The sequence below is a fragment of the Puma concolor genome, chromosome B4 (genome assembly GCF_028749965.1).
Source record: "Puma concolor isolate L17-30 chromosome B4, mPumCon1.1.hap2, whole genome shotgun sequence".
Taxonomy (NCBI): Eukaryota; Metazoa; Chordata; class Mammalia; order Carnivora; family Felidae; genus Puma; species Puma concolor.
This window is the reverse complement of record NC_141673.1, coordinates 120115143-120259321: the sequence shown is the minus strand read 5'-3', so window position 1 is coordinate 120259321 and position 144179 is coordinate 120115143. Positions and strand designations below refer to the sequence as shown.

Below are 144179 nucleotides of genomic sequence, written 5' to 3'. Positions count from 1 at the left end.
TATTTATTTTTTTGGGACAGAGAGAGACAGAGCATGAACGGGGGAGGGCCAGAGAGAGAGGGAGACACAGAATCGGAAACAGGCTCCAGGCTCCGAGCCATCAGCCCAGAGCCCGACGCGGGGCTCGAACTCCCGGACCGCGAGATCGTGACCTGGCTGAAGTCGGACGCTTAACCGACTGCGCCACCCAGGCGCCCCAACACTCTTATTTTAAAGCCTAATTTGTTCTCATTTTCTGCTGCCTCCTTCTGCTTTTTAATGTTCCAAAAAAAAAAAAAAAAAAAAACAAGTGGCAAAACTCGAGATTGCCTGGCAAGGAAGATGAGTGGGAAGGGAACATAATTAGTGAGTAATCCTTAGTTTTCTATGTGAAGTTATTTTTACTGCCACTCCAAGCCTCAAATATCAGCAGGGATGGAAGAGTTAGAATAAATCAGTAACTTGATTATCAAGAGAACCCTTTCTTGATTGGAAAAAGAGTAACCGTCCCAGGAAAAAACTGGTTCATGGGGAGCTCTTTCCATGAATATCTTTATACTCTGTTGCTTACAAGAGAGACGGCATTCAGGGGCTGGAAATGGGGAGAAACCTCTGCCAACTGCCTTCATTGTGGGCAGAGAGACAGGGATTTCCTTTAGCAAGGGAATTGCAGGGCACTGGGGTCCTTGGGATTGGCTGTCAGAGACAACATTCTTTTGCTAGGGCAGTGAGAGTCAGCGGGAGGTCAACTGATGCCAGCAGCAGGGAGAGTTTATGGGTTTTAATGCCAAAGCTGTTGCACGGAAGCCGAGCATAAGCCCCAGAAGGCTCCAGACTCTGAGGAAAAAGTCTAGAGGGAGTTCAGTTCGTCCTTTGCCCTGGTAATGAACATCAGAGTCATTTAGTGTGCATTTAGTGTTGCAAACTGGAAATTCAGCCAGTAAGGAGCTTAAATTACATCTATGCATTTGTATGTAGTTAAGTCATATTCGAAATTACATCCACTGTAAAATTTGTAGGCAAACATTGATAAATTGTGTTTGTTAGAGATTTGCACTGATAAGTATATGCACACAGTTTTATGTCTATATGTACACAGACATATCCATACACATATATGTTTTATGGGAAACGTTTGACGTATGGCTCCTCGAGCTGAATGTTCCATCAGATCAGCACTGCAATCCTAGGAAAGGCCCAGATGGTTGGTTCACTTTATGCAACCAAGTCTTCAAACGCCGTCGCTTATCAACCCAAAGTGCAGGAATTCTGCCTAAGAAGAAACGAACAGCAAGGGCTGCCCTTGCCAACCAAGCAAGCCGGAAGGTGAGGGCAAGTGTGCCGCCACATCCAAACATGCAGAGGTGACTGAGCCCGGCGGGAAGCGTCTGTCTGTGAGTTCCCTGCCTCAGTCTTCTTTGACTCCCATTTCTAGCCTGGGAGCCAATATTTCAGGTTCTGATGATTGGAATATGTCTTCTCTGGTAGGTGGGCCAAGAGAAACCTGGGAGAACCACACAGTGTTCACAGAGTCACATCTCAAGCTATTCTCGTGGCTATCATGGCGTTCAAGACCAGGCTGGACATCCCTCCACTTTGTCGATGGCAGGGACACCGTGCTGCGTAGCCATGGGACTTTGTTGCCTTTGGGGAAAGCCACGCCTTGCAACCCGGGCATTGCTGTTCCCTGCTCTGGGTCAGAAAGTTGTGAATGGAAAGTCTATGGAGAGATTGGAAATTCTGATCCCCAAAGCCCTACCTCTGAATAGCAGAGACACGTACATTACATCAAAGTGGGCCTCTGTTTGCTTGATTGTCTTGGCCAAGTGGGAGGAAGAACTGGAATGTCCAGGGCATTCCCATAGAGAAGTAAGGCCCTGACTTGGGATGTTGTTTGCAGGGCCTTGCTGAGTGAATGCCGCTGCCAGTGAACTGGCTTGGGCACAAATGTTCACAGCTGCATGAAGGATGTTGCCGGGGACATAATGGCTGCTGTGTGTACTAGACTACAAACAGTCCCACACAGGCCTGGGCCTGAGAAACAATGGGGCCACAAACAGCCTTCAGTACAATGCATTCATTTCCTGTAATGACATCAGGCTAAGTAAGCAAGGCCCAGCAGGCTGTTGCACCTGACCAAGAGACACCCCACTGGATGCCATCGCTGGAGCGGCCTGCTGTTCATCCAGAATGAAGAACACATAAAAAGAAAAGAGATGGTGAGCCTTTGGTTGTTTTTTTTTTCCCCCTGCGGAGGAAGATATAATTAAAACTATTTTTTTTTTTTTAATGCCCAGATAAAACAGTGTGGTAAAAATACTGAAGGGGTGTTAGAAGCTATTTCAGTTATAAGTCTTTTTGACATTACATGCGTGTGATTCACTATCACTGCTAAAAATACTGGCGTGAGGCACCCTGGGTTTCTCTGCTACCTAGCGAACCAGCTTGCTCTAACATGAGCTCGCCCCTCTGCCCTGCCTGAGATTCCGTCCTCATGCAGATGAAAGCCCTATGGGGAGCTGGTTTAAGATAGGTCCCTAATAATGGTAATGATAATACTAACAGCTAACATCGGCTGAGCACTTGCTATGTAGCAGGCCCAATTTTAAATGCTTAAATCTTATCATGAGGATAAGAACGCTATGAGGTGGGTATCATTATTAGTCCCATTTTACAGATGAGGAAACCGGGGCATAGAAGCAGTAAGCAACTTGCCCAAGCTCATTTGTCTTTTCAAATACATGCCCAGGGCCTCCTGTGAACCCACTTTGCTGGGTGATATTCCACCTGTGCAGGTAAATGCTTCACCCCACGTTTGTGATGAAACAGATCTACAGGTCTGGCACGAGGTAGGCATATCTCGGGGAGACAATGAGGGGGCTTCTGGGGTAGAAAAGGTTTTGAGGAGAGAAGAAGCAACCTTAACAGGCTGCTTACTTCCCCTGCCGATAATCAAACACTGGGAGATTCTCCACGGATCTGCTCAGAAAACCATGCCTCGCACACAGAACGCTCCCGACTTTCAGGCTTGCCTCCAGATTGTTTAAGATGTTGGGAGAGGCTCAGGAGGTGTCAGATGGCTTGAGTGGAAAAGGACGGGGCTTGAGTGGAAAAGGATGATTCTGGAGGAATCATCGCAAGACAGAAATGAGCACATAGAACTTTGGAGCTGAAAGACCCTTTAGAGATCATTCATCGACGTTCTCATGTCATCATTGAGAAGCCCTGAAGCAAGGAGGTGAGGAGCCCCAGCTGCTACCGCTCACCTGGCTCCAGACAGAGCCAGGAGTAAAACTGAGTTCTGCTCTCTCCACCTGTATTAAAGAACAAACCCTGCTCCAGCCATTTGTCAAATATGTACTGAAAACTGAAGTCTGTGTGAATGAACGGTCTTGGCAGGGATGTGACAGAAAGAAATAAGAGAGAGGATTCCTCCCCTCCCGAGGTGTACAATCTCCCTGGGGATTTACATGATCCATAAATGGAAGCACCAATGGGCAAATCTTGCCACCTCCCATGTGAATTCAGCTCACGTGTGAGAACAGAGGAGACAACTTCAAGGGATAAACACGGTGGTAATAACTCGGGAAGGGTTTCTGGAAGAGTGTGAATCAGTAGAGGGAAAGTAAAAAGCATTCAATGTAGAGGTAAATCCCTTTTGCACCAAAGGACAAAGGAGCAGGGAGTGAGAGCTCCAAGAATAGGCAGCAAACAGGTTTGTTTGGCCCGGAGAGTATGTATCTACAAGTAATGAGAAATGATGTCATGAAGAGAAACCAACTTTAAAAACATTCCTGTCATACCTTGAGGCAGCGAGTTGTCTGACATTTGAGACCCCAAAGATTCTGCCGTTGGTTTCATAGCTAAGGAACGAAACTAGTTGTAGGCAAACCGATGAAATTACACGCATTGTTTCCCAGTGCACCACGTTAGCAACCATTAAGTGATCAGAATGCGGTTATTAGCGAGCTCCATAAATGAGTTGAGAGCGGCGATGGGGCTTCTTACCATATTCTAGGTATGATGTTGGGCTCCAGGGATACAGCAAGGAAGACAGACTCAGTCCTGCTCTGGGTGTTCTTTAGAGACGGTTTTTGTTTTAACATTTCCAGCAGAAAATCAGCTCTCCTTACTCAAAAATCGATCCATTTCATGGATGTTTAAATGAGCAAATGGAGTCATGGGGTTTATTGTGCCCTGCCACCTACTCGAGAAGAGAAATCAGGCTCTTCTGCCCAGGAGTCAGTGAAGCGTTACCCCTTCTCTGGGAATGCTCTCTCCCTGGGGGAGATATTCCAGGTTATTCTCTGATTATTGGGTTGTTCTTACTGTGGAGGCCGCTGGGTAGCACTTTGTAAGACCACATCGGGGGTGAACTCCAGCCGGAACTCATCTGAAGAAGCCCCCGCCAAGGGCTCCTAAAGCAGAAGGACTTGATAAGCCCTGGGAAGAGAGCCTTAGTAATTCTCCTTCATTTTCCCACTCTCCTTTTGATCTGTCAGGGACCAGGCATTTCCTTCGAGCTCTAACTAGAACTGACTGGAAGGAGCTGAGGTAAAAGAGAGGGTTTGGATTTTCATAAGGAAGCCATTCTTGTCTTTGCTGAGAGACAGAATGGACAGGATCCCCTCCTTTGGGGGGGCCGGGGAAAGGGGTGTGTCTAGATTCAAATAGGCCAGACCATCAAATCGGTTTATGACAAGTAAACCAGTTCAAAAATATTTCTAGAGGGGCGCCTGGGTGGCGCAGTCGGTTAAGCATCCGACTTCAGCCAGGTCACGATCTCGCGGTCCGTGAGTTCGAGCCCCGCGTCAGGCTCTGGGCTGATGGCTCAGAGCCTGGAGCCTGTTTCCGATTCTGTGTCTCCCTCTCTCTCTGCTCCTCCCCCGTTCATGCTCTGTCTCTCTCTGTCCCAAAAATAAAATAAACGTTGAAAAAAAAAATTAAAAAAAAAAATATTTCTAGAGTACTTGGTATGTGTCTGAACCAGTTATAATGAGTCTGAAGCACCTTAATGTTGTTTTCTAAAAATGCATCTCTTACCACCAGACACTTGAAGTTCAGATATGATATATTTAGAAACAGGTATATGCTTTTAATCCTTCTTTCCTTCCTTCCTTCCTTCCTTCCTTCCTTCCTTCCTTCCTTCCTTCCGTCTTGTCATGCTTTATGTTTTCATTAACCCTGCTTTCTCCCAATGCCAGCTTGGCTATGCCATGGAAAGTCAAGGAGTTTGGGTGGGGGAACAGGCTCTGTGACCTGTTGTGGTCCACCCACAAGAATATAATCCAGGGAACATTCAGGATATTTTCCAACTGAGGGTGTTGGAGGCAGTGGAGCACTGAACCTTCCCATCCCCCTCTTTCTCCCTCTCTGCGCAGTCTGGCACAGCTGTGGGTTCACAGCTTGGGGTGCATTCATCTGGGATCTCACAGTTCTGAAAGCCATTGCTTTCTAGGACCTGCATGGAGAACTTGCCCCGGAGAGCTCATGGTGCTGAAGAGATTATGGCAAGAGTGGATGGAAAAGAGAAGAAGGGAGCTTCTCTGAGCAGTGGCTTCTCCTCCAAAGGGAGATTGTGTTGTTAGGACAACTCAATTAGCCTCAGCTTAAAGGGAACTGAAGACAGCAAGGTGGATATGGGCCACCCAGCCTGAGATAGCCTACCTGTAAGTCTCTATCCCAAGAACTGGTCAACTGGGCATTAAGCTAGGAGGGATCTAGTCATTACATTATACAAGGTTTTCTGAACAGATTTCAGACTAGAATCAGAAGGCTCTGGGCCAATGGGGAAAGAAGCAGGGACAGTCAGAGAAAAGACTATGCTAGTTAGTGGATGATGAATCAGTTTGGGCACCGCCATTTATCGGTGGTCTTGTGTTGGCAAATGATTTAACTTTTCTGAGCCTCCATTTACTCATCTGGAAAATACAGAGCAGGCTCTGGAGACAGACAGGTTCAAATTTTTATCACTTTCTAGGAGTACCTGGGTGGTTCAGTTGGTTAAATGTCCCATTTTGGCTCAGATCATGATCTCAACAGTTCTTGAGTTTGAGCCCCGTCTAGGGCTCTAGGCTGCCAGTGCAGAGCCTTCTTGGGATTCTCTCTCTTTCTCTCTCTCTCCCTGTCCCTAAACCCCCATATCCATGCAATCTCTCTCTCTCTTTCAAAATAAATAAAATAAACATTAAAAAAATAAAATACATTAAAAAATTATTTTATCATTTTCTAGCAGTTTGACCCCGAGAAACTATTTTCAGCCTCCATAAGTCTCAGCTTCCTCTCGTGTAAAATGAGGGAGAGGAATTATTATCTACATCAAGGGGTTATAAGAATTAAATATAATGCATGTTAAATATTTAAGGCAGTGTCTAGTACATGATGTTCAATAAATGTTAGCAACTGATATAATAGGATGGACGTGAGGATTAGAGAAACACATGCAAAGCACTTGCCACGCTGCCTGATACATGGTAGATGTCATATAAACATCAGGTATCTTGCAACTTTGAGCCACCAATAAACATTTGTTGGACAAATACCAAGGGAGAAATTTGTCTTTTCAAATAGATTCTGTATCACCTGGCAGTGGAAATAGTAGGTGTATTGGTTTCTTATTGCTGCCGTAACAAATTGTCACACTTTTAGTGACTTAAAATAATACAAGCTAATTACCATATAGTTCTGAAAGCCAGAAGTCCGCAATAGCTTTCCCGAGGCTAAAATCAAGGTGTTGGCAGGGTTGTGTTCCTTTCAGAGGCTCCCGGGCAGGATCCATTTTCTTGTCTTCTGTGTCTAGAGACCTGTGGTATTTCTTGCTTTCCATCCTCTTTCTCCCTCTCCAGAGCCAGAAGTGAAGCATCTCAAATCTCTCTGATTCTGACCCCCTACTTGTGTCATTGCATCTCCTTCCGTGCACCTGCCCTCTTGCCCCTCTCTTATAAGGACCCTTGAGATACCACAGGCCCACCCAGACAATCCAGGATGATCTCCCCATCTCAAGGCCCTTAATTTAATCACATCCATGAAGGCCCTTTTGCCATGTATGGCAACGTATTCACACGCTTTGCAGATCAGGGCATAATGGATGTCTTTGGGGGGGTCATTGTCCTGCTCACCTCAGTAGGAATGAATGAACAGCGTGTTGCACATTAGCAATTTCTTCTAGAGCCTCTGCCCTCCAAGTAGCCTTGCTCAACTTGTCTTATATTGAAAAAACTCTGCTCTGGATTTTATATAAATTCAAGGGCATTTGACTTCACAGTGAGCCTTTACAAATGCTAATACTTCAGCCGCCTTGCCTCAGAGGGAAATGTAGTTCATGATGAAGGCAAGCATCTCAGCCTATCTCTTTTCCCCGAGTTAATTATAAGCATCTTGATGTTTGCTATTGCCGATAAGTTTATTTTATTAACTCTCTTATTTTCTTATTTTATAAGAAAATATTTATATTTTAATATAAATACCTATATTTATTTCTTATAACTTTCTTATTTTCTTATTTCATTAACTTTCTTTTATTAACTCATGATTCCTCGTAGCTACACAATGAGGAGGCCTGTTTGTCTCTCCTGGCTTTATAGATGGTAACGCAAGTCTTAGAGAGGGCCTGGCAGGGCCCAGAATTATAACTCCATGTTGTAAATGTCAGAGTTACTCAGATTCTGAGTTTTGGCCTCGAGATGCCACTTCTCTGCCTTTAATTGGAAGAGTGGAACCTGTTTGATCTTAAATGTTGATGTTACCTGAGATTTACAGTGAGATCAAAATTCTCTTTGCTCTGTGCTCCATTGGCACACTTCCTGGTCTTGGTGCCTGATTTAAATGTTGCTGTGCTCTTTTGTGTTTATGAACTCGTGACACTAAATTGACTTGTGGCACTTCTCTGGTGGTCTGCCCAATAATTCTGGCTTCCTGATTAAAAATTGGAACTTTCTTAAAAGTTTTAACTGTATTCAATTCAAAGATGGTCGCGAAAATAATTTGTATTTAAAAAAAAAAAAGCCATCTGTTCGTTAGATCGGCACCGCAATTAATTTAACCATAGCTTTGATTAAGGTAAGGTTAAAGCCAAAGATTTTGTTCCTTTGTAATGAAACCAAGGTTCAGGCAAATACTACTTGGCCATGGAAATATTCAGTCATTATTTAAAATACCTTGAGATAAAAGGTATGCTAAGAGATGAGCAACAAGGAAAATATCAGCATTAAGTATTTACATATCACCATGTATTCATTCGTATGTTGTACAGAGATGGGTTAATACAAAATGCTGAGCATTTTACATATATCATCTCACTGAATCCTCACAATACCAGAAAGCCCGTATCATCTCCATTTAACTGAAGCTCAGAAAGGTTAAGCCACTTGTCCAGGGCTCACAGTTAGTACAGGGGAAGTCTAGGCTCAAACACAGGCCTGCTATCTCCAACGCTTGGGACTTCACCCTCGTGTTCTAGTATTATACTCAGAGGCGGAGGATACAGTTAGTTCAGCTCTCGCGTTTTAAGTATGAGTTCTAGAAAAGTAAAATGATGTGTTGCTCCCAGAGAGGGTAACAGGTGGGTCAAACTCCAGAGTGATTTCTAATAAATTTTTGCTACCACTTATTTCGAAGGATTATGGAGGAAACTTCTCTCTTTAGTTTTTGTATTTTGGGAAGCCACTGCACAATCTAGTGTAGCTTCGAGACTGCTGGGGCTGGGGAGAGAATGCCTTTGTTTGAGTAAGACAGACTCCAATGAGGTAGATGGAATATCATCTTGGAGCTGAAAGGATGACCTGGCCCCTATTAGTCACAACTGTCAAGCTCAGGCTTGAGCGGCAGTGGCTAATGGAGGCAGGGCACAGAGCCAGGAGCAGGCTGGGAATACCAAGAATCTGGGGGCCTGTGACCATGGGGCGAGCTCAGGTCCAGAAGTCATGTGAGAAGACTCAGTCTCTGCAGGCTACGGAACAGGGGACAAAAATCAGTCCCGAGGCCCCAGCACCCGGCAGGCTCAGTATGGAGGCCCTGCACACAGCTCCTGTTCCAGGACCTGTGCGTGAAGGCCCCAGCCGAGAGCTAGATCATGGGTGTTCATGTTGTTGTTGTTGTTTTTAATTTTTTAAATGTTTATTTACTTATTAAATTTTTTTTCAATGTTTATTTTTGAGAGACAGAGAGAGAGCGTGCGCGCGCATGAACGGGGGAGGGGCAGAGAGAGAGGGAGGCACAGAATCCCAAGAGAGCTCCAGGCTCTGAGCTGTCAGCACAGAGTCGGACGCGGGGCTCAAACTCATGAACCGTGAGATCAGGACCTGAGCTGCAGTCAGACGCTTAACTGACTGAGCTACACAGGCAACCTGCAGGTGTCCATGTTCAAGGCCGGTGTAGATCCTTGTGAGCAAGCCTGTGTCAGCCCCTCCATATGCATTTCAGAAAATATTACCGTTGAAACATAACTGGTTTATTTCCAGAAATGAAGCAAGATTCTGTGTAATTTTTAAATATATGCCTCATCTATATCTAGCATTGTGTTGGTGGTCAAGATCATTGTTTAAACACAGAGAGTCATTCTCAAGATAGTCTACTGATTTTTAAAGGCCCCAAATCTAAGATATTAAAGGGCCATGTTAAATGGACATGCATTGTCAAGAACAAATGCCTCGGGGTGCCTGGGTGGCTCAGTCAATTACATGTCCAGCTCTTGGTTTCGGCTCAGGTCATGATCTCACAGTTTGTGAACTCAAGCCCCGCATCGGGCTCTGTGCTGGTGGTGCAGAGCCTGCTTGGGGTTCTCCCTCTGTCCCTCTCTCTCTGCCCCTCTCCTGCTCTCTCTCTCTCTCAAAAATAAATAAATTAAAAAAAATTTTTTAATTAAAAAAATATATACTTGGAGATGGTACATTAAAAAAAAGAGCAAATGCCAAGTATGTATTAAATAATAACTACTTGTTAAATAAATGAATGAACCTACGTTGAAACAAACAAAAAGCCTATTATTTTGGAGACACTAAAGCGAGGTCTGCAAAAACCCAGAGAAGCCAGGAACTAATGCACAGGTGAAAAACTTCGTGTATTTGGAAAGTGGAGGAAACCATCCCCCTCCCCACAAAAGTGAAATTTAACGCATAGGAAAGAGATCTTGGATGAGAGTAGCAAATGGAGTGAGGGTAGAAGACCTTCCATGAAGGTCACGTTCAGCCTTCCGCCTCCTGTTGTACAGACTTCAATGCGGAAAGGGATTTACTCCGTTACCTGGAGCCTATGTGTGCCAGCAGCAGGTTAAGGCAATGAATGAAATGCCACATTATTAAGTGTTGCATGTGGGAGCATCTGCAATCAAGATTTTGTCACTTTGACTCTGTCTTCCACACCCGCACAACAGAAATGGACCTTAGCGCATTGGCTTGAGCACAGGAGATAAGCAGAGAAACCAGCAGACACTCTGGTATTTGTGCCATACACACATTCCCTTTGTTCTAAGTCCTGTTCCCCTTTCATCTAAAAGCGAATCTCCCGTGCCACTGGGTGAGAATTAAGACTTTTCCAGGGAAGTGAAGGTATGAACTGATTGCAAATTCCAGTGCCTCTGAAAATAACACAGTGCACAATTTGTTTCAAATCGCGATCCTAAAAATCCTCCTGCCTGAAATCTGGGCACTTCTACAGCCCCGTCGGATTTTGGCGGGATGAGTTATTTAACATCTTTGGAGCAAGAAGCAAGAAGCTCACCTGTTATTTTTAGGAAACTCGGAGATAACGGCAGGTTTCCATTCCTCTCCCACCGCAATGGGAAATTTTAAAGTAAAGTAGACTTTGGGAATGAAAAACCTTTCTGAAGAAAGAGTAATTTCTCATTCATTCACTCATTCATTCTTGCGGTAAAAAATATATAACTTAAAATTTATTATCTTAACCATTTTATGTGTACAGTTCAGTGGCATTAAGTATATTCACATTGTTATGCAACTGTCCCCACCTGCCATCTCCAGAACTTTCTCCATGTTTGAAAACTGACAATCTATACTCATTGAATAATTACTCCCTATGACCCATATGATAGGGAAAAAAAGAAGATAAAAGAGGCAGAGAGGGAAAGGATGAGGACCTGAGGTCCCTGGGTGAGGAAAGACGTATTTTGGAATAATGCTGGGAGCGGCTGACCACAGCAAACCCCCTCGGGCTTAAGGTTCCTCTTAAGAATGTAGCAGACACCGCCCATTCCCCCTCAGGTTCCCCTCAGGAATTTGACAAAAGACCTGACCCAAAATAAATAGTAGACCATAAACCCTATGACCCACAAAGAGCAGTATGGCCATGGCCCACCCCTCACACAATGGAACGGAGCCAATCAGGAATGGACAACGCAGCACCTAGAGTTATCCAGCCAATAAGGTAGGACCTGAGAAGGAACGAGGGAAAAAGGATGGGGGAGGGGGGTGGTGACCACCTTATAAAACAAGGACCCTTGCCTATAGTCAGCAGGCATTTACTTTCAAACGTCCCCTCTCTGTAAAGAGAGCTCTCCTACCGTGTTTCCTTTCTGATCTTATGCTCTAATAAAGTTTTGCCTGCTGTTCATTTTGTGTCCACCTCTTCATTCTTTGAAAACGCGAGGCAACGAATCTCAGGTATTGTGGTAAAAAATCCTCGGACACCTACTCCCCCCAACCCCTAGTAACCACCATTCTACTTTCTATCTCTATGAATTTGATTCTCTAGGTAACTCTTGTAAATGGAATCACACAGTACAGCTGACCCTTGAACAACACGGGGCAGGGGATGGGGTGCATATATAGGAACCCCTCTGTTCAGAACACAGAACACACAGTCAGAACTCTGCAGCTTTTGATTCGTCCAAAACTTAACTACTAATAGACTACTGTTGACCAGAAGATTTACTGAGAACATAAACAGTCAATCAGCATCTGTTTTGTATGTTATATTTATTATACACTCTATTCTTACAATAAAGTAAGCTAGAGAAAAGAAAACGTGATTGAGCAGAATCATGAGGAAGAGAAAATACATTTACAGCACTGCCCTGTTTTTATAGGAAAATATCCATGTATAAGTGGATCTGCAGAGTTCAAACCCATGCTGTTCAAGAGTCAACCATATTTGTTTTTGTTTTTTTTTTTTTGTGATTGGTTTATTTTACTTAGCACAATGTCCTCAAGATTCATCCCAGTAGCATGTGACAGGATTTCCTTGCTTTTGAAGGCTGAATAATAGTCCACTGTTGGTATATACCACATTTTTGTAATCTATTCCTTAGTCAGTGTTCAGATGCATTGCTCCTACCCCTTGCCAATTGCAAATAGTGCTACTATGAACACGAGTGGGCAGGAAAATAGTAATTTCTTGACCTGGATCCTATGTTGTTCAGAGAAGAATGAGTGGATTTAACGTCTCATTAAGGGTGGAGACAGGGGAGGGGAGGTACTGGCGACCCTTTAAAACGTCAGCAACACTTGAAACTATGCCAAGACTTCAAACAGTTCTGCTGTAAGTATATTCAAACTGTGTATTAGTTTCTCTTCAATACAGATTGTTTTATTTTATTACTATTTTTTTTTAAGGAGCCCTACACGGGGCTTGAACTCATGACCCTGAGAGCAAGACCTGAACTGAGATCGAGAGTTGGACATTTAATGGACTGAACCACCCAGGTGACCCCAAAACAAATTATTTTAAACCAAGTTGTTCTCTTCTTAGGCTTGATGACGGCATTTAGTCTTTAATGAAATATTGAGGAATGCAGCTTAAAAAAAATTTAGAAATACTACCTTTATTAAAACTATCCAAACTACCAAATATTCAAGAGAGCCATTCAATTATTAGGAAGCAAGATAGTTCCATGCATAGATAAGAATAAAATAGCTTTCGTTGAGTAACATCTCATCTATAATCGATATTAACCTATACTGGATTTCAATTTTTTTTTCTAAAATTCATTTTGTTGCTCTTAAGTATCTGGAGTCAATCATTGCCTCTTTGCCTGCTCAATTTGTTTACAGTGTATTTTTTAACTCCTGGGGTATTTTCTCCCCTGGAAAAATGGAAATGCAAACAGAAGGAGTAGGTGGCTTGAGCTAACATTCTTCTTCTGCCTGAAGAAACAATAGTAGAAAATTTTAAAAGGATCTTATTTAAGTGAATGTAATTCCTCTGCAGACTACAAGCCTTGTTCCCCACTCCCAATTGAAAGGTTAATAAAAGACTAGACTAGAGCAGGAACATTTAAAAATCCAGGGACATGTTTCAAGAACATTTAATAGTATGAATGTCACGAATAGTTTATCTCTGTCTGAAGGACTGAGTCAGAATAAGATGTTAAAAATGTCTGGGTAGAAAAAATAGTGTGTATCTAGGAATACATTTTGTGATTTTTGATCCTTATCTTCTCTTTTAGTGGTTATCAAAGAGACTAAAAGGATTTCTTAATATATAATCCCCTAAAGGAAATATTGTTCTGCCTGTGAAATGGAAAAGGCTGATATATTCGTTTTCTTCTCATTTCATTCACAATGATCCCTAGTTTTCTTTGGTCTTTTGGACCAACGCAGAACAAACTAATGGAAGAGATTTAGGAACCGATTGTTACAAAAACGTATTGTGCAATGTCAGATCAAACTCCTGCATGTGTTAATCTTCAGGAAAAAATTAAGATGCCAGGGTTAGACTCCATGGAGAGTGCAACTCAGAGGGAAATGGAAGTCTGCCAATTGCAGAAACATGTTGTCCAGAAAAATCACGGATTGTAAAGAACATCCTCTCTCCTTATATAAGCTACCAGATGTTGTTGAACTGAATTTTGAAAAGAAAAACGTAAAAAGCTGATGAGTCATCGGGTGCAACCACAGCTAAGCGAAGTTGAACAGCTCTTTTAATGAATGCATGTTGTGGTACGTACGTGTAATAATGTTACAGAATGAGGAAGTGTTGGTTCTGCACCCGATGGAGATTTAAATTTCCGCACTGCATTCAAAATACCTTTTACACTTGCCCATTTAGAAAATCTTAGTAGCTTCATATAGTCGCAAGGACGTTGAGAGTTCTGAGCAATCACTTCTATGAACTTCCACTTCCTCTCTGCACCCCCAAAAACATATTTCAGAGAAATCCTTCTTTTTTTTTTTTTTTTTTTTTTATGTCAAAGGTTGGTATTATACTGCCTGATGAGACAGAAATTGAGAAAAACGCCCTATTTATCTCAGAATCAATTCAGGTGCCGTGTTAGACCATGCCTTTTCTTTCATCCCAGTGGAGATTGTGGGAGGTTAGCCCTTCGCCTCCAGAACATCTGAATTAAAGCCCAACAGTCCCAAACTTTCACCCTAGCCCTAGATTTTTCTCCAAGCTGCTTCTTCTTCTTCTTCTTTTAGAGTTTATGTATTTATTCTGAAAGAGACAGAGACAGTACAAGTGTGGGACGGACAGAGAGAGAGAGAGAGAGAGAGAGAGAGAGAGAATCCCAAGCAGGCTCCGTGCTGCCAGCACAGAGCCCGACTCAGGTCATGAACCCATGAAACCGTGAGGTCATGGTCTGAGTCAAAACCAAAAGTCAGAAGCTTAACCGACTGAGCCACCCAGGCGCCCCTCCAAGGTTCTTTATTCTATCTTTAGAAACCTAATTTCACCTTTCTTCTTTGCAATTTTTTGTTGTCTCCTTATCTTCTACATTAACATTCTTCCCAGAACTGGTGCTAGCACTCTAGAAAAAGTCCGATGCGTTCTTTGGTCAACAGGGCCAAGCAGTTTTATTAGCCCCACTTCATACAATCAACAGATATTTGTCAACTGCCTATTGTGCACCTACTGTGTAGGCACTGGTGACAAAGCCTAGATGACACAGTTCCTGCTCTTTCCATCATTTATGCAGATGTCTCCAGAACCGCATGTTCCTAGCTCCAGATGGATACACATGATTCATTAAGTGGGCAGGAAATACTAAAACTTGTATTTATTTCTTATTTGCAATCTAAAAATAAGAAACTAAACCTGACTCACATTTACCATATGGACTGTCACGGGAGCCCTCACGTGGCCCATATGTCAGATGTCACATTGCAGATACAGTATTTAAAATAGCCTGAGACTATAAGGTTAAAGGGTTGACAATAGGGTGTGCATGCCACACATAAGATATTTCTGATGGGACGCATTTGAGATTGTACTACCTAGTTTGATTTTCTCTCTCAGCTTTATTCAAGTATAACTCATATGCAATAGACTACCCGCATTTAAAAGGATACAATTTGCTCATTGTTAACATGTGTCTATACCTGTGAAATCATTGCCACCATCAAGGTAATTCAACACTAATGAGAGTTTCCTGCTGCACTTCTGTGATCTCCTCTCACCCCCCATCCCCACCCTTGTTCCCTCATCCTCTATCCCCAGGCAACTACTGATGTACTTTCTGTCTCTATCCATTGCTTGGCATTTCCTTGAATTTTATGTAAAGGTTTTTCACATAGTATTTTCTTTTTTCTTTTTCTTTTCTCTCTCTTTTTTTTTTTTTTTTTTTTTCGTCTGGCATTTTTCACTTAGCATAATTATTTTGGGACTCATCCATGCTTTAATGTCTATCAGTAATTCACTCTCCTTTGTTGTTGAGTGGCATTTAATTGTATGGATGTACCATGTTTCCTTTATTCATCTACTGATGGACATTTGAAATGTTTCCAGTTTAGGCTGTTATGAATAAAGCAGCTATCAACATTCACGTGTTTTCTTCTAGACACACATTTTCCTTTCTTTTGGCAAACACATAGAAGTGGGATAGCTGCATCATATGGTAAGTGTATAACTTTTTAAGAAACAACCGGACTCATTTCCAAAGTGGTTGTATCATTGTGGATTCCCACCTGCAGTGCATGAGAAGAATTTTCGCAAATCCATGACAATAAATGTGATTTCCCCTTTTCCAGTTCCTAAAGGTGAAAGCTGAGGTTACTGATTTACAACCATTCTCCCTTTTTCTTTAATTAATTTTTTTTGAGAGAGAGAGAGAGAGAGCATGTGTGCAAACACACGAGCAGGGGAGGGGCAGAGAGAGAGGGAGAGAGAATCTTAAGCATTCTTCACACTGAGCGTGGAGCCAGACATGGGGCTTGATCTCATGGTCAAGTCATGACTTGAGTCAAAATCAAGAGTTGGATGCTTAACCAACTGAGCCACTCAGGTGCCCCTCTCCTTTTTTAATATGAGTGTTTAGTGCTATAAAGTTTCCCTAAATGTGGCTGTATCTTCATTCCACAAACTTTGATAGATTGTGGTTTCATTTTCATTCTGTTGAAAATATTTTATTATTTTCCTTTTGGTCACTTGTTTGACCCAGAGTTTATTTGGAACTCTGCTAGTTTCCAAACACTTTGGGACTTTCAAGAGACAGGTCATTCCGTTATTGAAGATTCCTAATTTTACTCCCTTGAAGTCACAAAACACATTTTGTATAATCTGAATCCTTTAAAGTTTTTGTGACGTATTTTATGTCATAGAACATGGTATATTTTGGTAAATGGTCTAACTACCTGTGAAAAGACTGTGTATTCTGTTGTTGGGTTGTGTGTTCTATAAATATCAATCAGGTTGGGGCACCTGGGTGTCTCAGTTGGTTGAGTGTCGGCTCTTGATTTCAGTTCAGGTCATGATCCCAGTGTTGTGGGATCGAACCCCACACTGAGCTCTGCACTGGGCATGGAGCCTGCTTGAGATTCTCTCTCTCCTTCCTTCTGCCCCTCTCTCCTGCTGTTGTGCCTGCTCTCTCTCTCTCTCTCTCTCTCTAAAATAAAAAATAAATGTAAGTATCAATCAATAGCATTGATTGCTCAATAGTGTTATTTAACCCTACTATATCCTTACTGATTTTAGTCCTACATGTTCTATCAGTTATTTAAAGAGGGCTGCTGAAACCGCTGTCTCAGATTGTGGATTTGTCTATTTCTCCTTGCAGTTCTCAGTCTTTGATGTACATATTTTGAAGTTCTGAAGTTCTGTTTATTTATTTTTGAGAAAGAGAGAAAGAGAGCACAAGCAGGGAAGGGGCAGAGAGAGAGGGAGACACAGAATCTGAAGCAGGCTCCGGACTCTGAGCTGTCACCAGAGAGCTTGATATGGGGCTTGAACTCACAAACCATGAGATCATGACCTGAGCCAAAGTCAGATGCTTAACTGACTGAGCCCCTCAGGCCCCCCTGAAGTTCTGTTATTATGTGCATAAACATTTAAACTTGTCATGCTCACTTGATAAACTGACTGCTTTATCATCATCATCAAATATATTTTTTATCTCTGGTAATATTCTTTGTTCTGCAGTCTACTTTGTTTGACATCAATGTAGTCATTCCAGCTTTCTTTTGATCAGTATCAGTGTGTTGTGTCTTTGTTCATACTTATACCTTTAACTTATCTGTGTCTTTATATTTAAACTTTGTTTCTGATCGACAGTTGGGCCTTGGATTTTTATCCAATCTGGCAATCTATAGCTTTTAATTGGGGTGTGTAGGCCAAGGGATGGTGAACCAACATCGTGGACCAAATGCTATTTTTGCAAATGAAACTTTATTGGAAGACAGACACAATTACTCATTTAGATGTTGTCTATGGTTGATTTTGCATTCAAAGGCAGAGATGACTCATCACTCCCAAGTCCGTATAGCCAAAAAGAATAAAATACTTACTGTCTGGACATTAATTGGAAAAAACCTTATCTACTCCTTCTTTAGGCTCTTTCCACTTAATGTGATTATTGACATAGTTCGGTTTAAGGCTATCAGGTTGTTGCTGTTGTTGTGGTTGTGGTTGCTTAGTCTCACTTTTGTCATGACTGTTTCTATGATCAAACTCCCACCTGGCCCTGGTCCTGGACTTTCTCTCCTTCCTACACCTCACCAGTCAATAAAAATAAAATCTCAGGTTCAGCAAGTTTGGTAAATACCCCTGTGTTAGTTTGGGTTGTCTGAGAAGCAGATGCCCGGATGAGATTAAATGTATAAGAAATTTATAATGGAACATTCCCAAGAAAGAAAATGGAGAGGGAGCTGGGAGAAGCTGGAGAGGGTGGAAGCATCTTAGACTGTCCTATGGTTCTAATGAAATTCCAGCAAGACCGTCAGGGGGGCTTGGATACAAAGATATGCATGACAAAGGGCTCCCATGTTCTCTAGGAACAGACCTGGCTTAGTATACCTGCTGTGCTCAGTCACTGACCAGGAGCAGTGAGTGGGAAGAGTGACTGGAGGGCAGGTGCAGTGATGGATTTCAGGGTAGAGCAGCTGAAGCCCCCAGTCTCTGGAGCCAACAGCTCCCTGCTGTTGGAGGTCTGAGGCTCATTCTCATGGCCAATGTGGCCTTAAGGTGAAAGCTGGCTTTAGCAAACTTACCTGTCTGGGTGTCTGCTTTTACTCAAGTTTTGACTTCTGAGTATTTAGTATTTTTTATGACAGTTCATGAGTGCACTCAAAATAACTTAAAATTTTTTTTACCCTGAAATGTTTATTGTTTTCTGCAAGCGGGTCAGTCAGGGTATCTAAACTTTTTAAGTCTGGACACTGAATTATCTCATTCATTATTTCATATCTACTTTTGTGTATATAGCTAAAAAAAGTTTTTAATGTTTATTTATTTTTGAGGGAGGGACAGACAGAGCACAAGCAGGGGAGGGGCAGAGAGAGAGGGAGACAGAATCTGAAGCAGGCTCCAGGCTCTGAGCTGTCAGCACAGAACCCGACACAGGACTCGAACTCACAAACTGCGAGATCATGACCTGAGCCAAAGTCGGATGCTTAACCGACTGAGCCACCCAGGCACCCCAACTTTTGTATACATATTTATAATGAACATATTATAATTGTAAATTCATATGTAAAGTCCTGTTCAGCGACAAAAAGGTGATAAGCAAGCATGGACTGCTGGACCCCTCCCTTCAAATAAACCCTAGAGAAACTAAAGAAGTGAGACGAGAAGTAGGGGTTCTATCAATTAACAGCAACAGCCACTGAGGTAACTGGAGGAATAGGAGGCTGCCTTCTATGGATGGATAAGAGAGGTGGGTAACCAAAGCCCAGAGGTGGAGCAGGGATGGGGGAGTGACTGGAGGCAGCAAAGAGAGTGTGGTTGGAAGATGGCTTTGTTTCTGCCTCTTCCCTTAACCCCATTGTCCTGACCCTCCACCACAGAACAATGGCAAGAGCAGCTCACAGAAAGCCACAGCATTGGGGAATGGATGAAAACAAACATGGGTCGAGCAGCCAGCCTCACACATTCACTCTGGGAAGTGAGGGAACCTTTCCCTGTAAACCCCTGGGACTGGTGGGTTGTAAGCTAAGGGGATTGCTTTCTGTCAGTGCTGCCTCTTCCTAAGAGTTTAATAGTAAAACTCTTGCAAAACCAAGGGCATGTCTGCAGAAATGGTGGTAAACAGGAGTTCTCAACAGTGGTTTTGCGGTATCTGGGATAATCTTTTCCCCTTACCCTCAACTCACTTGGTTGAGCACAGACTAGGCTCGACCTTCCGCAGTACACATTACCAGCCAATGTTGTTGATCTATCCAGGGAGATGTGAAATCACAAGCCAAAATAACTAGATACCCAAAGAATACAATGATTGTAAAGGGAAAACTACATTAAACAACAGTTACCATCTGAAGGAGAATTACTGAACTACACGCAGCTGAATTTTAATTTTTTCAAGTTTTATTTATTTATTTTGAGAGAGAGACAGAGAGACAGCATGAGCAGGGGAGGGCAGAGAGAAGGGGAGAGAGAGAGAATCCCAAGCAGGCTCTACACCATCAGTGCAGAGCTGATGAACCATGAGAAACACATGAACTGTGAGATCATGACCTAAGCCAAAATCAGGAGTCAGATGCTCAACTAACTGAGCCACCCAGGCGCCCCTAAAATAAACATGAAACGTTTACCTTAGGAGGTGAGGAAAGATAATGGGTGACATGAATTCAATAACAAGAAGCCATTAGTAAAGACCAAGTGAAAATATTAGACAGGAAAAATATAATAGTTACAATAAAAAACACAATAAATCAGGACAGACGGATGGATATGACTGAAACACGCATCGGTGAGTTGCAAGATCATATTGAACAACTTTCCCAGAATGTAGCAGGAAACAATAGAGTTAAAATATAAAAGTCAAAGAATGGCTAAGATTGAGGTAAAAGTGCTTATGTCTCAATAGTAGAACCTCCGAGAGAGAAAAAAAGAAAAGGAGGAAATAGTTGAAGAAATAATGACAAGGAATTTCTCAGAACTGAAGGAAGAGATGAAAGTCTCAGATTAATGTTCAACAGGGCCCAACAGGAGAGAAAGCAACAAGTTTCTTAAAGCTTCTGGAGAGCAAAAGCAGATTCTCTTCAAAGAAACAATAATCAGATGGACAGCCCGCTCCCAAGGGCAATAGAGGATGTAAGACCAACGAATAACGTGTGCTGTATCTTGAAAGGAAATCATCTGAAACCTATACTTTTATATCCAGCCAATTTTTCATTCAAATATGAGAACACAATAAAAAAATATTCACAGACCTACAAAGGTTTAGAAGGCTTATTTAAAGAAACACATTGAAAACATGCTTGAAAGTCATATTTAAATAAGAAGAGAAACAAAACCAGGAAGCAGTCCAATACCTTGGCAAAATTTATATTGTCTTAAATAAATAAAGTAGCTAGAACTAAAGAATGAAAGAAAGGAACTTAGAACTTAGGCTCTGTGCAAGAGTAGCATGTTCATAAGCAATAGTATTTATTTTATTGCAGGAGAATAGATCCAAGATTTTAAAAATCATGAACATGAGCATGGGTCTTAGTAGCCTAAGGTCAATTTCCATGAGAACAAAAATAGATGATATAACTTTCAAACCTGCATGAGAAATAAATCTATCCAATGACATTCAAGAAATTCAAGAAAAAGAGAAAAAAGAAACAAAAAATACTGTACATGAAAAATAGGATATAAAATGACAAAGTAACTTTGAATACACTGGTATTTATAATAACTATACTTACAGTGAAATCTATAACTTTAAAGATATTTGTCAGGAAACAAAAGGTTAAAAACTAAAAATTCTAGGAGCACCTGGGTGGCTCGGTCGGTTAAGAGTCCAGCTTCAGCTCAGGTCATGATCTCTGCGATTTGTGGGTTTGAGCCCCGCATGGGGCACTGTGATCACAGCTTGGAGCCTGAAGCCTGCTTTGGATTCTGTGTGTGTGTCTCTCTCTCTGCCCCTTCCCTGCTTGTGCTTTGTCTCTCTCTCTCTCTCTCTCTCTCTCTCTCAAAAATAAAAAAAATGAACATTAAAAAAAATTTAAAAACTGAAAATTCTAATAATTCAGCTCAAATAATTTAGCTCAGTTCTTTTTTTGAACAATAATGTCAGAACAGAAATAAATAAAGTAGAGCATAACAGAATAGAAGAGTTTCTTGACTCAGATTTCCTAGAAGTCTGCAAAATTTTTTGGAAAAGGCTAGCTAGCTGGTAAATATTTTTTGGTTTGGCTGGTCACATAGGATGTTTGTTGAATATTTTTCTTGTTTTTCCTTCCTTCTTTCCTCCCTCCCTCTCTCCCTCCTTCCTTCCTTCCTTCCTTCCTTCCTTCCTTCCTTCCTTCCTTCCTTCCTTCCTTTTTCCCTCCCCTCCTTCCTTCCTCCCTCCTTCCCTCCCTTCCTTCTTTCGTTCGTTCGTTCGTTCCTTCCTTCCCTCACTTTCTTTTTTTTACAATCCCCCATAAATGAAAAACACTCTTAGCTTACAGGCTGTATCAAAAAGGTTATGGGCTGAATTTGACCTGTGGTTTGCACTTTGCTCACCCTGTCCTAGAAGCAGAGCTGGAGAAAATGATTCAGGCACACTTGTTCTTAGGTGTATTGAGGGAGTGCTCTGAGGAGGAAAAGAGCGAAGAAAGCAGACCAGGACAGAGGAAGCTAAGCAAGGATGTGGAGGACTTCAGCCTGATCCCCCAGGGACTTCCAGAGCATGACTTGTACCCAAGTCAGACTAGGGCTTTTGTGGTGCTCACATGTCTGAAAGTCATTTGTTGGTGGATTACCTTGGGGAGGGTGCAGACCTCCAGGAAACAGGGAAGGGGGCACTGGGGGCTGTAGCAGCCAATACTCATGGAATCTGGGGGATGGGTACAACAGCCTGGAAACAAAAATCCATTAGAAGAACGTTAACAAAATTAAAGTGGTTTCTTTGGGGGTGGGGTGGGGAAAGAAACATATTAGAAGGAAATTAAATATGGAACAGAAAGAAGAAATGATTCCCGTCTTGCACTGTTGGTGGGAATGCAAACTGGTGCAGCCGCTCTGGAAAACAGTGTGGAGGTTCCTCCAAAAATTAAAAATAGATCTACCTTTTGACCCAGCAATAGCACTGCTAGGAATTTACCCAAGGGATACAGGAGTGCTGATGTGTAGAGGCACTTGTACCCCAATGTTTAGAGCAGCACTTTCAACAATCGCCAAATTATGGAAAGAGCCTAAATGTCCATCAACTGACTAATGGATAAAGAAATTGTGGTTTATATACACAATGGAATACTACGTGGCAATGAGAAAGAATGAAATCTGGCCTTTTGTAGCAACGTGGATGGAACTGGAGAGTGTTATGCTAAGTGAAGTAAGTCATACAGAGAAAGACAGATACCATATGTTTTCACTCTTATGTGGATCCTGAGAAACTTAACAGAAGACCATGGGGGAGGGGAAGGGAAAAAAAAAAGTTAGAGAGGGAGGGAGCCAAACCATAAGAGACTCTTAAAAACTGAGAACAAACTGAGGGTTGATGGGGGGTGGGATGGAGGGGAAAGTGGGTGATGGGCATCGAGGAGGGCATCTGTTGGGAGGTGCACTGGGTGTTTTATGGAAACCAATTTGACAATAAATTTCATATTAAAAAAAAGAAGAAATGATTATATACACAGTGAGATTTTTTAAGTAGGAACAATTTCAATACACAGAGAACCCCTATTTTGCACAAGATGTTTGGGAAAACGGAAGAAAAGTAAAAGATAGTGTCGCTTTTTGAAGCTAAAATAATCCTGATTCTGACACCACATAAGAATAATAGAAGAAAATTATTGGACTATTTCATATTTGATGCATAAAAGTAATAGCTAATGAAATTCAGTTGTATAATTACCCAGAGGTTGGTCCATGGGGCTAGAAGTTCCAGCTCTCCAATTACTGGTCTTTCTGGTGACCTGCCTCAGCCTGAGTCTCTCTAGGGGGGGTCCTATTTTAAGTCACCTCTAGCATAAATTCAAGTATGATAAAAGGGGCTTGTTAAGAGTATCAAAAGGTCCTATCCCCACTTTGGAAATTCCAAGGGTTTTAGGAGCTCTGTGCCAGGAACCAGGGACAAAGACCAAGCATATCTCTTATTACAGCACACCAGTCTTTCTTATCCTCATCTGACTGTCACCTATAAGTCTATAGACACACTTTCTACACTGTCCATGAACTCAGCCCTGTGTATTGAGTACTGACTCGGCAGTCTAATAGCACTGGTTCAACTTCACGTTTGGATCAAAGCTCTGTGACCCTGGGCAAGCGATTTAGTCTCTGTAATATTTCATTTCCTTGTCTCTAAAATGGAGATGGCAATTCGTACTTCTGAGTTTTGTGCTAAATATTAAATTGAGTTATTGTCAAGTTTTTATACAGCACATGGTCCACAAGTAGTTGCAGCCAGATCTTTCGTGAAATGTCAACGCAATGCCTGGGCTCCAGGCTTTCACGATGCATCTTGTTATGCTCATGACGGATCTCTTTTTTTTTTTTTTAATTTTTTTTTTTTTAACGTTTATTCATTTTTGAGACACAGAGCATAAATGGGGGAAGGTCAGAGAGAGAGGGAGACACAGAATCTGAAACAGCCTCCAAGGCTGTCAGCACACAGCCTGATGCAGGGCTCGAACTTACAGACCGCGAGATCACGACCTGAGCAAAAGTCGGACGCTCAACCGACTGAGCCACCCAGGCGCCCCGACGGATCTCTTTTAAATACAACTCTAAAGATTCGTGCAGTCCCCCAGTAGCTATGTAGTGTAAGTCATTTTCTCAGGCTACTGATGAATATTCTTCACATGGCACAACCTAAACCTTGTTAAAATAAAGATAGACAAATTACATCTCTTCCCTTTTCCAGTCAACCAGCCCTGTCGTTCAATATTAGGAGATTAGATAAATCGGACAGAACATTTTTCGTTGTAAAGCTCTGTTGGTTTCGCGCTCAGTAATTTGTTGTTTTAAAACTGCTTTTTAATTGATTTGATAAGTACTATTTCCAGCATAATGTTACGTGTATATTAGTTTCTTGGCCAAATTATATAGCAATTTCTTCATATAAAAATGGAACCACTTCTTTTTTTTAATTTTTTTTTTTCCAACGTTTATTTATTTTTGGGACAGAGACAGAGCATGAACGGGGGAGGGGCAGAGAGAGAGGGAGACACAGAATCGGAAACAGGCTCCAGGCTCTGAGCCATCAGCCCAGAGCCCGACGCGGGGCTCGAACTCACGGACCGCGAGATCATGACCTGGCAGAAGTCCGACGCTTAACCGACTGCGCCACCCAGGCGCCCCAAAAATGGAACCACTTCTAAAGTTTCAGCATGAATTTATATTTACCTTCGCAAGCAAGAACTATTTTGCTATGGCTTTTATATTTCAACTTTAAGCACCTTAATAGAAATAAAACTGTACTTTCGAAGTCTTCTAAATCTGTTCCAAACACTATCAGGGGGAAAACATGTATTTTTACCCTTATAATCAAGGTGGGCTACTCTTTGGTGTTCTTTTCATCATCTCCTATTTTCCCCATATGGCTAGGCAGTAGTATTCTGTCATTCTTAAAAATCTATGCAAGCAGGCATGTTTTCAGTTATGCACAATGTCCACTGAATAATCAGCTTCTCCACTCATCTCATTAGTGGAAACTGCAGGGAAATAACCTGTCTGTGGCAGATTTGATCTCCAGTGCTCTGACAATGGCCAGAGCAATATATTTCCCACCCCACTTGATCTTCTCATAATGTTCTGTCTTCCAGTGGTGGCAGTCTACACTCCCTCCCCCTGAACTCAGACACGTCTTTGTAACTGCTTTGACTAACAGAATGTGGTGGAAATGAGTCTGTCATATAAGGCGCAATATGGCTTCCGCCTGCCTCTGTCTCGGTCTGTCTGCCCTTGCCTTTGGAACCCAGCTGCCATGGTGTGAGGAAGTTCAAACCATGTGGAGAGACCACACAGAAAAAATCCAACTGACAGCCTCAGCTAAGTTTCCAGCTAGCAGCCGATATCAACCACCAGGCCAGTCTTCAGATCATAGCTGCTTACAGAACTTTCTGTGATCGTGGAAATTTTCAGTGTTTGAGCTAATATGGCAACTGACTACCACACGAGGCTACTGAGCAATTGTAATGTAGCTGATTTGAATGAGGAGGTGGATTTTAAATTTTATTTAATTTTAGTTAATTTAAATTTAAATAACTACATGTGGCTAATGGCTGTCACGTGGAGCCGTATAGCTTCATCTGGTCGTAGCTCTCAGCCTTTGAAACTTCCAGCTGAAGCAAAAGACATCATGGAGGCACAAGCCATCCCCATGGTGCCCTCCCCATATTCCTAATTCTCATAAGCCCCGAGGAATAATAATTATTGTTGGTTTAAGCCACTCAGTTTGGGAGTGGCTTGTTACAGAGTAATCAGTAATGAATATACCACTTCTACTGTTTTGTTCTCTTGTTTTTTGTTTTCCCCAGTAAATAAAAGTGTACAAGTCTTTCCCATCTTTTGAAAGCCCTCTAGTTATGAGTAGGTGTCTCTGATCTTCACAGAGGCAGGTTTCTTGAATGAGTCATCTACACTTACCATTCTTGTTCACAGCTTATTCACTGCTCACCACCCATTAGGCTCTGGATGCAAACGAGGTCACAGTAACATCGGTTCCTGCTATTTCTCCCATTTCGAAAATGCAGGACTTCCGTAGTCCACTCTATCTCCATGTTGTCTCCTATTCATTTCTGAGCAATGCCCACCCTGGCAGAAAAAGCCAGAAAAGGGGGTCCTCTTGGCCCAGAGGGGTGCCTGGGTGGCTCAGTCGGTTGAGCAGCCGCCTTCAGCTCACGTCATGATCTCATGGTTAATGGGTTCGAGACCCACGTTGGGCTCTGGGCTGCTAGCTTGGAGCCTGGAGCCTGCTTCAGATTCTGTGTCTCCCTCTCTCTACCCCTCCCCTGTTCACGCTCTGTCTGTCTCTCTCTCTCTCTCTCTCAAAACTGAATAAACGTTAAAGAAAAAAAAAATGGCAAAGCCACTTTTTTTTGGGGGGGGATGGACTATGCATGGCCCTCACTGAAATGTGAATGGCCTGTCTGACCCTTGCTGTGGTCCAAAGGTTGCCATGAAAACAACTCTTTCAGCTGGGGTCTTTGACTCCTTTTCTCTACGGGGTTCAGAACCAATCATGGGGTATGACTGGGCCAAGAAACAAAGCAGTTCTTTCCATGTACACCTTCTGTCCTTCCTCTGTACACATCTCAGCATCAACATGCAAACCTCTCTTCCACAATCCCCGTTTTCCCTTCCTGAAACCAGCCTGCCCACCAGCTCTTAAATGTCATCTGGGGATCCCAAAGAAACTTTATGATAGCCAAGTAAGTGCAACTCCCAAATGCTATTTTTGCCCAGATTAGCCAGACATCTGGGTGGGGAGTGTGAGTTAAGGTTTCGATTTCCTAGAACATACTACCTCTATTACAAAAGTGAGGAAATATTTCCATAACCTCAGTTCTCTAGAAGTGGGATAGGTCGCCTTCTCTCTCCATTGGACACGAGTTCATCCCTTGGGAGGCTGACAAAAATGTGTCCTTGTGCTCTGAAAGTTGTGTGTATGTTTGTGTGTGTGTGTGTATTTTAATAGTCTCAGAAGGTCTGAAACATGGCAAACCACGTTGTATCCAAATACATCCAAAGGTTAAATAAGGTACATCAAGATTTGACTATTTGCAGTTCACACTGGGAATGCATAGTTCAATATGTGATATATTCCAGTCCAGGAAGAAAGAATCAATATATAATGAAGGGTTCTAATTTGTTTGCAATATCCCAAATATTACTGATTATGTTGTCGTATTACTGTAGTAAAAGTATTACTAATTATTGTAACTGAATCCACATAAACCATGTCACATACTTCTTCTCCCCCTACTAATCAGCTTTGGAACAGTAAATTAATAAATGCTTTGGTCGCTAATCAAGTTATAAGCTTTCACATTTTTGGTCTAGGTTGAAAAAACTCAGTGGTATTAAATAGAATTTTGCAAGAGAAAAGGAAATACTATTTTTCCCAAGATGACATTCTTGGATATCACTGTCAAAATATTGTCTGATAGGAAAAAATTACAAGAATGATTAAACTTCTTGTGTATTTAATGGATGTTTCTTTTTTAGCATTAACTAGCCTAAGTCCTTCTCAAAATCTTGTGAAGTAGATCAATTTTCTTTTAATTTGAATAAACATACAATCCTCCAGAATTATACTGATGTTTATTAAAATTCAACATTCCAAAGAAAATAGTTTAAGAAATATTATGGTTAATTTTACCTTCACAATCTAATGTATCTGGGTTTTTCTGGGTCTTCCAATATAGATGTGGTATAGTGGAAATTGTATTTAGAACACAAATTTGATAGTTCAAGAAACTGGCCAATTAGAATTTTTAATCTCTAACTTGGATACTGACTCTTCTATGCAACAAAGCTAAAAGGAATTCCCTTTGCTGGTTTCTCACTTGGGATATCTGGGTGTGGTTTATTTTCTTCTCTGACTGAAACAAAGATATTCAGGAAAATCTCTTACATCTAAAATTCTTTGTCTCACAAACAAGCTTAAGGAGGGAAAAAAAAAAAAAAAAAACCACAGTAGATCAAGTCTGCCTTAATCATTTGCTTATACTGGTGCATATATTGGATTTTTTCCAGTTTCCCAAAAATAAAGCCACAGGAAAGACATACGCAGTGACATATTTAAGCTACTGGCTCACACACATTCTAAGGGCTGAAAGTATATAAAAGAAATGAAGGCAGAAGAAAAACAGCAGTTATGAAATGTAACAAGGTTTCTTATTCTTTATTAGTTCAAAGGAAGCTAGAACCTGATAACAATATGCCACATATGGTTCAGAACCAAACAAAGCCTGCTTAGTTATTTCTTTTGCATTTTATCCTTTTAGGAATGAGAAAAAACAGTTCTATTGGCACTCGAGTTTATTTTCAATTAGAATCCCCATAAATTAGAAAACATCTCATAAAACAATGGGAATGGAAAAAAAACGTTACTGAGAAAAAACCTTAAGTGTGCTTGTTTTCTGTAATGCCATGGGTCATTTGATAAGTCTTATGAGACCACTCCAAAAAAAAAAATTCAACCTCTGTGTTCATGTTGATGATAATGTATAATAGCGTCTTGTCCTTTAATGCAAATAAGAGGAAAAACTCATACTTAGTTTCGAGAATTCAGCCCCTTCCCCCCCCCCCAATTCTGCTATTTACTCATGTCCCACATCAATAAAAGGATGCAGCTTAGAAATGAGAGCCTTGCTGTCATTGTATTTTTTCTAATTAAAATTCAGAGTATTAAACACAGTTGAGTACATCCATGCATACATGACATACCGTTATCACATACCGGAAGCTCCGATCAAGAGCACTGAGCAAAGACTCATTTCATAACATCATTAAGATTCATTATACGCTACAGTTCAAAAAGGGTTTGTCAAAGCAAATAGTAATGGCCTGCCAGAAACGCACAAACAAATTTATATTAAATTGTCCTTTCCCTCCTTTTTAAAGGTTGGGAATCTAGTTGCATTCCCAGTATATGGGTTCAGAGCTTAACTTAAAAGGTTTTCAGTTTTCAGATTGCAAAACATTACCAAAATGGAATATTGAAAAAGAATTAGGTGAAAAATATTTGAGTAACTAGGTGGGGGTATAGTAATCAAGCATAATGACTGCATTGAAATAAAAAAAAAAAGGGAAAGTTCAGGAGTGTGAAGGTAGATAGAACTCATGAGTCACAGCACGGAATATTTAATTTAGAACAAGTCAAATAAAAGCATTGCTTTTTTTTTTCTTAAGAACCTTTGGTACTCTGTGTTATACCTCTGAAAAGAAAGCTCTCTCATTAAAACATCTTTTTTTTTTTTTTTTTTTTTTTTGTATATCCTGCTGAGTGAAGGTGCCTGGGGAGACAAACTTCACATGCTGGCTTTCTGACTGTAGTCCGTAAGTATGATGTTATCCGGAGATTCGACGGTGAGAATTTACTTCTTTAGACTCGATACTTTTCTTTGCCGTGTTCATTGATCACACATATGTGCTGAAACAATCAAGGATTTAAATGCATCGGTTTCTTAAAATATGAGGTGCAGAAAATGTAATGCAGTGATAACAGAATGTCATCTTGTAATTGGTTATTTTTCATTCAAATATATGTGTCCATTTACGTGTATGTATGTGTGTGCGTATACACACATATATGCTATGGGTGTGTATACACACACATATATACACATACATATATATGTACATATATGTATATATGTACATATGTAAAAGAGACCCATTTGAATGCTTGGAAAAGTTTCCTCATTGTTCTGGTTTTTGAGCCCTATTCTGAACATGGCTCCCCAGGTCTATAACAACCAGAAATGCTGGAGGAGTGGTATGGTTAGCCATGGTAGAGATAGAAGTCTCCACCTGGTCAAATTACAGCCTCCAGGGAGAATGGAGAAACAGCCATGGTAAATACAACATTGACTCTTACTTGATCCTTTTTAGGTAACAAGAAATGTGTCAGGAATATTTTGATTGCAAGGAATAGAGGGGGGATCGGACGAATTAAGCAAAAAAAAAGGGGGGGGATTTATTGGTAGGATAAGGAGGTAGCTCACAGAATCAAAGGAAGAGCTAAGCAATGATGCAACTGGAAGGAGGGAGCAGGGTAACTCCTGACTCCAGCCCATGGTGCTTGTGGATATGCTCTCTGGGGCCCTGCTAGTCAGTGGTAGAAGGCCCAAACCCCTTGATTTCTGTGAATTTTGGTTTAAATTTCTCATTCTTAGGAGGGAGAGACATGATTGGTCCACTTTGACTAGGATGCCTACTTCTAGATCATTCAACGTGGGTCGGGGTCACACAGCTGGGGGTCTACGCTGGGTATATGTGTTGAAGCCATTTCTCCAAAAGGGGGATAGTTACGAACTGCATGCACCTGTGATTGGGATTCTTAATGCAAAGTGTCCAAGATATTCCTGACACATTTCTGACACAGAAGATACTCAATAAGTGGCAGCCATCATTACTACTATTTCAATAATGTGTTAAATTGATGCTGTTAAATTCTTGTGCAAAGGAGGGTAGGGATTTGCATGCATGACTTACATTCAGATCTCTGAAGTATTCATTGTAATCTAAGGCATAACCCACCACAAACAGATCTGGAATCTCAAATCCAACATCTGAGTAGAGAGGGGGGAGGGAGGAATAAAATTTAGACAACATAAGTAGATAAGCCACCATAAGCTATTGTTGGTACTTAAACCGTGAAGACCTTTCATTTAGGCAGACGCAAGTGGGAAAAATGATAAGCGATGCATAGGATGAGCCCACTGGGACCTGGACCAGAGTGACCAGCCAGGGAGACAAGGTAAACAAGCAAATATACCAGGAAGGATGGCTGCACGCCTACCGTACCGAGCTGAGTAAGGGCTCAGCCAGCCCAGTAGATAACAAGAAGTATGCATGACTTAGTCATGTAGCCCCACTGTTTCCAAGTGAGCGGTATCCAATGACACAATGCCAAAGGAAACACTTTGGAAGCATAAAGTGCAGTTCAAGCAGAAGGTATTCCAACACTGTGATATGTGACTAAGTGCATGGACTGTTGCAACTGGGAAGCGCTCCTCCCACTGTGCCCAATGTCCTCAGCGTGACAAAGAGCTGGAAAGCAAAACGTGGGAGACAAGATGAAGTAGGATTGTTCCGTTTGAGAAAGAGAACGCTAAGGGTTATTCTAGCCCGAGTCTTTGAATCCAGGATGCAGATGATACTAATTAACTTTCTATCTGTATTGAGGGAAGAATGGCAGTGGATTTAAATGCAATATGAGGTACTTAGGCTAACCAAGGGAAACCTTTATTGAAAGGGAGATGATTTTTATTGAGAAGGATCCTTAAGGAACAGAGAATAGCTCTCCTTCCTCAGAGGTCTTGAAACAGAATAAATGTGCCTCTGGTCCAATGAGTTTTCAAACTTTTTCCAGTTTTTTTTTTAATCTTTTTTTTAAATTACAGCATTGCAGATGAAAGATGTACTTGCTTACTTTTACGAAGCCGTACTTTGGTATAGCCAATGGTCTTACAGCACGGAGAAAGTTATCTTTCTGGCGACTACTCCCAACATTTTTATCCCTGTTGACCAGAGATGCTTTTATATGGAGAAAGCAACTGGTTCCTGCTTGCAGAAAGTGCTAGAGGGGAGGGACTTACTTTCTAGCAGATTGCATTATGTGTCACTGATAGAAAGCCCAGTTGGTCCTTCCAAACTGCCAAGGTTGCTTGAGAAAAATAATCAAAGAGGAGAAGCAAGAGTGGAAGAAAAGATGTCAGAGCATATAAAAGATGTCATTGAGCATATGAAAGATGTCATTGAGCCTATGGGAAAGAGTCCATTATGAGAAAGGAGGAAAAGTACCAAGCCTCAGAAATCCAGGAAGAAGAAACAGAGATTCGGAACCAGCTAAAAAGGATATCAGAAAATCCCAAAGAACCCTGGTTGTAACTACAATAATGACTTTACAGTGACTAATGCAATCTCTACAACAGGCATTGCAACTGGGACTGGGAAAAGCCAGTTCAAAAGGCCCAACCTTCAGAGCTATCACGGGGTGAAAGAAGGACCCGGATCCCCTGGATCAGTAGATCAGGGGACGGGTAAGGAGTCAGAGTGACCTATCTCTAGCTGGTAAATGGGTGCAGTCCCTACACTTCTATTTGCAATCGTTACTTACAGATGTAGTGTAAGAGTAAGGGCAGTGACTGGAACCAGACTGCCCGGGCTCAGTACTGACTCTACTCTTACAGCAGTGTGCCCCCTAAAAGCTGTTTAACCTTGTTGTGTCCGATTGCCTCATCCATAAAATGGGCATAACAATAGCATCTCCTTTAGAGGAATGCTGTGGGGATTACAGGGGTTAATCTCTGCGTAGCTCTTCGAAGAGTGTAGGTCACACCATAACCTCTCACTAGTGTTACCTGCTAGTATTTTATTAATGTGGCTGCCATAAATGACACACAAAAAATCTGTAATTATTTGGATATGTCTGAAGTGAATGTCTTTCAACTTCAGTTAAAATCTTATCTATACGGTATCTTACATGACATCCTTAGAAGATTTCTGTTTACTCACTTTGCCTACCCTTACTGCATCCAGATTATATTCCTTAAACCAGTAATGGGACAGAAACATCTGGCAAGAACTGACGTTGGGTCTACCTGCCCAGAACCGATGTCTAGATTTAATACATCCAGCATACGGATGAAATTTGTTTTTAGAAAAAAGAGTCACTGGCAAAATGTCATTGGCACACTATCCATCCATAGTGTGCCTCTCTTGCTCTGGTGTTTTTTCAGCTTGCTGGTGAGGACTGTAGCCAGATTATCCCAGGGGCTTTAGAGCAAATGTAAGTTATAAAAATCAAGCTGAAGTCTGCCTATGCAAGTGAAAAAAAAATTGCCTCTCATGTTAGAATAATAAATAATCAAGCTGCTTGCTTATTCTTCCTGGCATTGGAATTAATCGTATTATGGGGAGGAGGGTAGCAAAGTGTCCTAGCTGAGGAAAGTCCTCCAAAACACGTGTTTGAAGTCAAGTGTGAAGATGATATCTGGAGCTATTTGCTCTGCTAATTCTCTGTGTTATTGAGCTTTTCTTTGGAGGTGATGGGAGGTGTCTCAGATTTTCCCTTCTGTGTTATAAAATTCAGGCTTGCTGAAGGGAGGCATTGTGCATTGTCTGGTGACAGTTCTTGGAGGCAGAAAGGGAATCCTTCTAAGCCTTTACAGTGCCTTCCCCATGTCTGACTGATAGGGGCAGTGGCAGAGGTTGGGATCCCGTGTGCCAGCCAGTCCCGTGGGGTCAAGTCTCCCTCTATCCCTCGCAACCAATTAGCTAAGTCCTTTGATTTTAAGGTGCTATGGAAAACCTAAAACTAAAAATATCCAATGCACAGAGTTTCTGTGAAAACCGCAAACTGGAAAATTAAAAACCCTTGTTGTAAAGGGTTCTTTCCTCTTGGCAAGGCTGGGGAGACGTCGGGAGACTCGTGGGACTATCAAACCTTCATAGCTTCAGCTTTATGTGGAATGCTGGTGAATAGGAAACAGAGATTCTTAAACATGAAACACCACCACCCGCCAGCCAATCAACCAACAAAACCCAGAAGGACTTACAGTCAGGTCTAAAGCCATCACTTCTAGGTCTTCTCTTCACCAACAAACTACCATGAAAAAGAAAAGAAGGTGTTTAGTGATCCAGATATAACTTCTGTGAATTCCAAATTCAAAACTGAACATCATTAAAATATGTATTCCCCGCCCCCCCCGAGTGTGTGGAGCACCGTCACAGCCTTCTAATTCATGCTCCTGCTACCACGGCACCACATCAGTGATTCTAGATAAAAGGGAGAGGGACACTGGCACCAGGCTCAGCCAGCTGCTCCTGGAAGCAGCTAATGGAGGCACAGACACCCAGCAAAGCGTGCCTTCTTCCCCTTCCTCTCTCTCAGGCTACTGGTCAAATGGGCTATTTGTTCAGTGTGGTCAAACCATAACATGCCAGGGCAAAGGGTCACTGGTTTGGAATAGACTGCTCTCTTTGGAAACAGCATCCTGTGTTAGCATCCTTCTGCGGCTGATTTAGAAAGACAGAAGCAACAATGATGTGAATGTCCTACTCACCTGGCTACTTTAATCATGTTGGGCTTGTATTTCTCTATGCTACCGAGCAGCGCCTTCATGGTCCTCCCCGTTCCAACAACATCCTTTGCAAAGGGGACAGACAAATTCAACCTGAATGCATTTGGGCAGCATAATAGATTTTTCATCCAGACAGATGACTGTAGTCCTCATTAATAATGCATCACAATTAGAACTGCCATCAAATGGAGTAAAAGTAGGAAGCAGGGTTGGTTATATTTTTTAGACAGGTGCCTCTCTGTGAAGCTGGGTTTAGGGGAATATATTGGTGAATTATTTCCTCTTGGAATCCTTCAGCTGTGTTGAAAGCTAGGTTCGGCCTTTGGAGAGCATGTGGGACTCCTTACTGAGTACATTTGGACTCGTGCATGCACATTCAAGGACTAAATTTGGCCCTGAGGTTATGCGCAACACAATACGGGACGCATGAATTTTCATGGACATGGGATGTACATCTGAATACACTGAATGGATAAACAGCTCCCCCTTGCCCTCCCCAGTCAATAGGGGATTCTATGGCTGGGAAGTGAGATGTGTCTGGACGGCAGCTGGTGACAGCCTGTGAATTCTGAGGGTGCAAGGCTGCAGTGAGCCTCAGCTCATCTCTGCTGATGAGCTGCTACCCAATCAGAGGAGAATGGGCAGCAGAAATGCATTGTCCTTGGGACAGAAATCAGCTGTCAGGAGCTGATTATCAAAACAACAGGTCTGAATTTAGCCAGGGTTGGGCAATTCGTTTGGCTGGAGGGTCTACTTCACGGGTGATGCCCGAGCCAGGACGACTGCAGATACATATGGCACGCACAGGCGATTGTGTAACAAAAGCTTGAAAACAGCTCCCTTGAATTTTTGCCAGCTGATAAGACAGGCGTGCTCTTGAAGGAAAAGTGGCCATTTGCTGAATTAGTCCACTGCTGCTATGGGGCCCATTCTCCATTTTTTTTTTTTTTTTTTTTAGCAGAAAAATTAAATTCTCGCTTTCTCTTGGATTGCCATTTTAAAATTGATTGTATTTATCCTTTGGTTGCTGAAGCAGAATTGTTTGAAGTCATTGGAGGTCATTGGCACAAACAATGAATCAAGGGTGAAAAGAGTTCAAATCCTGGTTTTACTATTAAACACATTTGGTTGTGTTGGGCTCGTTTCCTCTTCTGTAAAAATGCCTGACTTGCAAGTAAGTATAAGAACCAATTCAGACATAAAAACGGATAAAGTACCACACAACTATTACCGCAAAGCTCTTTTTCTAAATTGTTTCAAGCCACTGATTCTAGTTGGTTCGTAGGCAGTAAATTTGGAGAGCCACGTGCACAGCGGAAATTCAACAAATCCTTGACCAATTTGATAATAAGTTCTATACTTTGAAACTCACCATTAGATTCTTTCATCTAACAAATACGGGTAAGGAAAAGTCAGCTTACCTCAACAATGAGGACATTCTGAAATTAAAAACAAAACAAAACAGTTATTTAGAATATGATGCAAATCTGGCTCACAAGAGAAACACACATTTTTGCTTAAAGTTAGGAGTTTCACAATTTGCTGAGCTGGCCCTCCACCATCCATCTAACCCAAATGCTTGGAGGTAATCTGGGTATTCCAGATTCATTCGAACACTCTCTCGGCCATTACCTGATGCTGCAATATTGGTGTCTACATTCAAGGGAGCAGCAAGGTCATCTCAGGCCCTATGCCCTGTCTGAAGAGCTACCCACAAGGTCATCCCAGGTCCATAATTCTGGCAAGCAGCCCCATCCAGAATTCTTTGGCATACAAAGTGTACTAAGAGTTTACCAGGAAAACAAGCCACATAAACTACATTGTTAATGGAGACAGTGCTCTGCAGAAGAATCATGGACTCTGCCGGGGGCAGTCCTAACCCTGCGTCGCCACCAGTCATTGAGGATTCTGTATTTATTCTCAAATGTTCAACCTTGAGGAAGGGGTGGGCCAGAGAGAGTGCTGTGAAGTGCCTGACTGATGTTTTTAGAAACATGGTTGGGTTGCTTGTTATGTGCTATCGAAGCATACCTCTCCTTTTCCCCTAAAAACATTATGTTTCATTTCAATTCCTGTTTGACACCTGCCTGCCCACTAATATAAACTCCATGAGGGTAGGAATCATGTTTGTCTTGCTTACTATTGTATTCGCAGCCCCTAGCATATATACCTGCATATAGATGCTCAGTAATTTATTGAGTGGAGGAATAATAACCGATTATACTGGTTAATTAATTAAAACTGACTAATGAAATGGATTTGTAGTTACATGTCAATACTATCTCACCAAATTAAAATGTGACTGTGCTAATATGACATTGCAATGAACTAAATGGTGTGGATATTCCCTCAACGTAATGTTGTCCTTCTTTACATAACTCTTCATTTATCCCTATGATTCATATAAGACTTTAACAATCCTATCAAGCCTTCCACCTTAGAAATCTTACTTATGTCTAATGCCAGAGAGATTTAAGTAATGAAAATGTTAATCAACCAACCCAACTCACATTACTTTATGTGTCCAACGCTTCTTAGAAGGAAGTATCTTTCTAGAAGTGATTTTCTCCCAGGTATAGTATTTTTAGTCATTAAATGCATTACAAAATCTTGGTTTTATCATTAAAATGTAAAGTTATCGTGTCCATATCCCCTAGCCTAAGGATCACAGGAACAGAGAAATCCCCTTGGTATTCTGAGCACATTTGCTGTGTTCTTAACAATTAACCCGTAACAGTTAGTTAGGATGTGCATTTTTAGTTTGATTGACGCTTACCAACCATGCCTATTAACCAACCTGAATACTTGGAGAATACTTGGTTAATTTGATTCCTTAGCTCATAATCTTTTTTTGTTTCAATCTAATAAGGAAAGGCCTTTTAAAACTCTGTTAGTCTGCATTCTTGCCTAATTAAATAAAGTGCACTGAACATAATTAAATCTGTTTTTTAAAAGCTTAGAACCTTGCAAAACAAGAGTCATCTTTGAAAACATTTAGCTATAAGATACAGTGGTGGCTGGGAAGTGAGACTTGAATGTATGTACTAATCCAGAAATATATTGTCAAAATTGCTTAAACATATTTTAAAAGCAAGGTAATGCATATACATATTCAAATCAAATAGAAAAGTCAAAGGTTTTCTAAATGTTGATGTGCATCTAACTGTAAAGTATTTAAAATGCTTATGCACTTTATGTTAAAGTTATCATGGCATTCTGTGTAATGCAGAGCCACAATACTGTCACATCTAACAAAAATGACAATAATCTATTTTGTTTTTTCATTTGATCCAGTTTTATATAGTTTTATACATTTGATCCAGTGACATACACTGTATAACTTTAAGGTGTATAGTATAATGCTTTGACTTATATACTATTACTAAATAATTACCTAAACAAATTTAGTTAGCATGCATCATCTCATATAGATACAATAAAAGAAGAAAGCAAAAAAGGGAAACATTTTTTTCCTTATGATGAAAACTCTCAGGATTTATTCTCTTAACAACTTTCCTGTATATCACAGAGCAATGTCAGCTACAGTCATGATATTGTACATTTCATCCCTAGTACTTATTTATCTTATAACTAAAAGTTTTTACCTTTTCACCACCTTCCCCTGATTTCCCTGCCCCCCACCCCCACCTCAGGTAACCACAAATCTGATCTCTTTTTCTATGAGTTTGGTTTTGTGTTGTTTTGTTTTAGATCCCACATGAAAGTAAGATCACACAGTATTTGTCTTTCTCAGTCTGATTTACTTCACTTGGCATAATGCTCTCAAGGTCCATCCATGTTGTTGTAAATGGCAGGATTTCCTAGTTTGTTATTCCAGTGTGTGTGTGTGTGTGTGTGTGTGTGTGTGTGTGTGCGCGCGCGCGCGCGCGCGCGCGCACGTGTGTGATAACTTCTTTACCTGGCAATAATTTTTTTAAAGGTTTATTTATTTTTGAGGTGGGGAGGGGAAGAGAGAGAGAGAGAGAGAGAGAGAGAGAGAGAGAGAGGCACAGAATCTGAAGCAGGCTCCAGGCTCTGAGCTGTCAGCACAGAGTCCAACACGGGGCTCAAACGCATGAACCATGAAATTGTGACCTGAACCGAAGTCGGATACTTAACCTACTGAGCCACTCAGGCGCCCCTGGAAATAATTTCTTAATATTATATAAAACCTAGTACATATTTAAATTTCCCCAGTTGTCTTTATTTTTGTAAGTTTATTTATTTTGAAGGAGAGCAAGCACAAGTGGGGGGAGGCAGAGAGAGAAGGAGAGAGAGAGAGAGAGAGAGAGAGAGAGAGAGAGAGAGAGAGACAGGGAGAGAGAGAATCTCAAGCAGGTTCTGCACTGACAGCATGGAGCCTGATGCTGCGCTCCACCTCACAAACTGTAAGATCAGGACCTAACTGAAATCAAGAGTCGGATGCTTAACCAACTGAGCCACCCAGGTGCCTCTCTCCAGTTGTCTTTAAAATGGCCTTTGTAGCTGCTTTGTCTAATTGAAGTCCATGCATTGGGTCTTTAATTCTCTTTTAATTTATTTTTTTTTTTTATTTCAACGTTTTTATTTATTTTTGGGACAGAGAGAGACAGAGCATGAACGGGGGAGGGGCAGAGAGAGAGGGAGACACAGAATCGGAAACAGGCTCCAGGCTCTGAGCCATCAGCCCAGAGCCTGACGCGGGGCTCGAACTCACGGACCGCGAGATCGTGACCTGGGTGAAGTCGGACGCTTAACCGACTGCGCCACCCAGGCGCCCCAATTCTCTTTTAATTTAAAATAGTCTCTCTTACTGTACTTCTATTTCTAAATTTAAAAATTTTAGACATCATCTATTTATTATATTATATAATGATGAGAATTTAGTTCTTAAAATTTTTTTTTAACATTTATTTATTTTTGAGAGAGTCAGAGACAGAGTGTGAGCGTGGGAAGGGCAGAGAGAAAGGGAGACAGAATCCAGAGCAGCTTCCAGGCTCTGAGCTGTCAGCACAGAGCCTGACATGGGGCTTGAACTCACAAACTGCGAGATCATGACCTGAGCCAAAGTTGGACACCCAACCAACTGAGCCACCCAGGCCCCCTGAGAATTTAGTTCTTATACACTATCTCACTTCTTTTTTCCATCTCCCAATGCAGATGCTTTGTTTTGACTGTATCTTTTTGTACTGCTCACACTTTCTCCCCACTGCAGAGTCAAGTAGAGTACTATGTTTCCTTTTAAAGTTTCTTTTCTTTCAATGGTTTTCCTAGTCATCATTCAGTGTCTTAAACTACAATAACCCTCCTTCTCTTCTCTTCTCTTCTCTTCTCTTCTCTTCTCTTCTCTTCTCTTCTCTTCTCTTCTCTTCTCTTCCCTTTTCTTCTCTTCCCTTCTCTTCTCTTCTCTTCTCTTTTCCTTCCTTCCTCTCTCCCTCCCTCCTCTTCTTTCTTTCTTTCTTTCTTTCTTTCTTTGGATGATTATTATGAGGAAAACATTGGTTAATTATGGTTTAACTATATTTCTCAAAGGATTTTGGAGGATTAAGGAGGCTAAGTGGGTTGATAACATCTGTAACAACACAAAAACTTTCTGAGTTTTGTACAGTGTTTAAAAAGTAAAATTATTTAGTGGGTTCACAAGTGATGGGCGGTGGAATACTGATATAAAAAAAATTCCTATTGAAAGGGAGCTCAGTAGAAATTTAGAATTCTTTAGCGACTTACATAGAGCAGTCATTACATATATATTTATTTTCTTTTACAAAACACCACACTGTGTTTTCAAATTCTTTCCTTAGTAATATGTGGGTTTACTGTCTGGATTGTTAGTGGCCTACCTGTTGTATGAAAAGCTCACCTCCAAAAAAGCAATGTGTTTAGTACCATTTTGGAAGATTGCCATACAAAACAAGTAGCCCAAGAGTACAGAGAAAGTGACTCTAACTTTGGAAGCATTTTCACTAGTGTCTAAGAGAACTAAGCTCTTTAAAAAATTTTTTTAACATTTGTTCATTTTTTGAGAGATAGAGACATAGCGTGAATGGGGGAGGGGTGGAGAGAGAAGGAGACACAGAATCCAAAGCAGGCTCCAGGCTCTGAACCGAGAGCATGGAGCCCAATGTGGGGCTCAACCTCACAAACTGTGAGATCATGACCTGAGCCGAAGTCGGGCGCTCAACTGACTGAGCCACCTAGGCTCCCCAAGAAGTAATCTCTTTAAACTTTAATATGTCAGGATAGGCTCCACAAGCTAAAGGACAAAGACAAATTCATCTTTATAACATGGAGACCAGTATGTGCAGGTGCTGAAGGAATGCCTGTGGAACAAATGAACAATTTTGACCTCATTTCTTTCTCTAGTTTATTATTCTTTTGACACATCTCCTCCATTTTTCCCCCCTCAACGATGTACAATTAATTCCTCCTTAACTGACCTATCATTAATGTGTACTGCTTTTAATTTTGCACCAAGAAATCTTCTAAATTTCCCCCCATCTGTTTTTTTGAGTGGCAACCTTGGAAATTTTTTAAAATAATTTTTTAAGTTTATTTATTATTGAGAGAGAGAGAGAGAGAGAGAGAGAGAGAGAGAGAGAAAGCACGTGGGGGAGGGGCAGAAAGAAAGGGAGACAAGGAATCCAAAGCAGGCTCCAGGCTTTGAGCTGTCAGTACAAAGCCCAACACTGGGCTTGAACCCACACCCCAGGAGATCATGATCTGAACCGAAGTTGGACACTTAACTACCTGAGCCACCCAGGCACCCTGCCTTGGACATTTTTTCAGAGCACACTGTGGCTCCTAGGCACTTCCAATCTGATACCTTTGATTACTGAACCACTTGCTGTCTAGGCCATCTCATCACACCTAGCTCATCTCTTCCCAGAAAGTAAGTAAAGTTTGCAACCTGGGGACCGTGGGCAAAAATTCTATGCGGAGTCTCTGGAGTGCATTCTTTCTTTGCTATTGTGCCATCCCAGGGGAAGCTTATCACCTCAAGTTCCCTGAAGAAAAAGAAAGGGAAGAAGAAAAAGAAGAAAAGAAAGGAGGAAGGCATTATACAAATTTCAGTGGTTTTTGTAGATAGATTATTCCCACTTTCAGTCTTTTAAAGTGCAAAATTATTAGCACAGCACAGTCTAATCTTCGGCAGCATAGTTTTGTGGCTATGGTCACGCTGAGTGGAGGGATGGCAGTAATGATGATGGGCTCATTGTGGGTGCTGAGCACGGGTACAAGTGTGAATATGAACCCCAGGGAGAAAGGAATGTAGTTCAGCATTTCACTCTATGTGATAATTCCCAAAATTGCCAGAATCATCAGTTGGTGGGCATTTCCATTATTGTTCTCAGCCTAGTCAGATGCAATAAAAAGGAATGATTTAAATAGTTAAGGCAGCCAAGGAGGAAATTTGGCAGGTTCTGATGCTTCATTCTGGCATTTGATTAGAAACTTATTTGGTGGGGGAAGGTGGCACGTCTCCTGAAATCTTGCACTTAACCTGCACATCTGTGTTTTCCTGTTGCCAGATCTGGGTCTGTTTCCATGCATTTGGTTTTATTCCACCCCTTTCAGAGATTTCTCTTGAACATGAATAAAATCTTCTTGCTTTAATGGATACACACATTTTATGAAGTGCCAGGATTAAATCAACTTTGAAAAAAAATCAGCTAGAGAGCACGTTGTGCAGACAGCTTGCGCACACCGAGGAAAATGCTTTTAAACACTGTAAGTTGAGGCCATTTAACTTAATCATTGAGTGTTCCCTTTATTCAAGAGCCATGACCTATTTAGAACCATGACTCAGCCAGCTTCCCTTATGAGCTTCCTTTTCTTTGCTTTAAAGAAAAGAAAGAATGGAGACAAGAAAGAAAGGAAAAAAGAAAGAAGGAAGGCAGGAAGGAAGGCAAGAAAGAAAGAAAGAAAGAAAGAAAGAAAGAAAGAAAGAAAGAAAGAAAGAAGCCATGAAAGAGAAAGGTCCATGGGGGCTGTACAGTGTCTCTTTTCCAAATATTTTAACTCACACATCTTTAGAAAATTTAAGAGGTTATGTAGTACAGTTATGATGCTTATAATGTGTGGAGAATCATACAGGTGAGCTATGTCCCTGCATTTTTAAAAGTTCTTTTATAAAGAAATTTGTTTTTTTAAAAATCTCTTCTAACCCTCCCTTCTTCATTCATCATTTAGTTCTGCTGCAGCTCCCTTGGACAGTGCTGTGTCTTCTGCAATGTTCCTACTTTGCTCCTATGGTTCTAGTGCTCATGTTTGCTCAACCCACATGGCCTCCTGACTAGTTTCTTTGCCTGGAGTCTCATTCCCATCCTCAGTTATTCTATCCTCTATCAAGGTAATTTTCTTAAAACACAACTTCTTTTTTTTTTTTTAAGTTTATTTATTTATTTTGAGGAGAGAGAGAGAGAAAGAAAGCACACATCAGGGAGGGGCAGAGAGAGAGGGAGACAGAGAATCCCAAGTAGGCTCTGCACTGTCAATGCAGAGCCCGACCTGGGACTTGATCTCATGAACAGTGAGATCATGACACAGGCTGAAATCAAGAGTCAGATTCTCAACCAACTGAGCCACTCAGGTGTCCTGCAAAACACAACTTCTTGATGTCACTTCTGCTCAAAAACCTTTGCAACTCCTCTTTGCTTTTCTGCAAGCTAAATTCTTTGTTGAGATATTCAACATATTCTACAAACCAAATCCAATTTGCATTTTCAGTGTCTTAAAGTTGTTTCTCTATTTTGGACTGATTTCCTCCAGTCACATTGGTCTGCTCTTGTCCTCTGGCTCTCCCATTTCCCTCCTTCATCCTTCATTACACGATGCTCTTCTCCCTTTCCTGTGTTATTCCCAGGCTATCTAGTCCAGAGTAAAACCTCAGCCTCCCCTTGTGAAGACAGTCACAGTCCCAAGGAATCATTCCTTCTTTGGATTTCCTTAAGCTCAAGGAAAGAGTCTCGTGGGGAAAGATCCCCGCAGCTCTTCTCTGAGTGCCAAGCATTAAAAAAAGAGGAGTGCTCAAATTCATGGCAGAGTAGTAATATTAATGGAAAATTCAGCTTAAATATAAATTTATTGACTGAAGAAATCACATGATTACTATACAAGGGCAAAGTCAGATGATGATCTACAAGAGCCCTCCACCCTATGCAGGTGTTTACAATAGCTTGACTTCCTTCTACAACCATGAGAAAAGTAAGCACTAATTGTCAGGTGCCTTTTCTTTTTAAGTTTGTTTTCTGCCCTCAGCTGGCATACATTCTGCATGATGGAAAGATTCTGGAGGGCCTCTGAGACTGATTTTTAAAGTTCTCTCAAACCCTTGATGCATAGCCTTTCTCTGAAAGGCTGAAGAATGGGTGAGTAGATCAGCCATCATCTGTTTAAGGAAAAGGAAATTCCAAAAGTTAAGTGATATTGTTTTCCCTCCTCCACACTCAGGGGGACCGCATTCACCAACCCAGTCCCCCCATCTTGAATCTTTTGTGACACCAAAGCCCTTCTGCTTCTCGAAAACAAGGTGCCCTCACTCAACACTTTTCTTATCCAACCTAAATCAAACTAGCTGGCTGATGTGTCCTTTGGTGTGGTTGGATGGGCTTCTATTTACCTGTCCTTCTGCCATGTCCTCCCTTTCCCAGACTTCATTGAAAAGATTTCTGGTTTCTTTCTAAGAGAAAGAGGAGCCTTCGCTCACTCAGTCACCAAATACTTATGCCGACCTGTTGGCTAGGCACCGTGCACAATGCAAGAGACAGGATGGTGAGTAAGATAAGCAGGGTCTCTGCCCATCTTACACTGACATTCTGGTGGGGGAAATACACACATCAGAAAATTAGCCTTAAAGTAAACACAGCAAATGTTGGAAAGGGCTTGACCTGAAACAGAGTACTAATATAGAGATATAATGGGGAAGGTGGGAACTGTGTAAGGGAAGAGTATGTGCTCATTTTAGACAGACTCAGGGCAGGCCTCACTTATATAAGAGCCATTAGGTTGAAGCCTGAAGGATAGGAGGAAAATAGATTTCGGGTTGGAGGCCACAGCTTATCCGAAGTCTTGGCAGGAAGGAGCTTAACCAGCGTGGCTATAACACCATAAGGAGGGCTGAGTGGTATATGATGATGTTGGGAGGGAAGCAGGGACAGATCACACAGGTCTTACAGGCTGGGAGAAGGAGGTTGGATTGTATTCTCCGAACCTTGGGAGTAGGATTCCCAGGTAAAATACAGAACACCCAGTGAAATTTGAATTTCGGATAAATAACAAATGACTTGTGAGCTTAAGTATGTTCCAAATATTGCACGTAACATGCTTATACTAAAAGTGTATTCATTGTTTATTTGAAATTCAAATTTAACTTGGCATTCTGTTCTCCATTTTGTTTTTTGCTAAGTCTGACAACCCTGAGAGGCCACTGAAAGGTTTTCAGTAGGCAAGGGGTGTGACCCAATTTGTATCTTAAAAAGATCCCTTTGGCTATTGTTTCTTGGAGAATGATTTGGAGGGTGGCAAGAATTAAGTGAAGGTGGAAGTTCAGGGAGACTAGTTAGGCTACCATAGCTTCCTGGAGGAGGGATAGTAGCAGTCTGGCCCTAGAAGACCAGTGCTTCTCAAACTTTAGTGTGCAAAGGAACCATCTAAGGATGTTTTTAAAGTGGGTACTTCATTCGGAAGATCTGGGGTGGGATCTGAGATATTGCATTTCTAGTTTGCAGGTGGTGCTGACCTTGCTGGTTCCCAGACCAAAGGTCAGCAAACTACGGCTCATCAGCCAAATCTGGCCTGCTGCCTATATTTGTCAATAAAGTTTTATTGAAACAGCCATGTCCATTTGTTTCCATTTTATCTGTGGCTGCTTGCTGGATTCATGCTATGATAGAGGGTTTAGTAGTTGCAACAGAGAGGGTATAGCCCACAAAATCTAAAAACATGTATGGCCTGGCCTTTCCCTAAAAAGTTCACTAACCCCTGCCCTAGACCACACTTTGCTACTGCAAGAGTCTAGAGTCGGGTGATTACCATGAAGACAGAGAGCCGTGGACAGATTTAAGATTCATTTGAGAGCACTGAGCATGGTCTACACTGGTTCATTAAGCACTCCCTTCTTCTGATGTGAGCCTAGGTGCCCTGAACTGCATAAAGATGCATAATCTTTCAACGTAAGCTGTTGTGACAGTTGAGAACTTGGCTAATCAATGTTGACTCATCTTAGAAATATTTACTCAGTGCGTTCTAAGCTCAAAGGATTCTACGTGGCATACATTTAAACATATATAGAATCCATCTATGCACACATAAATGCAAGTAAAAAGATACCATGAAATAGCACCTGGTAAGCCGGAAGGATCATTTATCACACGAGCAAAAAACAAGCTGACTCCTGCTTGTCCTTGGTGCCGGCTGGTTTTCCATCTCTCCTACCCGAACTTCCATAATCCCTACTTTCTCACGGGGAGGGGTGGGTCTTTGTAGTAATTCTGGGAGGGGATACTGAGGCACAGCACTATCACCCCTCCTATTGATTCCACCCCTAGTAAGAAACTTTGCCCATCCTCCTCTCTATTTTTTAAAGGAACAGAGTATCTGGTGCTCACCTAAGAGGGAGATTACTTTAAAATGAAAAAGAAGGGGCGCCTGGGTGGCTCAGTCAGTTAAGCGTCCGACTTCGGCTCAGGTCATGATCTTGCAGTCTGTGGGTTCAACCCCCGCGTCGGGCTCTGTGCTGACAGCTCAGAGCCTGGAGCCTGTTTCAGATTCTGTGTCTCCTTCTTTCTCTGACCCTCCCCTGTTCATGCTCTCTCTCTCTCTCTCTCTCTCTGTCTCAAAAATAAATAAATGTTAAAAAAAATTGAAAAAAAAAATAAAATGAAAAAGAAGATGACTTTAGAAAGCAGGAGAGAAAAGTCACAGTTTTATGCACAACATTTTCTTGGTATTCATTTGGGATTCTTAGAATTGCTACTTTGACAGACCCCCATGGTAATTCCCCAAGGCAAGATGCTTGTGTAACGTCGCACAAGGCACGGTATTTCTCTTGTGTCGTAACACCTGTAAGGCAATGTCCTACAACAAAGTACTAAAATGACTTCTCATTTAAAGGCCACTCCACAGTTGTGAAAAGTTGTGAATTTCTGGAAATTGCTTGGAGCATTTTAGCTTTCCAGGATGTTATTTCAGGCACTGATGTAGTAAGGCCATCAAATGGTGGCCTAGTGATGCATTAACATCAACAAGTTAATTCCAATTTCTGTGCAACATAATCTCCCTCTAGATAGTCGTGTCACACTTGGATGGCTACTATGCTATCTTCAGAGTAGAGGGAAGTAAGCTGGTTTGGAGTTAGAGTCCCTGTAGCTCTCTAATGTTCCCAATGTTATTAAACACATTTTTATTAAATGTGCCTGCTATTCCTTTTCCCCATCCGGGCATTGCATAACAAACAGTAACAACCACCAAAATGAGAGATTAAACTTGTGTAAGAGACTGATCCATTTTATTCGGAAGGCTGAAGTTGTTCAGGGAAAATGAATACAAGATATGTCAGGCAGCAGCCGCTGCCTGCTTTTCAGAGCAAAACTCGAGTCTCAGGTCACATTTCCACAAAGGACATCCATTCCACAAAGGAAACAACTCTTCCTTCCAATGTATGTATTTATGTCAGAATCCAAACAGATTTTCACTTAATTATTAAGCATTGGCATGTTTGGAACTCCAAGTTCAAAGTGGCGGTGTCTGACCCATGATCTAATGGATTACATTCTTTTGCATGGGAGGAAAAAGGCATGGGGCTGACAAATGTGCTCTCTAGAAACCTTTCTTTTATTCCCTCCTTAAATTTTAAACATTTTGGCAAACCTGTTTAAATGTCTTACTGCAATGCCGAGATGCTGAGGCATAGATGAGACAAAAAGCAGACGAATAAAGGAAAAAGCTTCCTTTTCAGGAGGGACCGGCAAGAGGAGAAAAGGAAGCAGGCGGGAGTGCCCAGGGATTTATTTTGTAATAGGAGGTTGTCTGAAATAAGATTGGAAGGAAGGTTGGAGATCTGGTGGGCATCGGGTCCTGGAAGCATTATAAAAAGAGTGTTTTATAAGGGAGAAATCATTAAAAGGATTCACACATCCATTTGCATGAATTAGCAAACCCGGGAGAGTGTCTGAAATGCATTGCAAGTGCTGACCTGAAATGAAGGTCACTGATTTCCCCATGACATCAGTGCTTAGGGAGCAGAGTTACATTAACAAACCTTTCCAGCCAGTGTTGAAAGATCATTGCCTCCGATTATCTGCATCTCGCCCATGGACTGGTCGTTCTAAAAAAAGGGAAGATAATATTTCACTGTACAAGAAAAACCTTTACAGCACATTTCCCCCCGCCGTCTACCCAGCTAGCGGCTAGACTGCGCCTTACAAATACAGCACAAATAGCTGGTCCAGATTCCTGGTTGCCCGTGGTTACCGAGAGCCACTCTCCTGCTACTGTGCTGGGGACAAAGCATTCTAATGGTTCGGGGAGGGGACAGACTGTGTGGAGAGGGGATGATAAAAGGAGTGGAGAGAAAACAAATAAACCTAATTTTGGAATACAAAAATGATGCAAGGTGCTTGAGCCTATGCTGAGGCAGATGGAATTGGCGAAGGCAGTCATGCTCCTGGACCTCCCTGGGCCGAGGGGGCTACGGGATCCCCAGAAGTGGGCCGCACATTTGTCTGCTGTGCCAACAAGTCCCAGTCCTAGCCCTCAGCGGGGAGCAATCAGACAGTGGCTGAGCAATCAGTTGAGGCCTCCTCTCCTCCTACCACACAGATCCAGCCTCTCTGCTGACGTTGAGGGCAATTCTAACAGCTCACAGATCAAGAACTATTGCATTTAGACCTTCACACATGAACGAAGAAGCCTCAGGACATTTCTACAGTCCCAGGAATATGTTTAGGAGACTTTCACTCCAATTCCTTCAGAGGTTATGAGTATTCACTTTCATGAGATTTATATATATATCACACATTGTCCTGTGCTACTTAAACCTCTCTCTCTCTCTCTCACACACACACACACACTAAACTAAATATGGATTGTTACAGAGTGCATATCACAACCAAATAATACAGAGGCCAAACAGGAAATAGAGCAGGCCGCTTGTTTTCTGGCCTCACTGCAAAAACACCCTACAGACAGTGGCTTCATGACCAAGCAAGAATGCTGTAATGTTGCAATCCTTTCCAACAGCAATCTAAGGGAGAAGACGATGGTGCAGGTACCTTGTGCATGATGTGCCGAACCAGGAAACATCTCAGGTCGCTGCTGTGAACCGTTGTGGCTTTTGCCAGTTCAGGGTTTTCCTCCCTTATTCTGCCTCTTTCACGGAGGGTGGGGGACATCATTCATTCCTTATGGCTCAGGTGGGGCTAGGCCTTTCCTATGTAAACCAGCTATGCCTGGTGCTACATGCCAGCTACCGAAGCCAATTCTGTTCCCTTAGGAATTTTCTTGGGTTGGTTTGAATTGGATTCTGTCACTTGCAACAGAGTCTCTATCTAGGCATTGACATCGGTCATCTGGGAAGGGGGAAAGCAGCCAAATAACCAATATAACAGTTTCACCAATGAAACAGGTTTGTCTTTTCACCTTACTGCTCAAGAGGGGGGAAAATAACCTTAGAATGTTTTTACTTCCACTCGGTAAAGCATTCACTCTGTACTGCAAAGAAGTAAAGAGGAAGCCCACCAAGTAGATAAATCCAATAATTTTCTTCTTATGGGAACTGATCTCAAAAGGAGAAAGTCAAAGAACATCCAGAATTTACTGATCTTCTGCTGGTTTCGAACAGGCATATATAATCATGTATTCATAAGCAGTCACGCAGTAGGTTAGGAACTTGTCAAAAATGTCAAAGGAGGGGCGTCTGGGTGGCTCAGTCGGTTGAGCGCCCGACTTCAGCTCGGGTCATGATCTCGCGGTTCATGGGTTTGAGCCCTGCATCGGGCTCTGTGCTGACAGCTTAGAGCCTGGAGCCTGCTTTGGATTCTGTGTCTCCCTCTCTCTCTCTCTGCCCCTCTCCCACTCACGCTCTGTCTCTCTCTCCATCTCTCTCAAAAATGAATAAACATTAAAAAAAAAATTAAAAGAATGTCAAAGGAGAAGATTCTCTTGCCACTTCTAGAGGTGCTGAGATATAGGAGTAAAGGTAGGCGGAATTTCTGCATAACAGACTCAAATATGTTGTTAATAGCATCAGGAAAAATAAAAATTTCTGTATCCCTAGGGGACTGAGATATGCAGAACTGGACCCAACCACTAAACCACAAAGTTTAATGTAACAAATGAGATTTACACTCTGCCAGATTGGAGCAAACTTCATAATAATTCTACTATTATCATCTTCATTCTATTGATTAAAAACAAAACCCCCACAATATATCAGAAAGCTAAATACTATGCTATAAGTCACATATTCAGCATGTTGCCAAGAAAATCTTATTTCAGATTGATGTACTTTTTATTTTAATTTCAGAAGGCCTTAATTAGAGTCCACGTTTATAACATGTTTTTATTATTAGATCTATCCTTAACTCATCTGGAACTTAGGTCTTCCAAGTATGTGTATAGTCAATTGTCCCAATACCACTTATGGAATTGTTTTTCCCCAACTGGTTGGAATGTCATTTTTATCATATCCTTCATTCTCCGATGTGAGGGTCAGTTTCTATGCTCTTCTGTTTCATTAGCCTAAAATGTCTATTTTAACATCTAAACCATACTTTTAAATTATTATGGCTTTTTATTATGTTTTGATACGTGGTAAAGAAAGATTCATTTTTGCGTTCTTTTAAAAAAAATTGTCTTGGCCACTTTTTTTTTTTTTTTGTCTCAGCTACTTTAGTACTTTTATTTTTTTAATTTTTGAAAAATGTTTATTCATTTTTGAGAGAGAGAGAAAGTGTGCGGGGAAGGGGCAAAGAGAGTGGTACACAGAATCCAAAGCAGGCTCCAGGCTCTGGGCTGTCAGCACAGAGCCTGACACGGGGCTCGAAACCACGAACCGTGAGATCATGACCGGAGTCGAAGTTGATGCCTAACTGACTGAGCCACCCAGACGCCCCTGTACCTTTATTTATTTGCCTATCTGCTGGGCTGTTATGAAGATCAAATGAATTAATATAAACTGAACATTTAGAACAGAGCCCGGCTCAGTAAATGCTGGATGCGATTCATTTTCCTCCCTCCCTCCCTCCCTCCCCCTCCTTCTTTCCCAGGAAATGGTCACTCCTCAGTCCTCTCTGGTACACTGGAGTCTGGAGCTCTCCCGTTTTAATGACTCCAGCAAAGAAGGCTTTTGTGTCTTGCTGGGATGAAGAAGGCAGCCTAGAGGACCATCCTCTCCATTCATAAGCTCCCCAGCACCCTGCTGCTTGTAGGGCATTCCTTCTTCACTCCATCTTCTAAGAACCTAGCTACTAACTTGTAAGCCTTTCAAGAATTCTGTGGCATGAATCTTGTACTTCTCATTGACAATTCCCTCTATAGGCATTTGGATTTTCACTTTCACTCTTCAGCTGAGTCAGTGCCCTTCCTTAACCAGTTTTGCCTCCTAAAAACCACTGACATCTCTTGCCTACTGAGGTTTTCTCCCCCTTTCTTTGTCCTTGTGGGGAAATACTTCATTCATTTCTTTACTGGAATTTTGGTGGGGTTTCAGGAAGGAATAGAGCTAATTGTATGCATCTAATCCACTGTGTTTAACCATGATATTTTTCTAGCAGTTCAAAAGCATCCTTATATTCCCAGGATTGATGTACTTTTTAAAAATGTCATTGGTTTTGATTTCATAATATTTTATTTGGGATTATTAATCTTATCTTCATAAGATTGGCTTATAGTTTTGTTTTTCTTTTTCTTTCCTTTTTTTCTTTTTTTACTGTTTATTTTTGAGAGTGAGAGAGAGCACAAGCGGGTGAGGGGCAGAGAGAGAGAGACACAGAATTCAAGCCAGTCTCCAGGCTCTGAGCTGTCAGCACAAGAGTCCAACGGGGGTTTGAACCCACGAACCGCGAGATCATGACCCGAGCCCAAGCTGGAGCTTAACCAACTGAGCCACCCAGGCACCCCAAGATTGGTTTATAGTTTTAAGGCAAATTTATACTAGCCTCATATAATGCACTGGGTGGTTCTTTATCTTTTGTCTATGCTCTAGTAAAGTTTGTATACCAATGGATTGATTTGTTTTGCTGAGGTTCTATAGAGCTCAGTGTAGGTATTATTTAATCCCCAACTTACAAACAGGGAATCTGAGCACTGAGTGTTTAGGTAACTTGCCCGAGAGGAGCTGCTAATAGGTAAAGGGACCCAGTTCAATCCTAGATTGCCTGGCTCCATATTACTCTGGTGTAACCTATCCCTGCCCCACACCCCCAGTATCACTAGAAGAGAGAAGCACATAATTGGTCTTTGAGAGGAACCTGAGAAGGGGTGGGTCCCGCTTATACTAGTGAAGTGAAATATATAAGCTGACATGGCCAAGGGAAGCCGACATCTTGGTAAAAATGCCAGCAGTGGTTACATACCTTTAAAGAGCCAAGGAAATCTCTGACATTTAGTCCAGGGTTCCTTGGAAGAAATATTCTGGAAATCAGCTTGGCCTGATCTCCAGGCACAAGAGCACACCCACACAGCCCTGCAGGTGTGGCGATTCTTCGTGCCACAATGCCAATGGAGACTTGGCGCTGCTTAGATAACCTTTAGAAAAAAAGCATTACTGAAGAATAAATATCCTGAATTCCTGCCCTTTTGAGGAACAGGAAGCGGAAAAGTAAGGAAAATAAATAAACAAAAGAACCACTCTCTAAACCATTCATTTCCAAAGTCAGAGACACTTGCTTCAAATTCTGTGCAGACAAAAGCTTTCTCAATATTCTCAGCTGCCATCAATCCCTTAACTTTGCTTTCCCCCGGTATTAGCCTGATCTTTCCTCTCAGCTCTTCTGTGCCCTATATTAAATGGATTGAGATGCAAAACAAAAAGCAGAAATAGTTCATTATAAGGAGTTTTAGCGACCAAACTGGAAAGTTTCTTATTAAAATGGTGCAAACCACTAAAAAAAACTTTTTTAAGTTTATTTATTTAAGAGAGTGTGTGCATGCACGTGTACATGAGCAGGGGAGGGGCGGGGCGTGGGGAGAGTGGGAATCTCAAACAGGCCCCACGCTGACAACGCAGAGCTAGACATGGGGTTTTGATCCCCTGATCTCCCTGATGTGAGATCATGACCTGAGCCAAAATCAAGAGCAGGATGTTCAACCAACTGAGCCACCCAAATGCCCTTATTTGTTTGTTTGTTTGTTTATTTATTTATTTATTTATTTATAGCAAGCCAGAGAAGGGCAGAGAGAGAGGGAGAGAGAAATCCCAAGCAGGCTCTGTGCCGTCAACACAGAGCCTGAGGCAGATCTCAAACTCACCAACTGTGAAATCATGACCTGAACCCAAACCCAGAGCCATTGGCTTAACCAACAGAGCCACCCAGAAGCCCCCTGATGTTTTTTTTTCAAGCTCTAACATTTGATGCCAAGTCAGAGAACGAGGGCAGGTGAATTTCTTTCAGTATCCCCAGTTTTCTCTTCAACCAGCAGTTGATGTAGGACAGGGCTCTTAACTGGGCCCTTCAGTCCTTTAAGCTGCCTGTGTCAGGGTGGAGGGGGCAGTGGGGTGACAGCCTGTGTGGCTTCTGTGCCCCTTGGTTCAAGCAGAGCAATTCCACTTGTCCCTCTTATATCGACTGGATTCCAAGAAAGATGGTGCCGGCAAAAAAGTTTGAAAACCATCATGTTAAGGTTTTCTCCTTTGAAATGGACTTATGTTTTGGTTTTCTGTTCATTTAAATACCCATCTGCTTCTGACATCGTTTGTTTAGTAACTCATTCTTACAACCTACGGGGGGTATGCTGTGGAAAGTTGAATGTGGAGATTAAGTGACCAGGCACCCGGGGTCCCCAGGTCCCCTTAAGGACCAGACTGCCTGGGTTCTGGTCAAAGCTCCACCTTCCATTAGTTGTGTGACCTTGAGGAAGTTACTTAACCTCTCAGTGCCTCAACTTCCCTATCTATAAAAAGGGTATATTAATAGTTCCTACCTCTTAGGATTATTGGAGGACTAAATGAAATCATGTGCTTTAAGCACTTAGAAAAGCGCCTGGAATGTAATAATTAGCAGTACATAAAGTAAGCCCTGTATTCTCCTAAGAAACTTGCAAGGCTCCCTGGTGTCCTAACACTGACTTTGTGATGTATTCTTTGCTCGGTTCACTCAGCACATTACTACGCCATACATTCTGTGGTTAGCGTTCATGAGGCTGACCGCTGCCCATGAGGCCTGTGTGTAAGGAAGACTCATGTCCTTGCACTGCTAGTCTGTATCACGACTGGAGCTTTGCTTAAAAACGACCTCATAATGCGCTTTCCTTTGGGATTTCTCGGTGACCTCCCAGCTCCCACCCTGGAGGGTCTGAAGCTTTACAGTGGACTGTTTGGTGGGCATAGTTTCTATCATTCTACTTTGCTGTTTTCATCCTTCTTCCCGCTAGGTAGAAGCCACTTGGAGATTGTGCTTGGACCCACTTAGCTCTCATTAGATCCTTGAGGGAGCCATTTACAGTCAGTAGAGCAAGGGGTTGTTAACCTTGAAACTGCTTTACAAGATGGCAGCAGCAGATCTGTGGCAGAACATGAGAATGGATGTCTGGATTTCTGATCTCTTTCTAGGCCTGGATGCATTTTTATCTTGGGGGGGGGGTCATGAGATAGCCCAATGCCTTCCTATAAATCCACCATTTTATTTTATTTTTTTTTTTAATTTTTTTTCAACATTTATTTATTTTTGGGACAGAGAGAGACAGAGCATGAATGGGGGAGGGGCAGAGAGAGAGGGAGACACAGAATCGGAAACAGGCTCCAGGCTCTGAGCCATCAGCCCAGAGCCCGACGCGGGGCTCGAACTCCCGGACCGCGAGATCGTGACCTGGCTGAAGTCGCACGCTTAACCGACTGTGCCACCCAGGCGCCCCTAAATCCACCATTTTAGCTTAAAGTCATCTAAAATTGATTTATAGACTACTTGTAAACAAAAGAACCTCAACTAAGAGATCATGCTAATTTACAGGAAAAGTCCCTATTTGCAAATTTTGATAAATATTATTAGTGATAAATTACTTGTGACGCACCTCATCGTTACTAATAAACAGTGCTATGCTACACTGAGACCTCAGGAGTTTCCGGCACACAATCTACTGTTCAGTCCTCCATATCTTAGCTCGTGGTTGCTCACACCATACTTTTCCATCTTTCTTCATGTGGGCAACTTGTACTCTTTCATCAAGACTCAGTTCGGGCACCATCTCTTCCAGGAAGTTTTCCTCGAGTTCCCTGGACTTTATATGTGTCCCAATAACACCCTACACAGATCTGCATGTTAATAGACCATGTCCAGCTGGATTTTTTTGTGAACGTAGTAATTGCCAATGGAGTGAAAACCCCTTCAGCATTGCAGTCTTATTTTCATCTTAATTGAACCCTCTGTTGCTAGCACATTGTGGCATCTAGTGTTTGTGGAGCCATAACTGATGCATCTGAGTACATGTGTTAGCCCGACGTGGGGCTTGAGCCCATAAACCGTGAGATCATGACCTGCGCCCAAATCAAGAGTCAGGTGCCTAACGCTTTTTGTAATGTTTATTTATCTTTGAGAGATAGAGAGAGATAGAGCATGAGTGGGGGAGGAGAAGAGATTGAGGGAGACACAGAATCTGAAGTAGGCTCCAGGCTCTGAGCTGTCAGCACAGAGCCTGATGTGGGGCTCGAACTCACGGACCGTGAGATCATGACCTGAGCTGAAGTTGGATGCTTAACCGACTGAGCCACCCAGGAGCCCTGATTTTTAATACTTCTTCTCCTACCCACTTAGAAAAGTGTTCTCAGGTAAGCACATCATTTCTATTCCTTTAAGTTCTTTCTCCGGCTGTCCAGAAGCCTAGAGGAACTTATTACTTAATGGGAGTCAGAGAAAAATGAAAACTATAAGCAAACACATGAGAAAATAGCTGTAAAGCTCAACTGAGAAGGACTTAGATAAGGTTGACTTGAGTAACTTAGAAGACAGAAAGACTGGAAAAATATAGACCTTTCCCCCATTATGTTCGGTTCGCACCCAAATTATATTTTCTTTATTTTCATGCTTTTATTATCCCAGTTCCCAGTCTCCTCAGTATTTTTACAAACCTAAATGCAAACATCCATGCAAATTCTGAATACTCAAAATATGAAAATCTGATTTATTAAGATATTTTAATGTCAGGAATTCATTTCATAATTAGCAAAAGATATATTTGAAAGCCAAACTAGTATTTTAGCCAGGAAAAAAAGTATATAGGTTAGGATGTACAATTTCACTCATTTGAAAGTACACATGTATTTCGCACTTGCTGAATTTCGTGTGTCTAACTTTGCAAACATGATGTGACTTTATTCGAAGACAAAATGGCTTTCTGTTTAATGACAATGATTTATTACTCTATTGTGATCGGTATTCTACTCCACCCAGTCTCTAAGAGGGGTACTGGTTAGCTAAGAGTAATCTCCACCCGATAGAGAAAGGCTCTTTTCTTTATGAGAAATAAAGGGGCGCTGGGTTAGAAGAAGGGACACAATCATGTGAAGAATCTATAGGCTGGTAGGAATAATGAGGGGTCATCAGAAAAAAAAAAAGAAGAAGAAAGAAAGAAAAAAGGAGGAGGGAGAAGAAAATGGACCTTTATTTTAATTTAGTTATAAGAGACCCCAGGAAAGGAGGAAACCGTTTAAAAATGGATTCTGAACGTGAACTCTGTTTGAAACCTTGAAGCAGGATATCCTTCTGTTTTGAATCCTGGTATGGACTGTTGTTTTGGTTTAAGTTTTGTTTTTACATTTTGGGTCAGACGGACACGCCGGTGGAGGCTCTTGAAACATCTGAGTGACCCTGAAAGACTTCAGTAAGATCTTTGTTTTAAAATGGGGACACTCATATCCCCGGTGGTGACTATTACTCAGAAGACCATTTTCTCCGTATAATTTTTTTCTCCTAAGTAACCCAGGGAAGATTTATAATTATATCTTAACACACACACACACACACACACACACACACACACACCAATTGACAACAGTTGTTCAACAGTAATGAAATCTTAAACCAGCCCTCATGAACTGGTTTTAAGATTGCCAGGAGAAGGAACGGTGAACAGGAGGGACCAAGGGAGAGAACTGGCAGCAGATAGCATGCCAGAGAAACCTCCAGAACACACACCACTTTTTGGCACTAGGCTGGAGCTGTCTTTTTTCCCATCCAATTGTACTCTGGGTCCAAAAAGTTCTGCTATCTTGTGTCACTTCTCAGCTCAAAATATTTCTGAAAATTCCCAGGCCTGCAAAATGAAGTCTGATTTTGTCTTCTTCTTCGTCTTTTTTTGCCACCCTCAGAGCCAGGCAAGAGGGGCTCTGCCTATTCACAAACACCAAAACACAAAGACATTTGATTTTTTTTTTTTCTTTTTGGTCTTATAAGGAAGTTTTTTTGACAATTCTCTAACAGTTTGAGCTATGAGAATTATGTAACAGGGACACGTGTGCTGAGCTGGGCCCTGCCCCCTCCCCCCTTGCAGGGTCAAGTCTGCGCAGGGGAGGATGGTGGTGGAGAAAAACACAGCCTTATCTTGGGAAACCAGAAAAAGAGAGGCTGGTATTTTTTTCAAGTTGGCCACCCTAAAATCACCCAAAGCAGGTGTCTCAGAGGCCAAACTCCCCAGATAACCGTGTTCCCTCCTGCCTCTCTGCTCAGATGGGAGAGTCTTAGAGGCACCTGAATGAAGAGGAAGAGGCATGAGGGAGAAAAACCCAGCTGCCCCACTCCCTTAAGAAGAGCTTAAGTGGGTCAGTCTCATCTGGGTTTTTGGCAGGCTCAGTCACCACCCAGGAGCTGCGCCTGGGCCCAGCTTATGCCCTGCCCTGCCCTGCCCTGCAGACACACGACTCTGCTCAGGCTTGCAGGCTGCAGGGATGGAGCCCAGCTCCTTTGGTCTCCAGCTCAGGTGATCTGGGTAGAAACATGAGCCCGACCATGGACCAAGCTATAAAGTTTCAAAACCTTAAATATTTAGGGAAATAGCGCGTGGATCTGCATTTGCAATCTTGCCTTGGGTCCCATAAATTTTAGAGGCAAGCCTGACTTTGAGAAGCATTTATTGAACATTTACTAAGTGCCAGGCACTACGCTAAGTGCATTATTTATATGGATCCTGACAAAATCCCATTAGGGATCTCTACCAGCCAGCAACCATACCCTTGGTATTTACCCAAGGAGTTGAACATTTAAGTCCACACAAAAACTTGCATCTGAGTGTTTATAGCAGTTTTATTCATAATTAGCAAAACTTGGAAGCAACTGAGATGTCCTTCAGCAGGTGAGAGGATAAATAAATGGTGGTAACACCCAGACAGTGGGTACCATTCAGTGCTAAAAAGAAATGAACTATCAAGCCACGGAAAGACATGGAGGGATGGTTAAGTGCATATTACTCATTAAGGGAAGATGGCAATCTGATGAGAGTGTATATACTGTAGTGGTATAGGTCCAACACGTGACATTCTGGGAAAGGCAAAACTATGGAGACAATAAAAGATCAGTGTTTGGGGCGCTTGGGTGGCTCAGTCGGTTGAGCATCTGACTCCTGATTTTGGCTCAGTTAATGATCTCATGGTTCGTGGGATCAAGCCCTGCATCGGGCTCTGCACTGACAGCACGGAGCTTGTTTGGGATTCTCTCTCTCCCCTTCTCTCTCTCTCTGGCCCTCCCCCACTTGTGTGTGCACGTATGTGCTTTCTCTCTCTCTCTCTCTATCTCTCTCAAAATCAATAAATAAACATTAAAAAAAAATCAGTTTTCACCAGGGGTTGGTGGGGGAGGGACGAATAGGTGGAACACAGGTGATTTTTAGGGTAGTAAGAACACTCTAGGATATCCTAACGATGGATACATGTCATTACACATTTGTCCAAACACATAGTTATGATGCACCGATGTAAGTTCATCAGTTGTAACACGTCACACTCTGGTGTCGGATGTTGATAGTGGGGGAGGCTGTGGGCGTATGGGGTCAGGGGGTACAGGGGAACTCTCTTGTACTTTCCCCTCAATTTTGATGGGAACCTAAAACTGCTTGCTCTAAAAAATAAAGTCCATTAAAAAACAATCCTATGAGGTAACAGGTGCTGTCATCACTCCAATTCAAGTAACTTGACTAAGTAACGTCGCCCAAGGTCCCACAGCTGGAAAGTGAGGGAGCTGAAAACAGGGTAACCCTCTGTCTTGCTCCAAAGCCTCCATGCAATCAACACATTCTACAGCTTTTCTGTCACATCTGATCAGAATCTACCTTTCTGTGTGACTTGGCACTACACTTCCTTTTGGCCAGTGTTTCGTAGGTGATGTGCTCTCGAATCCCCCGTGCGGACTGTTTACCCTGTGTGGACAGGGGCCTGAGAGCCTGTATTTCTAGCGAGCTCCCAGGTGACGGCGATGGGGCAGGACCATAGGCCACACTCTGAGTCGTCGGGATGTCTGTTCCACCCTGCTAAGTCCAGCGCAACACCCTGCATTTTATCATTGTGTGCCTTATGGATGTTCCCTCCACCCAGAATTTCTTTCTGCCATGTCTCTGCTTGTCAGAATTATAACCTCCCTGCACATGGAGACTAAAATCTACTTGCATAATAAATCATCGTCTGATCCTCATCCTATCACCACCGTCAACCAGAATTGATTTCTCCTGCCAACGTGTTTCCTTTGCATTTAGCGCCAATGCTGCAGCCCTCGTTTCGTCCTTGTTTTACTGGCTACTTCTTGCTCGTTGTCTACGTATCTGTTCACTCCCGCTATTCCGAGAGCACCCTGAGGATAGGGACTTTAGAGCCTGCATCTGTGGTTCCTAACACTGAGCAGAGCCTCGCATACGGAAGGGAACGTGATATGATCCCCTTTTCTGTTAAGGGGGGACAATAACACCTACTAGTTTGGACTGTTGTGAGGTTTAAATGAAACATCATACGTAGAATGCTTTGCCCACACTAGGCCCCTGATAAATACTTATTGAATTGGACTTTCCTTTCCTGTTATCCATAAAAGGGAAGGGGGAGGGTGTGGGAGTGAATTAAGGACAAAGCCAGGCCTACCCTCAAGGTAGCTTAACTTTGATTCATGTGATTTTCCCACTCTATCAAGCTCTGCTTCACTTTGTTTTGCTTATGTGAGTAACTCTAAATTTATCAGTCATTCATGTAACTACAATTTATCAGCATTTACAGAAAAAAAACCTGGAGTAGTATTTCCTGGTTCACATTTTCTGTACAAATCACTGATTAAGATTCAATTAGGGCTTACGATTAAAAGGAATAAATGTGTCCTTACATCTCAGTAAACTATAAGGTAATGTAACATCATGTATTTAATACACATCTCTAACCTAGTGGTATGCCTATGCAACTCAAAACAGCCAAATTTACAATTAGGTAATGCTTTCCAGGTAACATGACCGCACAAGAAGAAATGAATGATTATTGTCAGGCACAATGATTGCCTTAACCAGTCACTCACTGGGACTCCCTGGCAAGCCCTCGATTTCTCATTTACTTCATCTGGAAAATGGGGATACTACTACCTGCCTTACTTGCTTCTCAGAGTTCTCGCAAAGAGCAAACAGATTTTCCAATACATGCAAACCGCTCTGAACAATAGAGCAAACTTTTCATATGCGGAAATGTCTTAATATAATATCTTCAGCCATAATACAAAGCTAGAGGGGAAAAGGCAATTTATATAAAATACAAAGAAAGTGGAATACTTGGGGGGTGGCAAATGTCAGGCGTTTCATCTACTGTTACTGTTTTTTAGGTTTACGGTTTTGCTCCGACGTCTCCAGGTGTCTCATGGGACTTGAGCATTACGTGAGAAGGTCGGAGAGCAGAATGCTTCTAGAGCCACCTTTTATTTTTCAGAATAAGAAAAGATGGTTTATATGATGTAGGCATGTTGATTGGCAGTGCAGGCTTGCAAATTCCTTCAGTATTAAGTCATGTCTTCAAAACTGGGTGGGGCGCTGAGTTATTAAATTTTTTCTTTCCCTCTGGAGGCCAGGGCTTGGAAGTAGCTAAAGACTACATGTGAACTGAGCTGGGTGGTCTCGGGAAAATTCTGAGTAAACAGCGTTTGCTCATCTGAAAGGACCACAACACACTGTGCATCTGTCTGTCCGTATTATACAAACAGAATCTGGACTCCATTAATGTGCCCGAGGAATAAATTATTCTCTAATAAATGTTTTTATAATCACAGTGGAAAGGAAGGTCCGGGACAGCAAAGGAAATGAGACGCTGCAGTACCAATTTGTTGGTGGAAGCTTGGAAGAGGAGCAGGAGAGGGAGTGCTCCACAGCTGTGTCTGACTTAGAGCAGCCATGCCTTCTGCGACATGGGAGAGGTGGGGTTCAATACAGACTTAGGAACGGGGAGCACCCTAGTCTAGACTGCCAATGAGGAACGCCAAATCACCCAGGAAGGGTGGCTTTCGCTCTTAGTCTCTGCCGCACGATCTAAGAACAACCCCTCAATGACACAATCAACTGTAGAGCCAACCCCCTTTGGGCGCTGAAAGTCAGAACGTCCACACGAGCTGGCCTCAGAGGGCCAGCAGCTACGGGACAGGCCCCTTGGGCCGTCTGATTGTGCATCCACGCATTGCAAACTCGTAAATACCCGCTCTTCTCTCTTTAGCCCCGTCAAGGATTCGTTGTCGTTGGCCGATGAGCACAAGGGCGTTTGTGTTGTAAGGGTGGCGGAAGCAGTTGTTTGAGCCAGAGGGGGCAGGGAAGAGAGGAGAGCAGGCTGGCGGCTGAGACGACCACTGTTCCCTGTCTGGTCCCTTTCACTGCACTTGAGCCCTGATGTGAGAGGCCTGCTTTCATTAACGACTAAGATTCTGGGACGGGTCAAAGGTCCGAGGCAGGGCCATGGTCACAACCGTCTGGGGCCCCTGCCCCTGTGAGAAACCTGGCCGTGTCCTGGTACCCGCAGGGTTGCCAGTCTTCGGAGCTCCCCTGGCAGAGGCACGGGCACGCTCACAACAGAGTGTCAGCAATGGCCTCACAAAGGATCCTAGGAGAGGCTTCTCTAGCAGAAAAATGAAATGCAGGAACCGGAGCAGGGGCTGGTGGAGGAGGTGACAGACACTTTGTGGTAACCGCAGCTGACAGACTGACTTGTGGACACATGTGAGGACCCACTGGGGGGCTCTCAGAAATACGTGAAGGATCAATTCTTGATTGGGCGGGTGGGAAAAGTGGAAGCCCAAATCAGCATACTTTGGCAGACTCCTACATGGATCTACTTTTTTTAAATTTTTTTAATGTTTATTATTGAGAGACAGAGAGAGACAGAGCATGAGCATGGGAGGGATAGAGAGAGGGAGAGACACAGAATCCGAAGCAGGCTCCAGGCTCTGAGCTGTCGCACAGAGCCCGATGCGGGGCTCGAACCCACGAACTGCGAGATCACGACCCAAGCCGAAGTTGGATGCTTAACCGACTGAGCCACCCAGGCGCCCCTACACAGATCTACTTCTGTAGTCACCGATGGGTAATGCCAAAGGTGAGGGCTGTACAGCAAATGACATTTGGGTTTCAGAAATTTTGAATACATCAACTACTCCGATTACATCAAATTCATTTGCTGTAAACTTCATGATGTCCTTAACATAACAGAGTTCATGAAACGATTTCCTGTAATGGCACTTCATTTATTTTTTAAGTTTATTTATTTATTCTGAGGGAGACAGAGCATGCAAGCAGGGGATAGACAGAGAGAGGGGGAGAGAGAATCCCCAGCAGGCTCTACATGGAGCCCGATGCGGGCTCAAACCCATGAACTGGGAGATTATGACCTAAGCTGAAACCAAGAGTTGGATGCTCATCTAATTGAGCCACCCGGGCACCCTGCCGCTTCGGTTTTTAATTTGAAAACATTGTTAAGGGAATGACTTTTTGTTGTTGTTGTAGTTTTAAAATTTCATTATATTTTGATAAGTCCCTGTGACTTCTGCCTCCTGCCAAGATGGAATAACCAAGACCAGATTTATCTCTTTTCCTTTAAAAAAAAAAAAAAGCACAATATAGGCGGCAATAGTTTCAAGACACTGGATGCCAGGCAACAAAGAGCAACCCACGATCCCTGAGAGATAGGAACCAATGAAGTGGACCCTCTGACTGCCCGCTGAAGTCTTGGTTGAGTTTTCAGGCCACAGGGTAGGGAAGGAGAGCCCTGGTGGAGCCTGGGAGACTCTGAGTGCAGGGGATGGAGCTGAGCGCCCGGGGAGAACCTGACAGCTAGTTCTCAGAACAGGATACTGGAGAGAAGCGTTGCACAGAAGCCGAATCAGCAGAGCACGAGGCAGATCTGCAGATGCAGATGAAGAAACTACCTGACACCAAGGAAATAACTATCCAAAAGGAATAGAAGGAACAGTACCCAACATAAGCAGAGCCAACTGTAGTGCCTGTTCCCACCTGAACGGAAAATCCCATGATCCACAGGGAGTTGCGTCCAGTACTCTGGAGGGTCTGGCCTCACTGGGTGAAGAATCTTAGCCTTAGCATGAGTTTTGCTCTGGACCTACCCAACAGATCATAAAAGCAATATCTGTAATGATCAAGTTGCTTCCAAATAACAAATGAGCCTCAGAACAAGGCTTAAGAATACATGTAGGAATAAAAAAAAAAAAATACCCATCCACAGGCAAATGAAAAGATGCTCACCATCACTAATCCTAAGAGAAATGCAAATCAAAACTACAATGAGATGTCACCTCACACCCATTAGAATGGCTAGTATCAAAAAAACAGACAGGGGCGCCTGGGTGGCTCAGTCAGTTGGGCGTCTGACTTCAGCTCAAGTCATCATCTCATGGTTCACGGGTTCGAGCCCCATGTTGGGCTCTGTGCTGACAGCTCACAGCCTGGAGTCTGCTTGTGGATTCTGTCTCCCTCTCTCTCTGCCCCTGCCCAGCTCATACTCTGTCTCTCTCAAAAAATTAAAAAAAAAAATGAAAAAAACCAGACAATAACAAGTGTTGATGAGGATGGAGAGAAACCAGAACCCCTTGTGCTCTGTTAGTGCAAATGTAAAATGGTGCACCCTCCATAGAAAACAGGGTGATGGTTCCTCAAAATATTTAAAATAGGATTACCATGTGATCCAGCAATTCTATTACTGGGTATATATCCAAAAGATCTGAAAACAGAATGTTTAAGAGATATTTGTACACCCAGGTTCACTGCAGCATTATTCACAACAGCCAAGAGGTAGAAACAACCCAAACATTCAACAGATGGACAGATATACAAAATGTGGTATATGCATATAATGGAATATTAGTCATCCTCAAAAAGAAGGAAATTTTGTCACAGGTTACAACATGAATGAAACTTAAGGACATTATGCTAAGTGAAATAAGGCAGTCACAAAAAGACAGATACTGGTATGATTCCACTTATTTGAAACGTCTAAAGTAGTTACACTCATAAAAACAAGAAGTAGACTGCTGGCTGCCAGATAGTGGGGAGAGGGGGAAATGGGGAGTCATTCAGTTTCATAGAGTTTCAATTCTGCAAGACAAAAAGTCCTAAAGATCTCTTTCACAACAATGTGGAATACTTAACCCCACTGAACTGTGCACTTAAAAATGATTAAGATGGCAAGGGGAACAAAAGCAAAAATGAACTATTGGGACCTCATCAAGATAAAAAGCTTCTGCACAGTGAAGGAAACAATCAGCAAAACTGAAAGGCAACGAACAGAATGGGAGAAGATATTTGCAAACAACATATCAGATAAAGGGTTTGTATCCAAAATCTACAAAGAACTTATCAAACTCAACACCCAAAAAACAAATAATCCAGTGAAGAAATGGGCAAAAGACATGAATAGACACTTCTCCAAAGAAGACATCCAGATGACCAAGCGACACATGAAAAAGTGCTCCACATCACTCATCAACAGGGAAATACAAATCAAAACCACAGTGAAATATCACCTCACCACCTGTCAGAATGGCTAATATTAACAACTCAGGCAATAACATATGTTGGTGAGGATGAGGAGAAGAGGATCTCTTTTGCACTGCTGGTGGGAGTGCAAACTGGTGCAGCCACTCAGGAAAACAGTATGGATGTTCCTCAAAAAACTAAAAATAGAACTACCCTATGACCCAGCAAATGCACTACTAGGTATTTATCCAAGAGATACAGGTATGCTGTTTCGAAGGGGCACATGCACCCCAATGTTTATAGCAGCACTATCGACAATAGCCAAAGTATGGAAAGAGCCCAAATGTCCATCAATGGATGAATGGATAAAGAATATGTGGTACATATATACAATGGAGTATTACTCAGCAATAAAAAATAATGAAATCTTGCCATTTGCAACTATGTGGATGGAACTAGAGGGTATTATGATAAGCAAAATTAGTCAGATAAAGACAAATATCATATGACTTCACTTATATGAGGACTTTAAGATACAAAACCGATGAACATAGGGGAAGGGAAGCAAAAATAATATAAAAACAGGGAGGGGACAAAACATAATAGACTCCTAAATATGGAGAACAAACAGAGAGTTAGTGGAGGGGTTGTGGGAGGGGGGATGGGCTAAATGGGTCAGGGGCATTAAGGAATCTACTCCTGAAATCATTGTTGCACTATATGCTAACTTGGATGTAAATTAAAAAAAATAAACGAAATAAAAAATAAAAGTGCAAAATAAGTCAAACACATGCAAAAGTCATGTGTTTTTTATTTATTTAAATAATTTCACTTATTAAGTCCATCACAGAGTAAGATACAATCACAATGCTTGATATCTAATTAGAGATTATCAGGCACAGAAAGAGGCAGGAAAATGAAGAAAATAAAAATCAATCAAAACTGATGAAGAAAGAACACCAATATTTGAAAACAAGGACATTAAAACAGTTCTTAGAGTTGTATTCTATGTTCTCAAAAGTTAAATAGAGACATGGAATGATATAAAATTTTAAAAAGACACAAATGGAGCTTCTAAAGATGAAAGGTGAAATATCTGAGATGAAAAATACATGTGTGTGGTGGGCAGAATTCCAAGATGGCCCCAGGACTCCCCATCCTCTGTGGCATACACATCTTTGAGTATGAAAGGGACCATGGATATGATGGGCTATCACTCCCACAATTATGTTACCATATATGGCAGAAGGAATTGTCCAGATGCAATTAAAGTCCCAAATCAGTTCATTTTAGCTAACCAAAATGGAGATGACCCAGGTAGGCCTTACAGCTCAGGAGAGTCCTTAAAAAAAAAAAAAAAAAAAAAAAAGGAGAAGAAGAAGAAGAAGCAGACACCTGCCTGCTGGCTTTAGGGAAGCGGATACACGTGTTGTGAACTGCCATGCTGTGCAGAGAGCTGAGTGGCAGGGAATGGTGGGCAGCCTCCAGGAGCTGAGAACTTCCCACAGCTGACAGCCAGAAAGAAAGTGAGTGGGGACCTCCACTCACAGCCTGGAGGAAACGAATTCTCCCAACAACCTGGAGAAGCTTGGAAGAGTATAATTCCTGAGCCGGCTTTATAAGGACGCATCCAGCTGACAATCTTGTGAGAGCCTAAGCAGTGGATCCAACATTCTGGCACCAGACTTCCTGACCCACGAAAATGTGAGATAATGCATGTATGTTGTTTTCCTCTGTTAGCTGTGGTGATTTGTCATATGGCAATAGAGAAGTCATGAAAGCGAACAAGATAAATGGCAGATGAGACGTTGCAGCAGAAATGACTAATGAGTTTGATGACAACAAATGAAATGCACAGGCAAAAAACAATTTTTGACAAGTAAAAAGATCATCAGTGAGCTGTGAAGCCACTTTACGATATGGCCTAATCAACATGTAAGTAGAGTTCCTGACAAGGGGAGGTGGGGAAAAATTATTAGAAGAAATAATGTCTGAAAATGTCCAAGTCTGATGAAATGTATATATCCACAGATCCAAGAAGCTTAAGGAAACCCAAGTACAGGTAACGTGAAGAAACTGATGCCAAAGCATAAAAATAACATCACTGTATTTCTGGTTAGAAACAGTTCAAGCGTGTAGATAATGGAACAACACATTTAAAGTACTGAAGAGAAACTGTCAACCAAGACTTCTGTACCCAGCAAAATTATTATTCATAAACGGGGGTGAGGGGCGCCTGAGTGGCTCAGTCAGTTAAGCGTCCGACTCAGCCCAGGTCATGATCTCACCATTCGTGAGTTCAAGCCCTGCGTGGGCCTCTGTGCTGACAGCTCAGAGCCTGGAGCCTGCTTCGGATTCTGTGTCTCCCTCTCTTTCTGCCCCTCCCTTACTTGCACTCTCTCTCTCAAAAATAAATGAACATTAAAAAATTTTTTTAAAGAAACGGGGGTGAAATAAAGATGGTTACAGACATACAGAAGCTGAAATAATTCATCATCAGTAGAACTACACTACAAAAACAATTAATGGGAAAACTTCAGGCAGGAGAAAGATGATCTGAGAAGGAAATATAGATTTGCACAAAGGAATGAACATGACCAGAAATGGTCACTACATAAAAAAATAGAAAAGATAGTTTTATATTTGGTACTAAAATCTTGGTATTGAGATCTTTTTAAAAAATAAACTGTCAATTTTGGAATAATTGCAGGTTTACAGTAACGTTGCAAAGTTAGTAGCAAGATTTCCCGTATACCCTCTACCAAGTTTCTTCTATTGTTAACATCTCAGAGGGGCAGGGTCAATCTGCCTCAACTAAGGAACCAGTATTAACACATTACATTGACTAAACTCTGAAGATTTTTTTGGATATCTGTAATGTTCTATTTCTGTCCCAAGATTCCATTGAGAATACCACATTACATTTGGTCATCATGTCTCTAGCTTACTCTGGTCTGGAACTATTTCTCAGACTTTCCTTTTTTGATGACCTTGACAGCCTTGAAAAGTGCGAGTTAGGTATTTTATAGAAGGTTCCTCGATTTAGGTTTGTGTGATAGTTTTCTCATAGTTAGACTGGGTTATGGGTGCTTGACAAGATGATCACAGTGGTGAAGTGCCATTTTCATTACATCCTACCAAGGGTACCTGCTATAAACATGACTTGTCTCTCATGATATTGACCTTGATCACCACCTGGTCTCCACCTGGTCAGTTTGCCAGTTTTCTCCACTATACAGTGCCTCTTTTTTCCCCTGTTTTCCATACTCTACTAGGTCACTAAGCACAGCCTACACTCCAGGGATGGGGAGTTGCTCTCCTTCCTCTTGGGAAAAAAGTATCTGCATAAATGACTTAGAATTCTTGGAATCCATCTTATTTGTGCAAATACGGAAGTGCATAAGGGAACTGCACTAGAAATAGTAACTGTAACTACATGAGGGCACACGAAGACTTAGTTTATTATTATTTATATCCTTTTATTATTTTTTTTTGTTTTTTTTCAATATATGAAATTTATTGTCAAATTGGTTTCCATACAACACCCAGTGCTCATCCCAAAAGGTGCCCTCCTCAATACCCATCACCCACCGTCCCCTCCCTCCCACCCCCCATCAACCCTCAGTTTCTTCGTTCTCAGTTTTTAAGTCTCTTATGCTTATTTATATCCTTTTAAAAGATAATTCTCTTTAAACAAAAGTAACAAAAAATAGTAATAATGTGTTGTGGCATTTACGACATATGTGTTAGTAAAATGCATGACAATAGTATAAAGTCCAGAAGAGTAAAAATGGAAATGTACTATTATAAGGTTCTTCTACTATAGATGAAATGGTACATTACAACTTCGAGGTAGACTGTGGTAAGTTAAAGATGTTTTCATAAATGCCAGAACAACCATTAAATTAAAGAAAAGAACAGAGCTATAGCTAGTAAGCAAACAAAAAAGATATAACGGAGTCACAAAAAATAATTAATTGAAAAGAAGGCAAAAACTAGGAAACAATGGGGGAGAACCTATGGGACAAATAGAAAACAAATAACAAGATGAAAAAATTGAACCATATTGATAATCACATTGAATATATATATGGGGGGCACCTGGGTGGCTCAGTCGGTTAAGTACCGACTTTGGCTCAGATCATGATCTCACAGTTCATGGTTTGAGCCCTGTGCAGGGCTCTGTGCTGACAGCTCAGAGCCTGGAGTCTGCTTCAGATTGTGTGTCTCCATCTCTCTCTGCCCCTCTCCTGCTCACTCTCTGTCTTTCTCTCAAAAATAAATTAAAAAATTTTTAAAAATTAAAAATATATATATATAGTTTCCACATCCTAGGTAAAAGGCAAACTGTATCAGATTGGCTATATGCTGCCTTCAAGATACCAGCTCTCTCTATTAAGAAACAAACAGGTTAAAGGAAAAAAAAAAAACAGAAAAACATATAACATCAGTATTCATTAAGGAAATACAAAGTAAAACACAGTGAGATACCTCTATTCCTTTCAATGGCTAAAGTTAAAAACCATACTCAATGTTGGTGAGGACGTAGGGGAACTGGAACTCTCATTTTCCTGGAGGGCATGTAAAATGATACAGCCACTTTGGAAAACAGTTGAATAGTCTTTTAGAAAATGAAACACATGTCTACTGTAAAGTCCAGCCATTCACCCCCAGGTATTTATTTACCCAAGAGAAAAGAAAGTGTATGTCCATAGAAAGACCTGTTACAGATATTCATAGCAACGGTATCTGTAATAGCCCCAAACTGGAAATTACCCACATGTTCATCTACCGGTGCCAAGTAGGTGGGCTGGGCAGGGTGGGGGTGGGGGATAGCGCTAAACACAGAAAATGGAAATGACTCACACTGGCAACTGGATGAATGAATGCCCAGGAAAGACCTCTGTGCTAAGGGTGCTATGCCCACATGTACCTGTAACAATGCTTATTGATTGGCCATTTTCAAGGAAGATTTCACATCAGGTTTAAGTACTTGAAAATGTTTTAAAAAATTCTCTTAAAACCCTGGGATTTAGCTATCAAGAGATAATAAATTCCACCTACACTCTGATTATTATAGCATCTGTCCTTCTAATGGCACACCTGTCCACCAGGAACTTGGAAGTAACACATCCTATATTATATGATGTTATGTATTTGAGAAAGAAACCTCATTTCAAATCCAAATGCAGGGAGCCTGGTGGCTCAGTCAGTTAAGTGTCCAACTCCCACTCAAGGTCATGATCTCATTGTTCATGGGTTTGAGTCCTGTGTTGGGCTCTGTGCTGACAGCTCAGAGCCTGGAGCCTGCTTCGGATTCTGTGTCTCCTTCTTTCTCTGCCCCTCCCCCATTCTCACTCTGTTTCTGTCTCTCAAAAATAAATAAATTGTTAAAAAAAAATTGAAAAAAATCCCAATGCAACTTTCAAATATACAATACAGTATATTATTAACTACGGTCACCATGCTGTACATCGCATCATGCTAAGAGAGTAGATCTTCAAAGTTCCCATCGTAAGAAAAAAAATTTATAACTACGTGCTGCTGGTGCTAATTATTGTGGCAATTATTATTATTACATTAGTTATGGTTATTATTGTGCAATCATATAAACAAAAAAAATTTCAGATACAATTCAGGAGAGTATCCAAACTAAAAAAAAAAGTTTTTAAAGAGAGGCGTCCATCTTTTAATAACTAGACTGCCATATATGTTAGCAAAGTTTCTGGAAATACTGATTCTTCTCATTTTCTTATAACTAGAAGGAACTGTTTCATTAACTGACAATATTAATATTAATAGCTAATCTTCATTGTGATAGATACAGTGCTGGGCTTTACTTACTTGATGTCATTTTCTAGATGAGAAAATGGAGTCTTAATTAAATAGCTGGTCCAAACCTACTCAGTAGTCTTCACGGCCAGAATGGGAACCCAGGCCTGCCCATGGCAGTCCTCACACTTCATCATTATGTTGAACTTCAGAAAAATGATACACATTGATACTAATCACACTGGCAATGCTAGGGGCAGCAGTACTCAAAAATGAGGGCCTGAAGGTCCCCACTTATCCTATCTATTAAAAATGTGATGGGGAGGGGCGCCTGGGTGGCTCAGTCGGTTAAGCGTCTGACTTCAGCTCACATCATGATCTCGTGGTCTGTGAGCTCAAGCCCCACATCGGGTTCTGTGCTGACCAGGCTCTGTGCTGACAGCTCAGAGCCTGGAGCCTGCTTCAGATTCTGTGTCTCCCTCTCTGTGCCCCACCTCCCCCCCTCCTTTCTCTCTCAAATAAATAAACATTAAAAAGAAATTCTTAAAAAAGTGATGGGGCCGGGGTACCTGGGTGGCTCAGTGGGTTAAGCGTTTGACCCTTGCTCAGGTCATGATCTCACAGTTTGTGAGTTCGAGCCCCATGTCGGGCTCTGCACTGTGTCAGTGTGGAGCCTGCTTGGAATTCTCTCTCTCTCCCTCTCTCTGTGTCCCTACTCCACTTGTGCTCTCTCTCTGTCTCTCTCTCTCTCTCTCTCTCTCTCTCTCTCTCTCAAAATAGCTAAATAAAAAACTTTTTAAAAATGTGATGGGGCCAGGACAGAGGAAATGCGACACTGCTTGTCCCCTGATGATGTTACTGTGGCCCCCAAAGGAAGTATTAAAATAGGGCAGCTCTGTTGGCCCTTTGGCCGTTGGACATGCTGCTTAAGCTGTGAGTGGGCCTCTGCCTCCGTGGACACTGACTGCTCGATCTTCACCCAGAGACTCTGGGGAGGAGGCAAGGTGGGCTCGACTCCATCGCAGCCTTGTATAGTCATGGGAGTGTAGTGGTTTCTTTTTCTACTTCACGCAGTCCAGGCTCTGTGGAGGCACAGTGGGGCCAGCCTAGGCTTGCAGATGGGGCAAAGGGGCCGACAGCCAGGTTCCCGCTCTACGCCATGCAGGGCAGCTCCACTTTCAAGGTTCTATGGAAGACATCACTTAAAATGTTTCAGTGGTGAAAACACATTTGTAAACCACCAGCCTGATGGGACACGACATGGCAGAGTGGTAAAGACCGTGGCTTTGGAGCTTGACAATGCAGGTTTGAGTCCAGGTTCTATCATTTCTGGACCGTGTGCCTCACGGAGCAAATGAACCAACTTGCCAAACCTCAAATACATCCTGGCCCAGAATAAGCATCAGGGAACGGTAGTTTTGTTTTGTTTTTAAGGTTCCTTTATTTATTTTGAGAGAGAGAAAGAATATGAGCAGAAGAGGGGCAGAGAGAGAGAGAGGGAGAGAGAGAATCCCAAGCAGGCTCCATGCTGTCAGCACAGAGCCCAATGCGGGGCTTGAACCCATAAACCGTGAGATTATGACCTGAACCACCACCAAGAGTTTCACGCTTAACCTACTGAGCCCCCCCCCAGGTGCCCCAGTAAAGTAGTTTTCAAACTCTGGGCTAGGGTGGTGCTGATAGGAGCAGTACAAGTAAGACAAAACCTTAAAACTAAGGAGGTAAAGAGTTGAGTTGGGGCTGCCCCCCACTGTATAATTGAAGTAATAGGTTAAAATAAGATTGCATTAAGGTATATTGATTTTTGCTTTTAAATCAGTCTGTGCTTTTCATAGATGTGTATAAACATATACATATATGCATATATTTTTTCATTAATATAAAAATACAAAGTGATTAAAAATGAAAATCAAATGCCTTAGTGAAATCTTTTGCTATATCAGGACAGATTCAACTATATTAAACATTTTTTTCATATAATAATTTTCAGACCACTGGAAGCTAGGTCAACACCTATATAGAAAGATAAAATGAAAATAGTCTCCCCCTTTCTTTCTTTTTTGTTTTTAAATGTTTATTTATTTTTCAGAGAGAGAGAGAGAGAGAGAAAGAAAGAGCGCAAGGGGCAGAAAGAGAGAGAGACAGAGGATATGAAGCAGGCTCTGCACTGCCAGCAGAGAGCCAGATGCGGGGCTCAAACTCACGAACTCGGAGTTCAAGACCTGAGCCAAGGTTGGACGCTGAACCAACTGAACCACCAAGGCGCCCATTCTTTCTTTCCTTTACTGCACTGACACAGTGAAAATCTCAAGCATCAGCTAACTCTCTGGCCACATCATACTCATGCCATGTATGCACATAGGGACTTTTAGTCCGGGACAACAGCAGCACAGAAGTCAATGGCGTGAGCTCTAAGGGATGCTTCCCCACATTTTTAATTGTGAAACATGGCCTGTTTTCACTTGGAGCCTCTTCCTGAGAATCCCAGAGTTCACGAAGTTCAGCTTCTGACAATGTAACGCTCGTTTTAGTCTGCTGCTAATGGAAGGGAGTGCAAATGCACCCTATTTGGAATCGCTGCAAAGGAAAGAGAAAATGTGTCATTCAGTCCGTTGTGAGGAGCACTGGGTGGTCAAACATTGCAAATGCTTTGGAAAAGGATGGCGTGAAAGAGTCCTGAAAAGTGCCTCTGTGAGATCCAAGGTTATTCCAGCTCCATAGCAAAAGAACAAACTATTGTAAGTGCATAAAAAAAAAAAAAAATTGAGAGCAATATGAGTCAAAAGAAAGTCCCTTAGGTCAGTTTCTCTGCCAGTTAGAGGGCCTTCCCATCCCCCTCAATCACTACATCTAAACGTCCCAAAACTCAACAAAACAAAGCAAAAGTGCTCCTGCTACCTGCTATCACCTTTTAGGATGTTTACTTGATATGTCTCTTCTCTTCCTCTTGGCATGAAGAAGGCTGTTGGTATTTTGGATCACAATTAGGCAATGTGATGTTTTGACAAAACCCTCTGATGGCAGGAAACTCTGTTAGCATTTTGATAGAGTGAGTCAGGCAGCAACTGAGTGATAAGAGCACCACCGGCACGATGCTCTAAAATGTGATGGAGGGGCGCCTGGGTGGCTCAGTCAGTTAAGCATTGGACTTAGGCTCAGGTCATGATCTCATGGTTTGTGAGTTCAAGCCCTGTGTTAAGTTCTGTGCTGACAGCTGAGAGCCTTGACCCTGCTTTGGTTTCTGTGTTTCCCTCTCTTTCTGTCCCTCCCCTGCTCATGCTCTGTCTCTCTCTCTCTCTCTCAAAAAAAAAAAAATAAATAAATAAATAAACAAAATTAACATTAAAAAAAATTTTTTAACGTAATGGAAGGGTGCCTGGGTGGCTCAGTCAGTTTAGCGTCCGACTTTGGGACTTCAGTTCAGGTCATGATCCCACTGATTGTGATTTCAAGCCCCGCATTGGGCTCTGTGCTGGCAGCTCGGAGCTTAGAGCCTGCTTCAGATTCTGTCTCTGTCTCTCTGTCCCTCCCCTGCTTGTGCTCACGCGTGTGCTCTCTCTCTCTCTCAAATATAAAATAAAAACAACAAAAGAATAAAATGTGATGGAAATCCAGGGATTCTTTATAAGAATGACCTGCTTTTCCCAAGAAGTGCAAACTAAAAAAACAAAGAGTTAGCACTTTCTGTTTGTAAAAATGAGAAACATATTAAAGAAACCGAATGATCGTATCCTGAGGTGGTGACAACGTGAACAAAAAAAAAAAAAAAAAAAAACCCAGACACTTGCATAGACTGCTGTTGGAGATACACGTGAAATACAATTGTTTGTTGGGGAAATCTGGTGCTGATATATCAAAAGCTTTCAGGGAAATCTATAGAGAACAAACTGGTGATTATCAAGGGACGTGGATGGGTAGATGGGTGAAATCGACTAAGGGGATTAAGGGCACATTCATCGCGATGAGCACTGAGGAACACATAGAATTGTTGAGTCACTATATTGTCCACTGGAAACTACTATGACACTATATGCTAACAATACTTGAATTAAAAAAAAAAACAAAGCTTTTAGGAAGATCTGGTGACAACATATCAAAAGCTTTCAAAGTACACACAGTTTTAGGAGCAAGCCTGATGAGACAATTAGACATGTGCACAACATTTTATGAATAAGGAGGTTCATCACATCATTATTTATGATGTAGAAAGACTTTAAGTATGTAAATGTCCAAGAATGAGGGATTACTTAAAAAATCTGTAAATACAGGTGGGTGGTGGAGTGCTTCCCTGACATTAAAAGTGATACTGTAAAGTACTCTTTTTGATACGTGTCCCACTCTGGATTTTCTCAAGTGCAAGGGACAGGTACCTCATTTGAACTCATTTAAACAGAAAGGTGATTGATTCAAAGGAAGAGCTGAACAGCCAAGTTTAAGAAGGCAGGATACCGAGCAGTTTGAGGAACGGGGAGGATCTAGAACCAGGACCTCAGATGGCCTCCAAGACTCTTTCTCTCGTCTCGGCTTCCACTCCATTTCTAGCTTCCCATCCTAACAACCTCACCACCCAAGAGAAAAAGATCTTTCCTTCTAAACTTGAGTGTGAAAAATTCCACAGTAGATTTAACTGATCTGGCTTGGATCACATGACTGCCTCTTGGACCAGTCCTCATGGTCAAGTACACCCGAGCGGCAGCAATCGGCCTGCCTTGTGTCAGATAGCTACCCTTAGGGAACAGCTGTGATCAAGGAGGCAATTTGGACCTTCCATGAGAGTAGTGGAGTGGACAGAATAGCACAGTCAGGGCCACTAGGGCAATTGCAGGGACCTGGGGAGCCATTCTAATTTGTCTCCCACAACTGTAGTTGATAATATTATTTGTCAGTGCTTTCCACAGTAGTTGGTCCTAGTCTTTTTGTGAGGTTAAAGAGTACCTTTGTCTTACTTTATTTCAAGGAAAGGGATTCCTTTTGACTGTGTGGTTGGGAAGGGTCCTGGGATAAAGGGCATTGGGTAGGGTGTGCACTGTCAGAACTGTGTGGATCTATCCCTAGCCACACTGTTTGGGTGGGATCGGACACATGAGCTGCCACCACTGACAAAAGACATCACATCCTGCACAATACTTAGTGGGTAAGAACTGGTCATGGGATACAGCCGTTTATCTGTTACACAGAAATCCACTACAGTATTTCTGAAACATATTGACATGTAACGAACCAGAAATGAACTCTATCATGCTATCATTAGAGATGCTGTATTTGAACCATATACTTGAGAGAGAAAGAGAAAGGGAAACACACATGAGCCTTTGAAAATCCAATATTTCGGGACAACTCAGTGGCTCAGTTGGTTAAGCTTCCAACTTCGGCTCAGGTCATGATGGCACAGTTCAGTCAGTTCATGCCCCGCATCAGGCTTTGTGCTGACAGCTCAGAGCCTGGAGCCTCCTTTAGATTCTGTGTCCCCCTTTATCCCTCTGTCCCTTCCCTGCTCATGCTCTGTCTGTCTGTCTCTCTAAAAAAATAAGTAACACGTTAAAAAATAAGTAAAACATTAAAAAAGAATAAATAAATAAATAACCGGTATTTCAAGATAATAGAGACAAATGACTATGACAAATGATGGTTATTTTAAACATGTTGCCATAGCAGTGAAATTCTCTAATTCTGTTTGAGAATAGCCGACAACACTGCAAGAGGTATTCTGAATTAAACAGCAATGCTGCTTTTACATATTTTCTTTATTATACGGACAGAGATATCTGTGGATTCTCATCTAATAGAACTGGGGGATTTAGCAAGAAGGAAAATATGGATTGCAAGTGAACTCACAGATTTCTTTAAATGGAGAAAGTAATAAATGTGTGAAGGTTTGAAAGTTTGAAAATCAGTTGAAAGAAACTTTAGTTGTTGCTTTTTGTCCATCAAGAGGCAGAACTCCACAGCTCACCTAATTGACCAAAGTAACCTAGCTTTCTTTTTGAAAATAACACCACTTATATAATTTCTCATATTGTTAAATTGAGAGAACGGAAATATTTGCCTCTTTAGACTTTCTTTCCAAATATAAATTCTTGTGAACACCTAAACCAGTATTGTGGAGATGTGAGAAACAGAACACGGCAGGGGTGTTGGTCCAGAGACCAACTACTCTTCAAACGCTGGTAGTTCACACACCATTTCATGCCAAGGCTCAAAGAGAAGCAGGAACCAAAAAGCCAGAAAGTCTGAGGCCTTGGTTTTGTAGCTGACGTTTTATATAACCTTATGTAACCTGGTATTTTTGTAACTGAGTTTTTCCCATCAACTTCTGCAGCTCTCTAGAGAAGTTGTCCTCTTATTCTGGCCAATTAACAGAAAGGCAATACCTCAGACCCTTCCAGAATCTTAAGTGGAGATAGAGAAGAATGTGCTCATCAATTTGTGAAAGAGAAATTGGGTGAAATAAAAATGCTCTTTGGGATACATAGCTCTTTAGTCTTTTAAATATTCTCATCAAATCCAGAAATTGGATTAAAAAAAATCAATTGTTTCTCCCACAAATCAAATCAACATATCTGTATAACATAACTTGCAAGCCCAGGGAATTTGAGTTCTAGTTGCTAAATTCTGTGCATGTTTATTTCCAGAATTAAAAACCAAACAACTACGGTAAGTGCCATTTACAAGGGCTCCAGACAAGCATTTTATATGAATAAAATCTATGCATAAAGACTGTATTTAAGCAAGAGAAATGCTGCTTCCTGTGCATGTCTTTAGGAAAGGAGATTATTTCATGGCCACCTGTCACTCCTTGGTGTTTGAAATTAGAGCCTGAAATCTTTGGTCTGAAAATCAAACCTCTTACCAAGTGATTATAACCTGGAAGTCACATTTTAGCATCAGCAAAGTATCTGTCTAGGATTCTAACGTGCTTTAGAATCATATGCCTCAGACACCATAACATTATTTAATAGACAACTGTATCTCAGTTCCTTTGTTTATGTGTAGTTGATCACAAGGCCACAATTAAAATCCCTCAGTCGTTGGGCTCTTGTTTCTTGAATGGCCGAGCAGGGTAACATCAGTCAGCAAGAAAAAAGGAACCTGCAACCGTGTGAGAAAGAAACTGAGAACTTCTTTGCTGGCATCACGTCAGCAATCAGAAGGGGAAGGGAAACCGGCGGGGGTGAACGTTTGCCCACGTTGTAATCGTGAGCTAAAAAATAGAAGTTAAGACAGAAATTTGCTTTTACAGAGAAAGGACTATCATGGCCTACCCTCTTTCATACATGCTGAAATGTGTGTTTCAAAAGGCTGAAACAGAACATTTCTAATGTCCCCATGCTGCATAACAGGCACACCCAGAGTGTCTTACTGATGTATTGAATCACTCTGCACCTGCAGTGAATTTCTCTCCCTGAGCATCTATGAATGCCTAACTCCCGCACCAGAGATGGTCTAAAGGTGTGGTGACTGGTCATGGGTATCCGTCTACAAGGGCCAAAGCTCCAGTGTCTTCTCCATGACTATCACTACAATCCTTGCTCCACCTCTCCCCAGAGTGAGTGTTAGGTAGGTGAATCTGCACCGCTGGGGTTGCTTTGGTGACGAAAACTCTGCTGCAGCAAAGTGGGCGAAAGAAGAAAGCTGAAGGCTTGCAGCAGGGGACGCATTACTCATCAAAGCTGCCCCTTTAGCTGGAAGGTAGAGGAATGTGACTGCCCAGGATTTTTTTTTCCTGAGTCTTTAAATTGCTCTTTTGCAAGACAACAATTCACATTCTAGTTAGGCATTCATCTCTACCTGGTTAGTCTGATCAGCCAACTCATAGAGCCGTGGACCTATGCCAATGGCTCACTATTGCGAGGCCCCAGTTCATTTTTATCTGCTCTGTGGGCAGAGATGACACCCTTAGCTACAGCCAGTCACTGTAAAGATTCCAGTCATTGGAATGTTAGAGCAGGGATGAATTCTAGCAATTGTCCGGGTCTCTCTTTTCGCAGATGAGAGACCCGGTCTACCTGCATCCAAAACCTTGTGATTTAATAGGACATATCAGAACCGGGACTGGAATCCCATCTTCATAAATTCTGGTCTAGTGAAAACTGCCTCTCTTAAGAAAGGAGACTCTTCCTAGAAACACCGGGGAAAGTTGACCTTTACATTTTCCTTCACATTTTGAATCAAAGGAGTGACAGTGGAGCTTTAAAGGGCTTTCTTCTGTCACCACACAGTGACACGTTGACAAGAGGCAGAAAAGCAAGCAAGATACAGTCTAACAAGATTACAGTTAGATTTCTTTCGTTTTCCTTGTCTAGGTGCTTCATCATAATTGTTTGCTTCTATAATCACTCATTTATTCTTTCAACAAATATCTGCTATTCTCCTAAGACCAGAAAAGACTGAGTAGTCTATTCAGCACAAATTCCCCACTATGGAATGGAATAACATGGTATAGAGACTGTTGTGAGAAAAGATGATTGGGTCCTCTTCATAGACTAACTTGTTATTTGCTGAGCATTCCCTGCTAAGTAGAAAACTAATAAAGCAAACAGGCGGTAACGTTCTATTTGTTGTTAGCTGGTAATGATTACATGAGTGCATTCATAGTCTCCTGGTGAAAAATTCATTGAGCTGAACACTTACAATTTGAACACTTTTCTGTATGTAGTTACCCTTCAATAAAACATGTTCAAAACATGCAAACAATAGGAAGCAATTAATAGACACAATCCCAGTTCTCAAGGAGCTCATAATTTTTAATTTTTTTAATGTTTATTTATTTTTGAGAAGGACTAAGAGAGAGAGAGAGAGAGAGGAAGAAAACAAGTAGGGGAGGGGCAGAGAGAGAGGGAGACAGAATCTGAAGCAGACTCTGCACTGTCAGCTCAACGCCCAATGTGGGGCTCAAACCCACAAACTGAGATCATGACCTGAGCTAAAGTCAGACGCTCAACAGACTGAGCCACCCAGGCACCCCAAGGAGCACATATTTCAATACAGTTATCCTATGATGCAATAGTCCCCCCTTACCTGTAGTTTTGTTTTCTGCAGTCAACTGTGGTCTGGAAGCAGATGAACCTACTTCTGATCTATCAGAAGTGTAGCATTAGGCTATGTCACCTTATGTCACTCACCTCACTTCATTTCACCGTACAGGCATTTTATCATCTCATATCATTATAAAAAGAAGGGTGAATATATGGGGCACCTGGGTGGCTCAGTCGGTTAAAAGTCCGACTTCAGCTCAGGTCATGATCTCATGGTCCACGAGTTCGAGCCCCGCGTCAGGCTCTGTGCTGTCAGTTTGGAGCCTGGGGCCTGGTTCGGATTCTGTGTCTCCCTCTCTCTCTGCCCCTCCTCTGCTCACACTCTGTCTTCCTCTGGCTCTCAAAAAATGAATAAACATTTAAAAATATAAAAAAAAGAAGGGTGAATATAGTACACTGAGATTTTTTTTTTTTTAATTTTTTTTTTTCAACATTTATTTATTTTTTGGGACAGAGAGAGACAGAGCATGAACGGGGGAGGGGCAGAGAGAGAGGGAGACACAGAATCGGAAACAGGCTCCAGGCTCCGAGCCATCAGCCCAGAGCCCGACGCGGGGCTCGAACTCACGGACCGCGAGATCGTGACCTGGCTGAAGTCGGACGCTTAACCGACTGCGCCACCCAGGCGCCCCTACACTGAGATTTTTTGAGAGAGACCACATTCACATAACTTTCATTACTGCACAGTATTATAATTGTTTTATTTTATTATTGTTGTTAATCTCTTACAGTGCCTAATTTATAAATTAAACTTTATCATAGGTATATAGGTATAGGAAAAAATATAATATTTATGGGTTTCAGTACTATCCATGATTTTAGGCATGCACTGGAGATCTTGGAATGCAATTCCCCATAGATAACTGAGGACTACTATATTTATAGAAAACAAAAAAAGAAGTCCTCCTCTTTCATTTACAAAGGAAAGTACTGGAGCCTAGGAAGGTCACATGGCTGGTTTTGGTAGAGGCAGGGGTAGGAGCTGGTTTTCCTGGTTGATATTGTCCCACACTGTACTTCCTCTCTTCACCAGTATGACTTTCTGTTTTAAGGGCCATGTTTGAAGAGGGTCACTCAGAAAAATGTATCATTTCATTTCTTCTTTGCCTTATTCTAGTCTTCCTTAACTTTAAGCTGAAATTTTGAGTCTTTATTTTGAAATACTAAACTGTAAATTTCTGAAATTTGATACAGGTACCTCCTTTCGATGAAGTTTATTTGATAGAAACAAAGAAGGTTGCTTCTGTACCCCCAAGTGGGCTGCAAACTTAAACCACTAAGATTCTCTTTCGTCGGAAATGTTTCCTTTTTGACATGTGCAAGTCTGAGATTTTTCTTACCATTTCCAAAGTTGACAAAAACCAGTATGTATCAATTAGCCACTTTTGAGGAACCAGTCACACTATTACATACCTTCATTGAGATATCGCTTCCTAAGGACATCTGCCCAATCAACTGTGCCTCCACATCAAGAGTGAGTGGTACCGAGGGGCTCCTGCAGGCATGCCAGTAATTGTGAGAGCAAGTCAGGGGGCATGCCAGTCAGCTGTCTGGAAGGCTTGGCGCACCTCAGACCCATGGCGCCGGTCACCTTCTATGCCATCTCTTGGATCCTCTCTCCCTGACTTAACATTCCAGGGCCATCTCTTCTGGAAACCCTAGGAATACATCTGAACTCCTAGGGACCCCTAATTATCCCAGAAGCACCTACAGAAGACTAAACACTAGTTTACAGAGCCCACTCTTACTGGGTCCTTAACCTGTACTACTGACCCTTCCTAGCATGGGCTCCTTTTCCTCTCCCCACTTGTTACATGGATATTATCCAAGATCTTATCACCCACTTCCAACACACATTTACATTCGGTAGGCAATCTCTTCCACAGTCTCAACTTCCACTGGTATACCAATGACTCCGTTTTATTTTTACCTCTCGCTAAGGTATCTTTATAGCACCAAACTTCATATTTCTAATAGTCTACTGGAAATCTCTACAATGGTGTTCCACGGGCCCTTCAAAGTCAGTCTGCACAGAAGTGCCTGTTGTCTTTCCTGCTGAATGATTTCTTTTTCCTGTGTCTCAGTGAGGATACATTATCCAACAGATACACAAGCCAGAAGCCAAGAGCCATAAAATTCTCTTCTCTTCATTGTATCAACCATATTCAATCACTTATCTATTAATTGAATCACTTAGAGGAATTGGTTGCTATTGATTACCTGTTTCATATTTTTTTAAGAATTAAATGAGAAAGTCCATGTAAATCACTTTCCTAGTGCCTGAGTAACAAATATCCAATGAATTATGATTATTACTCCTGTAGTATTATCACCACTATTATAGATGCTTTGATCAGCAAGATGGGTGGGTAGATGGACAGAAAGATAGATGGATACAAAAAGCGACAGAATTCAGGTATCTGACACTTTACATTCATTACTTATTCATTCAAAATATTTGTAGAATGCTGACACCAGTTCTGATGTGTGGGTTGTTTCTCCACACCAAACAATTTTCTGACACCTGCCGGGTGTCTTCCAATTCAACTTAATTCTGACACTGTCTACCTGGAGATACCATCAGATTCCACGGGTTGAGAGCTCAGTCTTATAAGACTACTCTCCATTTCAGATGCCAATTTCAAGTTTAGGTTGTTACTTGTGCTCGGACCATCTATTTATAAATCGGAGAGGTTCCTACAACCCCCTCCTTGGGTTCAATTCATTTGCCAGAGTGGCTTGTAGAACTAAGGAAACCAGTTTACTCACTAGATTACTGGTTTCTTACAAAGGATATGAATCAACAGCCAGATGAGATACACAGGGCGAGTCCCTGAATACAGGAACTTATGTCCCTGTTGGAGTCTGGAGTTTAACACAGCAACACATGGACGATTTCTGGTTCACCAACCTGGAAGTTCTCCAAAGCCTATCCTTTTGGGTTTTGGGGGAGGCTTCATTACATAGGCATGGTTGATTAAATCATTGGCCATCAGTGACTGAACTCAATCTCCCATCCCTCTCCCCTCCCAGAAAGTCAGGGTGTGGGTTGGGATTGAATGAGACTGAAAGTTCCAATCCTCTCATTACATGGTGGGCTCCACTGGCAACCAGCCCCCATGCGTAGGTGTTTTCCACAAGTTACTCATTAAACAATAAAAGACATCTTTATCACTCTCATCACAGGAAATTCCAAGGGTTTTAGGAGCTCTGTGTCAGGAACTGGATGAAAACCAAATGTATATTTCTTTTTTTTTTTTTAATTTTTTTTTTAACGTTTATTTATTTTTGAGACAGAGAGAGACAGAGCATGAACAGGGGAGGGTCAGAGAGAGAGGGAGACACAGAATCTGAAACAGGCTCCAGGCTCTGAGCTGTCAGCACAGAGCCCGACGCGGGGCTCGAACCCACGGACTGCGAGATCAGGACCCGAGCCGAAGTCGGCCGCTTAACCGACTGAGCCAGCCAGGCGCCCCTGTGTATTTCTTATTATAAATCACAATGTCACAACTACTATATGCTAGAAACTCTTCTAGGCTTTGGGGACACTAGCGAGCAAAACAAGTATCTACTCTTATGGACCTTACATTTTAGTGAACAGAGACAGGGATTATGCACATACATGAATACACAAATAATGTATCATGCGGTGGTAAGTTCTACCAAAAAAATAAAGCAGGATAGGGGAACAAAGGAAGCGGGGGACACTATTTTAGATAGGGAAGTCAGAATAACACCTCTGGTGTAGTAACATTTAAGAGGCATCTGAGCAGGGAGAGAAGTGGAGGGGGATGGCTCTGAGTGTGAGGGTACAAAGTGTATTTCAGGAAACACCAGGAGGCCCGTATGACTGGCATAGAAAGTAGAAAGAAGAAGGGCTCAATGGTGGGGGTGGTGATCTCATCTTATCCTGATAGAATTCTTCAAAGTGTTACTATATTGACCTCACAGATTAGACACTTGAGGCTCATAAATATTCAATTATTTGCCCAACGGCCTTCAAAGTACGTCCACAAAGTAAACTAAGCCTGTTCTATCTGCTGCTTTTCCTCGGTCTTTGCTTTAGTTCAGACCCTCTTCCCATCTTGCTTGGACTACTGCTTATAGGCTCCTAACTGGCCTTCCTGTTCCCTCTCTTCTGCCTCGAATGCTCCACACCATGCTCAGAATGACTTTCTATGACATAGTTGAGTGTATCACTTCCCTGTTTAAAATCCTCCCATGATTTCCCAACTTCTAGACCAGAGGGTCAGGGTCAACTGCAGAGGTAGGACCAGGCTTGTCTCTGCTGATCTGCTTCCTCTCATGTCCCGTCCACGTGGTCCTCCACCTATTCCAGATCAGGCTTCCTCTTTTCCCTGTGCACTTACAGATGCTGCTTCCTCAGCTTCTAACTCCTTAGTTCCTCTGGGTCTGTCGGGAGAGCCTCACTACACATCCAGGACTCAGCTGAGGGAGCCTCCCCTACATTCTCTCTGCTCCCATCCTTTGTATATATGCCCCATTACAGTTCTGATTACATTGTGACTGCTAGGTCCTCTCTAAAGCCAAGAGAGGCCTGGGCCACTCATCTTATGAGGTCCGAAGATACAGAATATGAAGAAATATGAAGAATTTTTTTAAATGTGCATATTTGAATGCTTACGTAACACACACATGCGCACACACACACACTGCTGGAGGCAGATGGACTACACTGAACCTTGGAACAAATGACTCATATGAATGAATGAATGAATGAATGTGTCTTACTTCCCATGTGGAACAAAGAGAATAATATCTCCCTTGGTAAATGGTCAGAATATAGACCACACAGAAGGCACACAAAAGGCTGTCTTTAATTTTTTTTTTATATCCTTGGCATTTCTGCTAAGAGGCCAGTGAACTGGAACATTTTTATTTATCAGGGAAATGAAAGTGGGATTGCTACAAGACCTCATTTCATGGGAGCAACTGTGGCCCCAAGGCCCTCACATAAGAGGTTTTCCTCAGCTGCTCTTGACAGCTGTCTTGAGGGCTTCTAGCTGCCTGCTCCCATCTGAGAACCACAGGCTCTGGTTCTGAAAGGCGTGGGGTCAAAGGAATAGGGAAATCGACATGTCAGGAAATCTTGGGAGGCCTTCTGGTTTTGCTGCTGGCTTATTTTTTCTTAAGTGGATTTTTCTGGAATATAGGCATACAGTTATGTTATAATTATATCCGTTGAGGACATAAAGCAGCTTGTGTCTTACTTTCCTGAATATAAAAGTCACATGAACGCATTACAGAAAAATGAGATAGTGTAGATAAGTATAAAAATGGAAAATTACCCGGGAAATGGAGACTGAGAGATAGTGAGTTGTCTGAGTTAGACTTTCCACAGGATAAAAGTATCTGACTTAAATCACTTCAAGGCAAATTCTTTGGGGGAAAAAAATAATTTCTATGAAAATAGCAACATAATCATTTTGGGTAGTTACTACATTTCACTTGGGTTCTGAAATTCCTGCGAAGTCTTCACCAACACCACTGAGGAAGTTCTACTTTTTCAAATATAATGTCTAACAATAAAAAAAAATTGGAACGATTGTTTTCTTTCTTTTTCTTTCTGTCCTCTTTCATTTTAAAACTACATGCAAATGCATTTCAAAGTGAAGTATTCTAAGCCAGTATAAATAGAGGACATGGAATAAAAGCCTATTTCATTCTGGAGTCGGGCAACAAAATGTCATAACCTTTGCCCTAAGAGTTTGATTTTCAGTAAAATTTCTTTATAGAGTTTTCTAGCAACCAAGTGTTTCGAACGCTGAATGTGGGAAAATTTTACTTGAGGGCAGCACTGCTTTCTAGGATTTGGTCCAAGACATTTAAAGTGAACGTTGAATAGGGCCTTTTAGAATGGTTTCACTGACTCTTGCTTGAGCTGCAACAAAGTCCCCAGAGGCCCACGGCTACATCACATGCTTGTATCACAACCAATGTGGTACAGAAGACCCTCAATACATTTTTGTTGAATTGCACTTAATTGGGCACGCCTTCTATCTTTCATCAAAGAAAGAACTGGAAGACCACCATATTCTATTTCAAGGCAGTATTTCTTTTCAACGTTTTTTTTTTTTTTTTTTTTTTTTTTTATTTTTGGGACAGAGAGAGACAGAGCATGAACGGGGGAGGGGCAGAGAGAGAGGGAGACACAGAATCGGAAACAGGCTCCAGGCTCCGAGCCATCAGCCCAGAGCCTGACGCGGGGCTCGAACTCACGGACCGCGAGATCGTGACCTGGCTGAAGTCGGACGCTCAACCGACTGCGCCACCCAGGCGCCCCTCAAGGCAGTATTTCTAATCCCTAAACAATGTTTCTTTACACATTTTGATGTTTTTCACAATCTCATGCAGGAAGAAATACACCACCAAGTAACAAAGTGTCCCATTCTCTCCCCTCCCCACCCGAGGACCACAGGCAGAGCCAGGGCTTGAGGGAGCTAGAAAGGGCTTGAATGCTGGACTTTTCCATGTGCTACTGTCCTTCTCACTGGACCTAGACCTATTTCTCACTCTGGCCCTGGTAACTCAGGTGGGGTTTGGAGGCAGGAGTTGAACATTTGGAGTTAACCCCTCTTCTAAATAGCCCCTTTGGTTCTAGCTCCTATGGAAAAAAAAACAGAGTATCTCTGGCTGGGGTGCCGTATATGCAGGAAAGGGAGCAGGCATTTTAAACATACACTCCCATACTGGGATGATCAGCCTTAAACAAGGCATCTAACCTTCTTGAGCCTCAGTCACCTCATATGTTAAGTAGAGATAAGGAAGGTCTACCACAAAGATTAGAGAAAGACATTGCAGGAGTTTTAGTAAGTAGCTAGGATGCAAGTTCCCTTTTTATTATATAAAAGTATCCATTACCCATTATCTCACTGTTCAGCATTCATTTGTTGGAACATCTGTTTCCCTTACGAGGCTGTGGGTCCATTTAAGGACAGGGATTGTGCCTGATTATGGAATGCTTTCCCAAATTTGCAGGATCTAGCAGAATCACTGATGCAGACTTTCAGCAAATCACTTGAACGGCTGGATATTAAAATATTGCATGTATTTCTTCTTAATTTTTATAGCTTTGTATAAGGAAAAAATGTCCTTTTCTTCCAAAAGTGAAAGACTAATATGCTGCACCTGGCATTACATTTAGATTTCGAATGTTCTGGCTCCATATTTTACCCTCTGCATTGAAAAATGCCACTGTGTTTCATCTCGCCTCCTTTTGAAAGTCTGTCAAGCATTTAGCACCTCAGTGAAATTAGGTGAAGGGCTAACTTAACAGCACAGGGGGCCTATCACCAGACCTTACCGACATGACTGGGTTCCTATGCAGATATATTCTAAGAAGATGCATACATTTGGCCCATATGCTGAATAATGGTGGAGGCTGGGGATTCAGTACGTTAAGGTCAATGATTACCCTGACAACTCACATCTATTTTAAGAACTAGAGCTGGAAGTTAGCTTCGGTTGACGGAAGAGCGTAAAGCCAGAAAACTTGAGATTTAATTCTAGTTTTACCAATTACAAGCTGAGCGCCCACGAGTAAGGCATCTAGCAACTCATAGATTTTTACCTCATTCTGGGCACAGTGAGGATAATTACACCTATTTCAAAAGGCTATGGAAGATTAAGATAACGTATGTGAAAATGCAGCATGTGATCGCATTGAATACAGTGATCAATGTCAGTTGAGTGTGAATCAGCTAAGAACCAAGAATTTCTGCTTGTCCATATGAGAGCAAGCACTTCCCCCTCTCAGGAATATGTAATTACAGATCCAACCAGCTTTAATAAAATCTAGTATTCAAAAATACCAGACTACAAAAGTAATTCAAGCCCACTTACTTTACTACAAAAGGATACTTTACAAAATAAATCACCACCGGATTCCAATAGATTAAAACTAAACTTGAGGCAATTAAAATTCCATACAATTTATAAAAATAGTTATTATTTTTGAAATAATATATTGAAAAAAAAGTCACTAAATCAGGAACTGTGGCCTCCAACGTACAGCTGAGGAGACAGATGGCTACAGAGGTAGGTAGATTTTTCAAGACTGCTTACACACGGCACACCTGTGCATTTATTGATCGAGTTCCAATTAACATGCACTAACCTCAAAAGGAAAACCAGTAATATTTAACACTACTTTAAAAATTCAGCTCTTTTGAGGTTTAATTTGCATATGCCAAATTTGAGCATATAATTCAATGAGTTTTGACAAATGAGACAGTAACGTCTCCATCAATACAATCATGATGTAGAATATGTTTATCACCCCAAAAAGCTCCGCTGGGCCCCTTTAAGTTGTTTCCCTGGCCTCTATCTGCAGGCTCTGGCAAACAGTGCTCTGCTTTGTGCTCTGATAGTTTTTTTTTGTTTTTGTTTTTGTTTTTCCTAGAATTTCATTTACATTTAGCTTTCCGAGTCTGGATTTTCACTTAGCATAAGGCATGTGAAATTCGTCCATGTTGTTGCATGTTATCATTCCTTTCACGGAGTCCAATCCTTTTTATTGCTGAGCAGAATCTTACTTGTGAATACACCCCAGTTTGATTATCCCTTCTCCAGTTCAAAAGGTACAGCTGGGTTTTTGGCTTTGAGGAGGGTCAATGTCCCTAAGCTCTACCTTGTCCAGTGGTCAATCATATTTAACTTTATAAGAAACTGCCAAAGAACTTTTCACACTGGCTGTACCATTTTACGTGCCCACCAGCAGTGTATAAAGGGTCCAATTTCTCAACATTTTCTCCAACACTTGTTACTATCTGGCTGTTTGATAATAGGCATCCTAGTAGGTGCAAAGTAGGATCTCATTGTGGTTTTGATTTGTGTTTCCCTGATGGCTCAAGATGTTGGGAATCTTCTTCTGTTCTCATTTGCCTTTCATGTATCTCTTTGGTGCACTGCCTATTGAAATCTTTTGCCTACTTGTAAAAATTGGGTTATGTGCCCTCTTATTAATGACTTACAAGAATTCTTTATATGGCTAGATACAAGACCTTTATCAGGTATGTTTTGCAAATATTTTCTTCTAAATGGTGCCCAAGTCCGAAACTTTAGAGTGTACCCTGACATCCCTTATTCCCACTTGCTTGCCAATCCAATCCCCCTGGCTGTACCTTAAAATGTATCCAGAATCTGACCTTTCTCACCACCTCCGTTGTTGCCGCGTGGCTCCATCACCTCTCACCTGGATTATGGCCAGGACCTCCTAACAGTGACCTCTTAACGGGTCCCCCTTGCTGCTTCATTCTATTCTAAACAGCATCCTGAGTGATCCTTTTAAACCATACATCACAACATATTACCTTTCTATTCAAAACCTACCGAAGGCTCCTTTCTACTAAGTCAAAAATTACAGATGGTTATTAAAACGGAGAAAACGTCATTTCGCTTTTTGAAGCTAGCTTTGACAATACAGCACAATAAAATCTTTTCACTGAATCAAATATAAAGAATTTCAAGGATGCAGCTAGTTCTAATACCATTGGTCATTGAAATTTCAACCACTTTTTGGAGAAAACACTAACTTTTCTAGGGCTGCCCAGCTTCCAAGGCAGAGTCACCTAGTAGAGTAACTTTATGCTGGAAAAGAGATAACCCTGTCATTGGTTTCCTCCCGTTGGTTCAAATTTAGGTTAGTTAAAAGAGTATGCAGTCAGGGAATGTCAAGCAATCTTATTGTTCCTTTTAGCTTGACACTTTAAGTAACTTCATGTGTATATATTAGATTTATGAGATGATTAATTATGCAGTTTTTAATTATAATAAAGTTGTCCGTTGGCTACTATCATTGACATGATTGTTCCGTGACTCCAGATACTTTAACCTATGTCAGGCCGGAACTGACCATTCTTTATGCCCAGAAATTTGTTAATAAAATTCTACTACGATCTTCACAACAAAGAGACATCAGAGTCAAATTAGTCTTACTTTACCTAATCTGGGTGTTTAGGAATTGGCATTTCTGCCAGAAATGTCCCTTTCAAGTTAGCCTAAGTGGTTTTCAACGCCCCTATTAGAATGTATTTTCATTCAGATTATAGTCAGAGGCTAAGAAGTGCAAGGGCAACTCAGGCAATGATTTGAAAGCAATTTTTAGAATCCATTTACCTCTAACACAGGGACTAGAACTCATATAAGTGAAGGTCAGGAAATACACAAAGCAGCTATACATTCAAGATGCACAAGCAAATCTTTCTTTGAGTCACATGTGAAGAAATAGAATTTTCATGGTTATTTTTAAATAGGGTTAGGATTTTTAAGTTTGGGAACCAATGAAGTTTTAGTTTCCCTCTGGGGAAATTACAGATCTTCCTTGACTTACGATGGGCTCATGCACTGATAAACCCATCGTAAACAGAAAATACCGTTAAGTCAAAAATGCATTTAATACCCTTAATCTACCGAACACCACAGCTTAACCTCGCCTAACTTAAAAGTGCTCAGATCAATTGCATTAGCCTACGGTTGGGCAAAATCATCTAACACAGAGAGTGTTTTATAAGAAAATGTCAAATATCTCATGTAATTTATTGGCTACTATACTGAAAGTGAAAAACAGAGTGGTTGTATGTATGAGTGCAGAATGGTTGTAAACGTATTGGCTGTTTACCCTCGTGAGCGAGGGGCTGATGGTGGCCAGTGGCTCGCTCAGACCCAGCATCACGAGAGTGGATGGGACTGTATGTCACTAGCCCCAGGAAGAGATCCAGACCCAAAGTTCAAAGTACGGTTTCTTCTGAATACATATTGCTTTCGCCTCATCGTAAATTCAAAAAACAATCTGAAGTCAGGCACTGTCTGAGCTTGACTTCTGGGAATGCCCATTTTGTTTGAATTTTTTTATGTTGATACACTGAATGCCCATGGACTGTAATGCATAAGCAAAATCCAAAACTAACACTGCCCTATGAATCCCTTGGCTGAAGTGCTTCAATGCCATGAAGTTTCACAGTCAAGTCAGCTAGAGAAAATAAATCAGAGGACCAGGACTCAAAATTACAAATTACATATAAGAAAATGAAGTTAATAATAGCTACAAGTAAACATTGTTTTAGGACATAGAGCCCATTTGCTAAATTTCCAAATATTTTATTCAAGTGTGAGGAATGTGCCTATTTCTACTAGAAATATTTCAATTTGGTTCGAGTTACTACAACAATAAAAAGAAAGCCATAATGTACTTTCACAAAATTATTTCTTAGGCATTTGCTATCTGCTTTCTATTTTGTGAACCAGTGAGAGAATAAAACCAACACCCATGTGTACATAGTGTTCTGAAGTAAAAATATGTAAGAACGAGAAGAAAAATATAGGATGAAGGTAAGCTCAGGGCCATTTAGTGCTTCACAAAGATGTACTTCCTGACCTGGCGACATTCTTAGACAGCAAGGTGTTCTCTTTTCTGCCCTCAACATCCCAGGGGTGTGGGATTATCTTAACCTTACACATGCTATGATCTAGTTTAAAGAGTGGAGTTTAAGAAAAGTCAGTGAAATTTATTTTGGAATCCATCAAGAAAATATGGCCTTGAGCCCTGCTCTGCTTCTGACAAGGTCTAGGCCATAATAAATGCCTTTCAAAGAATTTTGTTAAAACTGTAGGCACAGCCAACCCGTTTTCCAACTCGGTTCATGTCAACAAATGCTTCATCTTTTCCACATTCAAAGTGAGTGGCCTCTTGTCTCAGGCCTAACTAGGATGTAATAAAAATCGTCATCATCATCGTCATAGTTTTTATTTATTAATTATCTGTTTGCATGATTCTATACGAGGACTCTTCCATATGTTACCCAATTTATTGCTCATAAACTCTTCTCAGGAGATAGACGTGATCAGCCTTATTTTACAGATGAGAACACTAAGATGCAGAAAGGCTCAGTAACTTGGTATCACAAATTAGTATATGATATTGGAATGTGTACTGGTTACATCTTTATTTGCAAGTTTGTGCATATAGCTTCCGTATTTCTTTCCAAAGACTCTGCCATTCGGACAGGGAAATGGATCATTTGCTTCCTTTACAATGATTGCAAATAAATGAAAGTTGCAAAGAGCAGAACTTAAATGGCAAAACCAGAGCCTCTTATTTTCTTTTTAAAGACCTTTCCCCACATTTGGTTTCCATACCCCTACAGGCAATGTCAGAATTCCACACACATCCTAGGCAAGGAGTCATTGTGAATGCCTCACTCCACTTCCTATAACTGGTTGTCTAGATTAGAGGCTATTGCTGACAGATCATCATTTGCTGAACCTGTCCTTCTCTCTTTGTTCACAAAGACACGCGATTCTTGTCAAGGCCACTAATGAGCTCCATCTTGCAAAATTTGGTGGTCAGTTTTCAGTCTTCTTCTCACTTGATCTATCAACCACATTTGATGGTTGATCAGCTTTTCCTTCACTACTTAGCTTCCAGGACATGATTCCCTGGCTGTTCTTCCTCAGACTCCTTTACTAGTTTCTTTTTGTCCTCCTCATTTCTAAATGAACCCAGGGTTCAGTCCTTAGATCTCTTCCCCATCTATCCCAACTCCCTGGGTGACCTCGTCCTTTATAATGGCTTTACACATATTGGCCACTTGCAGATTAACGTCTTCATCCTCAGCCTCCTCCCTAAACTCCAGACTGGTATGGCCAACGGTCTGCTCATCTTGGATGTTCAAGGGGCAACACAGTTCAAAACCAAAGTCCTCGTTTCCCCTTCCAAATCTCCTCTTTTCACATTCTTCCTCATTTTAGTAAAGAGCAACTCAGTTCGTACTGTCACTCAGGCCCCAAGCCTTGGAGTCATTCTTAAGAAGCAGTGTCAAAGCCATGAGCAAATCTGGTTGACGGTCTTGGCTTGACTCTGAGATAAATATGGAATCTAAATACTTCTCACCACCTCCTCTGTAACCACCACCGCCACCTGTGATTACTTCTCACTGTGATTACCGCAGGGGCCTTCCAAACATCTCCCTGCGTCAACCTACCCCTTTCATTCTATTCTCAACACAACAGACAGACTTACTCTTGAAAACATAAGGCAGATCATGTCACTCTGCTCAAAACCCGACCAGGACTTCCCGCTTACTGAAAGCAAAAGGCAAAGGCCCTCCCACAGCCTGCCAGATTCTGTATGATTTTCCCTCTCATCACTTCTGACTTCAGCTCTTATTAATCTCCCCTCACTTACTCTTCTCTGCCCCACTTTGCTTTTCTTCAAATGTGCCAAACAAGCATAATCTCACACAAAGGCTGTTACACTTGCTGTTTCCTCTGCCACAACCTACTTCCCCTATCCCCACTGTTTGCTCCCTTGTTTCCTCCAAGTCTTTGTTTCAAATGACCCCCTTCTCTGACCACCTTCGCTGACCACTCCTCACGCACCCCCCTTCAGCCCACCCCCTCTCTCGGACCCAGCTTTATTCTTCTCTACAGTAATTCTCACTATTTGACACATTTCATATTTGCTTGTTTTTTTTTTTCTCACTTTTTATTTCCCGCCCATTTTACCTAGAATGGAAGCTCCAGAATGGCCAAGAATTTGTTTTGTCCTCTCCAGTATCCCTAGCACCTAGCACAGGGCCTGACTCGTAGTATAACCATTTGTTGATGACGGCGCTGTGGCAATTTTGTGTTCACAGAACCCCCGATCGCGTCATCTCTTACTTCCTGACAAGACTGTCTTCGCCACCTAAACTTTAGGCCTCCCCTTATGGCCCAGTTGCCATATATTCAGGTCTTCTGAGTGCCCTGTATATCAGAGTTAGTTCCTGGACTCAGCAGTGGCAAGGAAGACCCAGGCTCTCTGTTGTCTCTGCCATCCTCAGCCATTAGTGGAGTCCTAACACTTGTCTTCTTGTGGGCCCGAGATGACTGCCACAATCTTTATGACAAAGTAAATCTTACTAAAAAGAGAGAGATTTCCTCACTAGGGAAACAAGCCATTCCCTCTGGAAAGACTTGCAGCAGGCTTTCCTTTCTGTGTCCCATACCCATTTTGCAAGCGAGAGGCTGAGAAGGCCAGCTGGCATGAACAGCCTCTGTCAGGGAAGACAGAAAAGTTGTGGTGTTAGGAGTAAGGACCCTCGTTGGATAAGCAAGCAAGAGTGTCTGTTGCGGTCTACGCATTTTTGACTTCTAAGAAATTTTACGTCTCTCTTTTTCATCTTCTCTTACTCCGTTACAGTGTCTTTTTCTTGCTTTAGAGATACTATATCTTATTTTGTCTCCAAAGGAATGTTAAACATAATATTTAGAAGTTTTCTTCTGTTCCCTGCTTTACCTCTATTTTCTCAAAGTTCCCTTTATAGGTTTTCTTTAATTTTGTCTTATTTTTGTGTGGTCTTTCTCATCCATGTTAGGGACAGTTCCTCTTGCTTGTCTTTTCATATTAAAAATAATTTTTTTTTAACGTTTATTGGAGAGAGAGAGACACAGTGTGAACAGGGGAGGGGTAGAGAGAGAGGGAGACACAGAATCCGAGGCAGGCTCCAGGCTCGGAGCTGTCGGCACAGAGCCCCACGTGGGGCTCGAACTCACAAACTGTGAGATCGTGCCCTGTACCGAACTCAGACGCTTAACCAACTGAGCCACTCAGGCACCCCTGTCTTTGCATATTTAAAAGAGAGACACCAAACAAACCGATTAAGAGTTATGTGTGCATCAAGGGGCAGACAGTGATGATAGATGGATTTACTAGAGGATTCCCTTGGAGAGAGATGTCCTCTTTTGGGGGAAGGGGGGACTCCCAAAAGCAATAGGTGGAGGTCTTTTCTTTAGGACCATCCAATTTCTTCAAAGAGCATTCATCTCAAACCTCAGTGCCTCACTGATGGGGTGGGGAGCGTGCCTGGTTGCTAAGAAAGGTGGCTGATATTCCCAGAATCTCACATGGAAATATAAGCTTAAATACCCAAGGCTTCTGTTTTACTTGGTGTCCACAATTTTGACCCCTTTTTGGTTCAATTGTTCTTGCAAAATTAAACTTTACTTTCCTGCGACAGTGGAGGAGGGAGCTAAGGGTGGGGTGGGAGGGGAGGAGAGCAGTCACTTGACTTCAAACAAGGGACTCGAGGTAGGGAAGGGGAGGAAGGGCAAAGGGTCTGTGCGGACATCAGCACTATCTGCTCTACCTGATTCACTCTCAAGGCCCTGCTAAACTTGCTCTTTGTTGCTCTTTGGTGTCTCTCTGTGCAGGCACTTGGGTCCTTTGTCCTCCCATGACATGAGGTCCATCATCTCTGGCGCTGTTATTGCCCCTCCTGTTCAGTTTGTCAATCGAGGCTTCATTTATGGGTGTATATGTGTGTGTGGGGTTGTGTGTATGTGTGTGTGCGGATAAATTTATATATTAGTGTCTTTTTAGTGGAGAATGCAAATCAAAGGTGTGGGGTCAATTTGTCATTTTCGTACAGATATCAAAGATGTGAAAGGTCATATCAATTCAAAAATGCTAGGACCCTACCAATCCTGAAAGCGGACCTTGTCATTTTACAAAAGAAGAAAGGAAAGCCATGAGAACCGGGTTCCTTGCTAAAGTGAACTGTTGTCATGAGGTTCTTCTGGAAGACAGCATGAAGACATTGTCTAGGCCTTTATGCTGTCAACTGAGGCTGACTGGTTTTGCATTTCAGCCCCGTTGTCAACCAGCTCTGTGATCTTAAGACAGTTTCTTAAACTATCTGTCACTCACCTTCTTCATATGTAAAACGGTGATAATAATAGTTACCTAACTCATCAGGTTGTGGTTGGCATTAATGTTTTTATTTGTAAAGCACTTAAAACAGCACTTTCACACAGTAGTCCATTAACCAACATTACTATTATTAGTTTGGATACATCTAACTTAACTTTTATTTTTTTATTTATTTTTTTTTTCCAACGTTTTTTTATTTATTTTTGGGACAGAGAGAGACAGAGCATGAACGGGGGAGGGGCAGAGAGAGAGGGAGACACAGAATCGGAAACAGGCTCCAGGCTCTGAGCCATCAGCCCAGAGCCTGACGCGGGGCTCGAACTCACGGACCGCGAGATCGTGACCTGGCTGAAGTCGGACGCTTAACCGACTGCGCCACCCAGGCGCCCCTTTCTAACTTAACTTTTAAAAATCCCGTGCAGAATACTATTAGAATAGAAAGAGGTCTTAATCTAAGAATTTGTACAGATAATATTGGCGGTAATTAATCTAGTATACGTGTTCTATATGTAGAGATAAGCCTAACAAGATTGCTGACAGAAAAACCACCCTTGGAAAAGTCTGCATAAACCCACCCGTTTGAAATATGTTTAGATTTATCCAGTAAAAGAAACAAACTAAACTACATGATGGTTTACAAGGTAAAATATACTCCTTTATTGGGGCGCCTGGGTGACTCAGTCAGTTAAGTGCCTGACTTCGGCTCAGATCACGATCTCGCAGTTTGTGAGTTTGAGTCCTGCGTCGGGCTCTGTGCTGACAGCTCAGAGCCTGGAGCCAGTTTCAGATTCTGTGTCTCCCTCTCTCTCTGCCCCTCCCCTGTGCACACTCTGTCTCTCTCTGCTCTCAAAAATAAACTTAATTTTTTAAAAAAATTTTTTTAACGTTTATTCATTTTTGAGACACAGAGAGAGACAGAGCATGAATGGGGGAAGGTCAGAGAGAGAGAGGGAGACACAGAATCTGAAACAGGCTCCAGGCTCTGAGCTGTCAGCCCAGAGCCCGACGCGGGGCTCGGACTCACGGACTGTGAGATCGTGACCTGAGCCGAAGTCGGACGCCCAACCGACTGAGCCACCCAGGCGCCCCAAATAAACTTAATTTTTTTTTTTAAAAAAATATGCTCATTTATCATCTAAAATTACTAACAATTCTAATTCTTATAATAGACTTCCTGAAAACATCGGAAGTTAGCCTTTTACACTGGTCCCAACCGATCTGCATTAAAAGGGAGTGGCTTCTGCTTTAAATACCAAATAACACTAGGATATGCTTCTTTCATAGTTAAGCATTTCCCGGCCTGTAATTCAACAACAGTGAAAAGTGATTTAGAGAATTGAACAATATGGGCATAAGTGATATCTTCCTATGACCTGGGACTCAGAAAGCAGGGGAAGAAGGGAAAACCCGATTGTCGTCTGAAGACATTTTCTTAATAGGGGAGGATAACACTGTATACTTTCACTTCTCAGATCTCTTAAACACAGGCCCAGGGGAGCTTCAGAAGTGCACCCTTTCTAGAATTCTAGTTGGGGTAGCTTCTGAGTACTTCCCTTCCAGCTGCCCTTGCTGATTAGAAGAGGCTCTACAACAAAACACACAAGAGGTTAGTAGGGCACCAAAGCCCAAGCCAGGGCTTCGGCAAGAGCTCGTGAGAGAGGAAGGAGTAATTCCGGGATTTTACAGGTCACATGGCCGCCAATACTTCCCACTACTGTATTAGATTAGCATTTTTAGCACAGGCGTTGCTGACTCATCACCAACTACTGGTCTGCCATGACTGCTGAGTCTCTTCCTGAGGCAGTTGTGCCTCGTCATTTCTGTGGCGTGAGCTTCGGGGCCCTTGACGTATTGTCGTGCCCTTTTACTCATGGAGAGTCATCCTGTTTTTGTGAATTATTCCCTAATTTGTCAATGTCTGTTTGGATTCCACGTCTGTTCTCGAGGAGAAAAAACATGTTAGACGCACAAAAAAGAAATCTTTTCGAAACCATCCTCCAAATGAATGCCAAGTTAATAAAGAAAATGTTAAATAATGCCTGGCCTTGAACGCTGCAGATCTCAAGCATTTTCTTATACGTGTTGAAATTACCTAGACTGTTAACAATAACATTGCACTTAATAACGGCAGACTCATGCCATGAAGTAACCCATACTACAATCTAAAGTGAGAATAAAAACATTAAATTCGAACTGTATTATAGGACAAGACCATTATAAAAGATATTTAAAGAGATTATTTTCTCATGAACATTTCCCCAGGTCATTTTATTTTATCTATTTTTTTTTTCTCTCCAAGTCCAAATTATTTCTTGGTATCTTATCTAGCATATAAAGTCCATGTGTTTTATAAGATATGTACGAAATATGTAATTTCATAAACACTTCTATGGCCTCAGTGCTACGTTTTATATTGTACATCAGTTACAAAATGTGGATAAAAACAGCCCAACTTAATAAAATCAGGGCAAGGATTTTTGCATCCAGCAATTATTTTTGTGCTGAAAATTAGACATTCTCTGGACCTAATTAACAAAACACCACATTGCATTTTTGTTGGGAAAGGTCAGGTACAAATAAATTAAAATGATTAACAGCAGACTCACTGTGGATATGTAGCATGCTTAAATTCCTTGGGTCCAGAATGCACAGGAAAGATAAATGGGGCAAAGGCAGGGACATTAAGATCCTACAGGAATCCTGAGGCACCTGATGCAGTCAGTTCTCCAAGATCACACGCTGTCTTCTGGGCCAGGCCTTGCCTAGTTCCCAGGTTCTGCTGCCCTCTCTCCTATTACCTAAGTCACTCAACTCCCACGTCCACTTCACCTACTGAAGTGAATCTCCAGGAACAAACCCAACCTTAGATGGACTGGAACCCTGCGACTACTGGGCAGGCAACCAGAGCCTAATGCCCCATGACTCAGTATTATGTCTCTCCTGCTGGCTTTGGCATTCTGCCTTGTTCTCAAGATCCAGTACCCACCGTGTGTTCTGTATTTATGCCTTGTCCTGTTTTCTGTGCCCAAGCCCCTTCCTGGAAACTCGCCCGGCACTCCTAAAGGACTGGGGAGCTCCCTTCTCCTGCCTGTCTGCCTGCTAGGCATTGGGGTCCTTTTCCTTGAAAGGGCGGGCCTACGCCGGCTGACTCCATCTTGTTCTGTGTCCTTCACCTTGACCACACCTCCTCCCCTTGAGTAACCCACCCCCTCACCTGCCTAACAGGACTCGGACCCTTCCCCGGGAACCTTCCCCAGCCAATCGGCTGAGGCCATAGCCATTACCTCACCAACTGCCCCTAGGCCCCAATAAAACTTTGTCCTTTTGAAACTCGCTCTCTCTCCCTGGTATCCCACCGCTGTGTCGGTGCAGGTAGGGGATTGAGCTCAAGCTAGCTCGAATAAAGGCTCTTTTGCTTTTGCATCGGACTCGGCTCCCTGGTGGTCTTTGGGGATCATGAATTCTGGGCATAACATTCCTCACCCACACCTCCCAAAGGCAGCCATGGTGTTGTGGTTAATAGCCCTAATGTAGGGGTTGGACAGAGCTGGGAGGTCCAACTAACCTCTCTGGCCTCAGTGTCCTCACCTGTGGAAAGGGGATATTAGTAGCACCAACTTCCTAGGGATGTTGTGAGGGTTTAATAGTTAATACATCTTACAGTACTTAGAACAGTTGGCCGTAGTATATAAGTACTCAGTGAATACCAGGTCTTATTAACAGTAGAACTTACGGTAGACTACAAGCCAGCCGACACTGGCAGCCTAGCGTTCAGAGCTCTAAAGTCTGTGGTCCTCCATCCCATTTTTCAACTACCTGTTACACTTGCTGCACTGGATTTCAACTTCCACCAACAGCACAGTCCATTCCTCGGCACACCCTACCCCAGGCTCCTCTTTCTTTCTTTCTTTCTTTCTTTCTTTCTTTCTTTCTTTCTTTCAGTTTCTTTCTTTATTTTGAGAGACAGAGAAGGTGCACATGAGTGGGGGAGAGGCAGAGAGAGAGGGCAGCGCAGAGCCCGATGTGGGGTTTGAACCCTTGAACCGTGAGATCATGACCTGAGCCAAAACCAAGAGTCAGACGCTCAACCAAGTGAGCCACCCAGGCACCCCTGCAGGGTCTTGTTTCTTGGCATGGATTCAACCCCAGGCTGTGGCAGTTACTGAGTGAAGCACAGCTTGGTCCCACAGTAGTCTTAGAAAACTTGGTTGTCTCTGTAATTTAGTAATTACTTCCGCATTATTGTCTTATTTGCCCTGACAGTGTTTGCTTATCACAAGGACAGACAAACCCTAAAAAGCATCTCTACAGAAAACCAAATTTGAATACAAAGAATGTATACCAATAAAATGCAGAGTTATTTACAAAATGAAGACCATAAGGAATGATAACTATAAATGTTGCTATAAGCCTACCATTAACCTTATTATACAATGGGCTTTGGTTTCGTTGTTGTTGTTGTTGTTGTTGTTGTTTTTAATATCTTTTACTTGACAGAATCAGAAATCTCAAAGTAAACTTGCCTAGAGCCAAGCTAAATTATCTCTTTTAAGGTCAGACCAGATATTTGCTTCATGCCAAGTTTCTTCATCCATGCATGTTGAAAGCCAGTAGTAAATACATCCTAAGAACCAAAGGTCAACGACAAAACAGGTAATGTCAACACTCTGTTTCAGCAAGCGCATGAACATGACAGATGTTCCAGTGTCTCTGTCCAGAGGCCACATAGAAATTATGTTGTGGTTTTCATAAATGCTTTTGATTAATTTTAAGGATTTTGGTGGATTGATTCAAACCACTCAGGCCTCTCCCTGGTTTATTCTTTGGTAAATAATTCTCCCTTTGAAGTCTGCAAACGTATTTGGAAGATATTAAAAATATTTTAGATACAAAAGGTGAAAAAAATCTGCGGCTTCAGAGGAATATCTCACCATTTGCAAAATGGTACTGGAATAATATCACAAGACCTAAGAGACAAGAATAACCAAAGAGTAAAGACAAGGCTACATTTCAGCTATTCTAACCCTTGAAAGTGGTATTGCAAAAAAAGGGGGGGGGGATGGGGAACTACCAATTCATCAATTCCAAGTAGTACATTTTTTTCACATTTTAATATACCTAAAATCAGGATGCATCACACAATCCATGTCATGGCTTAATTTACAACAATTTTTCTTTCTTAGTGGTACATGAATTAGTGGCATACTTTTCGGTCTATAAATGTCTTAGATTTAATGAAATATGGTAAGTATTGGAATTTCTTTTGTCTCTCTGACCTTTCCTTCTCTATTCCTTTGTCTTCTTTGACTTTCCTATTCCTTTAGTTTTCCTTCTTTCCTCTCTTGAAAATATATGTAGATATAAATGTACATATATACGAATCAGATATATTCATACGCTCTACACACATATATACACCTGGCTTGGACCCATCCAATACCCCCCAAAAGAACTAGGGACACCTCTCTTCTCTACCTGTTCATTTCCAAAGAACTGAACTGGAGTCCTTTTCCTCACCCCAAGCCCAAGGTGGTGTTCCTGTCTCAAAAAGAAAAGGGCATTCAACTCAAAGCCGTCTTACTCTGTAGGAAAAGTTCAGTGAAAAGCCAGCTGTGGGGCAAAGTGAAAATTTCTCGTTAACATTAAGGATGCTGGATCTGGTTTATCTATCCAGTCTCCATTCCTCACTAGCATGCCTAATAAAGGACTGACCTAAACTCTTTGTTCTGAAGTCCAGGAATGAGAGAGAAGACACTTAATTTTTCTCTTCCCTCATGGGAACAGGGTTATGGCCAACCCGTAGCTTGAATGAGCCTCTTTAATAAAGACACCAGCTTCCCCAGGGGCCCACATGCCCTGCATGGCAAATCTCAGGATTGTATTTTATCTTCAGAAAGCTTTCTCTTGGTGCCGCCAACACACAGGAATTATTAATTAATACAAAGCGGTGCATGTTCAAACAGCATGGGGGAAGGATCTCGGGAAACTCCAGACCGCCTAAAATAAAGTTCTCATCAGTTTAAAAAACCCTTGAAGTTTGATGAAGATTTTACTCTGCTCACAGTTTAGCTAACCAAACTGATGGAAAACAAAGAAGTCAGAATATTACATTTTACCCTCGCATTGGGTTGCATATAAAGTAACGAGCCTTTAAATAGGGCAACATTTTGGAGGCAATAAAGGAAAAATGCTTGGCAGATAATACATCCACATACAAAAAAGCTGGCTGAAAAGTCATTTGCTGGCACTCACCGATACTCCCCTCCAACTTTTCTCAAATCCTCCTATGTTTCTCTATTTCTAAGCCCCTTAGAACAGATATTCCAGATGTTCTCCCATCCCGACCCTGACAGCTTTTCCCACACACTAAATTGGGTAGCTCAAGAGGCAGCTGAGCGGCACCTGGGTGGCTCAGTCAGTTAAGCATCCGACTTTGGCTCAGGTCATGATCTCATGGTTCGTGAGTTCGAGCCCACATCGGGCTCTCTGCTGTCAGGGCAGAGCCAGCTTCAGATCCTTTGTCTCCCTCTCTCTCTGTCTCTCTCTCTCTGCCCCTCCCCCCTCCCCACCTCTCTCTCTCTCAAAAAAAATAAAAAAAAAAAAAAAAGAGGCAGCTGAAGTATGCCTGTTTCTCTGTGATTCAAGTTTTTGCACCTTCAGGAGTTGGTAGGAAGCTTGGTACTCAAGGCTTTTTTGCAGTTCTGTTGGATTTGGCTTCCTAAGAGCATCAGCTTTAAGTGAACCCAGAGAGCAAGCAGGTGTAGTGAATGTTCATATCTTCTGGAAAGTCTCCATGGTGTGAGGGGGAAAGATGAAAAGAAAAGCATAGTTTCCTCTAATTTACAGGAAAACCAACAGTCAACATTTATTATTCATTTTCTTGGAGGGTACTTCTTCATGGTTCATTAATATCATGTATAAAATATTTCAAAACCTGTGCAGTTAATTGTCTATTTATAGATATTGCCGTGTTTTCCAACAATTACAGGAGCTGACTTAACCTAGTTAGGTAGGTATGAAAATAAACCTGGGAAAAAAATAAAGTTGATTCCTTTGGGTGAAATTTTTAGCCTTCTACATCTCAACACATCAACACATCTCAAGATGAACAGTATGTTTCAGTGATGACAATCTTGGGCTTTGGAATTAAACTTGGCTTTGAATACTAGAGTCTCCACTAACAAGCTGTCTCACCTTGGACATGTTACTTAACATCTCGGGCCTCAGTTTCCTCCTCTGAAAAATGGGTATAATGTTACCTAATTGTTTTCTCATTTTCTGTCTAATTTTGAGTGTTCTTATTCCTTCCCGTACTTTCCACTTACTGATAAGTTACACATAAAATATGTAATATTCTTATTCTTTCAATGGTTCTCCTTAACTTTTAAATAGGCACGGCTAACTTAAAAGTTTGCCAGTTATCAATATCTCCATGCTTCTCCTAAACAAGGCACAACATTAGAATGCTTTCACTGGTGATTTACGACTGAATGCGGACTGGCATTTGAAGTCCATCTTGTTTGTTTTATCACCAAAACGCGTCATCATCAGTGTTTTTATTTTAACCAATCGTAACTTTTTTGATTTACCTACATCCTTGTCAATTTCTTCACCTGACAATGATTCTTTTGGGTTCGATTTCCTTCTTACTAGAATATACCCTTTAAGAGATGCTTTCAGCCCAGCATCTGTTACTGGGAAACTTCCAGCATGTGGCTGCTGATGTCTCAGGCCAGCACTCGCACTTGACTTACAGATTAACCGGGAATGAAATTCGCGGTGGACAGTCATCTATCTTCTCTCAGATGACACTACTCTAGACCTTACGATTTCTGCTGTTGCCTTTGAGAAGTCTGTTGATCTGACAGTGGTGATTCCTTTGGTGACAGTTTCTCTTTGCTCTTCAGTTGCTTTTACAATCTATTCTTTGTCTCCTGTGCTTTGCTTCTCAGTTTCACTTAGGCATGCTAGGTGTGGTCTCCTGGTGCTTCCTACATCTGAACAGACACGTTCCTTCACAACTCTAGAATAAGATTAGGCATTATCTTATCGGAAATTTCCTCTACTCAATTCTGTCTCAGGAACAGTCTTTCCTTCTGGAATTCCTACGTGATGTATTTTGGGTCTTTTCATTGACTCTTTCAGGTCTCTAAACTTCTCCTTATATTCCATCTCTAGCCCATGCTACCTTCTGGCTAATTATTTTCAGATCCACCTTCCAGTTCAGAATTCACATCCATAATAACATTATCTTGTCACCTGAGCTACTATCTTATTCAGTTACAATCTCTTTCGCTGTTAGACCTTCTGTTACTTCATTTCTTTTTTTCCTTCTCATGCTGTCTTACCTTTTCTTTAAATCCTTTCATTTATGTCTTTTTTTTTTTTTTTTTTTTTTTTAGAGACAGAGCATGAGCAGGGGAGGGGCAGAGAGAGAGGAAGACACAGAACCAAAGGCAAGCTCTCTAGGCTCCGAGCTGTCAACATAGAGCCAGACATGGGGCTCGAACCCACGAACCGTGAGATCAAGACCTGAGCTGAAGTCCGACACTTAACCAACTGAGCTACCCAGGCACCCCTCATTTACATCTTTAGTCATCTTAAGTATAATTATTTTATATTTCTCTTTCAGACAGTTTGTGTGCCTATTTCTGCTATTTATTTTTACCAGCTGACCTTGCCCGTGGTGGATTATTATCCTTTGTGTTTTGGGTTTGTGCAGGTTAAGTGCAGCTTACCTGGAGGAATCCCACCTAGGCTGAGGCACTCCCTCCATTGAGGTTTTCAGCTTGCATCTACCAGGCACCTTGGGGGCATTGCGGTCTGGGACCAATTTTAATATTAAATTCTCTGCATTCCCAGACAATGCAGGTAAAGTAAATGAAAACCTTTAACTCACATGTGGTACAGATCTGAACTGAAAAATTCCCACAGGACATTTTACTTTACCATTCCAGCCCAGGCCAAGAAAGACAAGCTAGTTTCTTCAGATCTCCCATTACTAAAGGGTGGATTCTGGGTGCCTGGGTGGCTCACTCAGGTAAGCATCCTACTTCGGCTCAGGTCATGACCTCATGGTTTGTGGGTTCGAGCCCCATGTCAGGCTCTGTACTGACAGCTCAGAACCTGGAGCCCGCTTCGGATTCTGCATCTCCCTCTCTCTCTGCCCCTCCCCTGCTGGTGTTCTGTCTCTCTGTCTCTCAAAAATAAACAAATGTTAACAAAATAAAAAATTTTAAAAAGGGATGGATTTTTTCACCAAGGGTATGCACCTTTGAGGGCAGTGGCTTTGCTGGAGGGTTTCATTCAACTTCCCACTTTATGTTAGTCCAAGGCTTTATCATCTGTCTCTGCATGGGTGTGAAAATCAGATGCTGAGATAACTCCTCTTCCAGCACCCCAGCTCCCAGTTCATCTCTGGTTCAATTCTTAGACTTTTCATTTCTGCCTCTTGGGTGCCCTGTACCTTCTTGTGAGCTACAGGAAGCATTGAAAATCTTTGTTTTAAAAAAAAAATTTTTTTAATGTTTCTTTATTTTGAGAGAGAGAGAGAGACAGAGACAGAGTGTGGGCAAGGGAGGGATGGAAAGAGAGGGAGACACAGAATGTGAAGCAGGTTCCAGGCTCTGAGCTGTCAGCACAGGGCCCGACGCAGGGATCGAACTCACAAAGGGGGAAATCATGACCTGAGCCAATGTTGGCCACACAACTAACTGAGCCACCACATGCCCCGCATTGAAAATCTTTAAAAAGTATATATTATTATATTTCATCTAGCATTTTTAAATTTATGTTTTTAATGTTTATTTATTATTGAGAGGGAGAGAGAGAGAGAGAGAGAGAGTGCAAGCCGGAGATGTGCAGAGAGGGGCAGGGACAGAGAATCTGAAGCAGGCTCCAGGCTCTGAGCTGTTAGCACAGAGCCCAATGCGGGGCTTGAACTCACAAACCTCAAGATCGTGATCTGAGCCAAAGCTCAACCGACTGAGCCACCCAGGCACCCCTCATTTAGCATTCTTAAGTGGTTGTAACAAGGGGATTTTCAGATTGCCTAGCCCGTAAAACTGTCACACCCAAATTCTCTGTTTGGTCGTTAACCTCCTTGAACGTATTACTTTGAGACAAAGAATATGTTTTTCAAATGTGTCATGTGGTGGTATAATACAAATAGATACTCGTGAAGATGTGGTATATCCTTGGATTAGATCTGCTGAAAACTTAGGCCTCGAGGTGAATAAATTCTTGTGAGAAATAATTGATATTTGATTCTTGATTAAATAAACACTGAATACTTCCACAAATTTTGTTGATCTTACAAGACAAGCTACAAAGTATAGCCACCTGTGTGCATATGGGACATCATACGTGTAATTAGTTCTCTCTCCCATGCAACTTCTGGATGGTACCAAGCGAGGCCCCCATTTCTTAAAGGCACATTATTGCATAATGATTATAATTGTATACATATACTTTGCATGGATCTGACATATATTTTAGGAGAAAAATATAGCTAACTCCTTCATAAACGTTAGCAAATATATTCACATTTCATGAAACAACAAAGTTTTGTGGAAAACCTTGGATTTTGTGGAAAATGTTGATAAGTTGCAAAGGGCGCAGGCTTGAAAGACCAAAGGGCCTGGGCTCTGATGCCATCTGTACTAGTTACTGGCTGTGTAACATTACGTGAGTTAATGAACCTCTCTGGGCCTCCCTTTCTTCATCAATAAAAGCAGAGATGAGAGATGCCCAGCAGGGCTGCAGTCAGAATTCAATGAGAGAATAAATTCATATAGCAGGTGCTGAATGAACATTGGGTGGAAAGACAGAAGGAAGGACAGAAGGAGAAAACGAAGGGAGGGAGGAAGGAAGGAAAAACTTGAACTGTTAAGGAATGGAGGTTGCCAGTGCTCCTCATTTCATTGAAGAACAGGACTATGTTGGCCCTGCTCTCCAATGAATTAGCTTAATGCTAATTTCCAAATAATCTTTGGCTAGATTGCTATCATTCACACAAATTCATTCCATGTCTTGTGGAAAGTTTCATGTAACAACAAACACAAGTCTGATTGCCTGGAATCTGAGATGTTTGGAGACATCCACCCCTCAGGAAGGTCCCTCAGCAAAGAGTGGAGGGCATCAAACAATGAGAGCCCCTCGAGTGACTTTTGAATGCCAATGGTTATAACAGGGAGAAGAAACATTGCCTCTGAGCAAACTGGACTTTCAACTTTTCTGCCCCAAATAAGCAACCTAAAAAGAATCACAGAGCAAGAGGCTAGAAGGAAGTAAAACTACACAACGCTTTTGACCAGCACTCAGAACTCTACGAAGTCCTGCTCTCCCTCCAGAAATTTCGAAAGGAATAAAAAGAACACTTTCGTGGTCACTGTTTCTGCTGAGATGTTTTCACGATGTCTGTTCCCTACGAACAGGTTTAGAGGTATGTGAGAACACCAAATACCCTCAGAGGAAAATGAACTGGTCCTGTTCCCCTTATTTGGTGGTGTTTATTAGTCTTTGGTTTCTTTAGAAATACATCTCTGCCCTCAGGAATGTTGAAAGAGCCCAAGTATGTAACAGGGATGGTCAGCTCAAGCCCAACATGACACAGCAATTAATTCATCACTGGATGGGGACAGCTTACGTGCAGAAAACCATTCATATCACACCTCAGTCCATGCATATGGTTTTTCCATCCATTTCTGAGGCTAATTAGGGGAAAAGCTTGCTCTGAGTGAGCAGGTAGGCTTTTACATTTTATGTGAGTTAATTTCTCAGGAGATATCTGTATCACCTTGTTGATAGATATGAAGAAGAACATTTAGTAAGAAAAGAAACATGGCAATCATTTTAGGGTCCTACAGGATGTAAATGTGAGATGCAAACTAAAATACACAGTGTGTGAGAATGGATGAAGATGGTGAAGATGTAAAATGTAAAAATGTAAAAAAACCATTGCTTTCCTCCTTCATCAGAACCCTGGGCAGGAACCGCCACATCCCTATCGCTAGGAAAAATATATTGATTTGGAAATATCTTTCTAAATGTGGTAAGAATGCCCACAACGCTACTGGAGTTTTAGAAATGCAAATGTTCTGAACTAGTATCACATACATATGAGTTAACAGGCCATGTAAGTGTTAAGATATGTGCCTCTAGGTTAAAACATTGGTCAAATAAGGATAAGATGTTCAGAGAAATGGATAATGCGAGATAGCAATATTGTTTAATCTCACATGGATTACAACCCTGTTAATTTCAGCAAGATTGACCACGTTCTGGGTCATAAAACAAGCCTCAACAAATGTAAAAGAATTGAAATCACCCACAGTATAGTTGCTGCAACAGAATTAAGCTGAAAACCATACACAACTATCTCCGGAAAATCCCCAAGTATTTGGAAATTAAACAAGAAACAATTCATGAGTGAAAGAGGAAGTCACAAAGGAAATTAGAAAATAGTTTGAATTGAGTGAAAATGAAAACAATGTATCAAAAATTGGGGGATGCAATAGTCAATATCCTACCAATTGAAAACAAGGCAAAGATGTTTTCCTTCACCATTGCTATTCAGAATTGTACAGGAAGTCCTAGCCACTGCAATAAGGCAATAAAAAGAAACAAAAAGTCTACAAATTAGAGAGGAGGCAGTGAAACCATCTCTGTTCACAGAAAAAAATTATTGTCAACATAGAAATTCCAAAAGAATCTATAAAAAAGCCATTAGAACTAATAAGAGTTTTGAAAAGTCATAATATTTGATATACAAAATCAGTAGTATTTCTACATACTAACAGTAAACAATTGGAAATTTAAATTCAAAGAAAACTTACCAAATATAATAGGACCAAAAAACATTTTAAACATTTAGGTGTAAATCTAACCAATGATGTCTAAGATCTGACTCCTGAAAACTAGACAAATGGATATTAAAAATAACACCTAAAAAATTAAGAAATATATCCTGTTCATGGATGGAAGACTAAAAAGTGTTGAGATGTTAATTTTCCCAAAAATGGATCTATAAATTCAAAACAATCCCAATAAAAATTTTAACAGGTTGCTTTGTAGAAATCAACAATATGATTTTCAAATTTATATGGATGGGCACCTGGGTGGCTCAGTTGGTTAAGCATCGACTCTGGATTTTGGTTCAGGTCATGATCTCACAGTTCATGGGACTGAGCCCCATGTGGGGTTCGATCAAGCCCTGCTTGGGATTGTCTTTCTTCTCTCTCTGCCCCTTCTCCCACTCACGTGCTCTCTCTCTCTCTCTCTCTCCCTCTCTCTCTCTCTCTCTCTCAAAATAAAAAAAAATATTTAAAAAATAAAATAAAATTTCCATGGAAAGGCAAAGAAGTAGAATAGCTAAAACACTTATGAAAAAGAACAAAGTTGGAAGAGTACATGCTACCTGATATCCAGACTAATTAGCCACAGTCATCGGAACAGTGTGGTATTGACGAAAGGATAAGCCTTCAGATGAATAGAACTAGATACAGTGTCCAGAATAGACCCACACTGATTCAGTCAAGTGTTCAGTGAAAGAGCAAAGGTCTCACACAATTGGAGAAGACAGTCTTCTCATCAGACGATTCTGAAACAACTGGATAGTCACTTGCAAAAAAAGAGTGCCTTATTAATAAATTGACACCACATGGCTCATAGACCTAGATTTAAATCTAAAATTGTGAAACTTTTTAAAGAGAACAGAAAATTGTGACCTTGAATGAAGCTAAGATAATTTAAAAATTGTTTTAATGTTTATTTATTTTTTGAAAGAGAGACAGAATATGAGTGGGTTAGGGACAGACAGAGAGGGAGACACAGAATCTGAAGCAGGCTCCAGGCTCTGAGCTGTCAGCACAGAGCCTGACGAGGGGCTCGAACTCACGAGCTGTAAGATCCTGACTTGAGCCAAAGTCGGACACTCAACTGACTGAGCCATCCAGGCATCCCGAGGCAAAGACTATTTAGATACACAAAAGGCATGATCCATAAAAGAAAAAAACTGATAAATTGGAGTTTGTAGAAATGTTTAAATTATGCTCTTTGAAAACAAAAGCACTGTTATGAATATGAAGAACAACCCACTGGCTGGAAAATATATGTGAAACAACGTACCTAATAATGGACTTGTGGCCAAAATAGATAAAGAACTCTCAACTTAATAATAAGAAAGCAAAATACCCAATTTTTTGAAAATATACTTGAACAAACACTTCACCACAGAAACAAATGCAAATTAAAACCACAATGATATATAATCATTGCAAACAATCATTGCAAAACCAAGTGGTGTTGAAAATATGGAGCAACTAGAACTCTCATCTGCTGCAGGTGAAGGTGCAAAATTATTCAATCCATCTAAAAAACGGTTTGGTGATTTCTTATATACATTACGATTTCTTATATACACTACTATACGACTTAGGAATCTCCAGGGAAATGCAGATATAAGTACAGACAAAAACTTCTTCGTGAATACTTAGAGCAGCTTTTTCATAATCACCCCAAAAAGGAGACAAACCAAATATCCTTCAGCTGATAAGTGATTTTAAAACTAGGATGTATCGGGGCACCTGGGTGGCTCAGTCGGTTGAGCGTCCAACTTCGGCTCAGGTCATGATCTCACGGTCCGTGGTTTCGAGCCCCGTGTCGGGCTCTGTGCTGGCAGCTCAGAGCCTGGAGCCTGTTTTGGATTCTGTGTCTCCCTCTTTCTCTGACCCTCCCCTGTTCATGCTCTCTCTCTGTCTCAAAAATAAATAAATGTTAAAAAAAAATTTAAAAAAAAAACTAGGATGTATCTATATAATGAAACCATAATTGACAATAAGAAGAAACAAACTACTGGTATACATAACAACATGGATGAATCTCAAATGAAATATGCTACGATTTACTAAGACTACATGGTATATGATTACATTATATGATACTCCGGAAAGAGCAAAACTCTCGGGACAGAAAACCTATATCAGTGGTTTCCAGGATCTGGGGAAAGAGTTGGTCACAAAGGGACACAGCATTTTTTACGGTGAGGAACTGACCTATGTCTTGATTGTGGCGACTTACATGACTGTATGCAATTGTCAAAACTTACAGAACTGTAAACTCAAACAGATAAAATCTCCTGCATATAAATTATACCTCAACAAATTGACTTTAAGTTTTTAAAAGAGCTTAAAAACCTGTTTTCCCCAGGAAAAAAACAGTATCAGAGCCAAGTAAATGAGAAAAAAAAATTTTTCAAAGAAGCACAGTGACTTCATCTAAGATGAAAGGAACTTAAAGGAATGGTTTCCAGGAGAAGATGAAACCAACCATTTAAGGTTAAGATGTCTGCAAAAACCAGCTTTATTTTTTTTTTAATTTTTATCATTTGAGAGAGAGAAAGAGAGAGACAGAGTGTGAGTGGGGGAGGGGAAGAGAGAGAGGGAGACACAGAATCCAAAGCAGGCTCCAGGTTCTGAGCTGTCAGCACAGAGCCCCAACATGGGGCTCAAACTCAGGAACCATGAGATCATGACCTGAGCCTGAGTTGGACGCTTAACCGACTGAGCCACCCAGGCGCCTCAAAAACCGCTTTATTCTGGCCTGAGAGGTCATCGGGAGAATACAGAGCGTCTTAAGAAATGAGAAACAATTTGCCAGCTGCTCAAGAGCTGAAGCAACTGAATCACAGAGAGTGGTGGGCAGAACCCAAGACACATGCCTATCTGTCCCCTGGTGTATACACTGTGCCTCATTTCCTCCACTGAGTGTGGGTGAGACTAGTAACCATGGGAAGGCATTCCCGTGATTAGAGGATTAGTTAGTTGACTTTGAGTTCCTCAAAGGGAGCATATCGTGGGTAGACCAGACCTAATCAGGTCAGCTTTTAAAAGAGGGGCCAGGCCCTCAAAAGATGGAAAGGTTCTCCTGTGCCGGAAACTATGAGGCAAAGACCCGAAAGTAGCCTGTAGGAGCTGAAAGCATCTCCAGCCTCGAGTCAGCAGGGAAGTGGAGACTGAATTCTGTCAACAGCCAGTGATTGTGGAAAGGTCACTCATCTGCAAACCTCAGCCGAGATCCCACCCCATCTTGACTTTGGACTTGGGAAGACTCTTGAGCGGAGAACCCACGCCCGGTGTCTGACCTAGAGAAACTGAGATGATAAATGCATACTGGCTTAAGCCACTAAGTTTGTAGTGAATTTGTCACACAGCAATAGAAAACCAATTTGAAGAGTGAATTAAAATGTGTCAAGCCAGTTTAATCAATGAGAATAATTTCATGGTTTTGACTCCAAGAGTTCATCATCAAATAGTAGGCTAGTTTTTTAAGTTTATTTATTTATTTTTGAGAGAGAGAGAGAGAGAGAGAAAGAATGAGTGGGGGAGAGAAGCAGAAAGAGAGGGAAAGAGAGAGAATCCCAAGCAGGTTCGAACACACTGTCAGCACAGAGCCTGATGCGGGGCTCAATCCCATGAACTGTGAGATCATGACCTGAGACGAAATCAAGAGTCAGATGCTTAACTGCGTGAGCCACCAGGTGACCCAATAGTAGGCTGGTTTTAGTGATTTACTATCCATTGAATCAAAAAGCATCACAGAAGGTAACATCATAGAAGGAGGAACACGAAAGGGATGACACCTTTGGGGAAAAATCTCCCTTGGTTCTGTCCAGTGCTGACCAAGAGAGCCCAGGATAGACTGGTGGAAGGGCCTTCTGCTGGAGGTTCTCTGATCTTGTCTCCTTGCACTTGGTAACCCACTGTCCCTACAGACTTCCCTTCTCCACTTCCAGGCCATGACTGCAGTCACCCAAGTACTAATACTGTCCTCTCTGCGGCTGGACGCCCTCCCACAGAACTCCAGGACCAACGGTGACATACAGAGCGGAAACACGTCAGTGCTCACCAGACCTTCTTAACACTCATTGTTAACACACTCACTTGTGAGGCTAGTCACCAGGAAATGGCCACTCAGCTTTATAACCATAAAAGAAACCATGAATCATTCCTCAAGCAACTTTCCATATATGTGAAAACAGAAAGAGGGCTTTTCTCCCCACAGACGTTATTGTTTGAACTACAGATTGCATACAGCAAATTAAAAAAAAAATTATTCTTCATTTTCATCACATTGTCAATTCTTTTATTCTAGAAAATTCTCTATTCTAAACATTGTATAATGAAAATGGAATAAATAACTTACCTTGTAACTTTTCAATCTGATGAAATCAACCTTCATAGAGACAAATTGATCCGAATTTCTACTGATGTTCTTAAGATGTTCTACAAGATCCGCGCAGAACTTGTAACCTCCTTTAAGCACACACAGGACCATAATGTCACAGTTTCCTATGTCTTTCATAATATCCTTAGCCAGCCGCTCAGTTCTGAAAGAGGGATTACAAGATATATTAAAGCATAAGTACTTCTGAGTGTTTTTGTTCCTTTCAAAAAAAATGCACGATGCACTACACACATTAGATTATGCAGGAGAACGTGGAAGACGTTGGGAGACAGAAGGCTACAGATAAAGAAGCTTTGTGAAAGCTGGACAAAGAGAGAGTATTCAAAACACATTTCTGATAACTGCATCATCAATAGTACATTTTTGCTTCTCTGTGTCACAAAAATTAGTAAGATGTAAAATATATGTCAAAGATCATGAATGCTATTATTTTATCACTCCAGAGCCTGGTTGATAACCTTAACAACAATGCTGTGAAAGTATCTGGTGATGTTATAGCAGAGAGAGAGGAAATGGAGAATGACTCACCCACCTTATAACACTAGAGGACATGGGAAGAAAAGTCAAGCCCATAGAAACTAACAAAAGAATAACATCTGTCTCCTATTTCACAAAGGTGGCACATTACCTATGTGAAGGGTGCCCGGAGTGCAATTTCCAGTAGACATCATTTCCATGGAGCACCATGTGAATGAGGTTTCTCTGGAGCTATGCAGTGATGCAGCCTTGGGCTGGCACCCAATGCCTAATTTGGAACGGTTACTGTATTTTTTCTAATTGTTTCATGTCTATAAGTCCATTACCAATACATGCATACAACATTAAAACCTTGAATGGAGGCAGGATCTAAGGTGCATATTAAAAAAACAAATTCCTGGGGTGCCTGGCTGGCTCAGTCGGTTAAGTGTCTGACTCTTGATTTCGGCTCAGACCATGATCTCAGGGTTGTGAGACTGAGCCCTGGATCAGGCTCTGTGCTGAGCGTGGAGCCTGCTTGAGATTCTCTCTCTCTCCCTCTCTCTCTGCCCCTCCCCTACTCTCATGCACATGTGCACTCTCTTGAAAAAAAACAAAAAAACAAACAAACAAAAAACTCCTACTGACACTTCAGACAGAATTAGATTTAAAATGAGTTAACTGGGGGCGCCTGGGTGGCTCAGTCAGTTGAGCGGCTGCCTTCGGCTCAGGTCACGATCTCGCGGTCTGTGAGTTCGAGCCCCGCGTCAGGCTCTGGGCTGATGGCTCAGAGCCTGGAGCCTGCTTCCGATTCTGTGTCTCCCTCTCTCTCTGCCCCTCCCCTGCTTGCTCTCTGTCTCTGTCTCTCTCTCAAAAATAATAAACATTAAAAAAAATTTTTAAAAAATAAAATAAAATGAGTTAACTGAATGATCTAAATATATATATATGTATATATATATGAATATATATATACACATATATATGTGTGTGTGTGCAGAAAGCATTACATTACATATGTTCTACATATCTAATATATTATATATTGTATATATTATATAACTTATATGTATGTGTGTGTGCTTACATATGTACACACATGTACATATAAAATGGCAACCAGCCTTCAGGCGATGTTTCTCAAAATATGATCATCAAGAAAATGTATATCAGCATGCCAGATATTCAAAGGGACATTTGTCTTCAGCATAATGGAGTAAGGTGGTCAACACATCCTCTCTACAAAAAAGCAACTATGAAGCTGGATGAAACTGTCAAAACAACCATTTCTCCACTCTGGAAGTTAACTAGAGGCATATAACAAACTGAGAATCATTTATTCATGAAAACATTGAACAATGGGTAGAAATAATGTTCCCATCTCCCTGAGCCCCACGTTAGCTCTGTTGTTCAACCAGGTAGTTCAGTCAGGGTGGGGCACTGCCAGAGAGAGCTCACCTGGCCGGGAGCATTATCAGTTAGTGCAGCCATCTTGGTAGCATGTGAACAGAGAAAGCCAATGGCCCCATTATCACAAAGTTTCCTTTTTTTTTTTTTTTAATTTTTTTTCAACGTTTTTTATTTATTTTTGGGACAGAGAGACAGAGCATGAACGGGGGAGGGGCAGAGAGAGAGGGAGACACAGAATCGGAAACAGGCTCCAGGCTCCGAGCCATCAGCCCAGAGCCTGACGCGGGGCTCGAACCCACAGACTGCGAGATCGTGACCTGGCTGAAGTCAGACGCTTAACCGACTGTGCCACCCAGGCGCCCCCAAAGTTTCCTTTTTGAGCAACTAACTGGCAGACTAGTCTAGTCAAGGAGTTTTGGAAGGTTAGGGTCATGGGAGAGGGGTAGACAATAAACTCTTCACATATCCCAAGTTGACCAGAAGCTATATATAAGCACAGCAGAAACAAGCATAGGACCAGGCTACCCATACATTCCTGAAAGATGGAGCCTATAAGCATGGGCAGAAGAGGCACAAGAAAGCACGGTGAAAAATAAGGACCAGGGAAAACTTGAAAAATGCTGGCAATTTGAATGTACTTGCCAGCCTCCACACACATTCATCAGCAGAAAGCAGAAGCTTTACTGGCTTGAGGTATTTGAGTACAATCTCTAACCAATCTTAGACTGAAGACTAAGCTATTCAGACACAGGGGTTAAGGCTTAGTAAGTGAGACTTACAAGTAAAAACAAGAAAAATAAATTGCATGTCATCAGAGTCCACACACTGTGGGGGAGACAGTTACCACAGAGTAGAAGATGAAAACAAAAAAACAAAGAACAAGGGCAGTGAACAGAAAATCATTACAAATATGGTGGATATTAAACGAACTATATCAATAATCACTTTAAATGTGAGTGATCTAAATACACCAGTTAAAAGACAGAGACTGTTAGAGAGTGAATTAAAAAAAAAAGACCCTAACATATGTTGTCTATAAATACAAAGACACTCATAAATGAAAAGTAAAAAGATAGAGACATACTATACTAACATTAATCAAAAGAAAGCAGGAGCAACTTACTGATTTCAAATAAAGCAGATTTCAGAGCAAGGAGATTATCAGGAATAAAGAGGGGCATTATACAACAATAAAGAGGTCAATTTTCCAAGAAGGCATAGCAATCCTTAATGTGCATGCATCCAACAACAGAATGTCAAACACTGACAGAACTACAATGAAAAATAGATGAATCCACTCTTGCAGTCGGAGACCTCAATACCCCTCTCTCAGTAATTGATAGATCTAGCAGTCAGAAAACCAGTAAGGATATAGTTAAACCACACAGTGCCATAAATCAACCAGACCTAACTGGCACTTATAGAATACTGCATCTAACATTCTTTTCTCAATTGGGGCGCCTGGGTGGCTCAGTCGGTTGGGCGGCCGACTTCGGCTCGGGTCATGATCTCGAACTCCGTGAGTTCCAGCCCCGCGTCAGGCTCTGTGCTGACCCGCTCAGAGCCTGGAGCCTGTTTCGGATTCTGTGTCTCCCTCTCTCTCTGACCCTCCCCCGTTCATGCTCTGTCTCTCTCTGTCTCAAAAATAAATAAACATTAAAAAAAAAAATTTAACATTCTTCTCAGAAGATATAAATAAGAAAATGAAGACAAGCCACGGGCTAAGGTGGTAGGATATTCAAAAATCATATATCTGCTAACGGACTTGTATCCAGAATATATAAAGAACACTTACAACCCAATCAGAAGACAACCCACACAGTGTAAAAATGGCAGAAGACTTAAATAGTCATCTCTCCAAAGTAAATAAATAAATAAATAAATAAATAAATAAATAAATAAATAACAAGCACATGAATCCTTAGGAAAATGCAAATTAAAATCACAATGAGATAGTTTTATATATCCACTAGAATGGCTACAGTCAAAAGGACAGGCAATACTAAATGTTGGCAACTATGTGGAGAAACTGGAACCCTCATCCTTGCTGGTAGAAATGTAAAATGGTACAGTCACTTTGGAAATAAGTGGCAGTTTCTCAAGCTTAACTATCAAACACAGAATACCACTCCAAGGAATCTATCCAAGAGAAATGAAAAGATATATCCACACAAAAACTTACATGTGAATGATCATAGATACATGTTCCTAGAAGCCCCAAACTAGAAATCCAAATAACTATCGACTGGTAAATCAATAATTAGGTATTGTATGATTTAACTTATATGCAATGTTCAGAAAAGACAAATCTATAGAGAAAGAAATCCGACTAGTGACCACCTGATGCTGAAGGTAGGAATGGGGATTGACAGCCAACAAACTTTTGGGGATGCTAGAAATATTATAAAATGATAGTTGTGCTTGCCCAACTATAAAAAATTACTAAACATCATTGAGTCATTTATCTACAATGGGTAAACTTTACAATATGTAAATTATATCTTAATGAATTCATTCCTGGGCTCCACCCCCAACCATTGAAGCAAAATTTCCAGACATAAAACGTAAGAATATGCATTTTTTTAAAAGATTTTTTTTCAGTTTATTTATTCTGAGAGAGAGAGAGAGAGAGAGAGAGAGAGAGTTGGGGAAAGGCAGAAAGAGAAGGAGAGAGAGAGAATTCCAAGCAGGATCTGCACCGCCGTGGGGAGCCTGATGCGGGCCTTGATCCCACGAACCACAAGATCATGACTTGAGCTAAAACCAAGACTTGGATGCTTAACCGACTGAGACACCCAGGTGCCTCAAGAAATTGCATCTAACGACTTCACTGGGTAAGTCTCCTGTACTGGGGACTGGCTTTGGGTAACCTTACCAGGACTCAATCTTGTAGTAGATCAGGATGCAATTAACTAAAGATACAAAATTAAGGTGGGAAAAGCAGGAATTTGTTTAAACCAGAGGGTTCTCGAACCCGTGTTAAGGGAAAAATGGCTCTGAATTGTTAAGAGGGAAACTGAATACAAGTGTTTTACTGCACAACAAAAGTTGGTGTAATTGTTAAAGTCAAGCAAGTTTCCTTCCCTTTTGTTTTTTCTTTTTTTGCAGGAATTTCCATATCTTTAATGTGAATTGCCATCAGGGAGATCTGGCCATTCGGGAGATGCAAAATTTCCCAAGTTTATTTGATCACAGAACATTTTGTTCCTTCTGAAGACTGGGGCTTGTATTCCACAGACAGCCATGTTAGGCCACAAGAAACTCCAAACTAGACCTTATTTTAATAATATACTATAGTTTGAGAGAACATGCAATATGCAGGTCTTATCCAATGGAAAAATCTTGGAGAAAAGAATGACATTTCCTTTTGCTTACAGACAGGAATTGATGGAAAGATAATATCCTGGGAATGTGACTGTCTTGTGTTTTTCATACTTTACTTTGGCTAAGGACTTATTTCATAAAGTTAAATATTAACTCGGAAGAATAGAACAGATTTTTTAAAATAGAGGCAAAAGTACTCTGGTTTAAGGAAAAATAAGGGGTGGGGAGTCCAAAGTTTCAATTTGCTCCTATTCCCTGGTGCCTCTCCCACCCCCATTTCTGGGTGTCTGAAGAACCTCTGTGTTCCTGGGAGTGCACCGTGAAATCTATGAGGCTTGCTTTCCATATACATGTGAAGGCTTATGTATTTGATCTTTGCACAAGAAATGAGAGGTACATGGAAAGGTAATAGCTTGGGCATTAAGCGGTTCTGTGAAACGGGGTATATGACCTTTAAATCCTGATGCTTACGGCAGACTCAAGTGGAGGAGGCTCTCTGAAAACCAAGAAACAAATGGTGACTTAGGAGCTTAGAACAGGAGAGAAAATGTTGTCTTTTGGAAAAGCAACTGGCTAGGAAGGGGCTAAAGAATATCTACACAGGATGGTCAGAAAGAACTGGAAATAGTATTCTAGAAATAGTGCTGTGCAGATATTTTTAAGCTGAAAATATTCCTATTCCCAAAATATTACCACTGCCTGGAAAACATAATCGTGCACAGACTGGCCGATCTGTGATACGTTGCCTGATCCCAGCTAAATGCTAGTTGCAGGAAAAGCCTGGGCTTTAAGGGTGTGTCCTACGAAGGCAAAGTTCACCTGTTAATTATTCCAGGTTAACTCAAGAGTCTGTGACAAAATGTAAGACAGAGGTCCTCAGGTAAAGAGCAATGCTTCCCCTCCCCCAAAAAGAGCAATGCTTTCCCAAATCCTTTTTTTTTTGTTACCAGTTTGCACAAGGCATTGTTATTTTGAGGCTGCTACTTATAATATATATATTCTTACCATTTCCCCTGAAATGTCCAGGTAAACAGTTCAGTCAAAGTAGAGATTCATTTTATTCCAAATGCTCTGTCCTATAAAAGCTCTGTCTGCCTCTATGTGAGAGAGACTCAGGAGGAGGGGTGTAAAGTGTATTGTATGATTCACACAAGAGAGGGCCAGCCAGCACAAGACCAAGACTGACGCCAAGAAATAACACTCACCTGTCCACAACGATGCCATGAGGTATGAGGACATACTCCAAATCTCCATAATAGTGCTGTGGATACGTGAATAAATTCAAGTCATATCCTGGCCAGTCATCCGTAATCTGCAAATCAAATTACTTCAGTTACAATATTTTTCATTGGAAATTTATTTTTAAAGCATAAATAAACAAAAAAGAGGATCATTTGGAACAAAAAGAATAATATTGAAAACAGAGAAAAGGTCTGACGATCAATATGACATTAAATTACATTCTGTCAACCTATGAAAAGATCAGTGGGAAATTTGTTTCACGAAAACTGATAAAGAATCTAGTCCTGAAATGAACGGAGAATTCCATTCCTAACTTTTGGCGGGTTATACGACGAAATATCAACTTACTGTCTTACGGCTCACCTGATAGCAGTGTTTGTAAGAGCAGATACGTGTAAATACATAATTTATGTCTACGTTACATCGTATATGACTATAAGTAACACTATGTTCATAATTATATTAATATGGAACTCCAGCCGGTCCTAGCGGGAAAAACTGCTCCAGAAACTGCCTATTCATGTAGTGGACAGAGTGCCAGCAAATCCCACTCTTGCTGAGCACTGGTTGTGCAACTTGTATGGTTAGAAAAGTGAAGATGTGGGAGAGAAAATGAAGGTGAAGAGTGAGTTACTGTTACTTTCAGATCATCGAGAAAGGATGCAACAGGGACGTGTTAGCACTCAACTCATTCCATAGCTGTATTGCAGGTTCGTATTCTTTAATGACTCCTGCACGTTTCTGTCAGACTCCTCTCTTCAGCTTTAAGCTTTCATAATGCACAGCCATCCTAATTTCCCAGCCCAATGCCTGAAACCATCACCTTCCCATCCTCAGAGTGGTCTTCTATCAAGTTGTGACCCTTCGCAGCTCTCTGGGTTCTGTGCATGTGTCTGTCTTGCACCCGCATGCCCCTTTCTTTCCCCCTCTTCCTCTGTATCTCAAGCTCAGCCTCCTCCACAGAAGCTCAGGTCAGGCCCCACTTCCTTCTGGAAGCCTTGCTGACTGTGCCTGCTCTCTGATTTTTCCTCCCAAACTCTTTGTAAATGGGCTCCTTGTAGCTCTCTGTCTTTTTAAAGGCTCTCATTCAGGCTCCTTGAGAAGACTCCTGCCTCTTCTAGCCTCTGACTCACTCAGTCTTACCTGTTATAGAACTCATTTACTTCATTTAATGCTGGGATGTCCCCCTACTTTCCATCCTCCTCATCCAAGACTCAAAATCTTAGCTCAGGTTTTGAAAGGGCAACTTATGGTCCAGCCCCCACCCACTCCCACTCCAGTTCTGGGTTCAGGAATGCCAGCCAAACCAAACTCATGGCATTTCCTTCCAAATTTATCCCTTCCCTATCTTAGCAAAGGACAACTTATTTTTCTACTTGCTCAGGTCAAAATGTTGGAATTGTTGTTGGCTTCTTTCTTTCGTTCCCTCACGAAACCCACTAGCAAATCCCATGATCAATTCCTTCAAAATTCAACCAGGACCAGCTCTCAGCATCCCGACTGCTGCCTCCCGGTCCATGCCACCATCATTTCTCCGGGACCATTGCCATAGTTGTTAGGCTTGCCTCCCTGCTTCCACGTTGGCACCTCCACCCCATTCCAACAGGGCAGCTGGAGCGCTCATTTAAAAAGGCACATCATGGGGCGCCTGGGTGGCGCAGTCGGTTAAGCGTCCGACTTCAGCCAGGTCACGATCTCGCCGTCCGTGAGTTCGAGCCCCGCGTCGGGCTCTGGGCTGATGGCTCGGAGCCTGGAGCCTGTTTCCGATTCTGTGTCTCCCTCTCTCTCTGCCCCTCCCCCGTTCATGCTCTGTCTCTCTCTGTCCCAAAAATAAATAAACGTTGAAAAAAAAAATTAAAAAAAAAATAAAAAATAAAAAAAATAAAAAGGCACATCATATCATGGCTGTCTTCTGCTAATCTCCCAAGGGCTTCCCATTTCCCTCTGAGCACAATCCAGAGTCTTCACTGTGGCCCACAGGAGCTACCTCTCTGACTCGTCTGCAGGGATTCCCTTCCTCCTTCACTCTGCTTCAGCCACATTCTTCTTGCTGATCCTTGAAAATGCCAAGCATGCTCCTGCACCAACACCTGCTATTTCTCTTGCCTACAGTACTCTTCCCCCAGATTTCTACATGGTTTACACTTCACTTCCTTCCAGTCTCCATTTAAATGTCACCTTCACAGAGAGGCCTTACCCGATCACCTACATAAAATAGCACCCCCTTCCTTCCTACTCATCGCTGTATCCCTTTTACCCAGCTTTACTTTCCTTCACAGCACATATTCCCACTGGATGTGACACATGGATGTCTCTCTGTGTTCTGTCTTATCTCCCCCGACTAGAACGTTAGTGCCTTCTGACAGAGACGCTGTCTGATTCACTGTTGACACCCCAGTACTCAGGACACGGATCTGGAATATAGTACGTGCTCAAAAATGTTCAACGAGTTAACGAATGACACATTCTCCACCCGCAGACTACCCAATCTTACCTGAGCTCCAGCCCAAACTGATTTGTCTTGGTTTGTCTCCTTGTAATACAGAGCACCGCTATTCAAGGCTCTGGGAATTCACATCTACCACCGGCAGATTGTTAGCCAAATGGTGTGTGTCATCTGCATATTTGAAAAGTATCACATTTGCTCTGCTTCTATCAGCAAATTCGCTGCGTGCAACTGTTGAATTTGCACAGAGCATTTCTGTTTTCCAGCCCTGAGAACTCCCTGGGCCTGCTGTAACCACTAACACCACAGGCCCCTGTCAGAGCCTAAACACTAGCTGTATGTGAGGAGCCTCCAGAAGATCCTCTGGCAAGCCACAGTAAAGGCCAGGTAAGAACCCCAACCAGCATGAGGCCCCAGGGTGATCATTCAAGTGCACGGCATTTTCCGGATCCCCTTCCAGACCACACACGCTTACCCACTCCACTCCCTGGAACCCTTCCAGGTGGTGGCATCATTCACTAGTGGTCTTCGGAGCCCATTCTTCTGACCATGCAAATCCTTTACTGCCCCCTGCTCTGGCTGCATCTCAGAGCCTACATTCCTCTCTGTGTTCTAGACCTTAGCTCTGACGCTTACTCGGCTGTGATGCTAGAGAAAGTACTCACCCTGTCTGAGACTCTGTTGCCGCTTCCTTTAAATAAGACACAATAAAACCTCTGGACAGGGCTGGGGTGAGGATTAACAGAGAACGGAGAGTCTCCAAAGCAGGTAGGAACAACCCCATTGGAAGGTTACTGCAAAGAAGCTGCCTCTACGATACGATGGACTGAATTATGCCCCCCTAAAAGTCATACGTTGAAGCATTACGATGACATTAGGAGGTGGGGCCTTTTGGAAGCCATTAGGTCATGAGGGTGGAGCCTTTGTGATGGAATCAGTGCTCTTATAAGAGAAAAATAATGAGATCTCTAGTGATCTTCTTCTCTGTTTTTTTTTCTCTCTCTCCCTCCCACCCTCCCTCTACCTCTCTCTCTCTGCCATGTGTGGACACAAAGAGATGAATAGGAAGGCAGCCACATACAAGTCAGCAAGACTGGCTTAACCAGGAATGAAATCAGGCAGCACCTTGATGTTGGACTTGTAGCCTCCAGAACTATGAGAAATACATGTCTATTGTTTAAAACAAATAAAGAAAAACAAAAGAGAGAGAGAGAGAAAGAAAGATAGAACAGATCTTAGAGTTCCTAGGACATTTCCTGGTGAATAAGTGCCTAATAAATGATACCAAAAAGATGAAAAAAGGGGTGCCTGGGTGGCTCAGTCAGTTCAGCATCCAACTTTTGATCTCAGCTCAGGTCCTGATATCAGGATTGTGAGTTCAAGCCCTGAAGTAAACTCTGTGCTGGGCCTGAAGCCTACTTAAGAAGAAGAAGGAGAAGAAGAAAGAGGAGAAGAAGAAGAAGAAGAAGAAGAAGAAGAAGAAGAAGAAGAAGAAAAAGGAGAAGGAGGAGGAGAGGAGGAGGAAGGGGAAAGGGAAGGAGGAGGAGGAGGGGAAGAAAGGCAGGGAGGAGGAGAGGGAGAAGAAGAAGAGGAGGAGGAGGAGGAAGGGGAAAGGGGTAAGGGAAGGAGGAGGAGGGGGAGAAAGAGGTGGGAGGAGGAGGAGGTGGTGAAGAAGAAGAAGAAGAAGAAGAAGTAGAAGAAGAAGGAAGAGGAGGAGGAGGGGGAAGAAGAGAAGGAGGAGAAGAAGGGGAATAATAATAAGGAGGAGGAGGGTGAAGAGGGGGAGGAGGAGGAGGAGGAGGAGGAGGAGGAGGAGGAGTAGGAGAAGGAGAAGAAGAAGAAGAAGAAGAAGAAGAAGAAGAAGGAGGAGGAGGAAGAGGAAGAGGAGAAGGAGAGGAGGAGGAAGGGGAAAGGGAAGGAGGAGGAGGGGGAGAAAGATGGGGAGGAGGAGAGGGAGAAGATGAAGAAGAAGAAGAAGAAGAAGAAGAAGAAGAAGAAGAAGAAGAAGAAGAAGGAAGAGGAGGAGGAGGGGGAAGAAGAGAAGGAGGAGAAGAAGGGGAATAATAATAAGGAGGAGGAGGGTGAAGAGGGGGAGGAGGAGGAGGAGGAGGAGGGGGAGGAGGAGGAGAAGGAGAAGAAGAAGAAGAAGAAGAAGAAGAAGAAGAAGAAGAAGAAGAAGGAGGAGGAGGAAGAGGAAGAGGAGAAGGAGAGGAGGAGGAAGGGGAAAGGGAAGGAGGAGGAGGGGGAGAAAGAAGGGGAGGAGGAGAGGGAGAAGATGAAGAAGAAGAAGAAGAAGAAGAAGAAGAAGAAGAAGAAGAAGAAGGAGGAGGAGGAGGAGAGGAATAAGAAGAAGGAGGAGGAGGAAGAGGAGAAGAAGAAGGAGGAGGAGGAGGGGGAGGAGGAGGAGGAGGAGAAAATAATGATAAGCAAATGACAAAACCAACCTTTTCATAAGAGCTGTCATGATAATTCGTAGCTCAGAGGCAGCATGGAATAGTGGTCAAGCATATGGACTTAGAAGTCCCGTACATGTGAAGATGGGTGTATAGCTGTGAGACCTTGGGGGCTTTAATTCTGTGTCTCAGTGTGTTTTCCTTGTTGAGATAAAAGGCAACTAGAGATAAAGAAATTACTGGTGTACAAACAACAGATGTTGGCAAGGATGTGGAAAAAGAGGAACCCTCGTGCGCTGCTGGTGGGAATGCAAACTGGAGCAGCCGTTGTGCAAAACAGTATGGAAGTTCCTCAAAATATTAAAAGTATTAAAAATACCATAGGATCCAGGAATCATTCTACAGGGTATTTACCAAAAAAGTACAAAAACAAAGGGATACATGCACCCCGATGTTCATAGCAGCATTATCTACAATAGCCAAACTATGGAAGCATCCCAAGTATGTATCAATAGATGAGTGGATAAAGAAGATGAGGTATATATACATATACAAACGAATGTTATTCCGCCGTAAAAAAAAAAAAAATGAAATCTTACCATTTGCAACAACATGGATGGAGCTAGAGAGTATAACACTAAGCAAAATAAGTCAGAGAAAGACAAATAACCATATGATCTCATTCATGTGTGGACTTTAAGAAACAAACAAGCAAAGGGAAAAGAGAGAAATCAAGAAACAGATTCTTAATTATAGAGAACAAACTGATGGTTAACAGATGGGAGGTGGGTGGGGAGAATGGGTGAAATAGGTGATGGGGATTAAAGACTACACTTATGATGAGGAAAAAAAAGTAATATGCTGTTTACAAAGAGAGAGAGAGAGAAACTACTGGCTTATCCCTTGTAATTCTTAATGGTGCATGCAAATTGCATTGCAAAGAAGTCCTAAATCTGAAGGAATGGAGACTGCTACGAACTGCAGATAATTATGTTATTCATCTGCTTTTCAAAAAATCAAAACAAGAAATCTTTAAATAGTTTCAGTATCGCAGATAATATGCTCTAAGTTTATTCAGAACAATGCTTTCTCTGTTCAAAGGCAGAAAACATGGCTAAGCCGGGGAAGCGACAAACACACTAACTGAGCCATTTTATACAAAATTTAAACCCGGAACTCACTTGGGTTCTCTTTTTTCTCATCTGAAGATATATTGAGAAACTTCTAAATCAATAAAAATAATTTTTTGCCGAAAACATGCCTTGCACCATTTTTCAAGTTTCTCCCCCAGGGAGAAAAATAGTTTGGAAACATATACAAAAAGCAAATCCCTGCTCCTCTCGGCCTCTGAGCCCCACACCCTAGGCCCCACTCTCTCCTTCAGGCAGTGACCATGGTTGCTGCCAATTTTTAGGCTCACATCTACCCCTCAACTGTCAGAGAGGAAAGGAGTCTCATCCCTCCGCTCTGCTTCCAAGAATCTCACACACAAACGTTGACTGGTCCAGGGAAGGAGGCGGGCAGTGATGGAGGCATCACAACACACACGGAGAAAATGTGTAAAAGCAGTTTCCTAAAAGAAGGGCTCCAGGTTCTGCTACCAGAAGAATAAACGGGACTCGACAGACCAAATAATACCTTCATACCTTATATCACACGCATTGCCTTCCTCTTCTGTGGGGGGTTTGGCCCCGACCTAGTAAAGTTGTGTTGTAGATGGATTATCTGATTACTTATCTCCAATACTGCCCCCATTCTTTGGTGGGGTGGGGTAGGTGGGAGCCACCCATGACAGAAATACCACAATCATTTTGGATTTTTCTCTTCTCCTTATTCCTTCCAAACTCACTGTGTAGGTACTATGATTCTCTCGATAATGCTTTGGTAAAAAACAAAACCTATCTAAGAACCTGATCTCAAAAGGCCAGATGGGTAGAGATCTTTCTCTCTCCCTGCGAAGTAACAAGGATGTACCAACCATGGGCGGGTGACCTTACTAGGTCCAGATCAAGCGACCAGTCACTCCTGAGCAAAGTTTCTGAACTCAGGGTCTATATTGTTTATTTGGCTTCACATATGCTACCACTAATTGTTGTTGTTGTTGTTTTTTAATGTTTGTTTATTTTCTGAGAGAGATTGCAAGTGAATGGGCGAAGGGCAGGGAAAGAGGGAGAGAGAGGATCTGAAGCGGGCTCTGTGCGGACAGCAGACAGCTGGATGCGGGACTTGAATTTACGAACCCTGAGGTCATGACCTGAGCCGAAGTTGGACGCTTAACCGACTGAGCCACCCAGGCGCCCCACTACCACTTATTGTTAATAATCTACTAACGTCCTATCTCCCCAATTCACCTGAAAGTCATCTGTAGGCAAAAGGCATCTTAAATCTCTTAATATTCCCTTCTCTTGCACAAACCATACTTCTTTTCCGCTTAAGTCATCTGGCTCTATGCCCCTTGTCATCCTTATCACAGTTTCTACCAACTGAGAATATTCTCGTCCACCTCATTTCCAGACAGCCCCCAAACCTGCCTTGATCATCCTACTAGCCACTCTGTCTTGTGGCTCCTTCACCTGCCTTAACCCAAATTACTACACCTTTATTCCAGATTAGCATAATCCAGTCTTCCAGACCAATCCCACCTCTGAAGTACTTCACTGAAATCACAGCTTTTTATGAAGCACAGTGAGTAAAACCTGACTTCAAATCTTGCTTCTGTCATTTGCGAGTTACGTGACTGATTTACTTAATCTCTGTGCCTCCATTTCCTCCTCTGTAAACAGAGATTATACTCCTATGTCACAGATCGGCAAGGAGCAAACAAATAACACAGGAAAATTACAAAGTAAGTGCTCAATAAATTCTTGCTACTAATACCTGCCCCCTCTTCTTTCACTAGTACTAAATCTTCCCTTTTATTTTTTGCAATCATCCTGAGGGCTCTCTTTTTCCTGTATCTATACTCTTCTGAGCTTTGCCTTTCCTCTCTACCCTAGATATCATGGGCTTCATCAGCACATTGAACTCACTCTGAATTTGCCTTCCCTACCTGTTTCCAACTTGAGTTAATCTAACTATCCCGAGTTCTACTGGAGAAAATGGCATCAATGCCAGGGCTATCCCCATTACATGTCGTTTCCGGCCTCTCGTGAGACCCTCTCACTGCCTCCCTCCAGCTTTCACAAGATTATCTTGCTTCCCAGAGAGCTTCTTCTGATACTGAGAGAATGGGCTATTTATACTGTTCCATCATTTGCTTTTTACATTTAAACAATCTGCCTATCTTATTAGTCATATAAATTTACCTAATTCCTTTTTAAGAGTATATGTTATTAAATAGAAGTACTATATTGTAGCCATTCTAACTGATGGGATGGTTGTTTAAATGATCCTCACTGCTAATGGCTTTGTCATTGTTAAATACAATGGCCTCTTTCTGTCTTTATCCCATTTGCTCTCTCTGCAGTATCTGACACTCTTAATGGCCCCCCTACCTGCCCCCCCCAAAAAAAACTCTGTTCCCTAGACACCTATCACCCTCTCTGTTCTCTCGGACTTTGCTATTCATTCTTGGTCTCTTTATCGGACTTCTCCTGGACACTCTGCCTCTTACATTGGGGGCTTTCCAGATTTCTACCCGTAACAACAGTTTATGATTTTTTCCCCCCATTTTCAAGGGGCATCCCTATCCACTCCAAGTATCAGATGTTTTTTCTATTTTCTGGGGGCTTCCCTATCCACTCCAAGCATCAGATATTTTTCTATTTTCTGATGATTTCCAAGTCTATCCAATCACTCTCTTCAATTGTAAAAATGAATTTCAAATTGCCTGCAGTGCATCTTGACCTGTAGGCCTTACAGACTCAATTTGTCCAGAATTGAACTTATTTCCTTTTTTATATTTTCATTCCTTCCCCATACCCCAGGCTTGACTGTTCTCTCCATGGCAACCAGAGTGATTTTTTTTTTTTTAAAGCATAAATTGGGTGTGATGATTTCTTGTCAGGATACAATGGTTTCTTTGCAACCAGTATGCCCTGTATCTCTTCTTCTGAGTTTTCACATGGTTACCTCCTACTCACCCTTCAGGTCATGGCTCAAATATCACTGCCAAGAGGCCATCCTGACCACCTGAGCAAAAGCAGTGCTCCCCAGCCCTCCTCCAATCACTCTGTGTCTCATTACCCGCTCTTCTTTTCATCACACAAGTCACTATGTGAGCTCATCTTCTTTACGTATTTGCTTACTTATGTCCCTTCTCTAGAATGTGAGCCCCATGAAGACAGGGCTTTGTGTGGTTCCCTGCTGTATCCCTAGAGCCTAGAACACCGGCTGGAATCCTGCAGGACAGTCAACAGGTGTAGAGTGATTAAATAAATGAACTCCTCATCCTTAGATGGAAAGGTCCTGGAGCACCTGGCTGGCTCAGTCAGTAGAACATCTTACTCTTGATCTCAGGGTCTGTGAGTTCAAACCCCATGTTGGGCATGGAGCCTACTTGAAAAACATAAAAAATAAAAATAAGATGGAAAAGTCCTGCTGCTAAATTAAGAACTGAGCAACACATTTCAGCCTGATAAGTTCTATGTGATCATGTGGGGTTTCCTTCCCCAACCCTCTTTACTCCAAGGATCCATGCATAGTCACAGATGCCTTATCTGTGACTACCACAGATTTCTGGGGAAAAGGGAATGTTAATGTAGCAAGTTAGGCCCACTCTCCACCCTCACCATTGTTAAACCTGATACAGTAAAACCCACCACCTTCTATAGAAACCATTCTGGACAGGATGTGGGAGTGGAGGCCAGTGGCCTCAGGGTAAGACCAGATTTGATTCCAGGGCACTGAGAGATGGGTACCCTCTGATGGACTTTTTGAGGGATTCCCAGGCATAAAGAGGCTCTAGTCTGGGAACCCATCATCCCACATCCTCCCATACGGACACACTACTAGATAGATATTTTGCATACAACCTCTCCAATTCGCTCAAAGGTCCAGCATGCCCTGTCTCCCGTTTGTAGACAAGGCAACTGACGCTCCAGAGGCACTAGCCTGTGTCAAGCTCCTGCAGAGACCCCAGCGTCCCAGCCCACGTTTCAAAGTTCAAATTCCGTCCATTTGAGCTACTTTATTTCCTAGCTGCCCTCGAGAATCCTCAGTATCCTTTTGGAAAACAAAACCTAAAGCCTGCCGTGGAAGGGTCAGGAGGAAGCACAAAGGGAAGGGGGCCCACAAGAGCAGCACGCGGGGGGTCTTCACAGACCCGCCCTGCTCCCAAAGGTGACTCCTGGTGGCTAGCAGGAGTGGGAACCCGGCACCGCACAGCCTTAGCGCTGGAATATTGGATTCCTGGCCCGAGTTGGGGGGTGGAGGGGAGGGGACGCGGAGGCGGGACACTGAGAACGCGGGGTGAAGGGCTGTTAAGTGTGGGGTCAGGTCGGGCGCGGGGAGGGGCGGCTGGGAGGAGAGTATGGAAGCGATCCGAGCCGGGACGTGAGAACAAAGCCGTGGCCCGCTTGCATTTCACCCGAATGCATTTCAAGCATTTAATCTAAAAGGAGGGAGCCAAGAAGGAAGGGGAGGGGAGGGGAGGGGAGGGGAGGGGAGGGGAGGGGAGGGGAGAGAGCGGGGAGCGCACGACTCAGCCCAGAAATCGGGAGTTTGCATTTACCACGACGCCTCGCCCGTAGTCTGGCGCCTCCTCGCTGCTCCCGGCCATGTTTCTCCCGGGGAAAGCGGGAAGGAAAGAAGGGCGCGGGGGAAGGATCTGGGAGAGCCGAGGACTGGGAGGGGGATGGGACTAGGGACCCGGCTGGGGACGGGGACGAGGCCGCCCCGCCCCGGGCCATCCGGCGGAGAAGGACCGCGCGCCGCGGCCCTCGCGTCTGGCGCGGCTCCAGCGCCTCGGCCGCCGCGTCCCCCCCGCCCGGCCCCTCCCCGGCGGGTCCCGGGGCGCGGGCGGCGGCGGGTAGCGCAGGGCGGCAGCGCGGGGCGCAGCTGCGGAGCCGCGCGCGCTCCACCTGAGCGCGGGCCCGGGGCGCGTCCCTCGCGGCCGCCGCCCGTCTGCGAGCCCCGGAGCCCCGCCGCCTGCTCCCCGCTGGGACTCGGGCGGACCCGGCTGCCCGCGGCTGGAATTTTACAGGAAGAGAAAGTGTTCTTATGGCCCCCGCCTCCCCAAGGCTGCGGTCCCAGCTTTCAAGCGAACAATGTTGAATCGTTCCTGCTAATTTTTTACGCGCTCTTCATCCCAAGCGAATCCGTCAAAGAGTCTGCGATGTGGGATGTTCTCCAAGCATGGCTGTGGACGAAACTAACCCAAATGTGTGTTTTTAAATCCTCGAACCGCCAAGCCCGGAGTTTGCAAGAGCCCTGTGATTGTTTTCACCCCGGCCAGAGCCCAAAGTTTGGGATCTGGAATTCCAAGTAGGGTCTTTCCTTCACCGCATTCATGCGGAAAAGAGAGATTCTTGACAGATTATCCACTTTGCCACTTTTGTGAGACCATCTGATCAGATTCTAACGCTTTCGGCTTGCGGTTAACAGCAATCGCTCTCAGATTCGACAGCCTCTTTTATGAATCTTTTGTTAATTGAACCCCTAATCCCAGCCTCCCCACAACCGAATGTGCCGGTTCTTTGTCCATTCCTCAGAGTCTCCGCTTTCCTTGCATATATATATTCATTCCCCTGGTCTCTGCAGTCCCGTCGCGTGCTTTGCAGCCCCTCTTTGGGTTTGAAGCCCTGAGCTGGACACAGTTCTCAGACTCAGCCCTCTCTCTCCAAAAGACTATTTTGCTCATGCTCGGGTTCTGGCACACGGCAGGGAGAGGAATGCTGATTTTGCCTGGTTTGAGGGGAAAATAATAATCAGTTGATGTCGCTCTAGGTTGGAAAACTATTAGTCATTCAGACGTGGCCGTGCTGAGCACTGTTTGTTAGGCTTTCCCAGATGCCAGCGCAGAGGAAGGAAGACAGCACCCTGGGTCCCCAAGACTGGGCACCAGGCTTGCCCACTGGCCCCTATGAACTGGGTGATACCTTTTCCTAGTGCATGGGTAAACATTTTACGCTCAGTACTTGTCAGAGGTCCTGGTTCAGGGCCGTTTTTTATAGTGTGCCTCTCACCTCTTTTCCCAAAGGTGAAAGTCTACCTTTCATTGGCATTGTCGAAAACCAAACCCAGGAAGTATCTACACAACCAACGTCACTGAACCTTTCAGGAAACTGAAAGGTACTATCATTACGGTGTGGTCAAACTTCAGGGTTCACAACACTCCCTTGGGGAGCAAGTTAAGGCAATTTCACGCCAGCACTCCCCCGCTTTCTCCGCCCCCCCCCCCTCCCGCCCCCAGCGCCCCCACCCCCACCAGGCAAGTTATCTGGAGAAGCCGTGGGTGGGAATCCATGCTTACCAAGGCTGTCAGATGAATGTAATGCAGGTGGTTCTCCAAGCATGCTTTAAAATATCCCACTTTGTCTCTTACTGCTGCAAAGTCAAAATCAAATTCACCCATAAGAGGCTCAGTGTGGGTGCACGGGCCAGATTAGGGGCAAGAACCTCAAAACAAATGATAGGTGTAGCTGCTAGACAGAAATCAAGAAGGAACAACTCTGAGCCCAGCTCAGACACTGTGGAAGATGGAAGAAAAACTGTCCATAAATCTTTCCTTACAAAGACCATTAATTCAGATGTAAAACCAAAGAGGATCACAGTGAAAAAAATATAACTTGCTTGAATGACAACAGGAACCTTATGAATGTACGCTCAAGAACTTGCTGTATAGACCTGTATAGGACTATTCTAAGAAGACCAAATTATTTTTTTGAGGCATGAGGAACAAATCATTGTTTTTTAATTTTAACAAGTCATTTTATTTAAATCAATAGAAAAAACATCACTTCAACCTTTATTGCGACATGTTTATTCACTTTTTCATAATATTTGAACTCCAGTGTGTATGTTATGCTTACAGCACATCTCAGTTTGAAGTAGCCACATTTAAAGTTTTCAATGGCCACATGTGGTTAGTGGTTTCCAGACTTGGGTATTGCAAATCAAGAGTATTCCAGGATGTATTGCATTGACTTAAAGTGAAAGGGAGTAGAAAAGAAGAGGATGAGATTTCAAATATAATTGATTAATGAACTTTCCAGGAAGAACTTGGGAGAAATTATAATAAGCAATATAAAAGTTGACACAAACTGGTTAGATTTCTTTCTTCCGGTTTTTAAATGTACCATTTTTTTTTAAACAAATCATTTCAAAAAGTAAATTTATTATCTTGTTATATTTTGATAACATTTTGTGTGATCTAATTATACTTTGGTACTTTGGACAGCCTTAATGTAATAAGATACAATGTGTGATATCATAAATAGTAATTGCAAGGACCGATATCCAAGAATAACAGCTCATCCGTCCAGGCTTAATTCTCAATCTTGCATTATGAGAATTTAGAGGCAAAAATTCTGTTTAAATCTCAAATTTCTGCTGCATGTCGAGTGGAAGAGCTTTGGAATAAGATTCTATTTTTTTACTAACAATCCATATGATCTTAGCCAGTGAGGCTGAGCCAATGACATCAATATAATATGCCTTAATATGCTCATCTATAGGAGAGGGCGATGCATCATTTGCTCTATTGCATATAATGATGAGATTAACCTAAGATGACATGAAGAGAATCTTAGACAAATCCTATGAGCCTGTAAGGTGTCATTGATCTGAGATGCTGTGAAAATGTATGAGCAAATGCTTGTAAAGTTGGTAGATCTGGAAATGGCAAGGTACTTGCCTTTTTAAGAGGGGTGTGACATGACCAATCTGGAGAAGTTGGGGCTGGTGTGCGAATGGATAAGGGAATGAGAAAATTATTAAAATAATGGAATTTTCCACACAAAAAGGGTATTTTTAGCTCGGACTGTCCATTTTCTGGTATTTCCTTGAAGGAGCTGTAAGATTAAAGAGGTACATCTTTGTGAAGTTAACAACCAGTGACCATACTTGAGTTTGCCTGTCATTCTCTGTATCACCTTTTAGTTGTATGTTCCCTGCATTTTAAATTCTGAGATTATCTTGTACTGCTACCATGGTAAACACACAAATATTTATAGGCACCTGAATTCTCCACTAGGCTAAAAGACTTTTGTCCTAAAAGTACATACTGATTTTTTGACACTTTGGTGGTTTTTAAACTTTTGCCAATACTAACCTGTTACGGAAGGAGCAATTCAATCCTTGCACTGAGTTGCTTTAGAGTCTGTCGCTCAGTAACCCTGGATTCAAAAATACAGAATGGCATTTATTTCTTCTGAGCCCTGAAACATGAAAATAAATTAAAAAAAAAAAACTCTCAGCCTGGGAATTGTGTTGAAATACATAAACATATGAAACTTAGTGACTCAGATTGTTAGTCACAGAGTCACTGGTTAGAATCTGGATGAAATCCACTGTGGACAAAGGCCAGTAATAATGATGATGATATTTTGCTTTTCCTTAGTGCTGCACAAAACCCTTTATAAATGTTGCAAGAACAGAAGAAAAAGTGGCAAGATACTTTCTCCCAAATACTCAGGCTAAGTTAAGAATCTTGCTACCTTTGACGTATTTTTCCCCTTTACATAAATCCAGAAGAAATATAGTTGCAAATAATTGTAACACAAAACAACTTAAGCAAGAGCTTCATTAGTATTCAATTAGCATAGTAAGCCCTCTTTCATGGCCTCTTGTTTGAAGCAGACTGGATCCAATGTGTAGTCTTAGAGTAAAGGAAATAATGGCTCCATAGTAGTTCTTACAAAGAAAGCCAGGAGCTACATTCAGAATTATGTTTTGTATGATTACACTTTCATTAGTAATTAACCTTCCATGGAAGAACCCACTATGGGTAGATTTAAGCCTGCTTTTTTTGCAATAATGTCAGGCATGAGTAATATCATCAACACTAAGTGCTGGGCTGCCTCAGAGATATTCTCCCACTATCTCCCCATCTGACCGGAACAGGAATCGGATAGCTTCAGAGTAAAAGAATAATGCGTCCATGTGTCCTTCCAGATCTCAGAGTCCTGGCAGCCGACCTCAACTCTCTTGGCCACCATAAAGCAGTCATTGAAAGGACACAGCTGCAGGAACTGGAGGCTAAGCACTAAATAAATCCACAGGGCTGGAGGCACAAGTCATGTACATGACCCTAACACAATACCTTGTGGTTATGAATGAACGGATTAGCATCTGATGGTGCCGTGGCAGTTTATGCAAAATTAATTGGTGCCTCAGCCAGTGCTGAGTTTCTGATGAAAAGAAGTCCACTTCAAAAAAATAAAAATAAATAAATAAAAAACCCCAGACCAAGGAGATCTCCTTAAACTTTGGCTCATGTGGGGAGGCTGAAGACCACCTGGAATTGGAACCAAGCTGTTTATTCTCTTAACTGTACGTAGACCCTCTTTTGATCAGCATAGATGTCTTATACTCACGGGCAAGATCCCAGGAACTACTCCAGCTATCGCCAGTTTCTGGATTGTATTTTAGAAAGGAAGTAGGGGGAGCTTGGGAAAGAGGTTGGGGAGGTGTGGCTTGAGGCCAGGAGTTCTCTCATGGGAGGGAGGAGACTGAGAAAGAAAAAGAGATTGGACACTGGCGTACCTAAAGCAATACCTCCCAAGGTGTGTTTTGTGTCGCTTGTCTTTATATTTGAAAAAGATGAGGTTGTCATTCATTAGGCTGGAGAAATAATGAGATAAGTAAAGGTAAACACACTTCTATCTTGTGGAACTTCTCAGAGCTTGTAATATGCCAACACGTACTGTCAATATTCAAGAAGACTTTAGCAAAATGCAGTGTTTCCCTAACTTTTTTGACCATGGAAACCTTAGCAGGGGTGTTTTATAAAAGGTTTTTAAAATTACACTATCATGAAATATTTAAATTCATGCTTAAAAAAATTTTTTTTGAAGATTTATTTATTTTTGAGAGACAGAGAGAGACAGAGCGCTAGCAGGGGAGGGGAGGAGAGACGGGGAGACACAGAATCTGAAGCAGGCTCCAGGCTCGGAGCTGTCAGCACAGAGCCTGACTGGGGGCTCAAACCCACAATCCACGAGATCATGACCTGAGCTGAAGTTGGAAGCACAACGGACTGAGTCACCCAGGTGCCCCAAATTGATACATTTAATATTATCTCTCAGTAAGAGGTTTTATGTGGTCTTAAAGATACACTGAAAGAACTAAGTATTTCAATACAGCATTGTTTTCAAACGATTTATTGCTATGTTTTTCTTTTTTAAAATATGCAATAAAAACTTAAATAGACATGGCTGAGGCCTTTCGCAAGGCCGCCTCTCTGTACTGCCTTTCAAGTTGACACGAAACTCTGCATAGTCCTACAAGACAAGGAACTTACCCCACCCCCATTCATGCCTTCTTTCTTCCCCCCAGCTTGTGAACAAGATCAACTTTCTGAGTAGCGAAAAGAGAACGCCATCTCACCGCATCAATTCCCTTTGGTCTCTCTTAACGATAGTGTGGTGGGTTTCAAAGACAATTGTTTTTGACATTGCCAGCATAGAGACTATCCAGATGAACCAGTAAGCAAAGTTGGCATGGGATATAGCAAGTTACGCTGGATGTGGGCATGCTGGGCTCTTGGTATTTCCGAGGAGGTCTCTATCATATCCAGGACAATGGACATCTACTGCAGCACTCACATTAATAGTCCTGTGGTTTGTACTTGAAGGCACTGAGTTCTTTTTGTTTTCTCACTAGGAATCTCTTTACTATACTCACTGCCTCAGCTGTACCTGTAGGATTTATGGCAAGCTGAATCTGATTCCCAGAGGGTGTGACTCTTCCCGTGTCCCTTGGCATGGCGCTGGTGGCAGGACGAGCCCCAAACAGGGCTGTAGCAAGTCCACAGGGCTGTTTTCTGGGTCTGTAGCCAGGTACATGGCTGTTGAGTCCGCCCTGTGGGTGTCGGCCTGCTTTCTCCAAATGGTCTTGGGCTCCACCAGGGCTTCATAACCTCCAGCCTGGATCCAGAGCTTCCACAGAGGCGTTTGTATCCCAGGATATCTGCCAAATTATTGTCGTTGTGGGGGTTATGAGCAAGAGACCTCCCAGTCTGCCATCTTGCTGACCTGTAACTTTTTAAAAAGAATATCCAAATACATTTTTCCATTTCAAATTTAGTATGTGCAAGTAATTTTAAATCAGAACATTTGGAAGAATAGAAGTAAAACATGAAGGCATTTTAAACATGTTCTGGGGTCTTCCCATTTGCGACTCTAGAAAGTATCTGACATAGTTGTGGCTAAATGCTTGCTCTGTATTTCTACACTTCACTTCTCTGTTTTACACTCGAAGCAAAATAAACACATAACACAAGTATTTTTCCATGGTCTAACAAATGCTGTGTAAACATCACTTGAAACAGCAATGCCAACATTTATTTAGCCATTCTCCAATATGTTTTTATCACTTCCAAATTTTGATTTCATAAGTATATACAAATAAATATGTTTGTAATAAAACATTTATATGCATTTTAACCATTTCTGGAGGATAAATTCTCCAGAAATGGAGTTTCTAAATTAGAAGGTATAAATATTTTAAGGCTCTTGACATATATTGCTAAATTTAGCTTCCAATATTAATGTCTCTCTTCGATGGAAAATTATAGTAAGCTTTATACAATTTTTAACTGAAATTGAGTAAAATTTTACTGCAAAAACACTTTGAGGTTTGAGGAAAAGGGTGTTAGTTAACATATGTTAGAAGCTTAGCAATGAGAACTAATGAGAAAAGTCAGTTTGAATTTGTGATTAATTTTTAACTAAAGATTACTTTAAAACAAGGTGCTTTTATTGTCATAGTCCATAAAGTAATACCTAGACTAATGAAAAGTTTATGGTGCTCTGTTTCAGGCTTTTGGCTCCCAGTCAGGCAAAGTCAGCTTTAAAATCATACCTCACCACCTACCGGCTGACCTTGGGCAAGTTTCTTAACTTCTTTGCCTTAGTTTCTGCATCTGTTCATTGAAGATAATGTTAGTTCCTACTTCTTAAAGTCATTGTGAAGCTTGGATAAAATAAGGTATTCAAAATACTGAGTACCTCAGGAGTGCCTAGGACATTTCATCTATTATCAAAATAGAATAATTTTAAATGGAATTTCTAGTCAGTGGAACTTCTACATTAATAAATGGATCAGTTGAAGTGTTTTGAATTAATAAACCTACAATCTATAAAAGTTTCTTCATGTAAATGAGCTAACATTTTCCTTCAAAACTGTGTTATCAATTTGTTCTACATATGTATTGTGTGTGTGTGCGTGTGTGTGTGTGTGTGTGTGTGTGTGTGTGTGTGTGTAAAGCAAAAATAACCTACAGGAAAAGCTTCTGTTTAATGAGCACCAAGAATGATGGATTCTTAATTAAGAAGCTTATTTTTTATATTTTTAAATTTTACATTAGAAAGAAAACAATTAGTTTGATTTAATGATTTTAATCTTTGGAATATGAAGGATAACAGTAAAAGTGAACTTCAAAGTGTATTAATATACTTCGAATAAGCTTTTCTCAAACATAAATGCATCACTAATCTCAATATCTATAGTTTATATCTAAAGAATAAGTATAAATGGACCAAATTAAAAAATCATTTAGGGATGCCTGACTGGCTCAGTCAGTAGAGCATGTGACTCTTGATCTCAGGGTTGTGAGCTCAAGCCCCATGTTGGGTGTGGAACCTACTTAATTTAAAAAAAAAAAAATCTTCACCATTTTTCACAGTGTTTCTGTAAGGAACAACTGGGAAGGTCTCATAGTGAAAAGGTGTCCCTTTGTGCAGAAGTGAGCATTTGCATTTAGTACTTGGGTGAAGCAGAGCTCTGTTTTTGTAGGCCATTTGAGATGCTATTCAGTTACTGCGGCCAGTGGCTTTCTTGGTTTGGTCCTCACTTTACCCCAAATTCTCCACTATTTCTTGGCTCAGCCAAACGATCAGGAGCCTCTTAAACTCGAAGCTCAGACCAACATGGACATTATCAGACTTTGTTCCTGGCTGGAGAAATAACCTTCAGGTTCTCTTCAGTTCATACGAAACACAGAAATGCCAACCAGTCCTCAAAGTCACAAAGGTGAAACATTTTAACACACCTTTAACTTAGGGCCATTCCAAGGAATTGGAGATTAGAAGAATCTAGTTTGTATGCTAAAGGCCAAATGCTTACCTGAGAAATAATTTCCTTCTCAACCTAGGATTGACGTCACTGGCCTTTCAAGCCCAGATTCCTCAGTGCGTTCTGCACATTTGGCCACAAAATATACACCCAGGTCACCTTTTACAGAGAATACAGGAAGGAGAGATAAGTGAGTCAGGCTTTTCTGACCGTCTGGGGATTCTGCCAAATCTTAAGTGGTGTAGACAGCCTTCAATGTGATAAATGTCACACCTGAACTCTGTACTCATTACCTTTTTCACCTTGACAGCCACGTCGTGTTACCTTGTATGTTATGACTTGTTTGTTATCTGGGACCTTTTTGCCTTCTTTTTCACTATTTTTTTAAGTCTTAAAAGTAATCTGTGTTTCTAAGTTTCTTGATTTAGGCACATATCCTGGGTCTGGTGCAGTGGTCTAATCAACTGGATTGCATTTTTTCTAATGTTTATTTATCTTTGAGGCAGGGGGTGAGGGTAGAGAGATGGGGAGACACAGAAATTGAAGCAGGCTCAACACAGAGTCTGATGAGGGGCTCGAACTCAGGAACTGCGAGATCATGACCTGAGCCAGAGTCAGACGCTGAACCGACTGAGCCACCCAGGTGCCCCTGGATTGCATTGTTTTTAAAAATAGTAGACTCTTAAAAATGATAAATGTTGAGAATTGGTACAGAAGTTGTCATTTGGGCATTTATTTAGAAACCCTCTTTGTATTAATACAGAAAACCTAAAACATAGGTTTTCAATGATTTCTCCTATTCTTAGAGAGATGGGACATTTTTGGAAAAGTTTCTTCAAATCTTCTTCCACATTTTCTCCTTCTTATATATATATATAAAAGGGAAACTCTGGCTTTACAATCAGACTGCGAAAAGCGATGTACAACAGAGTAGCGAAATTTCTCACAAGCCAGGTTACTTTCGTGTAATGAGAAAACCAGAAAGGAGATGGTAGAAGTAATTATCTAAACTCATTCGATGAACTTTGAAAACTAATGGAGAATGCAGGAAAGATGTTCCTTCTCCACCGGTCAGAAAGCTCTAGGCAACTCCACTGCAGTGAGATTCCTTAGGTTTGAAGGCCTAAAAGACCACCAGTGGCAGTGTCCTGGTGGGTCAATTCTCATGCATTTTATCTGGACTTAGACCAGGGTTTCTCAACGTTAGCAATATTGACATTGAGGAGGAATCAGTCTTCGTCGTGTAGGATGTAGCAGTCCCAGTTGTGGTAGTTAAAAATATTTCCAGAGAGTAACAAACACCCCTCCCAGCAGGTGGGAGCCCAATTGTTCCCGGTGAGGAATCAATGTCCTAGAAGAACTGCTCTTCTACTGGCCTCAACTGTCTCCTACTCTATTTTGAAGAGGTAAAGAAAAATGAGTAGCCGATAGCCAACAGACCCATGGATGTTAATAGCCCTCTTGGCTGTGGCATAATGTGAGAAAAGTTTGAGGGAGAGTTTTTTCTCTTTCACGCTTCCTGGAATAGAGAAACATAACCAGACATCAAGAAAACACTGACTATGTCTCCAACACAGAGAAACACATCAAGGTTTGGGCCAAAAAGCAAAACCAAAACTTGGTTTCTACAATTTTTCTCATTGACTCGATCAGTTTTCATTTTCTCCTAGTCCTTCAAAATAGGAATTTGAGTTTATAATATTAATAGAGCCCTAAGGTTCATTAAGATGCTTTCCACTTGAGGGGCACCTGGGTGGCTCAGTTGGTTAAGCATCCAACTTCGGCTCAGGTCATGATCTCGCAGTTTGTGCTTCTTGAACTCTGTCTCTCTCTCTCTGTCTCTGTCTCTCAAAAATAAACATTAAAAAAGTTAAAAAAAAATTCTTTCCATTTAATATAAAGAAAGATGAGTCTCAGGGGGAGGATGACCCATACACTCAAGACTGTCCAAAGTATTCATGTTTTTAAGCTTATTTATTTATTTTCGAGAAAGAGAGAACAAGAAAGCCTGCATGCACAAGCAGGAGAGGGGCAGAAGGAGAGGGAGAGAGAGAATCCCAAGCAGGCTCCACACCACCAGCGCAGAGCCCAACGCGGGACTCGATCTCACAAACCTCGGGATCACGACCTGAGCAGAAATCAGGAGTCAGATGCTTAACTAACTGAGCCACCCAGGTGCCCCCAAAGTACTAATATTTTAACTTTTTAAAATTCATGTATTTATTTTGAGAGAGAGCAAGCAGAGTAGGGGAAGAGAGAGAGGGAGAGAGAGAATCCTAAGTAGGCTCTGGGCTGTCAGTGCAGAACCCAATGCGGGGCTCAAACTCATGAACTGCAAGATCGTGACCTGAGCCAAAACCAAGAGCCAGAGGCTTAACTGACTGAGCCACCAGACACTCCCAAAGTACTAATTATTTGAATTCACAAGGCTTACAGCAGAATCTGGAAGTGATCTTCTTTTCTTACACCTGTCTTTAATATAGAACTGTGCAGGCTATGTTGAACAAGCCCCTGCATGGGTGAGCCCACCTGTTCTCACAGGCAAACCTGGAATCAGGAGTCACAGCTCTGAAGCCTGTGCCCTGCCTCTGCCAATTTACGTTGACCTTCGGACTCATGAGCCCAAGACTCCGTTCCTCCCAGTGAAAAATGAGAATTACCATGATTTACTGATGGGATTGTTGTGATGGTTACATTAGCATCGTGATGACTGTCAACGTTACTCTCATTTTTCTCCCTCCCTTTCCTTTCCCTCTGCTGTGTCTATTCCTTGTACACGCCCAGGCTCTTTGGAGCCACAGCCCTCGCATACTTGCTTAGCCCCAATGCTGAGTCCCAGCACTACGGAAAGATCACCACCACCTTGCAGGTTTGTAGAAAACCAAGTTCACATGTTTCCAAAAAATTAAAAGAGTGATCTTTCAATTTATCACTACTTGAAGTGGTTTCATTAAATTGCCAAGTGCTTAGATGTCTACGCATATAAACAATTAAGTTCTCTGTGAAATTAATCTAGGATGGGGCAGGTTCCTGACAGGTGGTCAGGATACTTCCACCGAGAGGTGCTCAGACCCGTCTAGATAAGTTCTAATTATTGCTACTGCCCTACCTTGTACATTTTGGGTTTTCTTCTGGAACAACCCTTCTTCCTCATTCACTAATGAATCTTCCTCATCTTCTTCCTCCTTCACTAATGAGCTGCGTGGCCACTGGCAAGTCATGGGTGTATACGTTTGCTGCATTTAATGGCTATATATGTGAACATACCAGATACAAAATAAAGAAACTAATTCCTCAGCCACCCGACCATCTGAAACCTAGTCTCCTTTCTTGCATTTAGTGGGAATTGTATCAACTGGAAGGTGCCCGAACGCCTAGTGATCGGAACCTTCAGATAAAAGGTTTACAGAACACATGCAGATTCACCGTTCTTTCTCCAGAATAAGTTTCAAACACACTCCCAAGGGAGTATGAATGAACACCCCCCTCCCCAGAGATGTCTAGAAAATAGCAAAAGAAACTTGAACATGTCTTTTATGCAATTTGCATGTATGTCACCCTTGTAATTGGAGAAGAAAAATGAAATATGTGCAAACATAGCCAATGATATTGCAATGACACCGTAAGGGTGACACACGGTAGCTGCAGTTGTAGTGAGCATCGCATAATGTATGGAGACGTCGAATCACTGTGTTGTACACCTGAAACTAACGTAACGTTGTGTGTGAACTGTATTCAAATAAAAACATTCTTAAAAAAATAATGTGAAAAGACCTTAACAGTAATGCGGCTAATCAAGGAAAGACCCCATTACATGTAGTGTGTGCAACGTTCTCACTGAATTTGAAACCAGTGCTGACATTCTCTGGGACCATAACACCCCTTCCTGATCCCATGCCTGCCGCCTCCCCCCAACCCCCTGGCCGGTTTCCTTGCATCCTTTCTCCCAGTGTTCTAGGGTTTTTTCTAGACACCCAAAACATCTTCCTCTGAGTCACTTTCCAGTGTCAATTGAGCAGCCCGTGCTGCCAGCCCGGTTCCCGAATGCCTTTTCCATTCTGCAATCTTGCTCTGTTAGAAGGTGCCACTCTGCATCCGTAGGCATTGAAGTCAATGGAATATGGTACGGGAAGAATGCTCGAGATGAAGTGAAAGCTTTGTAAGATGTCCTTCAGTTAGCCTCCTTCAGTTGCTCGAATATATACCTATATTTATGGACATCCACACTCTCATATCAACCCTTCCAGAACCAACCATTAATGGTGGGATCTTGGACAATTACCTAACCACCTATCTATGCCTCAGTTTCCCTATTGGTAAGAGAGGGTGATAATCAAACTTACATCATAAGGTTTTTATGAAGGCTAAGTGAGTTTATTTAAGTCAAGCACTTAGAACAATACAGATGCTGTAACTACTGTAGATGTTTGATATTATTACTGTCACGGAGAAGAAAATGTGGCAATGTCTCTGTTTATCATTTTATTGTCTATGTGGCTTCAAAAAGTTATATAACAATTCAGTTATTTTTTTCTTTAATTTAGTAAACAGATTTAGTCCCCACTATGAGCAAGACCCACTGCTTTGCTCATCATAACAGACCACAAGATTGTATTTTTTAAAATTATTTTAATGTTTATCTTTGAGAGAGAGAGATCATGAGCAGGGGAGGGGCAGAGAGAGAGGATCCAAAGCGGGGTCCATACTAACAGCAGTGAGCCCTGCATGGGGCTTGAGCTCACCAACTGTGAAATCATGACCTGACCCGAAGCCGGAGGCATAACCCACTAAGCCACCCAGACGCCCCAAGATCACAAGATTTTAGATTCCATGAGTACCAGGTTCAATTTCTGCCTCCACAAATTCAGAGCTTCAGAGCCTTCTTTTTCTGTAGTATGTGCATGTGTGAGCATGTGTGTGTGCTCACACACACTGAGAGAGTGGCAGAGATGGATCCAGCTGGTCCAGACTGTCCTTTCTTCTGTCATTACTCTACATAATGAAACCGTGTGATTTCTTTCAGCACACGCAGCTGGCACCGCCTGGCCTGCTTTTAATGGATGCCATGCCCAGAAATGATGAAAAGCTTTGGCTCTCACAAATGAGAATGTCCCTCCAAATGAGCTGAATGCTCACCATGGAGGTAGGGCAGGAAAGCTGACGAATTGTATTTTTTTTTCTCATTCAGTTAAGCCCTAATATTTCTCATTGCATGATTCTTTGCTTAATTCAATATTTATATCCTTGAATAGAAATTCTACAAGAGACTTTCCAGTAGTCTCACCATGATCCTGACCTTTCTTTATGCCCTTACTTGGACAGTGGTGACACCTATATGTATATATGTGTGTAAAAAGTATAGATATGTATTTATTTTGACCAAATAGTTTTGGCCTAACACACCCAAAACTGAAAGAAATTGGTCATCTTCGGGGTGCCTGGGTGGCTCAGTCAGTTAGGTGTCCAACTCTCGATTTCAGCTCAGGTCATGATCTCACCGTTTGTGGGTTCGAGCTCCACATCAGGCTCTGCGCTGACAGCTCAGAGCCTGGAGCCTGCTGCAGATTCTGTATCTTCCTCTTTCTCTCTCTCTCTTCCCCTCCCCCACTTACCCTCTCCCTCTCTCTCTCTAAAAATAAGCATTAAAAAAAAATTTTAAGAAGTTACTCATCTTAAAAATAAAAGGAAATGTAGTAACGCAATGCATAATTTTTAAAGAATATTTTAACAGATTTCCACAGTCTAGGCTTCTGGTGTTTCTGGTTATCAACAAAATCATCATTGGGACACCAAAGGACTGGAAAATAATGGTAGGAAATGTCATTACCTGGTAGATTTTTTAAAAGCCTATCAGCAAGTAAGATGTTGCGCTGTACCATTGCTTCTTCCTTCTGATCCCGATACAGGAAGTGAGGTTTTCCTAGGCCCAAGAGGAAGAATTCTGTTTGCTTTCTCCCTAACAACAATCCTTTCCAGGGCTGATGAACAAGGCAAAAAAAAAAAAAAAAAAAGTAAGTCTAGTCATGCTGAGGCACTCCTGCCCACGAGGTATGAGATGACACCAATTTAGTGTCTTGCAAGGCAAACTTAGCAAGAAGGAAAGGCTTCTAGGTCTTTCAGCAATCTCCTCTTACAGGTGTTGACACTCCCTCACTCATCAAGCAGCCACTGTCCTTCACAATATCCTTTGCTGTCCAAGCTCCCCCAGGGTCCTGCCCCCTAGACCTGCCTTGACAATATTACTGCATGCCCATGGCTTTTTTTTCGGTCCCTGCACTGTCCCTACTCCCTTACGTGCCCACTGACTCCTTCCATTGGGGCTTTCTACCTATCTGGATAATCTAATTCCAGAGGACCTGATAAGACTTTTCCAGTACTGTAGCATGTCGATGAGGGCAGGCAGGATGTCTGCAAACCCATAGTATCTACCTAGGAATTCTGTATCTTACTCTGGGTTGACCTGCACATAGGCACTGCTGTCTATGGAGGCCCCAAAGTTGGATCATATAGAAGCACTCACTCTCGGGGCGCCTGGGTGGCGCAGTTGGTTAAGCGTCCGACTTCAGCCAGGTCACGATCTCGCGGTTCGTGAGTTCGAGCCCCGCGTCGGGCTCTGGGCTGATGGCTCAGAGCCTGGAGCCTGTTTCCGATTCTGTGTCTCCCTCCCTCTCTGCCCCTCCCCCATTCATGCTCTGTCTCTCTCTGTCCCAAAAATAAATAAACGTTGAAAAAAAAAATTAAAAAAAAAAAAAAAGAAGCACTCACTCTCTCCTCTCCCAACCCTTGTATTTTGGCTTCTTTATAAGCAGCAAGATGATGCTGCCAAACCTTGGGTAA

General features: G+C 42.0%; 1 protein-coding gene and 1 long non-coding RNA gene across 3 annotated transcripts; both read right to left on the bottom strand.

Annotated features, from left to right (window-relative positions):
* Positions 1-28104: 28104 nt before the first annotated feature.
* Positions 28105-128989, bottom strand: PRTFDC1 (phosphoribosyl transferase domain containing 1). 2 transcript variants are annotated; one of them, XM_086714720.1, is made up of 9 exons: positions 128839-128988; positions 118292-118398; positions 111855-112038; positions 47266-47331; positions 35450-35467; positions 34011-34093; positions 33504-33550; positions 30436-30512; positions 28105-29371 (listed from the first exon to the last, which is right to left on the bottom strand). In XM_086714720.1, exons 1-9 carry the CDS (start codon positions 128884-128886, stop codon positions 29324-29326), a joined length of 678 nt encoding a protein of 225 aa, XP_086570846.1. In that variant the 5' UTR covers positions 128887-128988; the 3' UTR covers positions 28105-29323. The 2 variants fall into 2 exon arrangements, with proteins under 2 accessions (XP_086570846.1, XP_086570847.1); XM_086714721.1 differs by lacking the exon at positions 47266-47331 and having other exon boundaries at positions 128839-128989.
* Positions 68792-85015, bottom strand: LOC147579463 (uncharacterized). Its single transcript, XR_015253976.1, has 2 exons — positions 80357-85015; positions 68792-72485 (listed from the first exon to the last, which is right to left on the bottom strand). It is a non-coding gene; the product is annotated as an uncharacterized LOC147579463 (long non-coding RNA).
* Positions 128990-144179: the final 15190 nt, after the last annotated feature.

Coding starts and splice junctions, on each gene's coding strand:
- PRTFDC1 (XM_086714720.1), bottom strand. CDS start 128,886: ATGGCCGGGAGCAGCGAGGAGGCGCCAGACTACGGGCGAGGCGTCGTG. Junction 47,332..111,854: donor TCAGATTGAAAAGTTACAAG/GTAAGTTATTTA, acceptor CCCTTTTTTTAG/AACGACCAGTCCATGGGCGA. Junction 33,551..34,010: donor AACATGATTAAAGTAGCCAG/GTGAGTAGGACA, acceptor TTTTCATGGTAG/TTTGTTGGTGAAGAGAAGAC.